Here is a 144,179-nt window from a genome sequence, read left to right on the forward strand (position 1 = left end):
ATTGATCCAAGTTGCCAGGGTTGTCGCTATGAATACAATGGAATTGTTTGTGCAATACTGATCTTAAAGGTAGATTACCGAGAGATTTTGGCTGCTGTGTGTGGCTGAGAATTTGGAATACCTGAATTTTATGAGCTCTCAGAGAGTAACTGGGAGAAAATTGTGGCAAAGACTGAAGGTAGTAAAGAGGAAAATAAAATGGGGGGCAGACAGAGCAGCCAGAGTGGGGGAGTTCTCAAGAAAAGCCCCTTAGGGTGCATTTTGGCACATTGGAAAGATATTGTTGGAACAGATGAAACAGAAAGCAAGAAAACTCATCAAATATTGCAATAAGTGGTGGTGATTCTATAAATTGGAAGATGGGCTAGGAGGCCCTTGAATGGGACCATAGATTATAATACCATCTTGCAACTGATGTTGTTTTTGAGAAGGAATAGAAAGTGAGATGAGGCATCATATGCAGATGTGATTTTTGTTCTTAAAAATCACCTGGAGTGGCAGAGAAATTGTGGTATGACTCCGCCTAGTGATCCTTTAGTTCTGCCCTTAGAAAGGGAAAATAGAAAAGGAAGGCAGGAACAACTGGAGAGATGTTGTTCTGTTTGTAGCATAGGGCAGAGGCACATAAGAGGAGAGAAAGTATGCAAACAGGCCGAGGAGGAGGAATTAAAAGATTTTTTCAAGCCCCCTCCCTGATTTCAGTATGAGGATTCAGAACGTTCACCTCCCAATAGTCCGGTGGCTCACCGCACTAGAAAAAAGGACCATCTAGGAACTCTGCACACTCCTCTATGCCAGGCAGTAGGACCCCAGGGGGAGCCCATGCTGATTAAAGCACCATTCTTCACGTGGGACTTAGAAGCTTGGGGAAAGATAGCTAAGGACTATCGGAAAGGCCCTGTAAATGTAAGCAAATATTTTCACGTTATAGTAAAACGAGATAATCCGGATTGGAGTGATATACAGTTGTTACTAGACTGTTTAACAGAAACTGAGAAAAAATTGGTGATAAAAACAGCAAATGATTTGGCTGAAACCTATTATAGAACAACTGGGGAAGATGTAAAAGAATACTTTCCCCTCCAAGACCCCAAATTAACCTGGTTTAAAATTTTAGATTTGAAGGATGCCTTCTGTCATGGTTTAACACTGGCCCGACAATTAAACCGAGTAACAGATGCTCTCTATTAATCCTCCTCTCCTCCCTGATAAAGAAAGGAGAGAGAATAAGGGAGAGAGACTTACGGGTTGGAATCTAAACTACACAACTTTAATGAAACAGAGGAACGGACAGAATCCTCCCAGGATGCCGAAGCAAACGGACAGGCGAAAAAGAGGAGGAAGGGAAGGAAAGGGGTTTGACCCTTGTGATCCCTCAAATTTATACTATGTCATGGATGGGATGGAATACTCTGTTTGGTCAATTTTGGCCATTTATCTTGTCCGTTCCTCCCCAAAGGAGGGCTGCAGGTGTAACCTTTTTTCTCTTTTACTCCTTCTGGAGGGCAAAATGTTCTTCAGAACTGAGCATTGACCTTGGTTCTGCATACCCGTCTCTAGCAGTAAGTATAAACATCGAGTGTTATCAGTCCTAGAAGCAGACACTGACTGAGAAACTTGCTCTTAATTTCAGCAGGTGCAACTACTTACAAGAGACTTAGCTGAAAGCAAAAGTACAAGACAGAAAATCACCTTTATCCTGGCCCAAACCAGGACACCTTTTTTTTCCTCCCTCTCCATAATGCCAGTCAAAAACTGTTTCCTTTTGAATGGGAAAACCCTAAAACTGGATGAAAAACCCAACTTACATGGACGGTGCTGTCTGAAGGCTTCAAGAACTCACCCACTATTTTTGGCAATGAATTGGCTAAGGATCTGGAGTCCTGGAACAGGCAACTTAGTTCAGTACGTCGATGATAGCCTGATAGCCACTGAAACTCAAGACACTTGCACAACATGGACTGAGTATCTTGAACTTTCTTGGCTTACAGGGGTATAATGTATCCAAGGAAAAGGCTCAAATGGTTCAGCAACAGGTGACTTATCTGGGATATGAAATCAGTGAGGGCCAGCACACATTAGGGCAGGCCCAAAAGGAGGCTATCTGCCAGACCCCAAGACTCCGAACCATCAAAGAACTACGCACCTTCCTGGGAATGACGGGGTGGTGTAGGCTTTGGATTTATAACTATTGGATACTAGTTAAAGCATTGTATGCACTAACACTGACCAGAAACAGCTTCAATGGAATAAAGAAGCAAAATGGGCCTTTGAGAAACTGAAGGAAGCTCTAATGGAGGCCCCGGCACTTGGACTACCATGTTGTGGGAGGTGGCGACCTTAGGGGTTTGCCGCGGAAGTCAAAGATGAGTCCTCACAGAGGTATAATCGATGCTTCCAGAAAAAAAGGGGAAAAGGGGCTTTTATTACGTACAAAAACTGCTTATATACTGTTACAGTGGTCACGCCCCCCTCCACCGCACTCCAAAACTACCTGCTACAGGTCTCCCGGTGCCGTCCACACGCAGCAAAAGCAAATCCTATTGGTGCAGGGGTAGAAGCCACTTGTTTTTCACTTTGTGCCTTCTCCTAATCTAACGTCCAGGACAGGGTGTCCTTGTAACTCTGAACAGTCAAAACATGGGGTTGTGCATACAGCAGTGTCACACGCCCTCGCCTTTCAGACTATCCCCCTACACTACCAGATGTGAGTAAATCATTTTTCTTATTCTCACATGAAAAACAAGGTGTAGCCCTAGGGATACTGACCCAGGAACAGGACTGCTCCTTCTTGCTTCCTGTTGCTGCTGAATTTTCTCCTTTTTTCCTTGGAATTTTTATAGTAAAATAGTAATTAAAGCATTTTTTATTGTAAAAATTTTCTGCTTCTCATCAATCTTTGCCAGAGATTGCAAATTGGTAACTGCAGGCCTTCCCTTTGTATTCATGTTTGCCCAGCATTCTTTAGTTCTTGTATTTCATACCAATTTGCTTTACTTGTCTGGCAACTCTGTCAGGAGCCATTCTTATTAGCATTTTATATTTTTAGTCCTGTCAAAGGAGGAGGGGTTATTTTATGAGATTAACCTTATCTTGAGAGCAAAGGTCACCAGCTTGGATGTAAATTTGCTGATTCAGAGAAATTTTTTTTTTTTCAATTTAATGGTTTCTACAGCATTACATTTCCCCTTGTGGCTCTTGAGTCAGCATGCATATCCCATTTTCTGTGGTTATTTTGTATCCTGTGCCACATAGCTCTTGCTAAAATTTGTGCTCTTTGGCGGGTCACCCCATCTCCGTGGTTTCCCACTTGTGGAGCAACCGGGACCATTCCCTGCCTGGCATCCTTACCGTCCCAAAGGCACAGAGCGTTCCACTGAATCACAAATCTCCCCCACTATATCTGTCCATTCCATGTCTGGCTCTTCATTCACCAGAGTCCTTCTCAGCTGGAGTTCTCCTGAAACAATGTACCGATCCTCTCCTCAGGGTTACAGATATCTAAGGTATAAAAGTAGCAGAAAAAAGTATTTTCCCCAAACAGATATTTAAAACGTACTGAATGAACGTTAAAACACTGAAACTCACATGATCAATTTTCGTCATTTCTGAGTTATGACCCTGGAGTGTTGATTATTTATATCTGAAATGATTTGTTTAGGTGAGAGCCATAGCTGAATTCGTGTCACTTGGACACAATTCAGACTGGAAGAACAAATGGTGATTATACACGGTAAGAAAAGGAATAAAATAACCACAAATAGAACATAAATCCATTCTCCTGTATTATTCAGAAAAGAAAATTAAGAGGTCCTTTTGAGAGATTCCCATGTTTGGACTGGAGTTTTTGCTACTGCGGTTAATTCTTTACCAATATTTTTTACTACTTTACCATTATCATTTATTTTAAGGCAGCAATTGGCCAAATTTAACTTAGCACACACCCCTCCCTCAACAGCTAAAAGGTAGTCCAGTGCCAAACTATGTTCATAAATAGCATCTCGCAACTGATCACATTTAAAAGCCATAAGCACTTTGGGCATGCTAGCTTTCCTTGTAACCTAAAACTGCCACTCATAGTAGTGCCCTTATTTTTTAAGTCACAGTTACAAAAGAAAGAAAACTAAACAGGGCTTGATGTCAGTTTGCTCGTAGGAATCTCTTACCCTGGAAACTATGTTCAAACCCAGAGTATTTTTGAGATGTTGGATTTCTATGTAAAGTGAAACTGCAATCCATTGCAGGGCCTCTTTTTCTTAAGCCCCTCTTCCAAAAAGGAAACCAAGCAGGCAGGGCTCCCAAAAAGAAGGATACTGATGTGAATGTTGTTCTGGGCATCACTTTCCCCTAGAGCACTGTTTAAAGCCCACAACACTTTGGGGCTGCAGTGTCAACTTTTAAAATGATGCCGGCACCCTTCGTGGTGCCTTGTCTCCTTTGGCTACATTTAACAAAAGAGAAAACAAGCAAGCACAGATGCCAAGCAGAAAGTGATTAACATTAATTCCCTTGTGGCCATCACTTTCACTTTCCCCTTGAACACTGCTAAAATGCCAAAGTTCTTGGCTTCAGGCTTTCTTTGTAACCAGAAACCTGTACCCCTCTTAGTGCTTTATTTTCTTAATTATCTGTTACAAAAGGAAAAACAGGAACGCAAAGTTCCCAAAGCAAAGGAGCTTGATTTGAATACTATTCCTGCAATCACTCTCCCCTGAACACTGTCCAAAGCTCAAAGAACTATGGGTTGGTCTTCCCTTTTGTCACAGTTTGGACAATGGCTGGGCAGTGACAGATGCTCTCTGTTATTCCCATTTCCCTCCCAGAGGGAAGAAGAAATAGTGGAGAGAGACTTTTAAGCTGTAAAATCTTAAGTATGTAGAAGGTGAGCTGTCTTCATAAATGCAGTCTTTCTCCATGGAGGAAACAGGGAAGATCAGCATCAGGAACATGGTAGCACAAGTAAGTACTTGAAACAGCACACCAGGAAGAGAAAATACCTAATAGGCTTCACTTGGGAGACATTTTAAGCTGAGCATGATGAGAAGGAATAATGTGATTGGGTGTTTTAGGTCACAAGACGCATCCTCCCATTCCATAGTCACAGCTACTCCTCATTATAACTGCAACATCAGCAGGCTTGCAATTGCTGGGGGTGGCCCAGGCAGGGTTTTAATATCCTGGTTCTCTCAAATCAGGGCAGTCCACCCCTTCTCCTTACTATGTGCATGTCTTTTTAGCAAGGATTATATTACCTCGTGGTATGCACTGAACCTTACTGTTCTCCTCCATTATCCACCAGGTGTTTCCACAGCCTTGCACAGACACAATCTTATGAATAGGTTCACCTTTGCCCACAGATGAAGAAATCCACACAGCTTTTCCCAGTACATTCCTTTCATATACAACAGGGAATATATCCCTGTCTACTATATGTAAGAACTCTGACTGGGCAATGCTGGCTCAACTGATTGATCCTCTGGTATTAACTAGCCAGGTAGCTTGTGCTAAATGTTTGTCCCAGTTTTTGAAGGTTCCACCACCCATTGCTTTCAGGGTGTTTTATAGAAAGCCATTATGACGTTCTGTCTTTCTGGAGGCTGGTGCATGGTAAGAAATATGATCAATCCACTCTCTACCATGCTCTTTGGCCCAGGTAGTTATTAGGTTGGTTTTGTCCCATTGTCCGACTCAATCCTCTTTAGTGTTTCATGATGCCACCAAATTTGCCTTTCAAGACCCAAAATGATATTGGGGGCAGTGGCATGAGGTACTGGGTATACTTCTAGCCATCTGGTCCTTGCCTCTACCATCGTAAGCACATAACGCTTACTCTGGTGAGTTTGAGGTAGGGTGATAAAATCAATCTGCCAGGCCTCTCTGTATTTATATTTCAGTCACCGTTCCTGTTACGATCCAAGTTATTATTTTATATTTTGATTGCGAGGAAAATTCAGCCACTACTCATAGACGATGCATGAATTTACAAAAATAACAAGGCGTTATGATTTAAACAAGTTACAAGGATTTATTTTAGGATTTATACAATTAGCTACTTTGGAGAGAAGAGTCGTTAAGGAGAGAAAAGAGACAAGGGGGTAATCAAGATGTTATCACCGTCCACCAGCCCTGGCCTCAGGCTGGAGTTGCTCCTGCTGATCTGAGGTTCTTTGCCTCTCTGTTCCTTCGCTGTTGCTGTCCTGTAGCTGAAGCCGAAGTGCCAAGAGAAGGGGGGGTCTAGAGGAAAAGCCGCTGCTTCTCCTTTTTTCCTAGGGTTTTTTATACAGCAAAAAGAAGAGGGGTCTCTTTTTTTTTTTTTTTTTTTCATAAGTCCCAGATACACACAGACTTCCCGGAGATGTGTCATCCTTATCTTTCAGTCTTTTGTGTGTCCTGCTACATTGTCTTTGTCTCCACCATGCACCAGGAGGCGACCTGATAAGCAATCTTATCTTTTAGGTGTCTGTCAGGCATATGGTGAGGTAAAGATATGTTAATTGTCAGTATGTTGCAACAGGAAGAAGGAAAAAAAAATTGATTCAAGAGACATATTTTGTATTTTCAATTCAAAGTGTTTACATCAGTCCCTGATACCGCAAAGGTATTAATCTTCTGCCCTGACACTCATGGATGACTTGGGTCATAACACCCATCAGTGAAAAGAGCCTAGTGTTTGTCCTGATCTGAGAGGTCTTTATATGCGGGGGTTTCCTTGGCACGAGTCACTGCCTCTTCTGGTGGAATCCAAAACGCTGTGCCCTCTGGCCAATTTGTGATTACTTCCACAATGCCCAAGTAGTTGGGGATTCCTTTTCATGCTTTCTTTGGTTTTAGGGCAATCCACTTACTCCAGGTAGCATCAGTGGCATGATGGGTGGATGGTTCCTTCCCCTTGTGCATCCAGGAGAGGACTGGTATTCATGGTACCAGAAGGATCAGTGCCTCAGTGCCAATGACTTCTGAAGCAGCTTTAACTCCTTCATAGGCAGCCAATATTTCCCTTTCTGTGGAATTGTAATTGGCTTCCAAGCCTCTCTAACCACAACTCCAGAATTCTAGGGCAAGTCCTCGAGTGTCTGTTAGTGTTATCTGCCAGAGGCTCCAATTAAGACCATCATCCCCTGTTGCAGTGTAGATCACATTCTTTATCTTTGTTCTTGTTTGGACAGGTCCCAGGGCCATGGCATGTATAATTTCTCAGTTTATCTGTTCAAATTCCTGTATTTGTTCAGGGCCCCATACAAAATTTTTCTTTTTCAAGTTACTTTATTAGAGATGCTTTACACTATCACTGTGCGGTGGAATATGCGTCCTCCAAAAACCTACAACACCCAACAAGGCCTGTGTCTCCTTTTTACTGGTAGGTGGAGACACGGCTGTTATCTCATTCACCACATCCATAGGAATGTGGCATTTTCAACCTCATCATTCCCAGGAACTGTATCTCTTTGGCAGGTCCTTTAACCTTCCTTCTCTTAATGGCAAACCCAGCTTCCAACACAAAGTCAATTATCTTTGTCCCCATTTCAAATATTTTATCTGCTGTGTCTCCTCATACCATGATGTCATCGATGTACTGAAGATACTCACGATGACTGGTGACTAAACATGGTTAAGACCTATCAGACTGAGACACTACAGCAGACTTCTGCCTACTTGATCCTCAATCTTTATCTCTAATATTGTCTCTATATGCAGGCCTTAGGCCATATGAAGGCCTTCTCCAGGCAGTCTTCTAGGAATATTAAAAAGGTCTTGTTCCAGGGCTTACAATGCTGTATCAAAACCACTCCCTTCTAGTAATAGTTGTTGTGAAAAATAAGAGTTTAAAATTGTAATTTATTGTTTTGTTGAGATTATCTTTCAATTTAATAATGTTTGCTTGGGCTGTTTGTTGAGGTAGCATGTTATATCCTGCTATTTTAAAGTTTGTGTTTAAGTGTACTGATAAGAAAGAAAAGTCAGAAAAACAGGAGGAGGGGACAACCGTGGGGGCCTGCAAAACAGGGACGTCATGTGACCATTTCCCTCAGCAACAGAACGAAGCCCGTGAAACAAGAACCAATGCTGGGAGATCCCGCAAAATGAAAACCAATGATAACCTGATAAGAGACTAAGGGGAAGGGGTTTACGAAAAGTATAAAAGGACAGGTTTTACCTTATTGAACTTGCGAGCTGGTGGTGAAGCTGCGGCTCCCTGGCTACCCAGTGCACTGCAGTGCGTTTCTTTACTTATATCTCTCTCAATAAAAAGTTTTATTGTTGATACATCGAGTCAGCGTTTTTAACAAATTGGTGCCATGACTTGGATCCTGAAACTCTGTGCTGCGAAGCTTTTCTCCTGGGTAGGCGCCCCATCCGCATTTCTGCGGGTGGACCCGGGGGTCGAGCTCCATGCCATAGACATCAGAGATCATACCGAGAAATGACAGAGATATAAGTAAAGGAATATTGTAGGATTCCCCTGTAATTCTTGTGCACGAAGACCTGTCCAGTTGGGGAAGGTTTCCCCTGGCTGGGGAGGATTGATTTCCTCCAGCCGGGGAAGGTTTCCCCTGGCTGAGGAGGATTGATTTCCTCCGGCTGGGGAAGATTGGTTCCTTGTTGGGAGTTTTTTGGAAGAAAACAGACATGTGAACAATCCTGACTAATTAGCTTTAGCCAGAGTGAGCTAAGGGCCTTGAGCCCTAGCAGCAAGGTTATTAAAAGATCAGCTATGTGCAAAAGATAAAGTAATTGGCAGCAGAAAGAAGAATAATAGGCTGGGAAAGTATCGCATAGACAGCACATAAACAGTTGTATTTAACCAGTTCTCAGAGCCTGAGAAGAAGAAAGTTACGGCAGATAAAAAGTTGCAAACAGAATGCCTGCGATCAACAAAGCAGGACAAGGACAATAAGCAGTACCCTATCGCAACATGACAATAGGTGTGTGAACAGCAACACGCAGCCAATCAACATGAGCCATGAAGACGCCAAGACCATATAAATGTAACACTTCGCTTTATAAAATTGAGCTTAATTGCTAACTCATATTGAGTCGTCTCTTTGCTCCGTAAGCCCATACCCTCCGACAAGTGGTGACCCCGACGTGATGCGGCTATTTGGCTCTCCACAAGAGTGACTCCGACGTGGTCAGCTTTTGACTCTCCACAAGAGCGACTCCAACATGGTCGGCTATTTGGCTCTCCATAAGAGTGACTCCGACGTGGTCGGCTATTTAGCTCTCTGCAAGAGCGACTCCAACGTGGATTTGACTCTCCATGAGAGCGGTGACTGGAGGAAAGGCCGGTGGCACTAAAGAGGATTGATAAAAAAAAGGGAGCAGCTGCCCTCCGAGTGCCGGCGAGTTCAACTTCCCGACTGAGATATGGAAAGGGAAGCGTCAATCTCATTATTAAGTGAATTTCTTGCTAAGCGAGCGGCCTTGGTGTCTACCAAGAAACTGCACAGCCTATGTAGTTGGGCGAAAGAAAAGGGACATTTACAAGATCCCACCTTCATATTCAGTGTTTTGGAATGGCGAGAGATTGGGAATTCCTTGTGGGATCAAACGTTAGATGGAGATGCTAAAGCCAAAGAACTTGGGAAAACGTGGAGGGAAATTATTAATACTCTGCAACTATACCAGTCAGAAAAGAAAGTGACCGCCGCCGCCCAAGTCATGTTAGGCGAGACCACACCTGTGGATAAGGAATCTAAGCTGTTTGCCACCGGACCATCTGTGGCCAGTTTCGACGTCCCTATCTGCTCGTCTGTAACGGAGATGCAGCGACGGCTGCATATACTGTAACAAGGCAACCAGGTGCCCCTAATTGCCAGGGAGTGGGCATGAGCTTGTGTCAAGCCCACCTGTGCCCAATTAGGGTGGGCCCCCACTGCGCATGAGCAGGACCAGGGGGCCAATAAAAGGTGAGGCCTGAGACACAGGTAGGGCTCACTCCTGAGCTAGCCAGCAGAGAGATCAGTCGCTCTCAGAGCAACAGCACCGATCCAGGCTAGTCAACCCTGTGGCTATAGGCTCGGAGCACTGTTCGTGAGTCTCTGCTGGAACACCTGGTTGGACCTTGAAGCGCCGTACTCTAAAAGAGGTTCGTCTTGCTACAGCTGCAGCAAGCGCCAGAGGTTGGAGGACCGTGCTGCGGTTCACGCTGTGTGCCCTTGGCTCCCCCTCCTCCTCCCGATGAGTTAACACTATCCGACAGGAAAATCCAGATAATGAGCGAGACGGCGATGATGCCGATGTGATCCCCAGCGATATGGATGACACCGAGCAGCCACAACCTCCACCAGTAATGAGCGAGCTGCAGAGAAAAAAAGCACCCATGACCATCGGATCACCTCCTCTCTGAAGTGACGAAGAAGATGCAAGACATACCAGTTTTCCAGCCTAAACCGGTGGTTACCAGTGCTGTGGGCGACGTGACTGTCACAGCATCAAATGGTTTGCATATTAAGCCATTAAATGTGAATTATAGGTGGTCTGGGGTTATTAGAGATGCCATCTTAGAAGGAGATTGGCAGGCCTCTGAGGCGTGTGGGGTGGGCCCGTTAGCATGCCCAGTTCGGGTAGTTGATAATGGGGGTCAGGCACATGCACAATATAGTCCTTTTGAGTGGAAGCTTATGCAACAGTTGCGGGTAACGGTTAGCACGTATGGGTTCCATTCGGAACCCTTGCGTCAAATGGTTAATTACTTGTTTGCTTCTAATGTTATAACACCAGACAATTGTGTTACTGTTGCTAAGTTGATTTTAACCCCCTCTGCATTCTTGTTGTGGGAACGGTTTTGGGAGGATGAATGCCGAAAAGTAGTCAACGCTAATGCTGTTTATGATCCCGATGCTAATAATCCCCTATATGCCGTTACTTTAGATATGCTTATGGGACGGGGCGCATACTCTGCGGGTGTACGGCAATTACAGATGCCGATGGCGGTCCATAACGCTGCCGCGGAAGCCACGAAAGCAGCTTTGTGGAGGGTACCGTCGGAGATAAAATTGCCTAATTGGGCAACGGTCAAACAGGGGCAAATGAGGATTTTGCTACATTCGTAAATAGGCTTGTTTGTTGCCTTTCGGTTAAAGGCACGACCTGGTTCTGGGGTAGCACGCGGTTAATAATCACCTGACGCCGAGATGGGATGAGCAGCAAAGAGATTTATTGAAGCGTGGCACGGGTTTAAATAGACGCGCCTTGTGCCTTGGTGCGTCACTTCCGTCGTGTCACAGCTCACATTCTATTGGCTACAGGGGGAGGGGCCCCTGACTTCCCGTAACATCGCGAGATCTTCTGAGCGCCAGGCCCTATCTAGCCACATTTCCCCCCTCCCTATGCCCAATAGATTAAAATATAACCACAAAAATATACTTATAATGTTAGTTAAAAATCTATCATCCTTAAATTATATGATTATCATCATTTAGTGCAAATCATCAACCTGTATATAAAGACACATGCAAAATTATATCCCTTATCCCTGAGTTAAAAACTTAAAGCACCACAAGTAAATGGAGGTTAGAATAAGTTAGTAAGACATAAAAAGTAAAATCTGAGGTAGTTTGGGGCTATCTGAGTAGCACAATAGGAATGTATACTTAGTGAAGCAGCCGATGTTCCAGGAAGAGAACGTTAACTTTCTCAAGCCGGCCTTTAACGAACGACACTAACCTATTCAGGATACAGGGTCCGAAGATTAATGCCATGACGAGTAGTGCAATTGGACCTATCAAGGTTGATATCAGGGTTGTTAACCACGGAGATTGGTTAAATCATGACTCAAACCATCCCTGCTGGGCTTCCCTTTCTCTTTTTCGTTGAGCTAGTCTCTCTCTCAATTTTGCCATGGAGTCTCTAACGACACCGGTGTGATCAGCATAAAAACAGCATTCCTCTTTCAAGGCGGCACAGAGGCCTCCTTGATGCAAAAACAAGAGGTCTAATCCCCGTCTGTTTTGCAAAACGACCTCAGAAAGTGAAGAGACAGACTGCTCTAGAAAGGTCATTGATTTTTCAATTTTCTCCAGGTCTTCATCGATGGCAATTTGTAGCTGGGTCAGGCCTCGCTGCTGAGTTGCCAGGGAGGCCACTCCCGTGGCTGTACCGGCAACTCCCAGGCCAAGCAGTGTTGCTATGGTAACGGCTGTCAGCACCTCTCTTTTTTGTAGACTGATGCCCATCTGTTCCCACTGATGGTACATATCTTCTTCTGGGTGGTACAGGACCCTGGGGGCAATCAAAATCTGAACGCAAAAGTCATTAGCGAAATCGAAGCGTTTAAGGGACACGCAGGGCGTTATTCCCAGTTGGTGGCAAATCCACATTCCTGGTGCGGATGGGATTGCCCACGCATGGGTCTTATCTATTGCAACGATTTCTGCACAGGCAGAGTAGTCCGAGCTTGCTAGGTCAGTGTTGCCGAAACATACCCCTTTGCCACTGACTTGGCTCAGGGTGATTCCCTTTCGTGGTGTGTCCCATTTACATTGGGCAGGGTCACTGTCGTACGAATACGTGAAGGAGGCATTGAGTGCGATACCCTCATAAAAGGGAGGATTCACATCATAGCACAACCAACAGGAATTCGTAAGATTGGGGTCGGAGTGGTTCAGTGACTGAAAGGCAGCGTCTAACACGCCAAAAAATGGTTTACCAGTCACATGTTGGGCGTTCACAATTGGTTGTTTGGGAAGAACTGTCTCCTTAGGTGACAGGGGGCTGGTTGCAATGGGGGCAGAGGTTGGCAAGCTGCTTTTTCTCTGCTGATTATCATTTTTAATTACAATATTGGGGCCAACCGCCGTACTGCTCTTAATTTCTCGCTTTTTGATAAAGAATAAACCTCCCCTATCACCTCCAGTCTCCCAGTACCTGAAACCCTATGTCTTACCGACTGTCCATCCCAGGTCATTCTCTTTGGTTACATTCAACAGAAGATATCTGCACCACCCTTTGTTTTTGAGTTCTGTCCACACCCCAAGATTGGAACTCCGGTGTGGACGAGGTATGCGTCTAGCGCAGTTATTGGGACCCCATTGTACCCTCAAGTATTTGTCTGGCCCTGCTCCTGGTGCCCAATCAGAGGCTATGGTCTCACAGCCCCAAGAGGCACAATAGAATTGGTCAGGGGCATTGCAATAAGACCTACCGGGTTTGGAGCTAGGGCACATGTAGTATTCCACGTAACTCAAACAAGGGTTCGTGGGGACCAAATCACAGGGGAATACTTTGAAGCTAGGGGGCCCTGAGGCGATGATTTTTTGTAAGATTGTTTGGTCCTCCCATCTACCCAGCACCCATTCCCATGGTTGATGCTCATACAGACCGCAGGAAGGCATTACGAGTCCCAACAGCAAGATTGCACAAAGGCATCGTGGCCCCCCCCCCCCCGCGGGGATTGCCCCGCCTTTGTACGAGATCTGCAGGCGTGGGTGCTTGAGATGTGGACGGGGAGGTTGCTGGCATGTCTTCTCCTGCCACCGGAAAACGCAGATTGCGAGGGCGCCCAATGATGCAGTTCTGTGGACAAAAACTAAGAATCGTCATTAATTTCATCCCGAAGGTCCGGTTTAATGGATTTAAGCGGACACCACTTAACTTGGCCGTCTTTTTTGACCGCGGCATATCCTTGTCCTGTTAGCACTAATCTCCACCCCTTTTCCCATTCCCCCAGCTCATTCCTAACTACAATTAACGGGCCTTCCTCCATCGCTCGGGTGGCCCAGTGTTTCTGGGTGGGGCTATTTACCTCCTCACCCCTGGGGAACTGATTCAGTGCTAGCAGGGCGGTTGTTAGCAAGCGAGCCTGGTCTCCCGAGGGAATAACATTGGTGAGTTGAGATGCAGGTTTGAAGGTGTCTTGCCCCATCCAGAGTAGACGTAGTCGGGCCGTCCCATGTTCCAAGTGGGAGAGGATCTCGCACGGCCCGTGTGTCCTCTCCCTCCCCCGTTTCCCTGGGCATTACCCTTGCAGTCCTTAGCTAAATGTCCTTTTCTGCCACAAGCCCAGCACCCTCCCTTATGCTGGGTCTTAGGATGGGGGGGTGCTGTTGGTGGGGCTGTCTTCTGGGGGCAGGTTGCCGCAATATGGCCCGCTTCACCACATTTAAAGCATGCCATTGCAGTGGTCAGTTGGTTAATGGCTGCCCGAACCGGGGATAGACGTTCCTCGCTCACGACATGCTTGATCATGTCTGAGAGAGATGTTGGCAGCGATCACAGGATTTCTCAAGTCGCTGAGTTACATTGTTGGCGTATGCATTCAGTGAGAACTGCGCCTTTAGCTTCTGCAGGCAGGGATGAAGAGTCAATCACCACTTGTAGACGATCCACGAATTGCGTGAAGCTTTCATTCTCATTTTGCTTTATTGAGCTCCATGGTGATGGCTTGGCGAGATCTTCCGAGCGCCAAGCCCTATCTAACCACACTTGTTGCATCTGTTGAGGCTGCGAGTGATCTTGACAGGGACCTTAGAAGTCGTCTGTTGAAAACGTTCGCATTTGAGAATGCAAATGAGAAAACGAAAGTAATTTTGAGCACACTTCCGCGTGATGCCACTGTAGGCGATATGCCCAATCGTATGGCACATATAAGTACGCAAAAGCAAGCTATGGTAGTTACAGAAGCATTTAAAACCGCCATAGCCGAGCAGGGCAAGGTTATGTCAGATGCACTCACTAGCCAGACACAGGTGCTCGCAGCCACGCTTAAGATGAGAAAAGGAGTTGCAAGGCAGAGACAGCAAAAAGGAATATGTTTTCCCTGCGGGTTGCAGGGGCATCTGAGGCGTGGCTGTAGAAAAACAGTTTGGTGTGACAATTGCAAAGTGAATAATCATAGCACTGTAGCTTGTCGCAGGTCGGGAAACGGGAATCTGAGTGCGAAGGGGGGCCACGCGTTTACAACAGTAGCTGCCCCACTCCAAGTAAATGGGAGGCTCCTGCCACTGCTGGGAGCCTGGGAACAGACTTGGCAACAGCAGTAGATGTGACGTTGGTAGGCACAAAGCCTGTTAAAATACCCACGGGTCAGACAAAGACAAGTTCGATAGGTATAGGAGCATTACTTTTAGGACGATTCTTGGCCAGGCTAAAAGGTATAATAGTATGTCCAGGAGTAATTGATGCCGACTCTACTGGAGACATTTGCATAGTGGCATATACGTTACAGCCACCGTTGTTCATACCGAAAGGTAGCAAAACTGCACAGCTATTTTGCTATAGAAACTTATAAACCTATATATAAACCTATAAAAACTTACTAGCGGACTTGAGCAGTACAGCTGCGACACAGCCTCTGCGAGGCAATGCAAGCTTTGGGTCTACTGATACAATAGCGTGTCTTACCCTAAATATGTGTAGACACCCCACAACAATTGTTAACATTAGATATAAGGGAGAAAACCAGCCATTTAGAGTACTGCTAGATACCGGAGCAGATGTTACCATAATATCCACACATTTTTGGCCTTCGCATTGGCCACTTCAGCCATCACCAGTAGACATTGCAGGGGTAGGTGGTGGCTCTAAGGCATTGGTTACTTTGGGCATGGCAGATATTGAGCTGGAAGGTAAACTTGCACATGCCACCATAACTGTGCTCCCCTTACCTCAAGGAGTAGGGAGCTTGATCGTCTGTGAGTGCATGGCACAGTGGGGCCTTGTGTTAGCATCTACTGATTCAGTTTTTGTGCAGCGGCCACTGTTGGAAAGCAGCCCCAGCCCTTAAATCTCACATGGACATCAGAGAAACTAGTATGGGTTGAACAGTGGCCGCTAAGAAAGGAGCGGCTGCAACAGGCACAAGCTCTTGTTCAAGAACAGCTTGCAGCAGGACACATTAAGCTGTCTACCAGCCCCTGGAACACCCCCATCTTTGTGATTCCCAAAAAGTCAGGAAAATGGAGACTTCTGCATGACCTCAGAGCAGTGAATAAGCAGATGCAGCCGATGGGCGCACTGCAGCCTGGCCTTCCTTTGCCTACTATGATCCCAGAGAAATGGCCCTTACTAATCATTGACTTAAAAGACTGCTTTTTTACAATTCGGTTGCATCCAGCAGACACGAAGCAGTTTGCCTTTACTCTGCCAGCTGTTAATAAAGAAGCACCAAGTCAGCGATTTGAATGGATTGTCCTTCCACAGGGAATGCGAAACAGTCCTACCATGTGCCAACTGTTTGTAGCAGAAGCTCTCCAACCAGTAAGAAAGGCATGGGATCAGGCCTTAATTTACCACTATATGGATGATATCCTAATTGCTCAAGAAAAAGACTTTACAGACCGTGACTTACAGTTCCTCAAGGAAACCTTGAGCAATACCGGCTTACAAATAGCACCAGAAAAAATTCAGCTCACTGCTCCACGGAAATATCTCAGTTGGCTCATTTCGGACACTGTGATACGTCCGCAAAAAGTAACAATTGGGACTACCATCCGCACCCTACGGGATGCGCAGATGTTATTAGAAGACCTTCAGTGGGTACGGTCTATAGTAGGTCTTACCAACTCGGACATAGCTCCTTTGCACGCCTTACTGCAGGGCACAGACCCGGTGGCCCCCACCTCTCTCGACAAGCAACAATGTCACGCATTACAGCGTGTTTCAGAAAAGATTGCATCGCATTGGGCTACCAGATGAATGCTGCACGAGCCTCTCCACCTGCTTGTCTGTATCCAAGAAGACCATGTTTGTGCACTGCTCCTGCAGTGGCGAAAACAAAAAGGGGGAAAGGGTCCCATAGCCCTCCTGGAATGGATATTTCTCCTGTCTCAGCCGCAGAAGTCAATTTTGACTCGCTTGGAGCAAATAGGAGATATTATTCGGAAGGGTCAAATGCGCACCCTCGCAGTAGCAGGCACAGAGCCAGACTTTATTCATTTGCCCATGCAGCAAGTTGACCTAGAATGGGCAATTCGGCATTCATTACCGCTGCAAATGTCTCTGCTTGAATACCCCAGCACACTATCTACAGTACTGCCTAGCCAAAAGGAGTTGCGGTTCCTAACATCGCAAAAATGGAAGTCGGATGCTCTGGCATTCCGAACAACCGCTACAGAATGCGCAGACAGTTTTTACGGACGCAGGAAGGAAAGCACGCAAAGTGGCAGTGGTTTGGAAGGCAAATAAGACCGGACAATGGGATAGTCATGTGTTACCTGTAACGCCAGAAGATTCACTGCAAACATTAGAACTTGCTGCTGTTTGTTGGGCCACAACTACATGGATGCATGAACCATTGAATACCATCACTGACTCACTGTATGTGGCTGGTGTAACAGAAAGAATCGAGGATGCTGTGTTGCACAGAACATCGAACAAGCGCTTAGGGCAGTTGTTTCAGCAGTTACAGCAGGCAATTAGGCAGCGCACAGCACCCTACTGTGTCATACACATTAGGAGCCATCAGCTAAACAAAGGAATAGGAGAGGGCAACAATTTGGCCAATCAATTAGTTGCAGTAGCTGATTTATTAGCACCCGTGAATCAGTTTGAAATGGCCAGGATTGCACATGCTCAATTTCATCAGAATGCAAGAGGATTAGTGCGACAGTTTAAGGTGTCTTTTAATGATGCACAGGGAATAGTAAAAGCCTGTCCACAGTGTAGTCATCATGGTCCAGGGATTGGAAAAGGAGTCAATCCTAGAGGACAAAAGGCACTAGAAGTGTGGTAAATGGATATTACACACGTAAGTGAGTTTGGCAGACTAAAATATGTACATGTAACAGTTGATAGTTTTTCAAAGTTTGTGTGGGCAACTGTGCAAACGGGAGAGAAGGTGTTGCAGTAAAGCGCCATCTCACTCAGTGCTTTGTGGTAATGGGGATACCTGAGGTGATAAAAACTGATAATGGCCCTGCATATGCCAGTGAGGGGATACGAAAGTTCATGCAACAATGGAATGTGAGCACATTAGGGGAGTTCCAAATTCACCAACAGGGCAGGCAATAGTGGAGCGTACAAACCATACCTTAAAAGAGTATCTTAAAAAATTTACAGAGGTGTCAGATATTGTGGAACGATTGAATAAGGCGCTGTTTGTGTGTTTTTGGAAACGAAGAAGTGCCTCCGGTTATGTTGCATAAAAATGCATTGTCTTCACAACAAGTAGTAAAAACAGAAATGTGGGTACACTATAGAGACCCAAAGGATGGTTTGTGGAAAGGTTCTGCACAAGTTCAATTTAATGGCAGAGGATATATGTGTTTATCTACCCCTACAGGGCCACTGTGGGTACCCAGCAGGTGGACCAAAGCTGCCACAGCACCGCCGACCAACACCAGCCATGAACCAGTGGGCCCTGATTTGGAAACGAATATGGCTGATAATGGCATGGCTGGACCTTAGCCGGGCCCATCCAGCTGCCAACCTTTTAGAGCAACAAATTATATGGGTAACCATAGCTAATGAAACAGGACAGCAGGAGAAGCAGCTGCTTCTCACCCCCCCCTCATGCAAGGGCACAACCTAGATACGGCCAGTAAGCTGCTGTCTCTACCCCCACAGACACTATAGTTGCTAAAAAAAAAAAAAAAAAAAGGGAGGAGGGAGGTGTGCCTTTACTGTTTATAGGCTTGGAATTCTGTCTCTAAACAATTTTATTAGGCCTTTTTTGGGCCTCAATTTGGAAACCATGGAGGAAACCAGGACTCCACCGTGCCGTGACCCGGGAGGGGTCTGGGGACACTTATGGGGCCTCCCGACAAATTTCTGTCAGATAAGCCTCCTCTACCCTCTCGGCTCTACGCGCTGGTGGACACCTGACTTTCCTCATACAAAAAAGTTATTTAAGTCCTTCCACTGCAGTGTGAAATGTGCTTTTCATATTGTATTGATACTGTATTGTATTGTATTGTATTGTATTGTATTGATAACAGGCTTTTCTTAATGTTGTAATTCATGTGATCGCTTATATGTTGACTATGGGATCCCTCGTCTATTTGTTGATTGTTGATTGTGCTATTCTGTTGCACTGCTAAGCAGATGAACAACTTCTGGTATTTTAACACAGATGCTAAAAGATGCTGATAGTGTCAGACGCAGTTTTACAAAGTCGTGCTGCCACTGACTTTTTATTGTTAGCTTTAAGGTCATGTTTGTGAAGACTTTGATGGAGTGTATTGCATGAATTTATCTAATCATTCAGAGTCAATTCACAACAAAAGCGATTAAGATAACATGAAAAAATTAACTGTTGCATATACTGGGTTAAATGAATGGTTAAATCACTTAAGGATATGGGGATAGCTTAGAGATTTAATTAGACAAGGCTTATCAATTATATTTGTTATTATTGGTTTTGATTATTAGTATGTTATTATTGCTTTTGTATTATTAGTATGTTGTTTATGGCAATGTATCGTTAGCATGTTATCTCGCGTGATGAAGTGAGTCAGGATTGCTCAAAAACAAAAAGGGGGAATTGTTGGGAGTTTTTTGGAAGAAAACGGACATGTGAACAATCCTGACTAATTAGCGTTAGCCAGAGCGAGCTAAGGGCCTTGAGGCCTTGTTGCAAGGTTACTGAAAGATGAGCTATGGGCAAAAGATCAGGGAGCTGGCAGCAGAAAAGAAGAATAACAGGATAATGATGTAGCCAGCACAAGTTCTGTGAGAACAGGATTTGTGGCCAAGATATAGCCACCCGCAAGATATCGTTATATAAACAAGGGCTCTATATAAAGCAAGTGTGAATTGTTAATAGCCAAGTTCACTTTAATCATATTGGTGACTAGGTGTTGTCCTTAAGCCTCTGCGGATTTTCTACAGTTTCTTGTCTCCGAGTCCCAGTTCTTTCCTTGGTTGTTGCTCTATAGCAGGCACTGATGGTGTTGACAGGTGAAGCAGAGGATTAATTGATGGCAACTGTGGTCAAGAAGATAAATCAAGTGTCGGAGGTGGAGAGGAAGGCAGCGGTGGCAGAGCGGCCAGGAGCCACAGCAGGCGGGCAGGAGGGAGGGGGTCTGCATTCCAAGATTCCTTGCCTGTGTTCTCAAGCTTCTCTCCCTCTGGGTCCTCCGACGATTCTGGTGGTCTTTTCAGTTGCTTTTGGTTTTGCTTCTCGGTCTCATTTTTGCTTTTCATCTGAACCCCAGGGTCAAATGGCACAGTTGGCTGAGCTTGAATAAGTACAGCCCCTGCAGGTGCTGGTGGGGGTATTTTAGGTGTCTCAAATAACTGTTTAGAGGTCAAGTCCATATTTTGAGCATTCATCGGTACTGGTAGATCAGGCGTTAAGGCAGCTAACACTGAGGCTGCTGCAGCCCTCTCAGTTTTCATTTCTTTTAATTTTTTTCGAATCAGTCTCCACAACATGGCTAATTTTCCAGCCTCTTTAGATCCTTTGCTAATTTCATCCCATCGGGACTTCCCAATTTCTTCCCACATTTCCAGCTCAACAGCCATACCAACAGTGGGGATCAGGGCGCTCTCTTTAGCCCCCTTGATCAGCTCATGGAGCTGTTTCGAATTAATAGGAATCCCTCTCATAGAGAGTATAATGAGATTGTTGAACTCACCGGCACTCGGAGGGCAGCTGCTCCTTTTTTTTATCAATCGTCATTAGTGCCACCGGCCTTTCCTCCAGCCACCGCTCTCAGGGAGAGTCAAATCCACGCTGGAGTCGCTCTTGCAGAGAGCCAAATAGCCGACCACGTTGGAGTCACTCTTGTGGAGAGCCAAATAGCCGACCACGTCGGAGTCGCTCTTGTGAAGACTCAAAATGCAACAAACAAGGAAAGAACTGGGACTCAGAAACAAGCAACTAAGGGAACTGCTGAAAAAACTGAAAGAACTGGAGACCAAGGATGAGTATACCCCTGAAAAAAAACTAGTTTTTGCTCCGGGGAACATTGCGAACAACCCAGGGGCACTAATCCATTTTTACCCCCTGATCCCTTCCCTATTCCTGCTCCTACTTCCCTTAACCCTTTAACACCCACTGCTCTGCCTCTTCCAGATCCAGCATGGGGAGGGGAGGGTGGTGGGGGGGATAGTGTGTGGGGGGAGTGTGTATCCAGTAACTATATGGAAAGGAATTATTGAAAATGCTATAGTTGAAGGAGAAATGGTTCCCAATATGGGTCCGATGGCTTTTCCAGTGATTGTGGGACCAGGAGGAGGAGGTCAATGGGTCGCATTAGATTGGAAAATGATAAAAGAAGCCAAAGCTGCCATTACGCAGTACAGTTTGAAATCGGTTTGAGTCATTTACTCAATCTCTTTTGCAATATCTTTTTGCTGCTCAATTGTTGACGCCATATGACACAAAAATGCTCATTGATACTCTGTTAACTTCTTCTCAACAATTGCAATTTCATCATAAATGGCAAATCCTGTGTGAAAATGCAGCTGTGATTCCTAGACAGAACACCGATGCATTACACGGAGTGCAAGCACAAATGTTACTTGGTGCTGGTCATTTTGTATGTGCGGATTTCCAGGCATGGTTTCAAACTGAAGTGTTACAACTTTCACAAGAATTGGCCTATAAAGCTTTGCAAACTGTTCATGATCCTGCACAAGCAACCCCCTCCTTTACAAATATTAAACCAGGGGGAGCAGAGCCATATTCAAAATTTGTGGATCGCTTATATTCAGCGATAACGTCACATCTGGATTTGTCAGAAGAGATGAAAACAAAATTTTTTTTATATGTCAGCATATGACAATGCTAATGAAAAAACTAAATGTGCATTAGGACTACTCCCGAAAGGTGCTACAGCAGCCCAATTGTTAGAAACTTCTGAGCAAATGCTAGAAGCAGATAAAGCTGCTTGGGGACCATCATTGCAATATGGTCCTCAATATTGATGTATATTGTGGTGGATTGTTCACTGGTATTTCATACAGAGATAAAAAACTTGGTTGGTAATTACACTTGCAGTTTTGGTTTGGGAGATTGTACCACTTCATTTTGTTTCAGGCTGACTCCATCAGATATTAGTAGCAATAGCATTTCACTTTTGAAACTTCTGGTGGGTGTTATTAATTTTTCTCATATATTGCTGAGGAGTAAGACAAAAACCACAGGCATGAGAATGTGTATGCCTTTTTGGAAGCCGAGAGTTGCTGCGGAGAGTGATAGCTGCCCCTGGTACAGAGAGCACCCTCACTCCTGCTTCCGCAGCCGCTTCTCGCCCCCCCCTCACGCAAGGGCACAACTCAGATACGGCCGGTGAGCATTGCCAGTGTATCTGACTGCTGCTGCTCAGAAAGTGAGCCCTGCTGCAGACACCACAGCTACCAACTTCCAATTTATAAATAAATATTTAAGGAAAATTTGGTCTGTTTATCAAAATGTAGACTTCGTCAGGTTTTAAGAATAAATGCTTTTGTTCACCTCTACCTTTGTATTTCATAGGGGTGATCTTCAGGAGAAAGGTTTTTCAATCACTCTATTGGTATAAGGTATTGCCTTAGCTAATTTTAATGCTAAAACCCACACCCCTTTGTGAATAATGAGCATGTTGATCAAGTCACCTCCCTAAATATTATAAATATGAGCCTAGATGCATATGTATAGTTAGGAGTGGTGAATGAATCATTATTGACAAGATCATGTGTTTGTTGTAGTTTTCCCTTTTTTTCTATTTTGTACATTAGACATATGCATCCTGAAAGGTGTGCTGGCTGGTGTTCTATAAAAAAAAAAAAAAAAAAAAAAAAAGAGGGGAGGGGGGAGGTGTGCTTTTACTGTTTAAAGGCTTGGAATTCTGTCTCTAAACAATTTTATTAGGCCTTTTTGGGCCTCAATTTGGCAACCATGGAGGAAACCAGGACTCCACCGTGCCATGACCCAGGAGGGGTCTGGGGATGCTTTTGGGGCCCCCTGACAAATTTTTGTTGGATCAGCCTCCCCTACCCCCTTGGCTCTACGCGCCAGTGGACACCTGACCTTCCTCATACTAAAAAGCTATTTAAGTCCTTCCACAGCAGTGTGAAATGTGCTTTTCGTATTGTGTTGTATTGATAACAGGCTTTTGTTAATGTTGTAATTCATGTGATCGTTTATATGTTGATTATGGCGTAGTGGAACAAAGCAATCAGACGCCTCTGATTACTGAGAAGTGGGTGTGAGCCGGTATCAAATCCACCTGTGCCCAATTAGGGCAGGCCCCCTATTGAGCATGTGCAAGACCAGGGGGCCAATAAAAGGTGAGGCTCACACCCACTGAGTAGCTCACTTCTGAGCTAGTCAAGAGAGCGTGCTGGTAGCTCACTGAGCGGCAGACCAATCTTGCTAGTTCCACTTTGTGGGCAATACACTTAGAGCACGGCTCACGAGTCTATATCACGACACCGAGAAGGACTTGAGGCAACGATCCCTGAAGAAAGATTCGTCTTGCTACACGTCTTGCTACATTATGGGATCCCTCGTCTATATCTTGATTGTTGATTGTGCTATTCTGTTGCAGTGTTAAGCAGATGAACTTAACTTCTGGTATATTAACACAGATGCTAAAAGATGTTGATAGTGTCGGACATGCAGTTTTACAATATCGTGCTGCCACTGACTTTTTATTGTTAGCTTTTAGGTTATGTTTGTGAAGAATTTGATGGAGTGTATTGCATGAATTTATCTGATCATTCAGAGTCAATTCACAACCAAAAGCGATTGATTAAGATAACATGAAAAAATTAACTGTTGCATATACTGGGTTAGATGAAGGCTTAAACCACTTAGGGTTAGGGGGATAGTTTAGAGATTTAATTAGAGAAGGCTTATCAATTATATTAGTTATTATTGCTTTTGTATTGTTAGTATGTTGTTTATAGCAATGTATCGTTAGCATGTTATCTCGCGTGATGAAGTGAGTCAGGATTGCTCAAAAACCAAAAGGGGGAATTGTTGGGAGTTTTTGGAAGAAAACGGACATGTGAGCAATCCTGACTAATTAGCTTTATCCAGAGTGATCTAAGGGCCTTGAGGCCTAGCAGCAAGGTTATTAAAAGATCAGCTATGTGCAAAAGATAAGGGAATTGGCAGCAGAAAAGAAGAATAACAGGATGGGAAAGCATCCCATAGACAGCACATAAACAGTTGTATTTAACCAGTTCTCAGAGCCTGAGAAGAAGAAAGTTACGGCAGATAAAAAGTTGCAAACAGAATGCCTGCGATCAACAAAGCAGGACAAGGACGATAAGCAGCACCCTCTCGCAATGCGACAACAGGTGTGTGAACAGCAACACGCAGCCAATCAACATGAGCCACGAAGACGCCAAGACCATATAAATGTAACACTTCGCTTTATAAAATTGAGCTTAGTTGCTAACTCATATTGAGTCGTCTCTTTGCTCTGTAAGCCCGTACCCTCCGACAATTCTGGTGGTAAAAAACTTCATTTAGCACAACCAAATTCCATCTTGTGTCTGTGATAATTTCTTTACTAGTGTGGTGTTAGTAGTCCATCCAGACCCTTGTTTTCTGTCCTACTAAAGGTTAATTGGCTATCACTCAGAACCTAAGCCCAGCCTCCCCCAGCTCCTCTAATATCTGAAGGTCAGCTGGATTGCAAGGAGGTTTATTTTCTGCTAAATTTCTTTACTCTCCTTTAATGCAACGGTGTGCTACTGAGGTCCTTCGGTCTGACATCTCAGTGAAGGTAGGGGATGGAAATCTATGTGACAGCAAAGACACAGTGGGTTAGAGGCCATGGAAGTGCCTGAGAATGGTTACATAGGGATTGGGGAAGTGCTGCAATTGATGGCTTCAAACTCTTCATGAGAGAGGCGAGGCAGGAGAGGCATTGAGGTGGTCCTTGTATGTTATGGAGTGTTTTGATTGTCTAGAGCTTAATGATGGGGACAATAGGGTTAAGTGTTTATGGGTGAGAATGAGGAGGAAGGCCAATAAGGCAGACATCGTGTTCGGAGTCTGCTATAGACCACCCAACCAGGATGAAGAGGCAGACATATTCTACATCAGCTGGGAGAAGTCTCATAATCATAGAATCATAGAATGTTTTGGGCTGGAAGGAACCTTAAAGATCATCTAGTTCCAACCCCCTCTACCATGAGAAGGGATACTTCCAACTAAACTATGTTGCTCAAAGCATCATCCAATCTGTCCTTGAACAATTCCAGGCGTGGGGCATCCGCAGCTTCCCTGGGAAAACCTACTGCTGTGTCTCATCACCCCCACAGGAAAGAATTTCTTCCTATATCTAATCTAAATCTACCCTCTTTCAGCTTAAAACTGTTACCCCTCATTCTATTGCTACAGGCCCCTTATAAAACTCCCTCCCCAGCTTTCTTGTAGGCCCCCTTCCGATACTGGAAGGCCACTATAAGGTCTGCCTAGAGCCTTCTCTTCTCCAGGCTGAACAACCCCAACTCTCTCATCCTATGAAGACAGGAAAGATGGTCCAGCCATCTAATCATCTTTGTGGCCCTCCTCTAGACTCGCTTCAACAGCTCCATGTCCTTCCTGTGTTGGGGGCTTCAGAACTGGACACAGTACTTGAGGTGGGGTCTCACGAGAGCAGAGTAGAGAGGGAGGGAGAATCACCTTTCTTGATCTGCTGGCCATGCTTCTTTTGATGCAGCCAAGGATACGGTTGGCTTGCAAGGCTGCAAGCACACATTGCTGACTCATATTGAACTTCTCATCAATCAACACCCCCAAATCCTTCTCCACAGGGCTGTTCTCAATCCATTCTCTGCCCAACCTGCAATTGTGCTTGAGACTCCTGGAGCACGCTGAGGAAAACTTTTTAAGCCAGGTAGTAGACAGCCCTACCAGAGGGGATCATCCAAGGCAAGTGAACTAATTGGTGACATCAAGATTGAAGGCAGCCTGGGCTGCAGTGATCACGCACTGGTGGAATTCACAGTCACTGCCCAGTCGTGTAGGGATGGGGTCAGGAAGGCCAAGGTGCCACTGGAGCTGAACTTGGCAACAGATACAAATAACAAGAAGGGCCATGTTGGGAATGTTCTCAATCCATTCTCTGCCCAACCTGCAACTGGGCTTGAGATTGCCCTGACCCATGTACAGAACCTTGCACTTGGCCGGCCTTATTGAACTTCATGAGATTGGCATGGGCCCACCTCTTCAGCTGGTCAAGGTCCCTCTGGATGGCCTCCCTTCCCTCCAGCATGTTGACTGCACCTGTAGCAGGGCGCTCTGCCTCAATGTGCCTGGCTCAGTTTCCCTTTGTCATTCAACTGCCCTTTGTCTCCTAGTTTCACTGCCCCTAGCCTGGAGTTGGAGAGTTTCCATTGGAAAGCAAAGGGCATAGAAGACTCCGAACTGGTAACAATCTTGAAAGTACAAATAGAAGGCCAAGTTGATGTCTGTGATGCCAGCTGCTCTCCTGTGTTGAAGAACACAGATCTCAGTTTAACCACAGCTAGGCCAAATGAAGACAAAACAAGAATGGGTAGATAAACAAAAGAGTTTGTTTGGTGAGAAAAAAAGGCTTTCTTGGTTTTTTTCCTGTGTCCCTTTTGTTCTCCAATAGGGGATTTTTGAGGTATGGCTAAGTAGTTAAATGACAGCAGACAATCACTTTATTCTATAAAAGCCTAGTCCCACCTTTGATGGAAAAGAGTCCTGTACACTTTCCCTAGAAGGTGTGCTCGACCTTCTCCCCTCCAGAGGGGACACCTGCTCGAGTGGTTGCTCCTCAAGAAGTTGAGAGAAAGGGACACCCATGCATCACTGTGTCTGGAAAGATCACGGAGCAGATCCTCCCAGAAGCTATGATAAGGAACATAGAGGACAGAGGCACGATTCAAGACAGACAGCATAGCTTCACCAAGGGCAAGTCCTGCCTGACCAACCGCGTGGCCTTCTACGATGGAGTGACTGCATCAGTGGACAAAGGAAGAGCTATGGATGTCATCTATCTGGACTTCTGTAAGGCCTTTGACACAGCCCCCCACAACATCCTTCTCTCTAAATTGTAGAGATATGGATTTGATGGGTAGACTGCTTGGTGGCTAAGGAATTGGCTGGATGGTCGCATCCAGAAGGTAGTGGTCAACAGCTCAATGTCCGTATGGAGATCAGCAATGAGTGGTGTCCCTGCATCAATAGAAGCATAGACAGCAGGTCGAAGCAGGGGGTTCTGCCCCTCTATTCTGCTCTCGTGAGACCCCACCTGGAATACTACGTCCAGCTCTGTAGTCCTCAGCATAAGACGGATGTGGACCTATTGGAGAGAGTCCAGAGGAGGGCCACAAAGGTGATCAGAGGGATGGAGCACCTCTCCTATGAGGAAAGGCTGAGAGAGTTGAGGTCGTTCAGCCTGGAGAAGAGAAGGTTGTGGGGACACCTTATTGCAGCCTTTCAATATTTAAAGGGGACCTAGAAGAAAGATGGGGACAAACTTTTTAGCAGGGCCTGTTGCAATAGGACAATGCATAATGGTTTTAAACTAAAAGGGGGTAGATTTAGGTTAGACATTAGGAAGAAATGTTTTACAATAAGGGTGGAGACACTGGCACAGGCTGCTCAGAGAAGCTGTGGATGCCCCCTCCCTGGAAACATTCAAGGCCAGGTTGGATGGGACTCTGAGTGTCCTTGCTCGTTGCAGGGGGGGGAAGACAAAATGACCTTTAAAGGTCCCTTACAACCCAAACCACTCTATTATTCTATGATTCTATGTGACCCAGAGAAAGACAGAATGCATAACCCAGACAGAGAAAGAGGACGGGTGCCCCACAGAGTGACCCTGAGAAAGGCATACATGACAAAAGGAGTGAGCGTGCACATGATCCAGATAGACCAAGCAGGTGCCCACCATCCAGAGAGACTGAGCATGAGAGCGCACATCCCACCCAGAGCAAGGGAGATATCACAGCCTAGACTGAAACAGTGAAAGAGCGTGTGTGCATGACCAGGGGAGAGACAGAGCACGTGACCCAGAATGAGAATGCACATGCATAATCAAAAGCAAGTGCATGTGCATATCCCAGAGAACTCACATGGTCCACAGAACAAGAACCATAACCCAGAGAGATCATGCAAGAGTGCACACACAGCCCCAGGAGACAGACTGTAGGGCCTAAAGGACTACACAATGCAGAGACAGTGCACAAATAAGAGTATACCAAGAGACAGAGAGAGTGTACACCCCAGAGACAGTATGTGCAGCACAGATTGAGAGAGGATTGCACGAGGCAGAGAGAACACAAGACTCTCATGAGTGTGCAACCCGGGGAGCGCAAAACAGAGTGAGAGAGGAGCATGCAATACAGGGAGAGAGCACACACGTGTGCATGTCCCAGGGAGAGAGAGCGAGCACATGCACACAGACGCACCCCAGGGCAGGGAAAAGCAAGAGAGAGGGAGTAAGGAGGCAACTCACTGAGAGGGAAGAGCGTGTGCATGCAAGAGTGCACAACCCAAAGAAAGAGGAAGGGTGCACATGACCCAGAGTGGGAAAGCACAAAAACACAACACAGTACACACAAGGCAGAAGGAGCCAGAGCACTTGACAGAGTCACAGATTGAGAGCAACAGGGATAAAGACGCACACAGACTGAGACACCGTGTTCCAAAGAGAGAAAGAGTGCTTGACCATGCCAGAGACAGAGAGAGGAAGAAGATGTAACTGATAGAGAGCACGTAACTGCAAGAAGCAGAGTGCATGACCGACAAAGAGAGCAGAAGACCTTGACCAAGAGAGTAAGGGAAAGCTAGCATCATCAAACACGACCACTAGAGAAACATGTGAGAGGAAGAACCCACAAACAAGAGAAACCTAGCCCGACTTGGAGAGAAATGTAGAGCAGGTGACCAGGAGCAAGGGAGTGCAGGAGGGAGCAACAGAGAGGGAGGACAAGCATATCCCCTGAGAGACTTCGACAAAGAGAGAGAGGGAGAATGTGTCACGGAGAGGAAGGGAGCATACACAGCCACACATGAGGTACAGGGAGAACGTGACCCAGAGAGGGAAAGCAAACAGAACTGTGAATGAGGGAGAGCATGCAATGGTCTGTGAGAGAGCACTACAGACATAAAGAATTTGTGACTGAGTGAGGGAGAGCATGTGCCATCACACCCAAGAGAGGAACAGCATGTACAACCTAGAGAGGGAGAGTGAGAATGACCCCACACAAGGTTGAGCAACAGGGAACATGTGAGTGTGAGGGTGAGAGGAAGCAAACAAGAAGCAGCTCATGAGAGCACAGCTGCACATGAAGAGGGAGCACAAGCACAATCGTGACAGAGTGAGCAAGAGAAAAGGATAACACAAAGGACAGCGACCACATATGAGAGGGAGATCACAACCTAGACAGAGAGGGAGAGCAAGCATGACTGCACGTGAGGGAGAGAGGGAAAGAGCACAACAAGGTTGATTGAGAAGGGGCGCATAAGAGAGAGAGGGAGCACATGACCACACATGAGAGAGGGAGAGTGCACAACCACACAAGATCTTCAGATGATGCAAGGGAGTGCGGGGAGCATGCGTGACTGCCCACGAGGGAGAGAGATTGTGTGTGTGTGAAGTTGAGCAAGAGGGAGCACACAAGATAAAGTATGTGTGCCTGCAAGCAAGAGAAAGAGACTGGGAGAAGACGAGAGCACGAGCAAGGAACGGATTGACTTACCAGCATGAGCTTTGAGTATATGGGTTTTCAAGCGGCTATTGTAAGAGGACTTGAATGAACAGAGCTTGCAACAGAATGGCTTATGGTGTCCATGATGAGTCTGCATATGACGATCCAGACTGATCAAAAGACAGACAAAAAAAGGAAACAAAATATTAAATAATTTTAGCTATTCCTTCAGATGCAAGACAAAAAACCTAGTAACAAAAAGAAATTTTAAGAGTAGGCCAGGCTCAGCTATCCTTCTCATGCCGGTTCTTTACATCCAAAAGGTCTGCTTACAGAAAAAGGCTGAGTCTAATCTGAGGAAGAAAAATATCTGTGACTAATTTTATCACACAGAATGCAAGCCACTTAAAGTCTATTGGGCAAAATTACTATCAATTAAATTTTACCTAATCCAGACTAACAAGATAGTAACTTATAGGAGAAAGGTTACTTGAAGAATAAACAAACAAACAAAACCCTCAAACAGAACAATCAAAATATTACTACAGGATTATTTCTGTGAAATGTTTTTGTGAAAATATGACCCCTTTCTCCTCCTAAGGAAAGGAAAATATTTTTCTAGCTCTACTGAAGAAGCTTTCATTTGGTTACAGCAGCAAAAGCAGACCAGACAACCTACTCTGGAGGAAGGTACCAGCAATCTGTCTAGAGTCAATGACTTTTGGGAGTAAAAGTGGCAGAGTTTCAGATGTAATGGACTAGGACACCCTTCATGAAGCTTAACAACAGAAGAGGGGGTGGAAAAGACCAGGTGCTATTTTTCTGCAGGGGAAATCAGAGCAGCAGGAAGCTGTTCAGCAGCTGATTTCCAAGGTCCCTTCTAGCCCAATCCATTCTATGATTCTCTGAAAAGTTCACCCACCTAGTGGATGTAGGGAAGGCAGTGGATGTAGTGCTTCTGGATTTTAGTAAGACTTTTTATACCGTCCCTCACAGCATCCTTCTGCTGTGACCAGGTGCTATTTTTCTGCAGGGGAAACTTTCTGAAGGAGCTGCACGGGAGATTTAAATTGCAGAGTAAGAACATACAATCAGTCAGTTGGCAAGGCAGCAGCAGGTAACCCTGGGGTGAGGGTTAGATCACGTTGTACAGAGGGGTTCCTGGGCTCCAGGACACCCCCACTCACAGCCCAAGCCCCAGCAGGACAGATTGATACTGGCTTTTCCTACTGTCCTTGACAGCATCCTTCTGGACAAGTTGACCAACTGTGGGTCGAGCAGATACATGCTGATCTAGGTGAAGAATTGACTGAAGGGCAGGGTTCAAAGTGTTGTAGTGAATGAGGCTGCATCTGACTGGTGACCGGTCACCAGCAGTGTTCCTCAGGACTCAAGTTCTAGGGCCAGTTGTGTTCAATATTTTGGTGATGAGCTGGATGCAGGATTTGAACATATCATTAGCAAGTTTGCTGATGATCCTAAACTGGGAGGTGTTGATTACTGTCTTGAGGGATGAGAGGCCTTGCAGAGGGATCTGGATAGATAGGAGCATTGGAGTATGATTCATGGGATGAAAGTTAAAAAGTCCAAATGATGGATTCTGCACCTGGGATGGAGTAACACTGAGCACAAATATAGTTTGGGAGAGGAGTGTCTGGAGATCAGCCCTGTGGAAAGGAATCTGGGGGTGCTGGTTGACAGCAGGCTCAGTAGGAGTCATTGTGTGCCCTGGAAGCCAAAAGCGCAAAACGCATCCTGGGATACATTGAATGCAGTATAACCAGCCAGTCAAAAGAGGTGATGATCCCACTGTATTCAGCGCTGGTGCAGTCTCACCCTGAGTACTGTGTGCACGTCTGGGCCCCAATATTTAACAAGAATATTAAGGTCCTTGATTGCGTCCAGAGGAGGGAAACAAAGGTGGTGAAAGGGCTGGAAGGTATGGCCTATGAGGAGCACCTAAGGACTTTGGACTTGCCTACTTCGGAGAAAAAGGGGCTGAGGGGCAACCCCATTGCTCTCTGCATCTTCCTGAGGAGGGGAAGTGGAGAGGGATGTCTTCTTGGTATCCAGTAACAGGACATGTTAGAATGATTCAAAGCTGCTCCAAGGGAGGTTCAGGCTTAACATTAGGAAAGATTTCTTTACTGAGACAATGGTTGTAGAAAATCCGCGGAGGCTTAAGGACAACACGTAGTCACCAATATGGTTAAAGTGAAGTCGTCTATTAACAATTCACACTCGCTTTATATAGAGCCCTTGTTATAGAACGATATCTTGCAGGTGGCTATATCTTGGCCTCAAATCCTGTTCTCACAGAACTTGTGCTGGCTACATCATTGTCCTGTTATTCTTCTTTTCTGCTGCCAGCTCCCTTATCTTTTTCCCATAGCTCATCTTTCAGTAACCTTGCAGCTGGGCCTCGAGGCCCTTAGCTTACTCTAGCTAAAGCTAAATAGTCAGGATTGCTCACATGTCTGTTTTCTTCCAAACAGTTTCCCAACAAATGGTCAAACACTAAACAGGCTTCCTAGAGAGTTGGTTGATGCCCCAAGACTTGTCAGTGTTTGAGGCATTAGGACAATGCCCTTAATAACATCCTTTGATTTTTGGTAAGCCCTGAAGTGGCCAGGCAGTTGGAGCAGATGATCACTGTAGGTTCATTCCAACTCCTCTCCTCTCCTTGTCTGGGGCTACAGAGAATGTCTGAAGTTTCTCACTGAGGATGTGACAGAGGAAAACTGTCTCCTTGGATAATGAGGAAAAGATTAGGAGGATCTTCTCAGAGATCATGCAGAGACAAAAGCCCAAACTCCTAATTATACTGAAGGAGGAGCGCACAGTCTCTGTATTTATATATGTTTATTTGTATTTATTGAGACTACCAAGATGGCAAAGGCTAGAAGCTTGTGATATTTGGCACTGGGAGGACAGCTGCTTCACCATCAGATGTGCAACTATAGAATATGTTCTGATTGCAGATGAGGGGCCGGGAGCTCTGTCCAATGAAGCATCAGAGCTGGCTACACCTGAACCATGCAACAGCACCAGGGGGAAAGTAATGAGTGATAATAGTGGGAGACTCCGTTCTGCAGGGGAGATGCTGACCTGACCTGCTGCACAGGGAGGTTTGCTGATTGTCAGGAGCACAGATCCAGGATGTTTATGAGAGACCGCCAAGGTCTGCCCAGCCCTTGGACTATTATCCCCCGCTGCTCACGCATATAGGAACCATGCTGTGATACTGACAGAAATGCTGCTTTTCTAACACAAGGGTTTAGAAATATTTCTTATATCATTCTTTCTTTCTGACATGCTTTTAATTACAGAACAGTGACAACTTCACCCAATTTAATGGTGTCACTGACAGTACTATCAATGCTTATGTTAAACAAGAACCTGGATCTCTCTTCTTTGGAGGGAAGGGGGATTGACACAGGATGGGGGGACGGGAGAGTTCTCCCCCCAGAAGCTACAGAGAACGCATATATTCATTTGCCAGTCTATGATGCCAGTAAAAAAAAACAACAAACCAACAGCAATAAGCTTTACTTCCTTGTGGCAAGCCATGAGTAAAAATGCTTAAAAGAATTCTCAAGCTTCCTAGCTGTAGACAAAAAAAAAAAGTAATGAGAAACTTTTGATTATTTATTATGACCATGCATTTTTCATGGTTTACATCAGATCAGGGGTGATTTCCTCAACCCATTTCAAGTATACCACACTGATGTGATATCCTGGTTTGGGCCAGGATAAAGGTAATTTTCTGTCTTGTAATTTTGCTTTCAGCTAAGTCTCATAAGTAGCTGTACTTGCTGAAATTAACAGCAAGTTTCTCACTCATTGTCTGCTTCGAGGACTGATAACGCTCAATGTTTATAGTTACGGCTAGAGAATGGTCTGCAGATCCAAGGTCACTGCTCAGTTCTGAGGAACATCTTGGGCTCCGGAAAGAGAAAAGGAGTGAAGAGGTCACACCTGCAACACTCCTTTAGGGAGAAGCGGACAAGATAAATGACCAAAACTGACCAAACAGAGTATTCCATCCCATACACATCATACTCAGTATACATTTGAGGGATCACGAGAGTCAAACCCCTTCCCTTCCTCCTCTTCTTTGCCTGTCCCTCTTTGCTTTGGCATCCTGGGAGGATTCTGTCTGTTTGTCTGCCTGTGGTCCTGTTCTGTGCCAGCCTGAATCTGTGTGCTCCTGCCTCCAGCTCCCAACTGCTGCTGACCCCAGGAGTCCAGCCTGGACTTTCTGAGGGGCTGCCCTGCAGCCTTGGTGGTGACCTGAGAGTTATTGGGGGAAGGGGGGAGGAACGAGGTATCAATTTTCCTGTATATTTGTATATATTTAGTAATTGTTCTTTTTTATCATTGCTGTTTCATTAAAGCTGTGTAGTTGAGTTTCCAACCCATAAGTCTCTCTCCCTTATTCTCTCTCCTTTTTTTATCAGGGAGGGGAGAGGGGTTAATAGAGAACATCTGTTATTCAGTTTAATTGCCAGGACAGCGTTAAACTGTGACATGTGAAGACCATGTTAATAGACTGAAATAGCATAACACAAATAAGAAAAAACAAATCTAACTTTAAGATTGGTTTGTTATAACTGTTCAGCACTAGAAATGAAACCTCTCTCAATCAAATAAGTCATAGTACTATTTAAAAATAAGTTAGTTAAATGGAAGTAAATGGTAGTAAAAAATACTTTTTCCTCTTTATGACTTCTTTAATTTCATGTATTTGACAGGACTGCATAAGTGGTGGGCACCTTGGTGTGCATTTCCTCTAGACACAACAAAAAGAGAACTTGAAGGCAAGAAGATATAGTAATAGGACTTTTTATAGTCACATGCAAAGACAAAAATGTTTAGGGGTACAGAAAATGCCTAAATCTTGAGAAAGAGAAAAATGTGTCTTGAAATCAATTGAATGTGCTCTCCTTCAGTGTCAACCAACATGAGAAACAGTCATGGTACTCTGTGCTTCTGTTGAAAACAAACCATAACTTACTTGTGCCTGAAAGCGGAGACAAAGGGACAGTACTGGCAGTTGTACTTGTCTTCCCGGGTAAACATGGCCAGAGACAAGTGACCCCTCTCATGAGATCGCAGACCCTGCATAGACATCAAAATCCGGTCACACTGGCTGCAGTGGTATCCCCCAGGCCTGGTTTCATCTTCCAGATACGCTCCAGATTCAGCTTCTGTAAATTCCACAGCGCCAGGGTCTTTGTCTCCCTCAAAACCCTCCAAAGTTGCGCTTGAAGAATCTTCAACTTCCTGCTAAAAAACACATACCCACCCCAAAGCCATCAATTGTCTATCCCTTCTGCCCCTCAGTCTCTCCTATGTATTAATTTTAATGTCTAGGTTTCCCACTGCATTCACTTTCTAAAGGTATTCATACCATACTACACTAATAACTTTCTGTATAAAAAGAGACTAGTCTTTAATTATATATATATATATATATATGTATATACATTAAAAAGCAAACTACCCATCTCTTGGTCCCTTTCCCAAGTGTTAATTAGCATAGCAGGAACCCACTCACAGCCCAAGCCACATCAGGACCCTTAAATTTGTGCAACCAATCAGGCACGCAGGAGGTGGGGCCAGGAGCTGCATGGGACTTTTAAATAGGCCTGGGGAGCGCCAATGAAAAGGAGCAGGCAAACAGGGGCATGGCATGTCAGTGAGGCATGGCATGTCAGTGAAGAGTGGCATGGCAGGGCAGTTTGCATGGCCAGCACAAGCGGCAGGGCTCCTCCCCTGCTCAGGGAAGGACAGGTAACGCAACAAGATCCTTCTGCTCTCCTGTGCATAGTGCCATCCGTCCTTGGAATGACCACCCTTGGAACCAGCACCACCCTGGTAAATCTAAAAGAGGTATTAACATGCCAAACAGTCATTTACTTAAGGAGTGATGGTAGCTACTCAGAGGAGGAAGACTAGTCCCAGCATCCACCAAAATGTGCATTGGTATCCAGGCTACAGGCTCTGAGGAATGCCACAGCCTTTCACTGGCATCAGGGGTAACACTGACTGTGGCTGCAGCGTGAGCAGGTTGATGACCTGCTCAGCTGGGTGGCACAGCTCTAAGATGAAGTGATGGAGCTCAGGGATGAAGTGAGTAGGTTGAGAAACATTAGGAAGAGTGAGAACGACATTGACTACTCCCATAAACTGTCTACAAAAACGGAAGGGGAGGTAACTCTTAGTGGAGCAGAAGATTCCATATCCTCTCATCAGCAAGCTCCCCAGCCTTCCTATAGTAACCCACGTGAGCAGGGTCAATGGGAACAGGCCTCTGCCTGATGAAAGAAACAAAACAAATGGAGCAAGTGTATTCCTTTAAGAAGCACACCACCTATAGCGCCATTGCAGAACAGGTATGAGACTCTGCAGGAGGAACTGGTTGTGAACAAGGATGGGGACTCATGAAAGCCAGAAGTGCCACCAAGGCTGACTCGCCTCAAGCCAGCTATCAAAACTGACCCTGAAAAGAAAAATCGAAGGGCCATTGTTGTAGGTGACTGCATGCATGAGGGGAGCAGAGGGCATGATATGCAAATGAAACCCGCTTCATAGAGAGGTCTGCTGTCTCCCCGGTGCCCAGGTAAAGGAAGTCGTAGATAAACTTCCCACCTTTGTGAGTCCTTCTGATTATTACCTGCTTCTGTTCTTTCAGGTGGGCATTGATAATGTAACAATGAGAGGCTCAATCAATTGGGCCTTGGAGCAACTGGTAAAGGGATCAGGAGCTCAAAGTTGTGTTCTGCTCCATCCCTCTGATATCGGCGATGGATGAGGGAATACATAGGAAGAGCCAACAGCTTAATTCATGGCTTTGGATTTTATAATCACGACTGGGTATACAAGACACTAGAGCTGCGAGCAGCTAATGGGATGCACTTGTCCCAGAGGGGAAAAAGGATTCTAGGGCAGGAGTTAGCAGGGCTCATTGATAGGGCTTTAAACTAGCTTTGAAGGGCCTGATAATCTCATGCTTGCCTGTGACAAACAGTGGGCCAGAACAACAAGGGAAGAGGGAAGGAGTGATAGTAAAGGCTCTCAACTTGGTGCCTGGAGACAAGCTAAGGATGATACATCAGGACACCCCAAGGGAATTCGAGGGGATTTGCACAAGAGGGTGACACAGCCAGCCCAGCTGAAATACCTCTATGCAAATGCATGCAGCTTGGGCAATAAACAGAATTAATTAAGTGCTGCTGGAAAGCCATGACAATAGTGGCTATTTATGAAACTTGGTGGGATGATTTCCATGACTGGAATGTAGGGATAGACGGATACGAGCTCTTTAGGAAGGACAGGCAGGGCAGGAGTGGAGGAGGTGTTACCCTCTACATCAGTGACCAGATGGAATAGATGTTAGCTCCATCTGAGGAATGAGAATGAGGAGGTTGAGAGCATATGGTTTAAGATTAAAGGGATAGTATTGGAAGGTGATGTTACAGTAGGGGTCTGCTACAAGCCGCCTGACCAGAAGAACCAAGCAGGTGAGGCCCTCCACAGGCAGATAGAAGTGGGTTCACGTTCACAGGCCCTGATCCTCGTGGAGGATTTCAACCACCCTGACATCTGCTGGAGGGACAACACAGCAAGGAACCAGCAATCCAGGATGTTCTTGGAATGCATAGATAACAACTTCCTCCACCAAATGGTAGAAGAAACAAGAAAAGGTGCTATGCTGGGTTTTGTTCTCTCAAACAGGGAGGGGCTGATGACCAATGTGCGGCTCGGGGATAACCTTGGCTGCAGTGATCATGAAGCACTTGAATTTAAGGTCTTCAGGGCAACTAGGAGGATGTATTCCAAGGTTATGACCTTGGACTTCAGGCATGCAGACTTTGATCACTTCAGGGATCTGCTGGCAAGAGTACCATGGGATAAAGCCCTACAGGAAAGGGGGTCCAGGACAGCTGGTCAGTATTCATGGATCACCTTCTCTGTGTCCAGAAGCAAAGCATACCAACAAAGAGGAAGGCAGGAAAGAATGCTAGGAGACCTGCCTGGATGATCAGGGAGCTCCTGGGCACACTGGCACACAAAAATAAACTTTACAAGGAGTGGAAGAAAGGACAGCTAGAATGTGGGGCATTTAAGGAAGTTCCCCGAGAAGCAGGAGACCTTCTTAGAAAAGCCAAAGCTCAGTTAGAACTAAATCTATCCAGGGACATCAAGGGGAATAGGAAAAATTTCTATAGGTATATTCACAGCAAAAGGAAGACTTGGGAAGTTGGGCCCCCTCAGAAAGAAAACAGGAGAACTACTGATATGGAGTGATATGATAAGTGATATGGAGAAGGCCGAGTTTCTCAATGACTTCTTTACCTCAGTCTTCACTGGCAAGGGCTCCAGCCACGCACCCATAGTCACAGAACTTCCCATTGTAAGTGAAGATCAGGTTCACGACCATCTGATGAACCTGAAAGTGTACAAGTCCATGGGACCCAACGGGATACACCCACGGGTACTGAGGGAACTGGCAGATGTGGTTGCTAAATTGCTGTCTATTATATTCCAAAAGTCATGGCAGTCTGCTGAAATCCCCACTGACTGGAAAAGAGGAGACATAACCCCCGTTTTCAAAAAGGGAAAGAAAGATGAACCAGGGAACTACAGGCCAGTCAGTCTTACCTCTGTGCCTGGTAAGATTATGGAGCAGATCCTCCTGGAGACACTGCTGAAAGTGGAAGAATAATGAAGAGGTGATTTGATATAATCAACACAGTTTGACGAAGGGCAAATCATGCTTTGCAAACCTGATGGCCTTCTATGAAAAGGTCACAACATCAACAGACAAGGGAAGAGCAACTGACGTCATTTACCTAGACCTGAGAAAAGCCTTTGACACTGTCCCACACCACATCCTGGTCTCCAAGCTGGTAAAATATGGGTTTGATGGATGGACAACTCTGTTGATAAAGAGCTGGCTTGATGGCCACACCCAAAGAGTGGCTGTTAACAGGTCCATATCCAAGTGGAAGCCAGTGACAAGTGGAGTCTCTCAAGCATCATTATTGGGACCAGTCTTGTTTAACATCGTTGGCGACATGGACGGTGACATTGAGTGCACCCTCAGCAAGTTTACTGCCAACACCAAACTGTGCAGTGTGGCTGACACGCTGGAGGGAAGGGATGCCATCCAGAGGGACCTTGACAGGCTGGAGAAGTGGGCTCATGACAACCTCATGAAGTTCAACAAGACCAAGTGCAAGGTCCTGCATCTGGGTCAGGGAAATCCCAAGCACCAATATAGGCTGGGGAGTGACTGGCTTGGGGGTACTAGTAGATGAGAAGCTCAGCGTGAGCCGTCAGTGTACACTTGCAGCCCAGAAAACCAATTGTATCCTGGGCTGCATCAAGAGAAGCGTGGCCAGCAGGTTGAGGGAGGTGATTCTCCCCCTCTGCTCTGTTCTCATGAGACCCCACCTGGAGTACTGTATCCAGTTCTGGAGCCCCTATTACATTAAAGATATGGATGTGCTGGAATGTGTCCAGAGAAGGGCCACGAGGATGATCAGAAGGCTGGAGCACCTCTCCTATGAAGACAGACTGAGAGAGTTTGGGTTATTCAGTCTGGAGAAGAGAAGACTCTGAGGAGTGTGGCCTTCCAGTATCTTAAAGGAGCCTACAAGAAAGCTGGTGAGGGACTCTAGGATCTCAGGTAGTGGCAGGACGAGGGGGGATGGATTAAAACTGGAGTTAGGTAGATTCAGATTAGACATTAGGAAAAAGTTCTTCACCTTGAGTGGTAAGACACTGGAACAGGTTGCCCAAGGAAGTTGTGGCTGCCCCCTCCCTGGAGGTGTTCAAGGCCAGGTTGGATGGGGCCTTGAGCAACCTGATCTAGTGGGAGGTGTCCCTGCCCATGGCAGGGGGGTTGGACATAGATGATCTTAAAGGTCCCTTCAACCATGACAATTCTATGATTCCCAGGATATTGCAGAGACTCCAACAAAGCTTACAAGTCCATCGTGGAGTCTTCGGTGCAAGACTAAACATTGAGCACACCGTCCTTGACCTAAGCTAACACAGCAATTGCACATTCTGCCATCCCATGAGTCTTACAAGTCCATCAGGGAGTTGGCAGGGTGGGGGGCACCAACTGGCTCCCGGACACTTCAACACCACTGACTCCCTGCAGTCAACTGCTGTTGAAGTGTCCAGGTGACGGTGGCATTGGCCAGTTCTCTAAGGCCCGACCCCATCACCGACACACCCCCTGAGTCTTATCTTTTTTTTTTTTTTTTGGATGCCAAAGTCCTCCTCCTCTTCCCTGCAGCTTCTGTGGTTCTGTGGGCTGCACAGACCAGATGAGGAGATCAGTGCCCCTCTGCAGGGACCTTCTCCAACCCCTCTTCCCTGGCAAGGTCTTCTGAGCAGCACTGGGTGGTGGAGCTCCCGTTGGAGGGCACCGGAGCTGCCTTAGCCCTGAGAGCTCTGTCACAGCTTGGAGGACCAGTCCACCAGTCCTCCTCCCCCCTGCTAAGCTACCCTCAGGGGCCCTGGTGTCCACCAACCCGCCATGGAGATCACTGCCGCACAGCAGGGATCTGCTCTGGGTCCTCTCCCTAGCACTCCTCCTCTGGAGATGGGCAGAAGGTCCAAGGCTACCCTCTTCTGGCATCTCCTTGCCCGGTGTGCAGCTCACGGTTCTTTGCCAAACATCCCCACCACCACCTCCTGCCAAGACAACAATGTAAAGGTCCTGCCCATCCCTACGTCAAGGACCAGAAGAGTGGGGAACTCCCAGGAGCTGGGTGAGAGGAAAGCTCAGGGCCTCCCAAAGACTCTCCTGGAGGGCTGCAAAGGCAGAGACATGGAATGGGTCCTAGTGTGTCCCCCTGAGGCCATATGGCTGCCACAAACTGGTCTATGATTCTCCAACCCATTCCATGATTCCATGACTCATCATTGTTGACTGGATGCTGACAGCGATGGTAACCAGAAGCATGGTGACCCACGACTGCTGTCTAGTAGTACAGACAGGAGACATAGACTGTGGTGCCTGCCATGGACCTGGATGTTTCCAGAACATGGGCAGTGGGCCACTACCCCGTGTCACAAAAGGGTCATAATGTGGCACCCAGGTAGCACCTGTGACCTCATGTGGCCAGGGCTATAAAAGCCAGAGGATGCCAGTGTAGCTGAGCTGACCTTCAGGGTAACTTGGCTCCTTCCTTGGCTACTCACGTGCCTCCTTTTTTTCTGAATATTGCCCGTTTCCTGCCCACTTCTCCTCACCTCCCCTCCTCTATCCAAGGCAATTCTGATTGTACTGCCAGGACAGTGGAGAGAGGAGGAGGTCAAGTCGGGATATAAGGAGAGGCTGGTCTCTCCCTTCCCAGATCTTACAACCTTTCTGGCTGGACAGGGCTGTGGGAAGGATTCTTCCTTGCTACTTCTGCTAATGCTAGCCACAGGTGAGCAACAGGTCCCCTTTGGAGAAGGCTACAGCAAAGCAGTCATTCCAAAGGGCCTTGGGCATTGCTGTCAGTTGAGTCCTGTAGAGAAACAAGATAAACCAGGTGCCTCGAGTTGCCAAAGAGTGGGTGTGAGTCCACCTGTGCCTGGTTAGGGCAGGCCCCCTATTACCAGGGGCCCAATAAAGGTGGGACACACACCCACAGAGAGAAGCTCACTCTGGTGCGAGGCAATGCAGAGGCCAGCAGCTCGTCGAGCCTCAGGAGCAAGAAAGGCTCTTCCCGCTACATTTGGTGGAGAATGCGGGCAATATACAGACGTCTAGAGAAGCAGCAGTGTGAGGAGCTGGCAATAGGAACATTCTCCGTGATTTGAAAAAGTGCCTGGGTTAATACTCTCCCTGAAAGGTATGACCAGCAAGCTCTTTGGATTGGAAACCCCTGAGCAGAGGGAAGCCAAGAGAAGAGCAGATACAGGAGGGAGAAGAACAACTCAAGTCGGAAAGGCAGAGACTTTGTGAAAAGTGCCTGGGCTGACATTGAACGGTTTGCCTGGGCTGCAGCAGTGTATGTTTGTGTCAGTCTTAGAAGCTAGGGTTAAATCCCGTAAGTTATAAGTGTAAAATGTTCAAATGTTTGTAAAAATCCTGTAATCAGTGTTGTATGTTTGTAAGCTAGGGTTAAATCCCGTAAGCTATAAGTGTAAAAATCCTGTGTATGTTTGTAAGCTAGGGTTAAATCCCGTAAGCTATAAGTGTATTCTGTAATCAGTGTTAAAATGTTTGTAAGCTAGGGCAAACCGGGGTAAGAAAACAAAAAAAGGGGGGGGGGAAATGTAGAGAAACAAGATAAACCAGGTGCCTTGAGTGGCCAAAGAGTGGGTGTGAGTCCACCTGTGCCTGGTTAGGGCAGGCCCCCTATTACCAGGGGGCCAATAAAGGTGGGACACACACCCACAGAGACAAGCTCACTCTGGTGCGAGGCAATGGAGAGGTCAGCAGCTCGTCGAGCTTCAGGAGCAAGAAAGGCTCTTCCCGCTACAGAGTCCTGTGACAGGGACAGTAGGGCCATCATCCTGCAGCTCTGCAGCAGCTCCAGGAACCACTCAAACACATCTGGTGGTGGATGCTGTTCTGTGTGTTTCAACTGGGGCATTTTGGAATTCTTGGGCTGAGCTACAATGATCTCTGCGTTCAGGTGATGGGATTGGCTCTGGTCTTCTCCTTCTGGAGATGCCCACACTGGGGAATGACTCCTGTGAGTACCAGCTTTACTGGCAGGCATGGTCTGTGTGAGTGTACAAGGGCACCAGTGTGGCTGGGGCTGCATCCTTGAGTGTTGATGTGCTGACAGCCTATAGGAAAGTCTGGGGCATTCCCTGACAGCAGCCAGACTGGCCCAGGGGGCTTTGCTCAGATGCGGTAAATGGGTTGTGTCTGTCCTCTGCCACTATGGACAAGACTTGGGAAGGTGACAATGCTTGTAGAAAGATCTGACAGCAGTGGAGCTACCTTCTGTGCTCTGTGTTGGCTTGTTTTCAGCAAGGGACAATAAGGAACAAGGAAGGCTTGATCTGCTGAGACAGGTCAGGCCTCTTAAGGGAAAGGAAGGTAGCCAGAGGCTACAGAGCGTGGTCTGAGTGCAAGTTGTTTGGGCTTTCAGCTAAGCAAGTAGGTGCCTAGGCCTATTTTCCCTAAGTGATTCTTGACCAGCCAGTTTCAATGGCAGTGTGAGGCTGCCCCTGATGTTTCTGGCTTGGAGGTGTTTCCCTGGGTGCTCTTGTAGACAACTCAACTTGGAAAAGATGCTTTTATGAGCCAAAACAGTCTCTTTTTATAAATGTATAAATTTCCTTGCAGTCGTTGCTGTGGGAATAGCTCCACATGGAAAGATGGACAGGCATCAGAGACCAAGAGTTGGATCAGGACTCAAAAACAGGGGCAATACCTGCTTCCTCAATGCTGTCCTGCAGTGCCTGACCTATACCTCCTCACTGGCCAACTACTTGCTCTCTCAGGAGAACAGCCAGTCCTGTGAGTACTTGTATGAAGACCTCCTTGTCAATCTGTTGGGCACCTCCCAAGGGTTCCAAAGATGTGGAATTGTATGCAGGAGAAAAGCAGCCCCCCACCAGCCTTGTGCTTTGCACGTAAGCCTAGAAGCCACTTGTCACATGGGGGTGCGTTCATCTTCAGAAAGGCACCTCTTTCTAGACCTGGGGCTTTGTCTCCATTCCTACAAGTGAAACCCTCTTTTCTCCTGGCACATAAAATTTCTGTCAGTTCAGCATCCTTCTGCAGAAAGTTTTCAGGCACTAAAACATGCCAGGCTTGTTGGGATATTGGCCCCTTGGGAGCAGAGGAGTGGAGACTCTTCTTACCCCTTCAGGTTCTCCAGTAGGTTTTCTACTGCTAGGGATAATTGGCTAACCCGAGAAGCTTCTCACCCTCCTTCCCTCTGTCCCTCTTCAGGTGTTCAACCAGACTTATGTGTGATGTGCAGAGTGCAAGAGCAGGTGCACATGGTCCAGCATCCCACAGTATCTGTCATCATGCCTGTGGACTTCATCACTGTTCTCCCAGGTAAGTTGTGGCAGGTGCTTTTGCCAGGTTTTCTTCCCTTCTTGGAGGAGACAATTCCTAACTTCTTTCTTAGGGATTGGAGAACATTTCCAGCTTGGCATGTAGGAGGACACCCATGAGTTCTTGTGCTGTATTCTTGAAGCCATGCAGAGAGCTTGTCTATGTGACAGCAGCTTGGACATGTCTTCTCAGCAGACCATCATCCATCAGATATTTGGGAGCTTTCTGAAGTACAGAGATACTTTTCCACAACTCCTTCTCTCTCTGAGACTAGCTGTGCCCTTCTCTCTGCCCGTGGGAAACAGCTGCGTGTGTGACTGGTGTAGGAGGGATGAGGAGCATAAGCCAGCACAGTCAGTCGACTTCCCCTCTCACTGAGCTTTCCAATTTTCCTTCTAGTCTGATGCTTGAGCTGCCAAGTGGTTTCTGACACCTACGAGACCTTTCCGGATGTCCTTTTGGATATAAAAGTAAGAGGGTTTGTAATGGTGTATCAGGATGACCCAAGGCCCCTGTAGCTCTCCAGAACCGATGGAGTTGGTTTCAAAATGTCTCCTGGGAACACAAGAAATCTTGGTGGTGAGTGGGAAATGGAAGGGACTGCGTCCTACTGCGAAGGCTGTGGCAGTGAGTCTCCCTGTAGGTGGTGGCTTTAAGCTGCCTTGTCCTCTCTTCACCCTTGATGTGCTCTCCTCCTCCTTCCCTTTGCCCCCTCTCCGTGCCTGTCTGGCTCCTGGGCTGATGGGTTGGGTGGTTTTCATTCTTGATGACCCTACACCCCATCGGGAGCTGAACTGAGTGGTCCCACAGAAAGGCATCTTGTGCTAGCCTTGGGAATCCCTGGAGAATGAGGGAAATGTTCAGCAGAATGCCCTCTTTCTGCCTCTTTCTGGCCACTGCTTGCCAGTCCCCAGTGGGTCTCCTCAGCCTCAGCCACCTGGGTGGTCTTGTCACTTCCTGGTTGTCCTGGTTTGGGCCAGGATAAAGGTGATTTTCTGTTTTGTACTTTTACTTTTAGCTAAGTCTCTTGTAATTAGTTGCACTTGCTGAAATTATCAGCAAGTTTCTCAGACAGTGTGTTTCTAGGACTGATAACACTTGATGTTTATAGTTACTGCTAGAGACTGGTATGCAGAGCCAAGGACACTGCTCAGCTCTGAGGAAAACATTTTACTCTCCAGAAGGAGTAAAGAGGTCCCACCTGAACCCTCCTTTGGGGAGGAACGGACAAGATAGATGCCAGAATTGACCAAACAGAGTATTCCATCCCATATACGTCACACTCAGTATAAATTTGAGGCATCACGAGGGCCGAGCCAGATCTTAGCCGCATTTCCGGATTTCCTGATTTCTTGCTTCCTTTCCTTCTCGGCATCCTGGAAGGATCCCGTCCGTTCGTTTGCCTGTGGTCCTGATCCGTGCCAGCCCATATCTGTGTGTTCCTGCCTCTGGTTCCCGACTGCTGCCGACTCCAGGAGTCCAGCCTGGACTTTCCCAGAGCTGCCCTACAGCCTCGGTGGTGACGTGAGAGTTATTGGGGGAGAGGGGGGAGGAATGTGGTATCCATTTTCCTGTATATTTGTATATATTTAGTAATTTTACCTATTTATCATTACTGTTTCATTAAAGTTGTGTAGTTTAGTTTCCAACCCATAAGTCTCTCTCCCTTATTCTCTCTCCTTTCTCTATCAAGGAGAGACAGATTAATAGAGAGCGTCTGTTATTCGGTTTAATCGCCGGGCCAGTGTTAAACCGTGACAGATTTATTGGCGCCCAACGTGGGGCCCGAGCTAATTGGCTCGAGTCCTGTTTAAATTTTTACTAAATTGCCTGAACAGTTTGAATTCCAACTCCAGTGAAAGAATGGCTTTCCTGAGCTGGAATCAGACCTTGTTCTTTGGAAATTTCACAGGGTTGGAGATTAAACCAATCATGCCGTACCTCTGGTATTTAGGGTATGCGATCTGTCTTTTCGCAGCTGGAATTGCTGTAAATATGTGGGTTTTCTTCCGTAAGAAATGCTTAAGAACCATCGTTGCAATATGGTCCTCCATATTGATGTATATCATTGTGCATGGTGTAGTGGTGTTTCATAGAAGGATTAAGAACTTTGGTAATTACATTTTCAGCCTGCTTTTGAGGAAATACACCACTCGGGCTGAGTTCAATGGATTCTAGTCAAAATGGCATTATGATTGTTATAGTTTTGAACCTCCTGATTCTTGTAGGCATTGTTGTTCAGGTGTCTGTGAATATTTTCATGTGCTATCATATACTGGTGAGGAATAAGACAATTACAAGTAGGGGAACGAGCACACCTCGTAAAGAGAGCACCCCCACTCCTGCCTCTGCAGCCGCTTCTCGCCCCCCCTCACGCAAGGGCACAACTCAGATAAGGCCGGCAAGCATTGCCAGCATATCTGCTACAGCTCCAGTTGCTGTCTCTACTCCCACAGACACTGCTGCTGCTCAGAAAGCAAGCCCTGCTGCTGCTACTGCTGCAGACACCTCAGCCTCTCCCCCTCAGCCCACACAGTTACTTTTTGACCCTGTAACTAGGAGAAAAGGAAAACAATGGAAATAAGAAACGAGCCTTAACCCTTCCAAGTCTGAACGAGATGACCAGGTGATAGAGGAAACAGAGGATACTGATACTGCCTCTCCTCATACAGCATTCCCTAAAGCAGAGTCAGATGAGGACTCAGACTCAGAATCTGCTCAGCCCTATTCCATGAGAGACTTGCGTACTCTGAGAAAAGATTACAGCCATTTTTCAGGTGAACCACTTCTCTCTTGGTTACTCCGATGCTGGAATGAGGGGGCTGCTACCATAACATTAACTCAGAAGGAAGCCAGGCAGTTGGGATCCCTGGCCAAAGATGCAGCTATTGATCGGGCATTTGGGGAAAAGGCTGGAACTACCAGCCTGTGGAAACGACTCTTGTCAGCTGTAAGGGAGAGATATCCCTATAAAGAGGAAATAGACTGCCCACAGATCAAAGCACGCAGACTTGGAAAAGCTATCAGGTATCTCGAAGAATTGGCTGTGCGAGATCTGATCTATAATAATGATGACATTGAAGATCCCTATCATGTACCATGCCCTAAACCTATGATGCGAAGGTTTGTGCATGCTGCACCACCACCTTTTAATCATACACTATCAGTAATGCTATGGGTTCCTGCAGAGGTAGATGCAACTGTGGGTGATGTGATTAAAACTGTACGAGAGTGTGAAGATGCTGTCATAGCCCCTTGTCGGGCCTGGGTCTCAGCTATCAAGAGAGCATCTGAGGAATGGCATTCACCCCCTTCTCCTCAGACAGACGGAGGATGCCCCATTGCAGCCATTAAGAGGAGACGCCCTCCTATGAGACAGAATCGAGAGAAACAGAAATCAGTAAGAGGAACCCTATGGGTAATCCTGTGTGAATGTGGGGAGGACATGAAAAAGTGGGACAAGAAACCTACTGCTGCCCTACAGGACCGAGTGATTGAGTTGATAAGTAAGCCGAAGGCAAAAGGAGGTCCTTCTAAAAAGATGGCTGCTCAAGTCTCCAGTGTAGAGTTACCCAACCCAAAAATGCTGGTGACTCAAGACCCCTGTACATCAGGTGTGAGTACTGGGGATGCAAGCTCCAGTAATGCACATACTGACAATGCTGTATGTGCTCAAGCTTAGAGGTGCCCTGCCTCCAGCCAGGTGGAGGAGAGGGACAACCGAATCTATTGGATTGTGTGGATTCGATGGCCTGGCACATTAGAGCCACAAAAGTATAAAGCCTTGGTGGACACTGGTGCACAGTGCACCCTAATGCCATCGAATCAAAAAGGCACAGACTCCGTCACTATTTCTGGAGTGACGGGGGGATCTAAAGAACTGACTATTGTGAAGGCTGATGTGAGCCTCACTGGAATAAAGTGGCATAAACACCCAATAGTGACTGGTCCAGATGCTCCGTGCATCCTTGGCATAGACTACCTCAAGGGAGGTGATTTCGAGGACCCAAAAGGGTACCGCTGGTCCTTTGGTACTGCAGCTATTAAGACTGAGAATGCAGAATGGCTGCATACTTTGTTTGGCCTTTCAGATAAATCCTTTGTAGTGGGATTGCTGAGAACCACAAACCAGTGGCTGCCAACTGCTACTTCAGTAGTGCATCGTAGACAATATCATGTCAACAGAGATGCTGTGGTCCCCATTCACAAGCTGATCCGGCAATTAGAGAGCCAAGGAGTGATCAGCAAGACTCATTCACCCTTCAACAGTCCTGTATGGCCAGTGAAAAAGCCAAATGGAGAGTGGAGGCTGACAGTGGACTATTGTGCCCTGAATGAGGTTACACCACCACTAAGTGCTGCTGTGCAGGACATACTAGAACTTCAGTATGAGCTGGAGTCAAAGGCAGCCAGGTGGTACGCTACTATTGATATCGCTAATGCATTTTTTGCTATTCCTATAGCACCAGAATGCAGAGCACAGTTTGCCTTCACCTGGAGAGGTGTCCAGTACACCTGGAATCGACTGCCCCAGGGGTGGAAACACAGTCCTACCATCTGCCATGGACTGATCCATGATACCTTGGAAAAGGGTGGAGCTCCAGAACATCTACAATACATCGATGACATCATTGTGTGGGGTGACACAGCAAAGGAAGTCTTTGAGAAAGGTAAGAAGGTAATTGAAATCCTTCTAGAGGCTGGTTTTGCTATTAAAAGGAGCAAGGTTAAAGGGACCTGCACAAGAGATACAGTTTCTGGGAGTTAAGTGGCAAGATGGACATCGCCACATCCCAATGGACGTGATTAACAAAATAACAGCTATGGCCCCACCAACTACCGAAAAGGAAACACAGTCCTTTTTAGGAACTGTTGGTTTCTGGAGAATGCATATTCCTTTTTATAATCGGATTGTGAAACCTCTCTATGAGGTTACTCGGAAGAAGAAAGACTTTAAATGGGGCTCAGAACAACAAGCTGCTTTTGAGGGTATTAAACAGGAGATTGTGCAGGCAATGGCCCTTGGACCAATTCGAACAGGGCCAGACATCAAAAATGTTCTTTACACCGGAGGTGGAGGTGATGGTCCTTCATGGAGCCTCTGGCAGAAAGCTCCAGGAGAGACTCGAGGCCGACCCCTAGGATTTTGGGGTCGAAACTACAAAGGCTCCGAAGCCAACTACACAGCTGCTGAAAAAGAGATATTGGCCGCATACGAAGGAGTTAGAGCTGCTTCAGAAGTAATTGGTACTGAAGCACAGCTCCTCCTAGTGCCATGATTACCTGTACTGGGTTTTATGTACACAGGTAGAGAATCTTCCCATCATGCTACCGATGCTACCTGGAGTAAATGGATTGCTTTACTCTCACAGAGAGCTAGGATAGGAAGACTCAATCGTCCAGGAATTGTAGAAGCAATAACACATTGGCCAGAAGGCAAACACTTTGGAATGCCACCAGGAAAAGTGGTAAAACAGGCTGAAGAAGCCCCACCATACGACCAACTACCAGAGAGTGAGAAACAATATGCTCTTTTCACTGATGGATCCTGTCGTGTGGTAGGAGGCCATCGAAGGTGGAAAGCTGCCGTATGGAATCCTACACGACTAGTTGCAAAAACAGATGAAGGAGATGGTGAATCAAGTCAATTTGCAGAGGTAAAAGCCATCCAATTGGCTTTGGACGTTGCTGAACAAGAAAAGTGGCCGAGACTTTATCTCTAGACTGACTCATGGATGGTAGCAAATGCCTTATGGGGTTGGTTAAAGCAGGGGAAGCAAAACAACTGGCAACGTAGAGATAAACCTATCTGGGCTGCTGAACTCTGGAAAGACATTGCTACTAGGATAGAAAAACTTGATGTGAAAGTGCGTCATGTAGATGCCCACGTACCTTCATATCGAGCTACCGAGGAACATCGAAACAACCAACGAGCAGATGAGGCTGCTCAAGTGTTCCAAATAGATCTGGACTGGGACCATAAAGGTGAACTGTTTTTGGCCAAATGGGCCCACAGTGCTTCAGGCCATCAAGGCAGGGATGGAACATATCGATGGGCTCGTGACCGAGGGGTGGATTTATCTTTGGACTCTATTGCGCAGGTTATCCACGATTGTGACATATGTGCTGCAATTAAGCAAGCTAAAAGGTTGAAACCTCTATGGTATGAAGGGAGATGGTCAAAATATAGGTATGGGGAGGCCTGGCAAGTCGACTATATCACATTGCCTCAAACTCGCCAGGGTAAGCGCTATGTGCTTACAATGGTGGAGGCAAGTACAGGATGGCTGGAAACATATCCTGTGCCTCATGCCACAGCCCGGAACACTATCCTGGGCCTAGAGAAACAAGTGTTGTGGAGACATGGTACATCAGAAAGAATTGAGTCAGATAATGGAACTCATTTCAAAAATAGTCTCATAAATAACTGGGCCAAAGAACATGGTATTGAGTGGATATACCATATTCCCTATCATGCACCAGCCTCAGGTAAAATTGAAAGGTACAATGGACTGTTAAAAACTACCTTAAAGGCAATGGGTGGTGGAACTTTCAAAAACTGGGACAAGCACTTGGCAAAAGCTACCTGGTTAGTTAATACCAGGGGTTCCATCAATCGAGCTGGTCCTGCTCAGTCAGATCTTCTACACACAGTAGATGGGGACAAAGTGCCTGTGGTGCATGAGAAGAATCTGCTAGGGAAAACAGTTTGGGTTTATCCTGCCTCGGGCAAAGGCAAACCCATTCGTGGGGTTGCCTTAGCTGAAGGGCCTGGACACACTTGGTGGGTGATGATGAAAGATGGAGAAGTACAATGTGTACCACAAGGGAATCTAACACTAGGTGAGAATTCCTAATTTCTGCTTTTTTAGTTTAATCAGTAATGCATGGACTCTTTGGGAGTCATGAACTTGTATCCCACCATAACGACTGTTATGTGAACTGTTGCATAAACTAACAGTGTTCTATGAGTGTTTTTCAGGATGATTTTGTGGTGATGAAGCCAAACTAGGTTCATCGGCTGGCATCCAGTAACTTCCTTGAAATTACCATCTGCAACCTGCAACTTGTGGACCATGGACATGAACTGTGAAGTCTGGTCCTTCTTTTGAGAATCTGCTACAATAGATGAACATCTGCAATTGTAGACTGAATTGCTTAGCGATTTTTAGCACAGAGAGATAATAATAATTTGTGTATAATATGTTTAAGGATAAAAGATAGTAATGACTGGAGCATGACGCAAATGGTATGGACACTGGTAGGTCTTTCTTTTCTCACTCCTCCAGGCAGCTGCCTCTCTCACCAAAGCTCTGGAGAACTTTGTGAAACCCGAGCTGCTCGATGACGGCAGCAGCTTTAGATGTCGCCAGTAAGATGATTCCTAACAATATCTTAATGTTAGATCCTGCCTTAAGGTTTGACGTGGTTTAGAGAGTAAGGGAGCCTTTGACTGAAAGGAGCTGCACAATGATGGGATGCAGTTTTATTATAGTCCAGCCTTCTGCAGCTGACTATTCTTCAACTAGAGAAAGGGTGTGGGAGCCATGACAACTTGCCTGGCCTTCTTGAGGCATTGCAACGGTCCATTGCAGCACTTGGCTCTCTGCTTGCTTTCAAGCTGTGGTCAGATTTCTGCTGCCTTCAAGAGGCTGACAATCCATTGGGCACCCGAGGTTCTCACAGTGGGTCTCAAGAGGTTTGAAGATTTTGCTGGCGGGAAGATCAGCAAGGTAAGTTGATAACTGGAGGGCAACTCTCCCTTCCTGGAACAGGAGGGTTCCCAAAGCAGTGCTCTATCTCACAGGTTGTTCATGATGGGCTTTTCCTGCTCTCTTATTGGGAGAGGAGAGTTCCTGTGGGAAGACAAGTGCGTGCTCTGCTCCGACAGAGCTGCTGAGGCCGAGGGAATATATAGGAAGAGCCAACAGGTTAATTCATGGCTTTGGAGTTTATAATCACAACTGGGTATACAAGGCACTAGAGCTGCGAGCAGCTAATGGGATGCACTTTTCCCAGAGGGGAAAAAGGATTCTAGGGCAGGAGTTAGCAGGGCTCATTGATAGGGCTTTAAACTAGGTTCGAAGGACCTAATAATCTCATGATTGCCTGCAAGCATCCCATTCTGTAAGTAGTATTGTATAAGCTAAAGGAAGGTCAGTGGAAGGATAATGAAAAGCACTGTTTAGATTCTGAAGGACTCAGCTACTTTATACAGAGCACAGTAGATGTCATGAAATAGTAATGCTTTAGGTCACATTCTGAAGACTGCAGAAAGAAATTTTGCTGAGTACTCACCGCAGCAAGAAAAGCAGAACTGTATAACCAGTCCCTGCAACCTTCCTGCACCTGAATTCCACCCTGCCTACTCACTGATGTCCTGTAAAGCTGGCTATGGAGCACAGCCTGTTCTCAGAGGCATTCTAGGTGGTCTCCACATGCATAGGGAGGAAAGAGCAGCAGATTTACAATTAACAATTTGATTTGGACCTGTGGCTATTCTAATTTGTGTTTGTAGGACTCTAATTACACTTTTGCACATGGGTTGGATGAAAAAAACCCACAAAAACCCAAACCCAAAAACCCAATCCCACACTTAAAGGGTCTTTGAAATAAGAAAAGTGGCCCAGAACAGCTCAGGGAGAAGCTCCTGCTCATAAATCAAGTCTTTCAGTCACCAGTGATAACAATAGTTTTTTTGGCCCAGATGAAGAGCAGAAGAAAGTCAAAACATCTTAAAGTAAACAAAATGTGCTGCAGAAACCTGAATAATTTGATTAGAATGTAATGCTTAACTGTTCAGAATATCCAATCCAAAACCCATTTGACTCTATAAGAGCCCTCTGTGGGTTATTGTTTAGGCCTTAAACAAATATTCTGCCAGTTCACAGAATTCTCACCTTTACTGTAGTTGACACAGAAGAAACATTCCGATACTGGACATGCTTACGGAGATGATTACAGATGGCTCGGAGCGTTGGATGAACTTCCACACAAAATTTACATTTGTAGCCAACTACTTTCCTCTCCTTAAGTTTTGAAGCATCTTCCAAGTGTCCAAAAGCCTATTGAAGCACATGAGTATTAATGTTATACTAATGTAATACTGAAACATACTTCTGATATCTCACTTTTAGGAATATACCTGTTGCAGATTTTGCACTTCAGGGGAAATTGCATTTAGTGTACATATGTGGATTGGGTTTGGCTGAGCTAGAGTTAACATTCCCCACAGTAGCCCTCATAGTGCTGTATTTTTTTATTGGTGGCTAGAAAGGTGTTGATAACACAAAAATGTGGCTGCTGCTGAGCAGTGCTCACACAGCATCAAGGCTGTCTCTACATTTCCCCCTCACCAGTAGACTTGGGGGGGGGGGGCAAGATCTTGGGAGGGGACATAGCCAGGACAGCTGACCCAAATTGACCAAAGGGATATTCCATACCATATGTCTGCTCAGCAATAAAAGCTGAGATAAAGGGGCTGGGGTAGGGGGTGGGGCAACATTTGTCTTCCAGAGTAACCACTACATGTAGTGAAGCTCTACTTTCCAGGAAATGAATGGACATTGCCTAATGATGGGAAGTAGAGAATAAATATTTTGTTTTCCTTTGCTTCTGTGCACATCCTTTGCTTTTGCTTTATTAAACTGCCTTTATCTTGAACCAGAAATTCTTTTTTATCTTATTTTCTTCCCCCCCCCCAATGGGAGGTGATAGAAAGGCTTGGTGGGCACCTGGCATCCAGCCAAGGTCAGCTTGCTACAATATGCTATTGTGCAAAACTTCAACCTCAATTTGCACTGACTTCTGTTAAAGCCATCAAAATAGATGTATAGGACATGTGCACAGGAAAAACCTTGAGTTTCTTCATAATAGTAGTCCCCTTTAAGACTGTTCAGTTTTAACTTACAAGACCAAACCATGCTCTTTCCTGATTTTCCCCTGCCTAACTGTATGCTTTTCCACCACAAGTAGAGTTACTCCAGATGGGGAGAAGGGTACAGAATACAGAGTAACAGAATTTGGTCTTCTGCTCACATGAAGACTTTCACATAGCTTGAAGTTATTTAAAACATGTGCATAAAAATCAGATTCTTTATCAGAAAACGTAGTGAAATAAATAAGCTTGTGAAGGAAATTGGTGTGTTATTTCAAGGTATATTGATGAGCAGTAAAATGGGACATTTGTTAAAGAATATATGAGAAAGCAAACAGCAGCCTTACAACAGAACAATAAATAACTGTCAGATACAGGTAGCCATCCATAAGGTTGGGACGAAGGAAGAAAGACAGGGACAATCCTGAAGGAAACAGATGAAAGGAGCAGAGCTTCGTGTGGGGCCCAGGAATAGGTGAAGAATGAAGGAAATTAAAGCAGAATATGTAACTGACTTATTGACACGCTGGGACGCTCAACCTGCATTCATTTGGATGTCAAAGAGAACATGCAAGTGGGTATTAAGAAGCCTCTTGGGGTATAAAAGAACAGCTTTCAGCTGGTTTTTCTCCCTGGGGAGAGGAAGCAGAGAAGGAGATCAGACACATAGATCCTTACCCTCTCTTGTTTGAAATCTGTAAAAGCACCATCTGCATATTTCTGCTTGCTCAAAATCTGTTCCCTCCTCTCCTGATGTTTGGCACGCTTCTGGAATTCCTCAGTGTGCCTATTCAAGTGTGAGGTCAGCTCTGCCATGCTATGCAATTTAGTATCACAGTGCTTGCACTGGTAGACAGCGTTATGAGAGCAGGTGCCACTTTCCAGTATGGTAAAGTCTCTCTTCAAATCCTTGCTGTGGTGGTTAGTGTAATGCTTGCACAGAAGCTCTGCTGTGCTGAAGGATAGTTTGAAACATTTTATGCATCTGAAGGAAAGCCACTCTATTTCCTGAGCCTCACCCTCCACCTCAGGCTTTTCAAAGTCATTCCTTTCCTTATCTGGAGTTGACTTTTCAAGTTCATCAGCATACATGGCAGTGAAGTAATCCCCCAGCTTGCTCACATGCTGCTGCTTAGGGAAAACACCAGGGTGACACTTTATGTAGTGGGAAACAATACCTTTTTTGCTAAAAGACTGAAAGGAACAAAGTGAGCATTTCTTCTTTTCCACAGCCCTCTTCAACTCCTCACTTAACTGAGGAGTGTTGTCTTTGGGGGGAGATGGAATGATCACTTTATTGGGTTTGTCTCTTACTGTCCTGGAGGCTGCTAAACAATGAGTGTAGTAAGCATCGATGTCATGCCTTTTCTGGTAGTGTGCTGCAAGCCCTTTGCGGATAGGGTTGGTGTAGGAACACAAAGCACATTTGAAGAGGTTGTTCTTGCCTTCTGGTTGTGCCCGAATGTTGTTATGTTTGATGCGGTAGTGCCTGGCTATCCCCTTACGGGTAGAACAGAAGTATTTGCAGAGCTGGCACCGGAACACTGTACGAGACACTAATTGAGAACTGGAGAAATGAGGTGTTGAAATAGAGGCTTCTCCAACACCATCAGCAGCAGTTTCTGTGGAGACCTTGATTTCAGTTACCACGTCTGGCTCCATTGAGGCAGACACCTTTGGTGATGACTGAGCAAAAACATCAAATTCAGGTTGATTATGGAATTTATCATAGTGAATTTTGAGCTTTTCCAGTGTGCCATGGGTATAAGGACATATTTTGCACTGGTATGCACCATAGCCTTGCTTAAAAATCCTACTGGTCTCTTCTATGTTATTCTGGGTTTTGTCATTCGACTGTTCCACATCATGAACAAAGTCTTCAGCAGTAACCTTCACTGATGGATGCCGTTTCTGATAATGTGTGAGGACACCATGAATGCGTGTGTTAATGTATGGGCAATGTCTGCACTTGTACACAACCCCTGTGTTAATGTTTATGTCCTGTGCAAAGTCAGAAGCTTTCACTTTCATGCCAGGATGTTTTTTGCCATAATGTGTCAGGAGGCCATGCAAGTTATTGTACTCAGACTGGCAAACTGTACACTGATATGGAGTGGAGGAGATGGCAGGGTTTGCAGAAGTCAGCTGAATAATTTTTTCCTGGGAAAGGCTATGATCCTCCACATCCTGGTCCATTTGTGATGTTACCTGGTTTTCAGAATTAATCCTGGCCCTAAGTTCATCAAGCTGTGTGCTGATTTTCTCAGCAGCATCTTTATTCTTAATGATATCTAAAAATACAGATTCATCCCCATTCATAGCCCAAGGGTGAAAAGCCTGGTAGTGATTAGTAATATCCCAAATGGAAAATGCTTCAAAAATGCAGTCTCTGCATTTATAGGTCTTTGCCTCTGTTGGCATCACTAGGGTAGGAGGGGAAGGATCTGAACCTACCCACAGTTTAGTTGCCATATATGTATAGTCAACATAATGTTCAGGATGTCTCCTTTGGTAATGCACAAGCAAACCATTTGGTTCTGTATGTGAATAAATGCACCATTCACAGTGATAACCAGCTTCTATCAAGCCATCCAAAAATGCCCATCTCATAATGGACGTGACTGTGGCCTTCAGATTTGGATGATCTTTCTTAATATGCTTCCTCAATGCATAGAAGTAAGGTGATGTATAGCTACACTGTCTGCATTTGAGGGCTCTCAGCTTTGTCTTGTCCTGTTCAGTGCTGGAGGTGTGAGCAGGAATGCTGCTGGTTAATTTCTTTTGGTGATGATCACATAGGCTTCTAATGGTGGCTGTATGCTGCCTAATCACATCTGCGTTGGCTTTGAAATCACGATGTTTCTTTTGATAATGGATGAGCACACCTTTCACTGTCCGGTTTCCATAATCGCAGTGCTGGCAGAAGAACATTTCATTCTCAAGGGGATTCACAGAGCTCCTGGAACTGTCCTGGCTCAACTGCTGCACTGACACTGGCAGTTTCTGAATCCTAGTTGGCAGTGCACCAGCCTTAATCATTGCTTCTGTAGGGTGTGCCTGCCTGATGTACTTGGCAGTGACCTTTATTTCTGGATGCCTTTTCTGATAGTGGACAAGCACTCCTACAACTGAACGGTTGCTGTATGAACAGTGTTTGCAATAGTAGAGTTCAGGAGCAAGGTCTGGGGGCAGTGGTGAGGGAGGTGGAGGTTGAGAAGCCAAGTTTGACAGTTTTGAGACAGATGCCCCCATATCCAAAGACATGTGAGTCAGGGCAGAGACCCTGTCAACAGAAGCTATATGCATGGTCTTCTGAATTCTGAAATATGATGCTTTTTCTTCTGGGTGTTTTTTCTGGTAATGCGCCAGAACTGAATGCACATTAGGGCTTGCAAATGAGCACACATCACAGTCATAAACAACCACAGAACTGATCAAAGTTGCCTTCTGATTTTCACATTCAGGACTAAAACTCTTTGTGGCACTTTTGTTAAAACTTGCTGGCACACTAGTCCCATGAACCGTGGGGGTGGAGGCTGCCATAGTTTTTGGAGCAGAATTCAAGATCTCTCTCAGTGTCTGAGACTCTGTGTTTAGCCCCTCTTGCTGCTCAACAACATAGCTTGAAAATATCATTGCATTGTTAATTTTCACTGTTGGATGCATTCTTTGGTAATGTGGCATCAGGCTTCTAACATTTGGGCTAGTGTAAGAACAGAAGCGACACCGGTAGATCAGATCAGACTGATCAAAGTTCAATGCATTCATAGCTTCAGGGTGATGCTCTCCATAGTGTTGCTGCAGGTCTTCAAAGTTCTTATAGTCAATATAACACTCAAGGCATCTGTATACAGCACTGTGATCATTTGGATCCAAAATATACCTAAAGCTGAATTTTATGTAGGGGTGCATCCGTTGGTAGTGGGTGCTAACACTCCTGGCAGATTTGTTGTTAAAATCACAGTGTTTACAAAAGTAAAGCCTGCCAGAGTCATTAATCACCACACTTTCATTGTTCTGATCAGGGCCATACATATTTGGATGGGTTCCCACAACAGAGGCATTAGGGCTCTGTTGGTCTTTCATGTTAATGGAAGAAAAATAATCTTCCTCATCTTCAGATAAAGTAAGCTCAATCTCTGCTTCATTGGTGGAATTACAATAATGGTGAATGTTTCTGAAGTTTGCATCCTGGGAATCATTAGTCTCTCTCCCCCACGTTTGCTGGGGTGCATAAGAACTAGAAACTTCTACCATTGGTTCTGTTTGTTCTTTGTCTAACTCCACTTCTATCTCCACCTCATTGTCTTCTTCTTCATCCTCTGCATTAATCACAACACCTTCTTGTTGTTTGTTTTGGTTTATTTTGCTCTGCAGGTTGCTTGCTATTTCATCAATTCTAGCTCTTTTCTTCACTGGTGAGAGATCCAAAGGGCAGTCATTTGACACCTGAGCAACCTTAGCAACAAAGTTATTTTTAGACAAGAGACCAAGAATTGAGGTCTGGCTTTTCTTCACTGTTCTTATAGAGGTGAGAGCATCTGCCTCGCTCTCTTGTGACGTGTTGGATGGCAGTCCATCATATTTTGGTATGTTGTCACAAAATGAGTGCTTGTGCTGCTGATGAACTCTGAGGCCTTTCAAAGTAGTGGTAGAATAGTTACACATTGTGCACTTATAAGGATGCTGTGGATGGGGTTGACACAACTGCTGCTGTTGCTGTTTCACAGTTTCTGTCATTCCAGATGACTTCCTTCCGTTTATATTTCCACTTTCATGAGAAACTGTGTTGTCATTAAAAGAGGAGAAAATGTTTTCACTCTGAGAATTCACAGTGTCACAGTCTGATGTTGTACCTGTATGACATTGCCTATGAGCTCCAAGCTTTAACAAACTCTTATAGGTAAAAGGGCATTCATTGCATTTGTACACAGCTGTCTTCCCAGATAGGTGGATATTCTCAATGTGGCGGGAAATGCTTCGGCGGTGCATTGTGAGGAAAGGGCAGAAAGGACATTGGAACCTGTTCATGTATCTTTTAAAGGGAATCCCTTTCGTTTCCAACAGCTTGTTACCATCAGAACCCATCAGCTCTGCAAATATTTCCGAAGTCTGGTGATCCACAGAGTTCAAGCCATTCTCACTGTCCAATTCATTTAGCCCTTCATCTGAGATGGAGTCATTTAGCATACTGTTTGTTTCCAAGTCAGCAACTCTATAGTGGGATCTGTCAGACGAACTAACTATGCCTGAGTTGTGAGGTAATTTGGACTTCATTTGAGGATAAGACACAGGAGAAAACTTGGAGGACATAGAAGAGTTGGAATGGCCCACAGAGCTGAAGTCTGAGACATCAGCATTCAACATATCATGTCCTGTCATATTAAATAAGACACAATTAGAGTTTGGGGAGGCATTCTGGGCACTCTTACTCTGAACATCAGGTATACAGGTTCCATCTTGTTCCTGGCTCAAACTTGACAGTATTTTAACCATGCTGCGGTGCCTCTTCATCATATGGTCACACCAGCGCTCCCTTCGAGGTGTCTGGTAACTGCACCATTCACAGCAAAAGTTGCCTCTGGACTTTGTTAGAGGCTTGAGCATGGACTCCAAAATGCTTCGTTCTACCACATCTGCAGGCAATTCCGTGCAGGGTTCCTGCACTGGCGCAGAGGCAGATGTCAATTCAGAGGTAGCCATAGGAGATAAACTCTCCTTCAGATTATTTTTGTGATACATTTTCTGGTGCTTAATAATCCTTGCACGCCTTGGAGATTTGTAGGTGCAGAACTGGCAAGAGAAAACTTTGCCAAACCCCTCATGCATCATGATGTTGTAATTTAAGGATCCAGCAGTGTGTGACCCCACTGAGATCCCCCCAACTTGTGCTCCATGAACCTTGTGAGTGTGCTCTGTGAGGAGGTTTTTAGATCGGAAGTAACGGACACAGAATTTGCACTGGAAAAACTTATTGATTGGTTTAGTATTTGGAGCTGTATGTTGACCATAAAAACTTTGCCTCTGGCTGTAATAACTTCCAGTCTCCATCTGAGTTGTTGTATTTTGCCCTAAAATAAGAATTTAAAAGTAAATACATAAATAAGTAAAATTAGACGGTTCCCCCCTCCCCCCCATCTACCCTGTATACATTCACACATATGCCGAACATGTTAATCACACGAGGATTCCCTATCTTATTTATGATTAGACACGTGCTTATGAGAATGGTCAGAAAACTAACAGATAGTACATAATTTGTGATACACAATTTTCAAAATAAGGTTCTTGAAATAAAAAGGTACACTAATACAGTTCAAAACTCTCCTAGAGCTCATGGCGGTGTAAAGCAAAAAAAAAAAAAAAAAAAAGAAAAAGAATGTGAAAAATAGCAAAATGAACAAATCCACGTTTGCCTTTACAGAAAAAAAATGGCTGTAACTGAACACCATTCACTCACTATCAAAGTGATAAAGATAAGTTATTAAAAATCACACTGAAACATAGCAATTAAAATGCACTGAAATAAGTCACGTGTGAGATAGGGGCTTAGGGTTGAGGTTTACCTGCTATTTCATCTGCAATTGTAAATTCATCTTTTACAGAAGAAAATTCAGTCTCAATCTGGTTGTTAGCAGTCATGGAGGCAGACCTTGGCTGACTAGGGTTTTCCTCAGATACATCTGCTGGTTGCAGAAAAGCAGTATGAACATCTTGAATGTGAGCTTTTAGGTCTTCATAGGATTGAGCTTGGAAATCACAGCCATCACACTGCAACACCTCCATAGTTCAAAAATGATCTTTTGCATTAGAAAATTCTGCAAGAAAAGGAAATGAGAAGGAAAGAAGCAGGGGTTTGTTTTGGTTGTCTCTGGTTGGTTTGGGGGGTATTTTTGTTTCATTTTTACAGAAATTCCATTCAGTGAATTATGACAATACATTGACACCAAGCTTCCTATCATATGACTTAATGACTTCTGGAAATTCCATAATTACTGCAGCCTAAAACTCAACATGTAAGAGACATCGAGGCAATTTTGATTCAAATAAAGCATTATCTAGGTAATTTGCAAGTTGCTGTTATCGATACTAGTCAACTTTCTGGCAAATGAAATAACTAATGTTTCAATGGACTTTGTCTTGGACTTTGTCAATGGACTTTGGCAAAGCCTTTGGTGCCGTCTCCCATAGCATTCTCCTGAAAAAGCTGTCAGCCCACAGCTTACACAGGAGCACTCTGTGCTGGGTTGGGAACTGGTTGGAGGGCTGGGCCCAGAGAGTGGTGGTGAAGGGTGCTTCATCCAATTGGTGGCCGGTCACTAGTGGTGTCCCCCGGGGATCAGTGCTGGGCCCGATTCTGTTTAATATCGTAATTGATGATTTAGATGAGGGGATTGAGTCCACAATTAGCAAATTCGCAGACAACACTAAATTGGGGGGGAGTGTCGATCAGCTGGAAGGCAGGAGGGCTCTGCAGAGGGACCTGGACAGACTCTCCAGTTGGGCCAATTCCAATGGGATGAAGTTCAAATAAGGCCAAGTGCCGGGTCCTGCACTTTGGCCACAACAACCCCATGCAGTGCTATAGGCTAGGCACAGAGTGGCTAGAGAGCAGCCAGGCAGAAAGGGACCTGGGAGTCTGGACTGACAGGAAGCTGAACATGAGCCAGCAGTGTGCTCAGGTGGCCAAGAAGGCCAATGACATCCTGGCCTGTATCAGGAACAGTGTGGCCAACAGGTTCAGGGAAGTGATTCTTCCCCTGTACTCAGCGCTGGTGAGGCCACACCTCGAGTACTGTGTCCAGTTCTGGGCCCCTCAGTTCAGGAAGGATATTGAGATGCTGGAGCAGGTCCAGAGAAGAGCAACAAGGCTGGTTGAAGGGACTTCAGCACAAGTCGTATGAGGAATGGCTGAGGGAACTAGGGTTGTTTAGTCTGGAGAAGGCTCAGGGGAGACATCACTCTCTACAACTCCCTGAAAGGAGGTTGGAACCAGGTGGGGGTTGGTCTCTTCTCCCAGGCAGCTATTAGTAAGACAAGAGGGCATGGTCCCCTCTTAAGGGGAGGTTTAGGTTAGATATTAGGAAAAAATTCTTTACAGAGAAGATGATCTGGCATTGAAATGGGCTGCTCAGGGAGGTGTTGGATTCTCCGTCCCTGGATGTTTTTAAAAAGGGTTGGACTTGATCTCAGAGGTCCTTTCCAACCTGTCTGATTCTGTGATTCTGTGTGTGTTTCTGTCCTCTAGGCTTTTCCATTATTCAGGAGAGAGCTGTTGTTACTAAGTTTGTCTCATTCAGAGACTATCAGGTATATGCTAGAACAACCACATTGCTCCCAAACATTCATGCACTGAAACTTACAAAACAGATGACAGTGGTTTCTGCTTCTATAAGACCCACTCTAACCTTCTTGGAAGCTGAAAAACTCCTGCCAGTTTTACTACCAGGGATTAAGAAAAACCTTAAAATGGAAACCCTTGTCTTTTAAAAATCCTAGACTTCCATACTTTAGTGGAAAACAAATATAATTGAAAAGTGAGATTTAAATATGCATTCAGAATAGAATGCTGTGCATTGGAATTAATTCAACCAAAGACCAAGAACATTTCCACTCTTTGTTTTAACTCCGAGAGTTCCATTATGATCTGTCATCACAGGAGGTTGGGGTCAGCACATAATCGTTTCTTTCTGCCCCTCCTTATTTCTTACTCATCTTCCTCATCCTTGCTTCTTACTGCTCTGCTCAAGTGTGAGTTCCAGTGTGGGCTCCACCATGGGCCACAGATCCTTTTGAAGGTGTCACCACTCCCATATGAAGCACCTCCTTCCAAGAGTGTGCTTCCTGTCCCTATTGGCAACAGTCCTTTCTTAATTATGTTTGAGCAGAGGCTCCATATGTTCCTCTGAGTTTAGCTCTCAATGGGTTCTTTCCATTTGTTTCAGAACTGGCTAGAACTGGATGTTCATGGCCTCCTCCCACACTGCATCCCCTTGCGACCAAAACCCAGCCACTTATGCCCAATGTAAAATGCAATAACACTAGGGCACAAACAGAGGACACTGCATAAAATAATGTTTTGTCTTATAGCCTGCTAAAATAAACTTCTGGCAAGTCTATTTTTGGACAGCAAGAACACAGACACTATACGTTTAATCTACATTACTGTGCTCACTTCTGTATGTGTTCCACACCACCTCCAACAGTCACAAAGATCAGGAGGTCTTTTGTAATGGAGGAGGAGGGTGAGAACAGCAGACCTGCTGTTGACCTAAACTAAGACAGCTACCTAAACAAAGACATTGGAGCCTAAATTTCTGCTTTCAAATGTAAAGTTAAAAGTGACAAATTACTAACTATTCATTTACTTCACTAAAGTTTCTTCTTCATTGTTATTTTGTATATAAGACCTGGCTTATTTTTCAAAAGTTGTGCTAGCTTTTCAAATTATCAACTAGCACCCCTTTCTGTGCAAAACTGGATTGAAACAAATATCTCTGCTCTGTGCATGGATTGGTTTTTGCACAAAGGGTGAAGAACCCAGATTTGGGATAATACAATAAACAACAACCAACAAACAAAAAAGGCATAAACGGTGCACCAGCTTTTTTTCATCTAGCAAAGCTGCAATGATTAAGATACTCAAGCTTTTATATGCAAGCAACAGATCAAACACTGGGGAAAAGGTTACTCACTGTTCTGGGACAAAACTACAGTAGTGAGTGAAGCCCCACTCCATGTCTCCTTTAGACATTAGACCTGAAAACATTTTATTTTCCATGGAGCAAATGACACCTACATCCATTTTGCACTATCTGTTCCCCAAGCTTAGACTTCTCATCTCAACCAAACAAGCCGCAACTCTGCTGAATGTGCTTATCACACTTTCAAGAGGTATGAGCCCCTGTGACACTGAAGCTTTATGCTGCCCTGCTACTCAGCTTTGGGAGCAGCCATTCTAGCTCAGACAGCTGCACTTGGTGCCTCATAGCATCTTTCCTGTGCACTGATACTGAACAAAATACAAAAATGCTGAGCTTGCAGCTGATAAACGAGTCTTAAGACAGAGAAGACTGGTCTTGAGGTGATGCTTGCTGGACATAAACAAGCCTTAGGCATCAATCTTTAACCATATCCTGATAACAAAATGAACAGCTGGTTCTGAAAGGTAAAGAGTGGAGTCATCTGTAAATATTCACAAACCCCCAAAGACTATCGACTCAAAACAGTGAGCATACACAACTAGTATGAGAATGTGTAAATGATTTCTAGGAATTAATCTGCCTAACTCTGCCTTTTTCTGAGGAATGTAATGAATATGCATGCTTTTGTACTATATAATTAAGGCATGCAGACTAGGAAGAACTATCCCCCATGCATCCAGTGCTGCAATAAAGAATGCCTGTCTTCTAAAACTTAGAAACAAATGTTAGAGGGTTCTTTCAGCAATCAAATTTTACGGTATCAGCACAACAAGGCCTCGCTTATCTCTCAGATTAATCTGGAGTATACTTTTTTTCCCCTTGGATGATACAAAAAAACAAGCCAAAGCAAAACAAGACCACCATTATCTAAGAACAGGACACCCTCTCTTTTGTAGTATTTAACTTTACACACACAAATAGTGTCTGTTTTCATGTGCTGTTCAAACAGCACCTTTTCTTCCTGAACAATCATTTGCAAAAGATTTCCAAAAGTTCTTTTAACTCATGAATGATAAATGTGTTTATTGTTTCCAGAAACAGTCTTATACAGTTCTACGGACTTGATAAAAACATAAGTAACCTCCCAGCAAGAGGACAGGTAAGCAGAAAAGAAGACCTCCAGGCTGTCTTGTCTTCCTCCCTTGGGAGTCATCTTTCTTCAAACAGAAGACACCCTGCTCACCCGCCAGATTCCAAAGTCTAACGACCTTTGTTAGTCACCAGCCCGCAAACCGCAGAAGCAGATACACCCCTTTCAACACAAAGGTGTAACCATGCCTTTGGAAAGATTTTCTTTGAAAGCTGCATTAAGTAGAAGAGGGAGAATAATCTCTCCTCTTAGGACCCTTTAGAAACAACACAAAAACCTTTCTGTGTGTCTTAAAGAAAACTTTAGGCTATTAAAAAAATAATAACCAGAAGGAGGGAGGGAAAAAAAAGAAATTGAGGTTTTTAAAGGTATAAACATAATTGATTCAGCCTGGCACATTAATAAGTAAAACCCAACAACCATGGCTAGTGTATGCTGTTTACATTATTTAATATTCTGACACTGTCAGACAAGAGACAGCAACATTGAGGATAACTTCAGGAAAAACTCTAACTTTTCTTCTACAAAGTAAAATAAACAGTTGAGAGATCAGTAATAGGTACTAATTGTCAAAATGAACCTTTCTAATGAAACAAAGAAAATCACATCAACAGCACTTTGTCACTGTTAAATCAGTATTCTTTATTACAGTGATGGATGCATGGAGGATAATTCCAACCTAACATGCATGACAAGCTGTCTGAGCACAGAGGTTATATACAGGTTATATATAGTTTTACAGGAATCTATTAGCATTTGCAATTGTCCTTACACATACGAACTTGAGCCCCTCGGTGGTGGCTGGGGGGATTGGGAGTCTTCTGGTGTTCTTCAGTAGTCTTCATCACTGTGTCTGGTAGTTGAATTCAGTCTTTACACATGCTCAGTCCATCCTTTGTCTTATCCTTATCATCCTCATCTACATGAAACCAGCCTGTTCTGGTATAGCTTCCTTTATCAGTCCCACTCCAAGGGATGGTGCCCCAAGTCTGCCTCCTTATCTATCTACTACACATCTTTAGAAATTACAAAAGGATTTTGAAAGTCCATCTCATTCTTTCACCCTATAAAGGAAAGAGTCACAAATCCTGGGTATCACTAATGAGTTCTAGCTTTAATGTCACACCAGTCTCTTCCACAAAAGCACCACAGATTCATAGAAGAGGTTAATCTTAAGATGCTCTTTAGAGCAACAAATATTAGGTACAGCTGAATAGTTTTCAATTTCATGTTTTTACCAAGCACCACGTTGAATTCAGGATGAAGCATTTTGTAAGGAATTCTACTTTTAATATTTGCACATTTTTCTGTAACATTCAGATATTGCTCCAAAGAGAAACATATAAACTCTTAGTTCGAGCTACACTATCAAAAGAAACTGTCACTTGCACCTTTCTCTCTTTCTTTTTTCTCCCCTTCTTTTTGTCCATGTAGAACTGAGAATGGTGTCATATTTTCAGATGTTAATATCTGAATTAGATTTTCTGCCTGCCAAGGGGCCTGCATCCAAAATATTGCGGAAAGGCTGTCAAAGCTCATTCAGCCCTCTGACTACTAATCCGTCTTGTTCTTCCCTGTGGGCACCAATGATACTGCTAGGGGCAACCTGGAGATTATCAGAAGTGACTACAGAGCTCTGGGGACAGTATTTAAAGGCATGGTGTTCTCCACAATCCTGATGCTGAGGGGAAAGGGTGTGAGAAGGGAGGCACTGATAATGCATGCCAATGGCTGCAGAATTGGTGTTGGCAACAGGGTTTGGGGTTCTATGTTCATGGGGCCCTGTTTGCAGAACAATATCTGCTTGGGAGAGATGAGATTTGCCTCATTAAGCAGGGTAAAGCTATTTTTGTCAAGGAAAAATAGCTCCTGACTGCATAAGGAGGGCTTTAAACTAAGAATGATGGGAAAAGGAGAAAGCAACAAGCAGCCCTGTGAGGGAGTGATGGACAAGGTCCACAAGCAAAGAGCCTTGGGTGATGTGACAGGAATGGGACACAAAATCAACAAAATGGGTCTTAAATGGGATTACCTTATGCCATCGCATGTAAGAGAGGAAGTGCCTACAAAACACTAATAGAGAAGTCCCTTGAACCCTTTCTAGGAAGTCAATGTGCCTTTCTGAAGTGCTGGTTCACTAGTGTATGCAGTATAGAGGATAAACACGATGAATTAGAGATCTGTGTGAAGTTGCAGGCTTATGATCTTGTTGGGATTATGGAGAATTGGTGGGATGGTTCCCATGACTGGAGTGTTGCAATGGAGGGATAAAAGCTCTTTAGGAAGTACAGGCTGGGAAGACGTGGAGGGGGAGTTGCCCTTTATGTGAGAGAGCATCCGGAGTGCATGGAGCTCTGCCTGGAGATGGATGAGGAGACAACTGAGAGTTTATAGGTTAGGATTAAGAAGAAGAAAGGTAAGGGTGAAATTATAGAATTATAGATTAATTTATGTTGGAAAAGACCTTGAAGATCATTGAGTCCAACTGCTAAACCTAACACTGCCAAGTGCACTGCTAAACCATGTCCTAAGAGCCACATCTACATGTCTTTTAAATACTCCAGGGATGGCGATTCAACCACTTCCCTGGGCAGCCTGTTCCAATGCTTGACAACCTTTTCAGTGAAGAAGTTTCTCTTAATATCCAATCTAAACCTCCCTGGCACAACTTGAGGATGCTTTCTCTTGTCCTATCACTTGTTACCTGGGAAAAGAGACCAACCCCCACCTCGCTACAACATCCTTCCAGGCAGCTGCAGAGAGCAATAAGGTGTCCCCTCAGCCTTTTTTTCTCAAGACTAAACAACCCCACCCACTTCCCTTAGCCACTCCTCATAAAACTTGCTCTCTAGGCTCTTCACCAGCTTTGTTGCCCTCCTTTGGACATGCTCCAGCACCTCAATGTCTTTCTTGTAGTGATGATGTTGGCTGTAGTGATGATAGTTAGTTTTGGGAAAATAGCATAAAAGAGAACAAATGGATTCACAGAATAAAATCAGAGTTTACAGAGCACTGAAACAGCAAGAATTAGAGAAAAACATGTCTCAGGTAGTCAACAACCCGTCTTTGAGACATAAGCCTGCATGACAGAAGCAAAGGATGGAAAAAAGTACTTCCCACAACATATCTTGGTTATAGCCTTAAGCACTAGTTAGAAAACACTTGACTAATTGGACTCACCCTATTAACATCTCATCAGTATATTAATGTACTATTAGCACACTAAAAAATACTAAAAGCCCCCTATCCTTTAAGCATGCAAAGGTAAATCTTTAAGCACTGTCAATTCAAATGGAAATGAACTAGTTAACCAATCACATACCCGAGTGACAGAATATAATTAGAGATTAAGTGATTTTATGTAGTGAAATGAGGCAACCAGGTGCCACTAATTACCAGGTAGTGGGCATGAGCTTGTGTTAAGCCCACCTGTGCCTGATTAGGGTGGGCCCCCACTGCGCATGAGCAGGATTAGGGGGCCAATAAAAGGTGAGGCCTGAAACACAAACTCAGCTTGCTCCTGAGCAAGCCAGAAGAGGGGTTAGTTGAATCCAGAGTAGTAGCACTGAGCCAGGCTAACCAATCCTGAGGGCAACCAACTCAGGGCACTGTTTGTGCACTTCTGCTGGAACACCTGTTGGACCTTGGAGTGCAGTGCCCTAACAGAGGTTTGTCTTGCAACAATTTTACATGTTTCTTTGTATGAAAGTAACACATTTGTTTTGGGAAGATGAGCTAGCTTTGTGAAATACCATCCAGCTGCACAGAACAGGGGATTAAAGCAAATATCCTTATGTGTGGATTGGCTTCTTGGACACTGGGTGATGGCCCCTGCTTTGGGAACAACAGTGAGTGACCCAAAACTGAAAACAGTATTGATCATATCCCTAGTCCTGCTGGACACACTATTTCTGATTCAAACTGGGATGCTGTTGGTCTTCTTGGCCACCTGGACACAATGCTTGCTAATATTCAGTTGATTGTTGACCAACACCCCCAGGTCCTTTTCTGCCAGGTAGCTTTCCAGCTGCATCCTGGCTTGTGTCAGCAATAGTGTGGCCAGGAGGACTAGGGTAGGGATTGTACTTGGTGCAGATGAGGCCACATCTCAAGTAGTGTTTTCAGTTTTGGGCCTCCCCACTACAAGACAGTCATTGAGGTGCTGGACCAAGCCCACAGAAGGGCAGCAAAGCTGGTGAAGGGCCTGGAGAACAGGTCTTATGAGGAGCATCTGAGGGAACTGGGATGGTTCAGTCTAGAGAAAAGGAGGCAGAGGGGAGAAATTATCACTCTCTACAACTACCTGTAAGAAGGCTGTAGAGAGGAGAGGCTTAGTCTCTTCTTCCTGGTAAGAAGCAACAAGACAAGATGAAATGGTCTCAAGTTGAACCAGAGGAGGTTTAGATTAGATATTAGAAGAAATTTCTTCACAGAAAGGGTTATTAAATGCTGGAATAGGCTTCCCAGGGAGGTGGCTGAATCACCACCCCTGCAGGATTTTAAAAGACATATAGATGTGGTTCTTAGGAGTACCAGACTTGGTAGAGTCAGGTAAATATTTGGTAGAGTTAGGTTACAGTTGGACTCGGTGATCTTAAAGGTTTTTTCCAACCTGTGATTCTGTGATAAGGCCCTGGAGAGAAGAGGGGTCTGAGAAAGCTGGTTAACAATTGAGGATCCCCTCCTTCAAGCTCAAGAGCGCTCCATACCAAGGAGTAGGAAGTCAAGCAAAAATGCTAGAAAGCCTGCATGGATGAAGGAGATCCTGGACAAACTCAAACACAATAAGGAAGCATACAGAGGGTAGAAGCAAGAATAGGTACACAGGGAGGAATACAGAAACGCTATCTGAACATCCAAGGACAAAGTTAAGAAAGCTAAAATTCAAATCTAATCTAATCTGGCCAGGGATGTCAAAGACAACGGGAAGGGTTTCTTTAAGAATAGATGTTACAAAAGTCTAGGGAAATTGTCGGCACCTTATTGAATGAGACAGGGGGCTGCTGGCACAGGATATAGAAAAAAGCTGAGGTACCAAATGCTTTCTTTGCCTCAGACTTTACTAGGCAAGACCAACTTTCAGGAATTCCAGGTCCCAGAGACCAGGAGGAAAATGTGGAGAAAGATCTACCATTGGTAGAAGAGAATCAGGTCAGACAATACTTAAGCAAACTGGACATAGATAAGTCCATGGGCCCTGATGGGATGCACTCATGAGTTTCTGAGGGGGCAGTCTGATGTCATTGCAAGACCACTTTCAATAGTATTTGATCAATCATAGTGATTAAGAGAAGTGCCTCACCTTGACTCCTGGGAAGGTGATGGAGCAGCTATTCTGGAAACCATTTCCAGGCACATCAAGGACAAGAATGTGATAAGGAGTAGGTAGCATGTATTCACCAATGGGGAAGTTATGCTTAACCAACTGGATAAACTTCTCCTATGAAGGGACTTGCATAGTAAATTAACATCCCCACCTCCCTTCTTCCCTGGCATAGTCAGGAGTGGATATTGTTGACCTGGACTTCAGGAAGGCCTTTGACACTGTCTCCCATAAGATCCTTATTGAGAAGTATGGGCTGGATGAGTAGACAGTGAGGGGGACTGAAAACTGGCTAAACAGCCAGGCCCAGAGGGTGCTGATCAGTGGCATGAAGTCTAGTTGGAGGCCAGTCACTAGCAGTGTACCCCAGGAGTCAATACTGGGTCCAGTCCTGTTCAACATCTTCATTAATGATCTGGATGATGGGGCAGAATGTACACTCAGCAAGTTAGATGATGGCAAAAAACTATGAGGAGTGGCTGATACGACAGAGGGTTGTGCTGTCATCTAGAGGGACTGCGACAGGCTGAACAAATGGGCTGACAGACACCTCACGTAGTTCAACACGATGAAGTGTTATGTCCTGCACCTAGTGAGGATCAACCCTAGGAACCAATATATGCTGGGGGCCACAGCTTTGCAGAAAAGGCCCTGGGGGTTCTGGTGGACACCAAGGTGAACATGAAGGAGGTGATTGCTGACAGCCAACATGGCTTCACTAAGGGCAAATTGTACTTGAAAAATTTGGTGGCCTTCTATGACAGGGTTACAGTGTTGGCAGATAAGGGAAGAGCAACTGATGCTATCTGTCCTGGTTTGGGCCAGGATAAAGGTGATTTTCTGTTTTGTACTTTTACTTTTAGCTAAGTCTCTTGTAAGTAGTTGCACTTGCTGAAATTAACAGCAAGTTTCTCAGACAGTGTGTGTTTCTAGGACTGATAACACTTGATGTTTATAGTTACTGCTAGAGACTGGTATGCAGAACCAAGGACGCTGCTCAGCTCTGAGGAACATTTTGCCCTCCGAAAATAGAAAAGGAGTAAAGAGAGAACACCTACAAACCCTCCCTTAGGGAGGAAAGGACAAAATAGATGGCCAAAATCGACCAGAGTATTCCATTTCTCCTGCTGAATCCAGGAGTCCAGCTTGGACTTTCTGAGGGGCTGCCCTGCAGCCTTGGTGGTGACCTGAGAGTTACTGGGGGGAAGGGGGGAGGAACGAGGTATCCATTTTCCTGTATATTTGTATATATTTAGCAATTCTTTTCTTTTTATCATTACTGTTCCATTAAGGCTGTGTAGTTGAGTTTCCAACCCATAAGTCTCTCTCCCTTATTCTCTCTCCTTTCTTTATCAGGGAGGGGAGAGGGATTAATAGAGAGCATCTGTTATTCGGTTTAATTACCAGGCCAGTGTTAAACAGTGACAGATTTATTGGCACCCAACATGGGGCTTAAGCTAATTAGCTTGAGCCCAGTTCAAATTTCAACTAATTTGCCTAAATAGTTTGAATTCCAACTCCAGTGGGAGGATACCAAGATGGCTCTACTGAGCAGGAATCAAACTGTTTCCTTTGGAAATTTCACAGGGTTGGAGATAAAACCAATTGTGCCAAACCTTTGGTATTTAGGATATGTGATAGGCTGCTTTACAGCTGGCATGAGTGTTAATAGTTTTAATAAACACTGCTTGAGAAAAGTAGTTGTGATATGGTCTGCAAAATTAATATACAGTGCAGTAAACAGTGCAGTGGTGTTTAATACAAGGATAAAAAACTTTGTTGGTAATTACATTTTCAGTTTTAATTTGAGGAAATACACCCCTCTTGGGGTGAGTTCAATGGATTCTAGTCAAAATGGCATTATATATATATATTATAGTTTTGATTCTTCTGATTGTTGAGGTCAAAGTTTCTCATATGTGTGTATGTATTCGCATTTCTTATCATATATGAATGAGGAGTAAGACAACTATGATTAGGGGAATCATCACTCCTCATAAAGAGGGCACTGATATTTCTGTCCCTGCAGCCGCTTCTCGCCCCCCCCTCACGCAAGGGCAAAACTCAGATAAGGCCGGCCAGCATCGCCAGTGTTTCTGCTACAGCTGCAGCTGCTGCCTGCACCCCCACAGACACTGCTGATGTTCACAAAGATCCCTGCTGCTGCTACTGCTGCAGACACCACAGCCTCTCCCCCTCAGCCCACACAGCTACTTGTTGACCCTGTGACTAGGAGAACAGGAAAACCATGGAAATCAGAAATTAGCCTTACCCCTTCAAAGTCTGAAGGTGACGACCAGGTGATAGAGGAAATAGAGTATATTGCCTCTCCTCGTAGAGCAGCTAAAGCAGACTCTAAAGCAGATGAGGAGGACTCAGATTCAGAAGAATATGCTCAGTCCTATTCCATGAGGGACTTGCATACTATGAGAAAAGCTTTCAGACATTTTGCAGGTGAATCGCTTCTCACTTGGTTACTCTGATGCTGGAATTATGGGGCTGCTACCATAATATTAAGTCAGCAAGAAGCCAGGCAGTTGGGATCCCTGGCCAAAGATGCAAGTATTGATAGGGCATTTGGGGAAAAGGCTGGAACCACCAGTCTATGGAGAAAACTCTTGATAGCTTGTAAAGGAGAGATATCCCTATAAAGAGGAAATAGACTGCCCACAGGTCAAAGCACCCACACCTGAAAAAGCTGTCAGGCATCTGGAAGAATTGATCATACGAGATGTGATCTATACCAATGATAACACCGCCTGATTTATCTTCTCGACCACCATTGCCATCAATCTACCCTCCGTTTCCCCTGTCAATACCATCAGTGTCTGCTATAGAGCAACAATCAGAGGGAGAGATGGGACTCGGAGACAAGCAACTAAGGGAACTGCTGAAAAAACTGAAAGAACTGGAGACCAAGGATGAGTATACCCCTGAAAAAACCCTAGTTTTTGCTCCGGGGAACATCCCAAACAACCCAGGGGCACTAAATCATTTTTACCCCTGATCCGTTCCCTATTCCTGCTCCTACTTCCCTTAACCCTTTAACACCCACAGCTCCACCTCTTCCAGATCCAGCATGGGGAGGGGAGGGTGGAGGGGGTGGGGGTGGGATTGTGGATCCGGTAACTAGATGGAAGGGAATTATTCAAAATGCTATAGTTGAAGGAGAAATGGTTGCCAACATGGGTCTGATGGCTTTTCCAGTGATTGTGGGACAAGGAGGAGGAGGTCAATGAGTTGCATTAGATTGGAAAATGGTAAAAGAAGCCAAAGCTGCCATTACGCAGTACGGTTTGAAATTGTCATTTACTCAATCTCTTTTGCAACATCCTTTTACTGCTCAGTTGTTGATGCCATGTGACAAAAATGCTCATTGATACTCTAACTTCTCAACAATTGCAATTTCATCATAAATGGTAAATGCTGTGTGAAAATGAAGCTGTGATTCCTAGACAGAACACCGATGCATTACACAGAGTGCAAGCACAAATGTTACTTGGTGCTGGTCATTTTGTATGTGCAGATTTGCAGGCATGATTTCAAACTGAAGTGTTACAACTTTCACAAGAATTGGCCTATAAAGCTTTGCAAACTGTTCATGGTCCTGCACAAGCAACCCCCTCCTTTACAAATATTAAACCAGGGGGAGCAGAGCCATATTCAAAATTTGTGGATCGCTTATATTCAGCGATAACGTCACATCTGGATTTGTCAGAAGAGATGAAAACAAATTTTTTTTATATGTCAGCATATGACAATGCTAATGAAAAAACTAAATGTGCATTAGGACTACTCCCAAAAAGGTGCTACAGCAGCCCAATTGTTAGAAGCTTCTGAGCGAATGCTAGAAGCAGATAAAGCTGCTTAAGGACCATCATTGCAATATGGTCCTCAATATTGATGTGTTTCATACTTGGTTAGTAATTACACTTTCAGTTGTGGTTTGGACAACACTCTCATTAGATATATGGTTTAACTGTTAGGTTGCCCTGTGTGGAGTCAGGAGCTGTACTCAGTGATCCTCGTGGGTCCCTTCCAACTACGGATATTCTATTATTCCATCATTATATATGCATCTTTTGAGTCATGGAGAATATCATGATGCCACAAGATAGTTAATGAGCAAGTCTCTGAACATGATTTACAACATGCTGGAAGGTAGTCAGAGTATTGCAGAGACAGTGTGTCAGGATAAGGTGGTCATACCAGCTGTATTTGGCACAGAAAGTGGATTTTCTTTCATTTCTTGCTAGTTTTGGAGCAAATTGTAGACCCCTTCCAGCTCCAGCTTAGTAAACAAGTGAGCCCCTTGCAGATGTTTAAAAAGGTTCAGAATGATGTAGGGGGTGCTGGATCTTAACCTTCATGGCGTTCAGTCCCCTGTAACCTACACAAGGCTAGATACCCCTATCCTTTTTGACAAAAAACATATGGGGGCCCTGGTAGGAGAGGTGGAAGGGCACATGAATCTGAGATAGGAAAAAATGTCATGCTGCATCCAACATCCCAAGAGAGGTGAGGCTGCTGCCACATCATGTCCCCAGGTTCAACCAGCATCAAGGCTGAAGATTTATTCCTAGCAGGCACCTACACACAGAGCACAGATATACACTACCTATATACATCTATACATGTCTGGCCACAGATCACAGACAAGCACTCACACAAACAATGAATGCACCAATGGCTTCATCCTGCTTTCCTTTCTGGCTGGACAGGATGGAAGTCCACAAATGAGAAGATGTGTATGCATATGTACAAGGTGGATCCCTCCAGCAGCTGGGCTCAGACACTCAGTCTGCCCAGTGGCTGATCCCTGGATTCCAGTCTCCCCAGTTGCTGGCACCTGGACATGAGAGCCCCCAAGGCTACAGCCCTACTCTAGTTGCTTGCACAGATTACTGTGCACACACACATCTGGCCCCTATAGCTGATTCCCTTGTGCTCTGTTTGCTAAAGAAACACAAATGCTCTCACATCCAGAGCTGATCCTTAGACTTCCACTAACCCCTTTGCTTCCAAACCTTTGATAGGAAAACAGGACAGATTGCACTGATTAGGCACAGGGCATAGCCAGCCAACTATTACCATGCAACTGGCCCTTTATATCCTCTTATCTGTATATTTTTTCCACTCTTATACCTCCCCAAATCACCTAAACCCTTCTCTTTTCCCACCTTCAGCTTCTCACATAAACATCCCATAATATGTCTTGTGCCCCGCTATGTCTACTGCTTCCCCCTGCATCCCATAATGTGCCCCACACCTAGGCAGAAACTTCCCTTTAGTCTGATAGGTAATCTGGAGAAGAGCTGCTCCTGATGACTCTCTGAATGTCTCAAACTTGGACAATGGGGCTTGTGGGTTAGCTGAGACAGACTTGGGAGAGGCCCAGACCAGCTCTTTATTCCTTGGGAATCCTTAATTTGGGTTCCTGCCTCACATCATGTGACCCTGTGCTCCTCTAGGCTTGTGGAGATGGGCTTTTGATCCACTTATTGCCCCTGTGATGGGCCTGGGAGTAGCCTGGCAGGATATTATACAGAAATAATATATATATATGCATATGAAACAACAGGGTGTATATGTATATATACACACAATATTTGGGCTCCCCCTCCTGCCATTGTCTCTCTGAGCTCCTTTGTGGATGTACAGATGAGTACACATCCCATTTTATCACATGACCTAACAGAAGTCATTTGCCAAATTTTCCTTGAGGTACTCCTTGAGAGTTTCCAATTCAGGCTGTGACAAGGCATAACTGAGCCTGAAGATCAATACTGTAAGTCCAGTGAGCAAGCCAAGAAAAGCAAGGGACACAGCTGGGAATAGGCCTACCCACAAGCCTAGCCCAGGAAGGGACTGAAGGCCACAGCCTGAGATGAAATGGAACTCCTGGGCCCAGGGGTAGATGGAGTGTGTGCAGTGTCAGATCACAGACAGATCACAGATCAGTGCCATTAATACCTATTAGCACATTCGGGGCTCTGACAGAACCCGATTCTGCTATTTTCCATGATCAATATCAAACATGTTTTGCTGAAATCTCTCCAAGTACGCAACTGAAAAACATGCAAACAACTGTAATAGCATTTGCTGATGCAGAATCCTTCTGTGACCCCCAGGAGTATTTCAAAATTGACAAAACAGAGTATTCAATCCCACACCTTCTCCACCTCCTTGATTAAAGAATTTGTAGCAACTCTGTGTGAAAAGGAGTAGTCATCATCTCTATGGAATTAGAGCAGATATTCACTGCAGCCCATGGAGGATACTCACCAGAAGAGATTAATACTTTTTAAAGAAACTGTGTCCCTTGGAAAACCCACACTGGAGCAAACTTTTTTCCTGAAGGACTGCAGCCTGTGAGAGAGCCCACACGGGTGTCTTGGTTTAGTATGGTGGTGTTTTGGAAGCGGGGGGGCCACAGGGGTGGCTCCTGTGAGAAGCTGCTGGAAGCCCTCCCTGGTTCCAATCCTGGCCCCACCTCTGGCCAAGGCTGAGCAGATATGGGAGGCTGGATGAGTCTCTGCCAGTAACATATTCAAGAAAGGGAAAATGAAACTGCAAAAAATACAAAAAAACCAAACAACTTTGCAGATCAGGGGAGAGAAGGTGAGAGCAATGCCAGAACAAAGACACTGAGGTCAGTGAGGAAAGAGGGGGAGGAGGTACCCAAGCAGACATTTCCCCATAGCCTGTGGTGAGATGGCAGGTTGTCCCCCTGCAACCCATGAAGGAGCACAGTGGATCAGTCCCTGAAGAAACATGGTGGAGAAGTCCTTGAAGAAACATGGTGGGATAAATGTGGATTTGTAGCCCCTGAAGTGTCACAGGTAAGATGACATGAAGAAGTAGCCTGGGCAGGATTGTGGAGAGGGGCAGATGTGGATCTGCAGCTGTGGAAGATCCTGTGCCAGAGGAGGTGACTGTTTTCCCAAAGCAGACCCTGAAACTGTGGGTAGCCCACTCTGGAGCAGTCTGTTCCTGAGGGACTGCACATGGTGAAAGGGACTCATGTCAGAGGGGTTCATGAAGGACTCTCTTGCGGGAGAGGGATCCCACGTTAGAGTGGGGGAAGAACGTGAGGAGTCCTCCCCCTGAGGAGGAAAGAGAAGCAGAAACAACATGTGGTGAACTGACCCTAAATCCCCACCCCCTGTCCCCCTGTGCTGCTGAGGGGGAGGCAGGAGTGAAGCAATCTGGGCCTGGGAAGAAGGGAGGGGTGGGGGAGAAGGTATTAAGATCTGGCCATTTTCTTTTTCTCCTTGTAGATTAAATTAGTTCTTTTTCTTCCCAAGTTGAACCTATTTTTTGCCTGTTTACGTAATTGGGGAATGAAAACCCCCCTATCCTTTTCTCAGTTAACGAGCCTTTAGGTGAATTTTCTCCTCCCTGTTCCACAGTGGGGGTTGGGGGTGAGCAAAGGAAGGCCTGGTTGATATCAGCTAGGCCTAAACCATGACAACAGGAGGAGAAAAGTGTGAAAGAGAACAGCAGAAAAGGAATATTATGTACTGACCATATTCCCCCTTGCGCTGCTCATGTGGAGTAGAGGAGTTTCAAATGAAGTGAAGCTAGGCATGGGAAAGAAAGGGAGGAAAAATGTTGTTTTTAATGTTTGACCTTTTGTTTCTCACTACCCAAATCTATTTTAATTGGAAATAACTTAAATTCGTTTTCCTCAAGTTGATTTTGTTTTGCCCATGACAGTAATTGTCAAGCTATCTCCTTGTCTTTATCTTGAACCACAAGCCGCCTTATCCTGTTCTTCCCCCATCCCTGTCTCACTGAGGAGGGGTGAGTGAGCAGCTGGGTAGGTGTTTGGCCCTTAGCCAAGGCTAACCCACAACAAAATGTTAAACCATTCAGTTCTGTCACAAGTAGAATAGTTTTTATCTGGAACAAGTTTAGAAACTGGACTATTTCAATCCAATAGAGAGAATCTTCCATTAAAATGTTTATATGACTTCCTACTATGATGCACTGTAAGTACAAAATATCTAGACCAACAAAATAACTACGACAGAAACATTTTACAAGTTAACATTCTTTGTAGATTGTTCCTGATCTGCCAAGAGGATCTCCTTCCTCTACAATATTTCAAATTATTCTTCTCAATATTTCAGTAGGTTGAGATTTGTTTTTAATTATACATCAATATTTTTTGTGTTTGGTTACTGATGGTTTCATAATAGCAAAGCTAGCTAATGAATATTACATAGCTATTCACTTATTTCTCATATTTAAGTCCTTTTCCCCCACTGTTTCATACTACAAAGCAGTGTTTTACTTATTTAAGAAGTTATCTTCCAGAGCATGCAGAAAAAGTCTTACCGCAAATTATAACAATCTCAAATAATATTGTAATCCTACAGATTTTATTTGTAAACCAGAAAACATCATAGTAATAGAGTATTTATACTTGTTCCGAGGAGTTCCAAACTTTAAGAAATATCTGGGGTTTTTTTAAGTAACCTTCCTCAAACTGTAGCTCGTACTATGACAAAATTGTACTGCTTCCCATTTCCTTTTTAAGCCTAAAAATTCAACTGGTCCATTCCTTACAGTCAAATGTACTCTACGTACTATGTTTGGACATCTGAGAGATGTTACAATTCCCATCCAATGTTTCTTTAGCTAGCTCTCTTACAATCCATTCATTCTTCCTATAAGTCAAAGACCACAACACTATTAAATTTGGTTCTATCTTTAGTGAATTATAATAATTTTAAAAAATCCAAACAAACAGCCCCCAATACTTCTGCTTGCAGTAGCTCTACTTTCCATCCATTATCCAATTATGCACTCACATTCTTCATATCCTAATCACCCCTACACAACATATACTTTCCCCCACATATAAAAATATAATTTCAAAGTAATGGAAGAAATAAATGCTAAGTGCAACCTTTTAAATCTGACATTTCTCAGCAATGTAATTAATTAAAGTCTAATGATAACATATAAGGAAATCGATTATTTAAAGTACTGTTTTTAAGTGGTGATCTGTGGACTATTTCTAATGGGCCTAAAAAAGGTAATCAATAAATTAAAGTTCATATGCTATAGAATAAATTATGAATGCAAAATTTCTGTAAGAGCTAGCACTGTGGAAAGTTTCTGAATGCCCACAAATCAGAAACTATTACAAACCATTGGTTTGAACCAATAAATTAATGTCTAACCGAAAAATTCATGAGCTAACAGTGACTAGAGTTTTCAATACCATCTTTCCAAAGTTCCTTTAGGTCACTGGTATGCTGGTATGTAAAATTTTAAAAAAGAAAAAAAAAAAAAAGAATCTCTTACCTAGTCTTCTGACAGCAAGGTAAACTTCAATTTCAGTCTGGGGATAATTACTTAGCAGAAATTATAAGGCTGAGACTGAAATCTCTTTAGAGAATGAGGAAGAATACCCTTATGGAAACGAAACCATGTTCACCACAACTCAAACATTATATCTGTTGTGATGACCTTTAGTTTTCTAGGGTGTGTGTCACCATGTGCGAGGAATATATAGGCCCTCCCATAAAAATCTACATCTTAAAACTCATTTGCTCTTGGATAGCACATTTCATTTTTAAAGGGCAATGCATCTATGTGTCACATTGTAGCACTGAGTTGATATCTCAAAATATGAGGCAATTTGCATTACAAAATAAAGATTAATATCTAATAATACTCTATACATGAGAGGATGAGCATTTACAATCTGACCCAAACCGACACAGTTCATAAAAATCATAGAATGGTTTGGGTTGGAAGGGACCTTAGAGATCTATTTCCAAACCCCCTTCGGTGAGGAACTTTTTATTTCCTTCAATGCGTGCTAGTTTAGGCCCATACTAAAATTGGCAAATCACATCCATCACCATCACATCAGGAAAAAGCAGTTAATTTTTCCCCCTCTTCACTCAGTCACAGTGTAACATTAAATATATATGAAATAGTACATTCCACAGCCCACCTCACAAAGGACTTTATTTCAAAGATATGGAGATAATTATAGTATTAATTTGGGTGACACATCTGCAACCAGAATTTAACTGATAACGCAATATATTTTCAAAGTATCTTGTATACAGAACAATTTCTTGCTAGATGAAATAAAATGAGCATTAAATTGAACCTTGCAGCAGCTGGAATTCCAAAGTTCATCACTAACCACTACCATCTTCGTATTCTTGGTGCGTGTATGGAACCAGGTACTCATTCACTAGTCTCATCCTGTCATTTCTACCATACATACATCTATATTTCACATTTCCTCTTGAGTTCTTCTGAGTATTCCACCTGATACTTTTCACTTTAAGATGCTCAGACACTAAAGCATTTAATTTGAAATTTGGAGGAACTGCATCTGCTATGCAAATGATACGTAAATTGATGTTGGTGGGGAAAAAAAGGAAGACCATGTATGAGAGCACCCTCAACTATTCCAGATAAATACATAGGTTTAAAAAAACAAAAACAACCAACAACATCCTGTTCAACTGCCATACCATAAAAACTTCCATCAAGATTCTTGTTAAGTTTTTCAAAATAGCATATTATGAGACACCAAAAACGAGCACCATGAGAGTTGCCATTTCCCCCCCTCCTTCACCACAAGGACTTATGTGTTTTATGGTATTGAACAGCTTCTTAAAAGCTTTCCAGTACTGTAACTATACAACCTATTGTGTGAAGGAAAATGTTCATAATAAAGCACATCCAGAAAAAAAGAATGCTTTTGAGCATCAGAAGGTAAAATGCCATCTTAGGTGAACGTCACCACATAGAAAGAGTGAGATTTCACGATGTTTTCTGAAAGAACCCAAGGAGCCTCAGGCTACAAGCACTTGGCATCAAATATTACAGTACACAAACGTGATATTTTTTAAGCTAACTAATCAAACCCTTAAATCCTATTAACTTTAGCCAAAGAAAAATATATAGAAAAGTGATTTCAACATGAAAGCATAAGAGTTAAAAACAATAAAATAATTTTTTTTTTACTCTATGTGAAGGACGAACTCGGCAGTTTCCTCCAGTTCTCAATTCCTGATAGCATGAAACTAAAAAGAATACCCACCAGTCTTGCACATTGAAAAACTGAAAAAAAACGGGGACGGGATTGCCGGCAAAACTTAAAAAATTAAGAGAGCCACAATGTTAGGAACACTTCCCATCTCAGCTTTGTCTAATTGAAAGTCCGCTTGCTCTCCTCCATTTTCTGGTGTAGCTAGAGAACATGACATGGCTTACCTGACTCAGATCACAGCTCTCTGCCAAATTACTCACTTCCTCTTATACTTGCAAGCAGTTTCATCACATACACAGAGTTCACATAAAAGCAGCAGTAAAAAGCACTCAAACTTGAAGGTCCTTTCTGTTGCCAAACATTATTAAACGAATGCAAATCCGCCCCCCACCCCCCTTTCGCCCTCGGCCGCTGCCGGGGGCAGGGACAATCTTAGCATCACATCTGTAGGAAACTCCAGGATGACCCGTGTGTAGGGTAGAAATCACTATGTTAAGAAGGGGGGAGGAGAATTACTTCAAAATACATAGAAGGACCATAGACTACATGCGTGTATGGGATAGAAGTTTTTTTTGTTGTTGTTGTGGAGTCTAAATTGAAACCAAAGCAAACATCTTAGAAATGGAGGCCAGGAAGATAAAGAAATGGAAAGAGGGAGAGACAAAGAAAGCTGTTCCCGGTGAGGGAGAAAGCCGCGGGGGAAAACTCCTTCCCTTGTCTTACTTAGAAACATCGGGGAACCGAACAAGTGGACTTCTCTTCTCTTGCGAAAAGGGACCAAAAACATGTATAATGGCTTCTCTGTAGATGAACGCTGTCGTACTCCTCCAAAAAATGTCCTTCAAAGACAGTACTGCCTTCACCCTACCCCCACACATTCGAAGACGGAGCCGGAAGCGCTCACATTCCAATGTCAGTAGAGCGGGGGGGGGGGGGGGGGGGGGGAGGACGAGACACACACCATCTTTGAAAGACGGGAAGAGAAAGGGGGATGTCGGGACGGGGACAAAGACAGAAAGGTCACCCGATTGCCTGAGTCTTGCCAGTATGGAGCTTTTCTCTCCTCTGTAGCTCTTCCGACTCTGTTACAAGTTCACACACAAAGCACCATCAGCACGCGCGGAAACACCCCCACCTCAAAAGCTCGGCTCGTATCACTTATCTCTCCTTACCCCCCCTTTAATGTAACAACAAAAATTAATTAACAGCTTTCCTCCTCTCACTTCCAGCACCTCCTCCTTCATGCAAGAGAGCTCGCTCTCTTAAACAAAACACGCTGGGTTTTTTTTTGTTTGTTTGTTTTGTTTGCTTGCTTGTTTTCTTTCTTCCTCTTTCCTCCCCTTGCCGAATGAATGGATTTCGCAGAAATATACTGAATAGAACAGCATACACACACGCATACACGAATGAGAGAATCTCGTCTTGTGACAAAGCAGGGATGGGGTTTATTTGCAAGAACTTACAAGAGCGTCCCGACGCCACTGCCACCTCCTTCTCTCTGCCTAGGTCTTGTTATTGCTGTGGAAGTTGCTCTGTGTGTCTCGTGCTCCTTAGCAGACAATGGAGGATCGCCATCTTTTCCTTCTTTTCCCTTTTTCCCCCCTCCCCCCCCCTGCCCCCCGCCCCCCCCCCCCCCCCCCTCCTCTCTCCGCCTCTCTTTTTCACTGGTTCGCTGCGGATGACCTGGGATATCCGTGTGTCTCACATTCTGTGTCTCCGAATAATGGGAGGAGAGAAAGAAAAAAAGGCCACCTCCTCCACTGTCACCCAAAATGCAAGAGCACCAGGGGGTGCAAGAATCTTTCCTAACAACAATGTGTATGGGTACAGGAGGAAAAAGAAAGAAAACTAAAGAGGAAAGAGCAAGAATAAAAAGGAGGTAGGGAATGGGAGAGGAGGGAAGAAAGAAGGAAAAGAGAACTATGAGACAGAACATATGTAAGAGAATACGGTAGAGATGGGAGGTATTGAAAAAGAAGGAGGCTAAAAGGAGGAAGATGGTAACAAAAAGTTAAGGTTTAAGGCACTGAGTCACAGGCCAGGAAGGAGGATAAGAGGGAAAGATCTTAAGATCTTGTAAGCTGTTGCATTGTCAAAGCTTCCTGCGCAGGGGAGCTCAGCAGCTCTTGCAGTGCTGGGGGAGCTGCTCAGGTGAGCACTAGGCTAGGACATATCTCTCTTCCAGACATGGCAAAGAACGGTTTCTGCATGCAGCTCTGCCCCTGAGATGATCACTCAGACACATCCATCTAGAAGCTAATCTTCCTTAATCAAGGTTTTTTTACCCTATAAAATGGAGTGGAGACATAATGGATGCTGGAGGTTGCAAAATATAAAACTAGAACTACCACATGGCCAGTTTCAAATCCACATTCCAACTTATATTTGATGTAAAGGAACTCAAATTATCCATTTCTGGCATGTATTTTGAAGTCATCTAGCATAACTAAAGAAAGGATCATCTCTATTTTTTGTCTCATAAGCATATAGAATGCTACCAAGCACCAAAAATATTTCCTAGATTTGTGAAATGTTTTGGCTGCAAAACATTTGTGACTGATCATTAGAAACCTTAGAAAGTAACAAATCAAGTTTCATGATGAAATTGTCATTATTCATAATAATTTTAGTCATTGTTTTATATTATCAGTTTTACTTAGTGCTTAATGCTAAAGACATTAGCAGTTAGCATTTTCCATTCAGCTCTTCTTCATGCCAAGATATGCTCAGTAAACACTTGCTTCCATTGGTCATGCTGACCTGTCTTTTTTTATATCATACTCAGTACTGGTGAGGCTGCACATCCAATACTGTGTTCAATTTTGGGCCCTTCACTACAAGAAGGACATCGAGGCACTGGACCATGTCTGAAGAAGGGCAACAAAGCTGGTGAAAGGTCTAGAGCACAAGTATTACAACAAGGGCAAATGTAAAGTTTTACATCTGGGAAAGAACAACCCCAGGTACCAGTATAGGTTGGGTACTGAGCTGTTGGAGAGCAGCATAGGTGAAAGGGACCTGGGGGTGCTAGTGAATGGAAGAATGACCATGAGCCAACAATGTGCCCTTCTGGCCAAGAAGGCCAATGGCATCCTGGGGTGCATTAGAAGGGGTGTGGCTAGTAGGTCTAGAGAGGTTCTTCTCCCCCTCTACTCTGCCCTGGTAAGGCCACATCTGGAATATTGTGTCCAGTTCTGGGCCTCTCAGTTAAAGAAGGACAGGGAACTGCTTGAAAGAGTCCAGCACAGAGCAACCAAGATAATTAAGGGAGTGGAACATCTCCCTTATGAGGAAAGGCTGAGAAAGCTGTGTCTCTTCAGCTTGGAGAAGAGAAGAATGAGGGGTGACCTCATCAATGTTTAAAAATATGTAAGGGGCAAGTGCCAAGAGGATGGAGTCAAGCTTTTCTCAGGGACAAGGAGCAATGGTTATAAAATGGATCATAGGCAGTTTCATATAAATATTAGGAAGAATTTTTTCACTGTGAGGGTGACAGGGCAATGGAATAGTGTTCCCAGGGAGGTTGTGGAGTCTCCTTCCCTGGATATATTCAAAGCCCACCTGAATGCGTTCCTGTGTGACCTACTATAGGTGACCCTGCTTTGGCAGTGGGGGTTGGACACTAGATGATCTTTCAAGGTCCCTTCCAACCCCTAACTTTCTATGATTCTATGATTCTATGACTGGATGAGGGAACTGCAGTTGTTTAGTCTGGAGAAAAGGAAGCTGAGGGTGTTGTCCTGAAAGCGGAGTCCATCATAGTGTGTAAAAAGCCAATCCGCACACAGAGTCAAGATATTTACTTTAATATCCAGTTCTGTGCCAAAAAAAGGAGCATGGTGGTATTCCACAAAGCAATCTCAATTTCTCAAAATGCAAGTCCTACTTTTATACCCCAAAACATGAGAAAGATGTTTAACATTAATGCCATCCAGAGGGACCTTGACCGGCTTGAGAAGTGGGCTTGTGCAAATTGCATGAAGTTCAACAAGGCTAAGTGCAAGGTTCTGCATCTGGGTCAGGCAATCCCATGCATGAATACAGGTTGAGAGGAGAAAGGATTGCAGACAGTCCTGAGGAGGACTTAAGGGTGGTGCTGGACCAGAAGCTTAACATGATCTGTCAAAGTGCGCTAGTGTCCTGGGCTGCATCAAAAGAAGCGTAGACAGCCAGTCGAGGGAGGTGATTCTTCCCCTCTACTCTGCTCTTGTGAGACCCCACCTGGAGCACTGTGTCCAGTTCTGGAGTCCCCAGCATAAGAAGGACATAGAGCTTCTGGAATGTGTCCAGAGGAGAGCCACTAAAATGATCAGAAGGCTGGAGCACCTCCCCTCTGAAGACAGGCTAAAGTAGTTGGGGTTGTTCAGCCTGGAGAAAAGGAAGCTCTGAGGTGATCTTATAGCAACCTTCCAATATCTGAAGGGGGCCTACAAGAAAGCTGGGGTAGGGCTTTTTATATGAGTGTAGTGAGAGGACAAGGGGAAATGGTTTCAAACTTGAAGAGGGGAGATTTAGGTTAGACATTAGGAAGAAATTCTTTAATTTAAAAGGTGGTGAGACACTGGAACAGGTTGTCCAAGGAAGTTGTGGCTGCCCCTCCCTGGAGGTGTTCAAGGCCAGGTTGGATGGGGCCTTAAGCAACCTGATCTAGTGGAAGGTATCCCTGCCCATGCAGGGGTGTTTGAACTAGATGATCTTTAAGGTCCCTTCCACCCCTAGACATTCTGTGATTCTATGCCTATATTATTGTCTCATTCGCACCCAGGTTGGTTAACTAATTCCTCGCTTTCATTTAAAGTGGCAATGCTCAAAAATGTCACTATACGTGCTCAAAGAGTAAGGGGCTTTTTATTATTAGGGGTCCCTCTAGCCCATGGGTGGGTATTTTAGTATGGTAATAGCTCTTTAATATATTAGCAGTATGTTAATACAGTGAATCCAATTAATATTTTTCTACCCAGTGCTCAAGGCTGTAGCCAAAATAAGTTGTGGGAAGTACTCCTTCACATCCCTTTAATCTCTCTTGTGGCTGTCTTGCAGGCCTGTCTCAAGGCCAGGATGTTGACCACTTGGGATGTGTTTTCTCTCATTGGAATCTGTTTGCGGGCCTCTACAATCAGCAGAGTGGCAGCTGTTACAAGCAGGCCATCCTTTGCTTACTTCATCTAGCTGTTTTGAAAAATATGCAGCTGGACTTTTCCATCTGCAAAGGGTTTGTGTCAAAACCCCCAGTGCCACCTCTTGTCTCTTGTGTGCATATAGCTGAAAGGGCTTGATCATTTCAGTCAGGCTTAGAGGTTGAGCACCCATTAACTCCTTCTTGATTGAATCAAAACTCTTTCTTCACTCAGAAGTCTACACTAGTAAGTTCCTGGGCCTTCAATGGCCTTGTATAAAGGTCCAGTGATTAGACCAAGATTTGGTATCCATATTCAACACCGCGCAGCTATTCCCAGGAATCCTCTCAGTTCATGTTTGGATTAAGGTACTGCAATTTGGCATATTGCCTCTTTGCATTCAGTCTCCATCTCTCTTTGTCCTTTTGAGACCTCAAAGACCAAATACTGGACCTTTTATTTATACACCTATGCTTGCTTTCTGGAAACTCTGTAGCCTTCCAGCCCCAGGAAATTAGTAAACTAATGGTGGCTTTTAAACAGCCCTCTTCCGTGTCGAGACGAGGGAAGAATGGAGATACTTAATATAAGAATCCACCAAGCTTCAGTTTATTGTAGTAGAAGATCAGGTTAATATACTCTTTTTAATTAGCTCATACATATTACAAAAGCTAAGCTCATTATTGGTGCTCTAATTAAACGTTATCTACTAATAAAGCTGTATCTACATCCTGCTTTGCTAACTGCAATGGCATGTACCAGGACACCGTGACCGTGAGAAACTGCTGAAATCCTTCTACTTTGATCATGCAGCTGCAGCTCAGGGAGTTTACACTCTGAGCCTTGCTAACTTGTTTGTAACTTTGCTCATGTCCATATGTCCTTGTTCTGCCAACCACCCTTCCACAATTCCCCCATTTTTATTTTGCACCATAAAGATTTTTGACACAGCTTTATCAAGCATTGAAAAATGCAAGGCAAAAGCAAAAGTAAAATCATGATAACAATGCCAACATAACAAAGCATTTTAACTAAAGCCAAAAGCCATCCTGAAAGTCCAAGACCATGAAACCAGGTTGTAAAAACATCATCGAGGGGACTTACTTGTTGCTGAATTTGTTGTGTGTGTTGCTTTAAATAGCGAATGCTGGCGTGCATACTTTCACTGTGATCAGAGAGATTCAAGCAACACATCCCTTCAAAATCCTGACAGCCATGGCCTTGGGCAAGTAATAAAAAATTTATGACAGCACAATTTTGCAATAAAGCATGCCTTAAACTATTTTGGTCTATTAAGAGATTATCTAAAATTTCAGTAGTAGCATTTGCCTGCTTCTCAGACCAACAAGCCAATTTTGCAAGGTTATTCAATGCATCAGCCGCTGCCCTACCAGGAATAAAAATAGCTAAGGCTGTTCTAGCTGATACACTTAAAAGCTGAACCTTATCATTTACTTATATAGTGCTTTTGTGACCACAACCCCGTCACCAAACATCAACATAACGTTTTATTGGACACCCGGTGTGTTTACCTGTAGCACAGCGAATCCCTGGTGCAGGTAGCACAGGACTGTGGGCCGATCTCTTTGGCCCCTCAAACATGGGGTTGGGCACGGCAAAGGGGTCACACCCCCTACCTTTCGGGAACATTCGAGAACATTCTACGACATATCCCTCCCTTTTCTTTTTGCACAAGCCCATGTTTGGTTAAACACTTTTGCAGTGCTAATTCTCAAACAAACATAATACAAACAACAAAACATGCAGAACCTAAGAATACACTCAATATCATAATCCCCTTTTGAAACAGTCTAAAACTACTCAGTTAACGAATCAAAACAAACTGGTTAACAGGTTATCAACTGGATTTTGTTTCCCATAATCAAGTGTAAACCGACTTCGCATTCATGGCATGTCTCCGTTTCACACAAACACTCATACACACGCACTCTCAAACAGAGCTCTGTTTAATATTAGGAAGGTCTGGCATCCACTAGTGAAGAAAGCCAAAGGAGGGATAGGAGAGGCTTATCCGACGGAATCTTGTCGGGGGGCCCCTATAAGCGTCTCCAAGTCCCACCGGCTCACAGCACGATGGAGTCCTAGTTCCTTCATAGTTGCCAAATTAAAATGCAATAGAAACCTAGGATTGCAACATTCAAAAGTACAAGCAAAACAGTTTTACATAAATTTGAAGCCATCCAGTGAGGCCAAACCAATTGACTAATTCATCTATACCAAAGAATCCTGCATCTTGCTTGATATTTTGAGTATGTTCTACTAACTGTTGTATCTCCTTATGTATTGACCTAGCGTGATCACTCAAGTTCATACAGCACATACCATCAAAATCTTCGCAACCATGGCCCTGAGTTAAAAGCAAAAAATCAATGGCAGCTCTATTTTGTAATACTGCATGTTGTACAGAAGATAAATCATCAGCTAGTTCAGATAACACCTTGTTGGTATCACTAGCATGCTTTACCACCCAACAACTCAGTTTCTCCAAGTTTCGATGTGCACGAGCGGCAGCTGCTCCTGGCAAGAAGATAGAAGTAACAATCATCTGCCATTTGGACCAGAGGTTAACATCATCATCACATTCTTGCGTTAATTGAGTGTAAAGTGTTAACAGTGACACTGACAAGTAACAAAAACCAGCAAGTTAGTAAAATACGATTCCTTTGTCTGGAGAAACATCATGGAATAGTAAAGGACATGATTCTTGTACAGCATTCTGTCAATATTTCCGGAAATGTCAGAATCAGGTGTAGGTGGTCTATGGTCAGATACAGGCATGTGCCTCGCGTTCTGCCCCGGGTCGGTGATGGAGGCCGAGCGGGACCGACAGGGCTCCCCGGGGACAGCGGTGGCGTGGTTGGGGATGGCACTGAGGACGGAGGAGTTGATGCTGTCATCACGGGGGGGGGGGGGGCTTCTCGGGGCCGCGGCAGCAGCAGCAGCGGCAGGGGGTGAGGTACATCTAGATGAGGACCAGGACCACGCTCAGGATGCAGCCCACCAGCGTGGTGTAGGCGGTGTTGAGGGTGTCGTGGGGACCGTGCAGGGTGAAGTTGTGCACCAGCACCTCCACGTAGAGGGGCTCATTGAGGACAAGACCCCCCACCCAACAGGAGTAGGTGCCGGCATCCTCGGGGCGCAGGGCTCGCAGCTGCAGGCTCCCGTTAGCCAGGAACAGGGTGCTGCCGTTCCTGCTTTCCTCCGGCACCTTCTCACCTCTCGGGGTCACCCAGTACCAGCTCTGCACCCCTTGTAACCGAGTGTCACAGCTCAGGGTCACCATGTCACCCAAGTGGCCTTCCAGCACCGCTTCCCTCACCTCGCTGCAGTTGAGGGGCTGCCGGCCGGCCAGGCTCAGGCGGCGGCGGTGACCGCGGGACACAAGCTGGAAGAGGTGACAGTCACAGGCCGGGGGGTTGGCGTGCGAGTTTTGCTGGCAGCGCGTACACCATACCAGACCAGCTTGGCGTTCTCGTTGCATATGGCCAGGGGCGCCGCATTGGAAACAGCGATATTTTGTTGCTCTGTTTCGCTGAGTGGATCCAGCCGGGCTTTGCAGGGGTGGAAGAGCAGCTAACACCTGAGAGCTAGTAGCCTTTGCCTGTTCTTTTATGCTTTCACCTAAGTTCTTAACTGCCTCTACTAACATAGCATTCGGCCCCTGAGGTACTTGTGCCATACGCTCTAATAATTCCTCTATCGTCCAAGTCCCTGGAAGCGTAACAATAACATTACGAGCTATGGAGTTACAATTTTGCATGGCACATTGTTTCAACAGAGCCCCACGCATATACTCTGGAACTCCTGCTGACTGAATAGCACTAGCAACTCTGTCTACAAATGACCCAAAAGGTTCTTCCCTCCCTTGTTTGATTCCCATATAAAACGGAACTCCTCCAGGCACTCTAATACGCCTCAATGCAAGACGTGCTAAATGCATAGAATCATAGAATCATAGAATTGGCTGGGTTGGAAGGGACCTCAGAGATCATCGAGTCCAACCCTTGAAGCACCGTTGCGGTTGCTAGACTATGGCACTGAGTGCCACATCCAGTCTCTTTTTAAATATCTCCAGGGACGGAGAATCCACCACTTCAGTGGGCAGCCCATTCCAATGCCGGATCACTCTCTCCGTAAAGAAATTCTTTCTAATATCTAACCTAAATTTCCCCTGGCACAACTTAAGACCATGCCCTCTTGTCTTGTTGAAAGTCGCTTGGCAAAAGAGCCCAACCCCCACCTGGCTACACCCTCCTTTCAGGTAGTTGTAGAGAGTGATGAGGTCTTCCCTGAGCCGCCTCTTCTTTAGGCTGAACAACCCCAGCTCTCTCAGCCTCTCCTCATAGGGTCTGTGCTCGAGTCCCTTCACCAGCCTGGTTGCCCTCCTTTGGACCTGCTCCAGGACCTCGATATCCTTCCTGAACTGAGGGGCCCAGAACTGGACACAGTACTTGAGGTGTGGCCTCACCAGGGCTGAGTACAGGGGCAGAATCACTTCCTTGGACCTGCTGGCGACGCTGTTCCGGATACAGGCCAGGATGCCATTGGCTTTCTTGGCCACCTGGGCACACTGCTGGCTCATGTTCAGCTTCCTGTCAATCCAGACTCCCAGGTCCCTTTCTGCCTGGCTGCTCTCCAGTCACTCTGTCCCCAGCCTGTAGCGCTGCATGGGGTTGTTGTGGCCAAAGTGCAGGACCCGGCACTTGGCCGTGTTAAACCTCATCCCATTGGAATCAGCCCAACTCTCCAGTCTGTCCAGGTCCCTCCTGCCTTCCAGTTGATCGACACTCCCCCCCAGCTTAGTGTCGTCTGCGAATTTGCTGATGATGGACTCAATCCCCTCATCTAAATCATCAATGAAGATATTGAACAGAACTGGGCCCAACACTGATCCCTGGGGGACACCACTAGTGACCGGCTGCCAACTGGATGCAGCCCTGTTCAGCACCACTCTCTGGGCCCGGCCCTCCAGCCAGTTCTTAACCCAGCACAGGGTGCTCCTGTCCAAGCTGCGGGCTGATAGTTTTTTCAGGAGGATGCTGTGGGAGACAGTGTCAAACGCTTTGCTGAAGTCCAGGTAGACAAGATTCCCAATCCAGGTAGCATAGATTCCCTGATTTTATCTGGTCCCAACAATGCTTGTGCCTCAGACCGACGCCATAGTCCTAGACCCATTAACTCCTCAAGTGTTATTCCATACAGAGGGTCATCTGCTTGCCTCTGCACTGCCACTGACTCCTGGCAAAATGATTGCCATTATGCATTGTATAGCAATTGCTGATGCTGAGTAAGAATCAATTTCATGATGTTCCTAATATCTTCTGGCAGGAGCAGATTACCCCCCCATATATAATCCAACATTTGCCGAACAGGCTCACTCTGTACTCCATTTTCACTAACAGTAGCACGTAATTGCGATAGTAATTTCCAATCCAGATTAGTAATATTCGCCTGCATACCACCGGGTACTTGTGTATAAACTACTGGGAATGCACTGGTTAAACAATCTGCTGCGTCCCTATCTCCTGCTTGCATAGCGTCTGCAGCAATCGTCTGCCACAACATTTGCCGTCTCATGGCAGTCATTTGCAGCTCATTAGGTGGAGAATATGGAACATCGTCCTTAAATGGATTTTTTGACAATTTAGAAGAGTCTAAGAAGGGATTCAGAGGAGCCTCAGGAGTATCTGAAAAATCTGGTGGTGGGGCAAAATCCGGCAAAGGAGCAGAAGGAACTCCTGGAGTAGGAGGCATAACAGGGGCAGACGGCAAATCATCTCCCTTTCCTAGGGACTCAGACGGAATATTTATGACATTGGTAGTGGGGGGTAATGGGCAATTAGGCTCTGTAGCAACAACGGAAGGAATGGGTTCACCCAGGCGCTGTGCCACCGCCTGGGCAGCTTGTTGCTCAGCTTTATGCCGTTGTAAGGCATTGATAACGACCCGCCATTGTTTCCCTAACTTCTTAGCTATTTAACATCATCCTCTAATGAGCCTTCCCATAACTTGTCACCAAAGTGCTTCCATTCCCCTTCATCAAAGACCGTATTGGGGTCTGCAAAATAACCTTTAGCAGCCCCTACTGCAAGCAATCCTGGCAATTCCTTTTATAAATCTAAACCCTTAACTCCCCGCTTTTCTAAAAAGCACTGGAGCAATGAAAGCACCGCTTGCCTTGCCTTATCATCAGCGTGCTGTTGCAGCCCTGCAAGGCTTCGGCGGTGTTGTCGACCGAGACTCTTCTATAAGGTCTCTCGGGGCACGGAGTCCAGCTCTTTTGCCTCTTGTGCTGCATCAAGATCGACCGGCTACTGCATCGGACCGTGGCATCGGGGCACTCCAAATTAGTTTTGTCTCTGTTCGGGTGCCATTTGTCGCGACGAGGGAAGAATGGAGATGCTTAATATAAGAATCCACCAAGCTTCAGTTTATTGTAGTAGAAGATCAGGTTAATATACTCTTTTTAATTAGCTCATACATATTACAAAAGCTAAGCTCATTATTGGTGCTCTAATTAAACGTTATCTACTGATAAAGCTGTATCTACATCCTGCTTTGCTAACTGCAATGGCATGTACCAGGACACCGTGACCGTGAGAAACTGCTGAAATCCTTCTACTTTGATCATGCAGCTGCAGCTCAGGGAGTTTACACTCTGAGCCTTGCTAACTTGTTTGTAACTTTGCTCATGTCCATATGTCCTTGTTCTGCCAACCACCCTTCCACACTTCTGTATGGGCACTAATCAGTATGTTATCAATGTACTGCAACAGTGTGATGTGTTGCTACCTTGCTACATTTGAAGTTCCTTTGATAGTACTTACAAACAGGGTAAGGCTGTTTTTGAATCCTTGTGGAAGCATCATCCAACAGAGCTGCACTTTACTCCCTGTTTTAAGATTTTCTTATTCAGATGTGAAAATGGTTTCACTTGCCTTGACCACTGGAATGCAGAAGAAAGCGTCCTTCAAATCCAGAACTGTAAAATAAACATGTGTCTTAGGTATGGATGTAAGTAATGCATTTGGGTTGGGAACAACAGGATGCACATCCAGTTAGCCAATTGATTTCTCTTAGATCCTGAACCAACCCATATTGTTGAGACCAAGGTTTCTTTACTGGTAATATAGGAGTGTTAAATTCAAACTGGCATTCCCTTAAGAGTCCATATTTTAAAAAGGTGTCAATTAATGATGCTGACTGTTTCCATGCTACAAATTTTATGGGATACTGTTTCTTTCTTACTGTATGAGATCTAGGCTTTAACTCTATCTTAACAGGTGTCACGTTCTTTGTTCTGCCTGGTTCTTCCAAAGCCCATACCAGAGGAATCACCACATCTATTATTACTGTGTCTGGAATGTTGTCTTCAGGTTCCTCAGTAGAAGGTTCCTCTGTTCGCAGGCAAATGTGGGCCTTCCATGACATCTGGGGAGTATACAAATGCACAAAGTTCTCATAGAAGATTACTTGAGTGTTGGGGAAACAGTTCAGAAATATACAGATTGTGAGCAATCCTGATTTACTTCAGCTTAGGCTACAGTGGGCTAATGGTTACTGAGGCCTAGTTACAGGTTTCTAAAAATGAGCTAATGGGAAAGAGATAACTTAATTGGCAACAGAAGAGGAAAATAATTATGTGAGAAGAGTGGTTCCATGAGAATGGAATGTCTAATTGGAATACAAAGCCACCTGCATGATATGATTGTGTAAACAAGGCTTCTCTATATGTGAGTGCAAATTATTAATAAACGATTTCATACGATCATATTGATGTGTACATGGAATCCTTAAGCCTCCGCATGAGGCAGTACAGCCTCGGACTGTCAGCACCAAACAATTGCTGATGGAACAATTTCAACATAAGCCTTGGGCTATGTGCAAGGACAGTGCTGCTTAAAGCATATTTTGTAACCACAAGGAACAGTACGTTAGGACACTCGAAGGTTAAGGAGTAAGCAAGACGATTAGATTAAGGGACTCGGCACAATTGCAACATCCGCGAAGAAACTCGAATGTGTGAAAGATAAGCTTTGTTAGTTAATTGTTGCTAAAGGTTTTGTAGCCAATCAAGTTAAAACGTGTGTAACGAGATGTAGAAATCACCAATCAGCAATATGTATATGTGGCATTAGCTCTTTGCTTAGTGTATAAATATCGCCTTCTGATTCAATAAAGTTGGACATTTGTTTGCATCAAACAGGTCTCCGTCTCGCACTGCGACAAATGGTGACCCCGACGTGATTCGGGTTGATTTTCCGGTTGCAGGTCTCCAAGAACTTTGGTTTTGAAGAAGAAAGGCTGTGAAGAAGCCGGTTATTTGGTGTGCACCTTCATCACCTCCTCGCGATTGGCAGGTGAGCTTGGAGAAACTTCCTTCTTTTTGTTATGGGTTCAAAAGAAGAACGAGACGTTTATTATACTTTAAAGACTTTACTTAATAAGGATAAAAAAGTTATATCGGGCTATGATCTAAAACTGGTTTTAAAATGGACCCGTGAACATTTTCCCGACATCAATTCGGTCTCTATTTATGACCCTACATTTTGGGACGAGGTCGGAGTTAAATTTTGGGATGCCACTACACGGGGCAATAATGAAACCGCCAAACTCTTAGCACCTTGGCGAACACTCTTTGAAACTTTAAAAGGAAAAGAGTCTACTACTTCATCTGCCCCCCCTTCTGCCCCACCGCTGCCAACCACTGCCGCTATGGTGAATGCAGATTTGGACCCAGAACCCTTTGATCCAGGTCCTGTCGATCCTGAATCGGAACCTGATTTATATCCTGATGATTATGATGACCCACGAAGTGTATGGGCGACGATTAAGGTCGAAGCACAGAAAGCAGGGGATATGGACATTGCCTGTTTAATTGAAATCCCTCCAAAGCCAAAGCCCCGTAGGAAAGACAGAGGATCCGTGATAGTTGCGCCTGTAATATATGGTGGGAAGGGGCGACCTCAATGGACCGTGCTGAATTTCTCTATTGTAAAAGAACCACGCCGCACCCCAACGTTGCTGCTGGTGCCAGGAGCCGCGGGTCCCGTGCGGTTGTGCGGCGCAGGCTTGGACCTCTTCATAGAATATGCCGTTACATTAACTGATACCACTGTTCACCTCATATCAACAACAATGAAAGGACCTTTGCCATCAAAGACTATAGGACTTATTATCGGAAGATCCTCTACTACACTCTCTGGTCTTTTTATTCTGCCAGGGGTCATTGATGAGGATTCCATCGACATTTCCGTCATGGCTTGGACCCCATCACCACCTTGTAATATTCCAAAACATAGCCGCATCGCCCAGATAGTGTTAATATACGGTGCAGCTGATTTAGTTACTCATTCCTCCACTCAAAGAACAAGAGCCTTTGGCTCAACGGGAGCTCCACAAATTTTTTGGTCTCATCTTATTGGCGAAGATAGACCACTTATTACGTGTTATGTTTCTTATAATTCTCAACAAATTACTATCACAGGCTTAATCGACACGGGAGCAGATGTTACAGTTTTTTCCAAATCTAAATGGCCACCAAACTGGCCCTTGGTGCCTACCCCGTCAACACTGGCGGGAATAGGTGGCACGGGTACCAGTTTTCAAAGTCAATTTCATGTGCAAATCTACCTGCTCTTAATATGACAGAACCTCTCTCTAGATATCATTGGACGGTTCTCCCACAAGGAATGAAAAATAGCCCAACCATATGTCAATGGTATGTTGCTCAGGTATTAGCTCCATTACGGGAACAATTTCCCCGAGTCTTGATTTATCACTATATGAATGATATTTTAATCGCTGCTGAAAAAGAGGTAGAATTGTCACTGTTATTCGAAAAAATGACAACTACTTTAAATCAAGCAGGTTTAAAAATATCCCTAGAAAAAGTTCAAAGACAGGAGCCATGGAAATACCTAGGTTGGCGAATTTCCAGACAGAAAATCTCACCTCAGCAGATTACTATCGCTGCTAAAGTAACTACTCTTCATGATCTCCAAAAACTGCTGGGCACCATAAATTGGCTGCGTCCCTTGTTAGGAATATCGAATTCAGATTTAGCTCCTTTGTTTGACTTGTTAAAAGGTGATACTGACCTCAATGCCCCGCGAGCCTTGACCACTGAGGCAGTGGAAGCCCTAGAAAAAGTCAGTCAAATTTTAATGACTAAACAAGCAGCAAGATGGGACCCACAACTCCCTCTTGCATTAGCCATAATTCCAGATGAAAAAAAATTTATGGGACTACTTTTCCAATGGGATGAATCACTTTCTGATCCACTTCTTATACTAGAATGGATTTTTCTTCCTTACCAATCTGCAAAGACAATCCTTCACCAAGTAGAAATGATCTCTGAAATTATTATTAAGGCTAGAAATAGAGGAATTACATTAACAGGCAGAGATCTTACTCATGTTTATGTCCCCTTTACTGAATTTTACCTTGATTTTATCATCCAACATGAGGTATTGTTTCAAATTACAATTCTTGATTTTCCGGGACAAATCTCAAACCATTTTCCTCCTTCCAAACTGTTGCATGCTTCTCTGCTACTTGTCGAATGCCCAAAGATATCTTTCACCCCCCCCCTTTCCGCTTTAACGGTTTTTACTAATGGTTCAGCGGCTACCCACAAAGCTGTGGTAACTTGTCTCAGTGATTCACAGGAGTGGGTTTCTGACGTCACTTTCCACCCAGGATCTTCGCAAATTGTCGAACTTGCTGCGGTCGTTAGAGCATTCCAATTATTTTCAGAACAAGCAATTAATTTAGTTACTGACTCTGCTTATGTTGCAGGAATTGTACAAAGGGCTGAACATTCTGCGCTGAAAAATTTAACACATCCCCTTCTATACCCTTTGTTGTTACAACTAATTTCACTACTTGATGCTAGGAAATATCCATATTTTGTTTTGCATATACGCTCTCATACCTCTTTACCAGGTTTCCTTACACAAGGTAATCGTCAAGCGGATCTCCTCACACTTACTGTTAATGTCCTTCCAAACATTTTTGAACAAGCTCGTATACACCATTCCTTTTTCCATACAAATTTGCGTGGTCTTAAGAGACAATTTAATCTCAGTACCCAGCAGACGGCTGATATAATTTCTGCCTGTCCTGATTGTCAGCAATCCTCATTAATTTCTAATTTGTTGGGCACTCTTCCTAGGGGACTACAAAGTTTAGAAATTTGGCAAACGGATGTTACACACTTTCCTGAATTTGGTAGACAAAAATTTATCCATGTTTCCATTGACACCTTTTCAGGTGCTATTTATGCATCCTGTCATACAGGAGAGACAGTAAAAGACGTTAAACGTCACTTTTTAAAGTATTTGCCTCGTTGAGAATTCCTAAGCAGATAAAAACAGAAAATGAGCCCTGCTGCAAACACCACAGCAGAGATTAAAAAAAAAAAAAAAGGTGTGTGTGTGCCTTTGCTCTTTATAGGCTTGGAATTTTGTCTCTAAACAATTTTATTAGGCTTTTTTTCAATTTGGTAACCATGGAGGAAACTAGGACTCCACCGTGCTGTGATCCAGGAGGGGTCTGGGGATGCTTTTGGGGCCCCCCGACCAATTTTTGTTGGATAAGCCTCCTCTACCCCCTTGGTTCTATGCGCCAGTGGACATCTGAACTTCCTCATACTAAAAAGTTGTTTAAGTCCTTCCACTGCAGTGTGAAATGTGCTTTTCGTATTGTGTTGTATTGATAACAGTCTTTTGTTAATGTTGTAATTCATGTGATCGTTTATATGTTGACTATGGGATCCCTTGTCTATATGTTGATTGTTGATCGTGCTATTCTGTTGCACTGCTAAGCAGATGAACTTAACTTTTGGTATTTTAAAACAAATGCTAAAAGATGTTGATAGTGTCAGACATGCAGTTTTAATATATTGTGCTGCCACTGACTTTTATTGTTAGCTTTTAGGTTATGCTTGTGTTTCCACAGATCAAGGACCTAGATGGATTCCAGCGAAAAACGTTCGACCCTACAGGCTACGAGCCGCGCAGGACTAATATTTCTTGTTATTACTATTTCACCTGTAGTAACTTTTACTCTGCCTAAAGAAAATGTGTGGCTCACTTTAGCAAACACCACAGGTCTGCAATTACTATGCATAGCAACAGCTACGCCCCAGAACCCCTTCTCTACATGCTTGGTGGGAATTCCCGTGGACACCTGGCCGATCCCTGAAGCTATGAAATCAATAATGAACGGAACGCATTGCGTTGATTCCTGGGATGGTTGGGTACCATATCTCACTCAAGCTTCTCTGGAACCGCAGGAAATTGAACTGTTAGGGTCGATAGAAATGGATTTTTGCCTTAGGTTTAATTATACAGGAAAAAATAAGACCGAAGCGTGGGATGTTTCCCCGATACATCCCGTTTTTACTAATGCATCCCTTTGGTGTAATTATACCTCTAAAAATGTGTCTAAATCCACTAACAAACCTTTATTGCTTCCCCCGGGCTTGTTTTTTATTTGTGGAGATAGAGCATGGCCTGCGATTCCTTCACACATTCATGGAGGACCCTGCTCAATAGGCAGATTGACTGTGTTGGCCCATAACGATAGTACAATTATACAATGGCGAAAGAAATATCGACACAAAAGACAGACACACGCTTTTACCAATGACTGTCGAGATGATGTTGAATTTTGGAATGTACATCAGGTTATATTTTCTTCTATTTTAGCACCTGGAGTTGCCAGCGCTCAAGCGTTAACAACACTTAGGAAGTTGGGGTGCTGGCTGGCAAAGCAGAGTAATGCTACTAGTGCAGCTTTAACTGATTTATTAATGGATATAGATAGTGTTAGACATGCTACTTTGCAGAACCGCGCTGCTATAGATTTTTTGCTATTAGCTCATGGGCATGGGTGTGAAGATTTTAATGGAATGTGTTGTATGAATCTTTCTGATCACTCTCAATCTATACATGCTGCAATACAATCGCTTAAAGAAGGGGTTGCACATTTGCAATCGCAGGATAATTGGGACTGGATGGATAAACTTTTTTCAGGATGGGGTCTAACAGGATGGTTGCGAAGTTTGGTTAAGACTGTTTGTTATGCTTTATTTGCTTTTTTACTTTTTCTAACCTTGCTACCCTGTATTTTCCAATGTTTTCAACGGATGCTCGATCGTGCCATGAAACGAGTTTATCTTGTCCAATCGGAAGGGGGAATTGAGGCAGTACAGCCTCGGACTGTCAGCACCGAACAATTGCTGATGGAACAATTTCAACATAAGCCTTGGGCTATGTGCAAGGACAGTGCTGCTTAAAGCATATTTTGTAACTGCAAGGAACAGTACATTAGGACACTCGAAGGTTAAGGAGTAAGCAAGACGATTAGATTAAGGGACTCGGCACGATTGCAACATCCGCGAAGAAACTCGAATGTGTGAAAGATAAGCTTTGTTAGTTAATTGTTGCTAAAGGTTTAATCAAGTTAAAACGTGTGTAACGAGATGTAGAAATCACCAATCAGCAATATGTATATGTGGCATTAGCTCTTTGCTTAGTGTATAAATATCGCCTTCTGATTCAATAAAGTTGGACATTTGTTTGCATCAAACAGGTCTCCGTCTCGCACTGTGACATCCGCAGACTTTTTTCCCACAAATGGCGCCCGAACAGGGACTAAGGATGGCTCGGACCAGGGACTCTCATGCTGTTGCTTCCAGGAGCGATGAAGACAGCTGGAATGAGAGGGTAGCAGAGAAGCCAGTCGAAAGGAGATTGCTGCCCCAGCAGTCTATGTAGCTAGTGCCCGGCTACGGAATAAACGAGCTCGGAATTGAAGAATCTTGCCCTGATCAGGTGAGTGGCTGGGGAGGATATGAGGTCTACACTCTCTAAAGAAGAAAAGGCAGTAGCTAAGCTCCTCCAATGTATTCTCTCTAAGAGAGGTTTATTACACGAAGGCAGGACCTTATGTGAATTACTGAAATGGGCAAGGGATAGAGACTTGATCCCCTCGATGGGTACCGTTTTTGAGTTACCTACTTGGGAAGCCATAGGTATTGCCCTATGGGATAAAATAAGCAATGGAGATAAGGAGGCACGATGCTTAGCGACACTCTGGAAATTGATTAGAGAAAAATTAAAAGAAATGAAAAGTGAAAGAGCAGCAGCCTCAGCGTTTGTTGTCTTAACATCTGATCTACCAGTACCGATGAATGCTCAAAATATGGACTTGACCTCTAAACAGTTGTTTGAGACACCTAAAGAACCCTTACCAGCACCTGAAGGGACTGTACTGATTCGAGCTCAGACAACTGTGCCATTTGACCCTGGGGGTCAGATGAAAAGTAAAAATGGGACCGAGAAGCAAAACCAAAAGCGACCAAAACCACCACCAGAATCGTCGGAGGACCCAGAGGGAGAGAAGCCAGAGAACACAGGCAAGGAATCTTGGAATGCAGACCCCCTCCCTCACGCCCACCTGCCGCGGCTCACGGCTGCTCTGCCACCTTTCCACCTCCAAAGCCTGATTTATCTTCTTGACCACAGTTGCCATCAATTAATCCTCTGCTTCACCTGTCAACACCATCAGTGCCTGCTATAGAGCAACAACAAAGGAAAGAACTGGGACTCAGAAACAAGCAACTAAGGGAACTGCAGAAGAAACTGAAAGACCGGGAGACCAAGGATGAGTATACCCCTGAAAAAAAACCTAGCTTTTGCTCCAGGGAACATTGCGAACAACCCAGGGGCACTAAATCATTTTTACCCCCTGATCCCTTCCCTATTCCTGCTCCTACTCCCCTTAACCCTTTAACAACCACTGCGCCACCTCTTCCAGATCCAGCATGGGGAGGGGAGGGTGGTGGGGGGGACAGTGGGGGGGTGGGAGTGTGTATCCAGTAACTAGATGGAAGGGAATTATTCGAAATGCTATAGTTGAAGGAGAAATGGTTCCCAATATGAGTCCGATGGTTTTCCAGTTATTGTGGGACCAGGAGGAGGAGGTCAATGGGTTGCGTTAGATTGGAAAATGATAAAAGAAGCCAAAGCTGCCATTACACAGTACAGTTTGAAATAGGTTTGAGTCATTTACTCAATCTCTTTTGCAATATCTTTTTGCTGCTCAATTGTTGACGCCATATGACACAAAAATGCTCATTGATACTCTGTTAACTTCTTCTCAACAATTGCAATTTCATCATAAATGGCAAATCCTGTGTGAAAATGCAGCTGTGATTCCTAGACAGAACACCGATGCATTACACGGAGTGCAAGCACAAATGTTACTTGGTGCTGGTCATTTTGTATGTGCAGATTTCCAGGCATGGTTTCAAACTGAAGTGTTACAACTTTCACAAGAATTGGCCTATAAAGCTTTGCAAACTGTTCATGATCCTGCACAAGCAACCCCCTCCTTTACAAATATTAAACCAGGGGGAGCAGAGCCATATTCAAAATTTGTGGATCGCTTATATTCAGCGATAACGTCACATCTGGATTTGTCAGAAGAGATGAAAACAAAATTTTTTTATATGTCAGCATATGACAATGCTAATGAAAAAACTAAATGTGCATTAGGACTACTCCCGAAAGGTGCTACAGCAGCCCAATTGTTAGAAACTTCTGAGCAAATGCTAGAAGCAGATAAAGCTGCTTGGGGACCATCATTGCAATATGGTCCTCAATATTGATGTATATTGTGGTGGATTGTTCACTGGTATTTCATACAGAGATAAAAAACTTGGTTGGTAATTACACTTGCAGTTTTGGTTTGGGAGATTGTACCACTTCATTTTGTTTCAGGCTGACTCCATCAGATATTAGTAGCAATAGCATTTCACTTTTGAAACTTCTGGTGGGTGTTATTAATTTTTCTCATATATTGCTGAGGAGTAAGACAAAAACCACAGGCATGAGAATGTGTATGCCTTTTCGGAAGCCGAGAGTTGCTGCGGAGAGTGATAGCTGCCCCTGGTACAGAGAGCACCCTCACTCCTGCTTCCGCAGCCGCTTCTCGCCCCCCCCTCACGCAAGGGCACAACTCAGATACGGCCGGTGAGCATTGCCAGTGTATCTGACTGCTGCTGCTCAGAAAGTGAGCCCTGCTGCAGACACCACAGCTACCAACTTCCAATTTATAAATAAATATTTAAGGAAAATTTGGTCTGTTTATCAAAATGTAGACTTCGTCAGGTTTTAAGAATAAATGCTTTTGTTCACCTCTACCTTTGTATTTCATAGGGGTGATCTTCAGGAGAAAGGTTTTTCAATCACTCTATTGGTATAAGGTATTGCCTTAGCTAATTTTAATGCTAAAACCCACACCCCTTTGTGAATAATGAGCATGTTGATCAAGTCACCTCCCTAAATATTATAAATATGAGCCTAGATGCATATGTATAGTTAGGAGTGGTGAATGAATCATTATTGACAAGATCATGTGTTTGTTGTAGTTTTCCCTTTTTTTCTATTTTGTACATTAGACATATGCATCCTGAAAGGTGTGCTGGCTGGTGTTCTATAAAAAAAAAAAAAAAAAAAAAAAAGAGGGGAGGGGGGAGGTGTGCTTTTACTGTTTAAAGGCTTGGAATTCTGTCTCTAAACAATTTTATTAGGCCTTTTTGGGCCTCAATTTGGCAACCATGGAGGAAACCAGGACTCCACCGTGCCATGACCCAGGAGGGGTCTGGGGATGCTTTTGGGGCCCCCTGACAAATTTTTGTTGGATCAGCCTCCCCTACCCCCTTGGCTCTACGCGCCAGTGGACACCTGACCTTCCTCATACTAAAAAGCTATTTAAGTCCTTCCACAGCAGTGTGAAATGTGCTTTTCGTATTGTGTTGTATTGATAACAGGCTTTTGTTAATGTTGTAATTCATGTGATCGTTTATATGTTGATTATGGCGTAGTGGAACAAAGCAATCAGACGCCTCTGATTACTGAGAAGTGGGTGTGAGCCGGTATCAAATCCACCTGTGCCCAATTAGGGCAGGCCCCCTATTGAGCATGTGCAAGACCAGGGGGCCAATAAAAGGTGAGGCTCACACCCACTGAGTAGCTCACTTCTGAGCTAGTCAAGAGAGCGTGCTGGTAGCTCACTGAGCGGCAGACCAATCTTGCTAGTTCCACTTTGTGGGCAATACACTTAGAGCACGGCTCACGAGTCTATATCACGACACCGAGAAGGACTTGAGGCAACGATCCCTGAAGAAAGATTCGTCTTGCTACACGTCTTGCTACATTATGGGATCCCTCGTCTATATCTTGATTGTTGATTGTGCTATTCTGTTGCAGTGTTAAGCAGATGAACTTAACTTCTGGTATATTAACACAGATGCTAAAAGATGTTGATAGTGTCGGACATGCAGTTTTACAATATCGTGCTGCCACTGACTTTTTATTGTTAGCTTTTAGGTTATGTTTGTGAAGAATTTGATGGAGTGTATTGCATGAATTTATCTGATCATTCAGAGTCAATTCACAACCAAAAGCGATTGATTAAGATAACATGAAAAAATTAACTGTTGCATATACTGGGTTAGATGAAGGCTTAAACCACTTAGGGTTAGGGGGATAGCTTAGAGATTTAATTAGAGAAGGCTTATCAATTATATTAGTTATTATTGCTTTTGTATTGTTAGTATGTTGTTTATAGCAATGTATCGTTAGCATGTTATCTCGCGTGATGAAGTGAGTCAGGATTGCTCAAAAACCAAAAGGGGGAATTGTTGGGAGTTTTTGGAAGAAAACGGACATGTGAGCAATCCTGACTAATTAGCTTTATCCAGAGTGATCTAAGGGCCTTGAGGCCTAGCAGCAAGGTTATTAAAAGATCAGCTATGTGCAAAAGATAAGGGAATTGGCAGCAGAAAAGAAGAATAACAGGATGGGAAAGCATCCCATAGACAGCACATAAACAGTTGTATTTAACCAGTTCTCAGAGCCTGAGAAGAAGAAAGTTACGGCAGATAAAAAGTTGCAAACAGAATGCCTGCGATCAACAAAGCAGGACAAGGACGATAAGCAGCACCCTCTCGCAATGCGACAACAGGTGTGTGAACAGCAACACGCAGCCAATCAACATGAGCCACGAAGACGCCAAGACCATATAAATGTAACACTTCGCTTTATAAAATTGAGCTTAGTTGCTAACTCATATTGAGTCGTCTCTTTGCTCTGTAAGCCCGTACCCTCCGACAATTCTGGTGGTAAAAAACTTCATTTAGCACAACCAAATTCCATCTTGTGTCTGTGATAATTTCTTTACTAGTGTGGTGTTAGTAGTCCATCCAGACCCTTGTTTTCTGTCCTACTAAAGGTTAATTGGCTATCACTCAGAACCTAAGCCCAGCATCCCCCAGCTCCTCTAATATCTGAAGGTCAGCTGGATTGCAAGGAGGTTTATTTTCTGCTAAATTTCTTTACTCTCCTTTAATGCAACGGTGTGCTACTGAGGTCCTTCGGTCTGACATCTCAGTGAAGGTAGGGGATGGAAATCTACGTGACAGCAAAGACACAGTGGGTTAGAGGCCATGGAAGTGCCTGAGAATGGTCACATAGGGATTGGGGAAGTGCTGCAATTGATGGCTTCAAACTCTTCATGAGAGAGGCGAGGCAGGAGAGGCATTGAGGTGGTCCTTGTATGTTATGGAGTGTTTTGATTGTCTAGAGCTTAATGATGGGGACAATAGGGTTAAGTGTTTATGGGTGAGAATGAGGAGGAAGGCCAATAAGGCAGACATCGTGTTCGGAGTCTGCTATAGACCACCCAACCAGGATGAAGAGGCAGACATATTCTACATCAGCTGGGAGAAGTCTCATAATCATAGAATCATAGAATGTTTTGGGCTGGAAGGAACCTTAAAGATCATCTAGTTCCAACCCCCTCTACCATGAGAAGGGATACTTCCAACTAAACTATGTTGCTCAAAGCATCATCCAATCTGTCCTTGAACAATTCCAGGCGTGGGGCATCCGCAGCTTCCCTGGGAAAACCTACTGCTGTGTCTCATCACCCCCACAGGAAAGAATTTCTTCCTATATCTAATCTAAATCTACCCTCTTTCAGCTTAAAACTGTTACCCCTCATTCTATTGCTACAGGCCCCTTATAAAACTCCCTCCCCAGCTTTCTTGTAGGCCCCCTTCCGATACTGGAAGGCCACTATAAGGTCTGCCTAGAGCCTTCTCTTCTCCAGGCTGAACAACCCCAACTCTCTCATCCTATGAAGACAGGAAAGATGGTCCAGCCATCTAATCATCTTTGTGGCCCTCCTCTAGACTCGCTTCAACAGCTCCATGTCCTTCCTGTGTTGGGGGCTTCAGAACTGGACACAGTACTTGAGGTGGGGTCTCACGAGAGCAGAGTAGAGAGGGAGGGAGAATCACCTTTCTTGATCTGCTGGCCATGCTTCTTTTGATGCAGCCAAGGATACGGTTGGCTTGCAAGGCTGCAAGCACACATTGCTGACTCATATTGAACTTCTCATCAATCAACACCCCCAAATCCTTCTCCACAGGGCTGTTCTCAATCCATTCTCTGCCCAACCTGCAATTGTGCTTGAGACTCCTGGAGCACGCTGAGGAAAACTTTTTAAGCCAGGTAGTAGACAGCCCTACCAGAGGGGATCATCCAAGGCAAGTGAACTAATTGGTGACATCAAGATTGAAGGCAGCCTGGGCTGCAGTGATCACGCACTGGTGGAATTCACAGTCACTGCCCAGTCGTGTAGGGATGGGGTCAGGAAGGCCAAGGTGCCACTGGAGCTGAACTTGGCAACAGATACAAATAACAAGAAGGGCCATGTTGGGAATGTTCTCAATCCATTCTCTGCCCAACCTGCAACTGGGCTTGAGATTGCCCTGACCCATGTACAGAACCTTGCACTTGGCCGGCCTTATTGAACTTCATGAGATTGGCATGGGCCCACCTCTTCAGCTGGTCAAGGTCCCTCTGGATGGCCTCCCTTCCCTCCAGCATGTTGACTGCACCTGTAGCAGGGCGCTCTGCCTCAATGTGCCTGGCTCAGTTTCCCTTTGTCATTCAACTGCCCTTTGTCTCCTAGTTTCACTGCCCCTAGCCTGGAGTTGGAGAGTTTCCATTGGAAAGCAAAGGGCATAGAAGACTCCGAACTGGTAACAATCTTGAAAGTACAAATAGAAGGCCAAGTTGATGTCTGTGATGCCAGCTGCTCTCCTGTGTTGAAGAACACAGATCTCAGTTTAACCACAGCTAGGCCAAATGAAGACAAAACAAGAATGGGTAGATAAACAAAAGAGTTTGTTTGGTGAGAAAAAAAGGCTTTCTTGGTTTTTTTCCTGTGTCCCTTTTGTTCTCCAATAGGGGATTTTTGAGGTATGGCTAAGTAGTTAAATGACAGCAGACAATCACTTTATTCTATAAAAGCCTAGTCCCACCTTTGATGGAAAAGAGTCCTGTACACTTTCCCTAGAAGGTGTGCTCGACCTTCTCCCCTCCAGAGGGGACACCTGCTCGAGTGGTTGCTCCTCAAGAAGTTGAGAGAAAGGGACACCCATGCATCACTGTGTCTGGAAAGATCACGGAGCAGATCCTCCCAGAAGCTATGATAAGGAACATAGAGGACAGAGGCACGATTCAAGACAGACAGCATAGCTTCACCAAGGGCAAGTCCTGCCTGACCAACCGCGTGGCCTTCTACGATGGAGTGACTGCATCAGTGGACAAAGGAAGAGCTATGGATGTCATCTATCTGGACTTCTGTAAGGCCTTTGACACAGCCCCCCCACAACATCCTTCTCTCTAAATTGTAGAGATATGGATTTGATGGGTAGACTGCTTGGTGGCTAAGGAATTGGCTGGATGGTCGCATCCAGAAGGTAGTGGTCAACAGCTCAATGTCCGTATGGAGATCAGCAATGAGTGGTGTCCCTGCATCAATAGAAGCATAGACAGCAGGTCGAAGCAGGGGGTTCTGCCCCTCTATTCTGCTCTCGTGAGACCCCACCTGGAATACTACGTCCAGCTCTGTAGTCCTCAGCATAAGACGGATGTGGACCTATTGGAGAGAGTCCAGAGGAGGGCCACAAAGGTGATCAGAGGGATGGAGCACCTCTCCTATGAGGAAAGGCTGAGAGAGTTGAGGTCGTTCAGCCTGGAGAAGAGAAGGTTGTGGGGACACCTTATTGCAGCCTTTCAATATTTAAAGGGGACCTAGAAGAAAGATGGGGACAAACTTTTTAGCAGGGCCTGTTGCAATAGGACAATGCATAATGGTTTTAAACTAAAAGGGGGTAGATTTAGGTTAGACATTAGGAAGAAATGTTTTACAATAAGGGTGGAGACACTGGCACAGGCTGCTCAGAGAAGCTGTGGATGCCCCCTCCCTGGAAACATTCAAGGCCAGGTTGGATGGGACTCTGAGTGTCCTTGCTCGTTGCAGGGGGGGGAAGACAAAATGACCTTTAAAGGTCCCTTACAACCCAAACCACTCTATTATTCTATGATTCTATGTGACCCAGAGAAAGACAGAATGCATAACCCAGACAGAGAAAGAGGACGGGTGCCCCACAGAGTGACCCTGAGAAAGGCATACATGACAAAAGGAGTGAGCGTGCACATGATCCAGATAGACCAAGCAGGTGCCCACCATCCAGAGAGACTGAGCATGAGAGCGCACATCCCACCCAGAGCAAGGGAGATATCACAGCCTAGACTGAAACAGTGAAAGAGCGTGTGTGCATGACCAGGGGAGAGACAGAGCACGTGACCCAGAATGAGAATGCACATGCATAATCAAAAGCAAGTGCATGTGCATATCCCAGAGAACTCACATGGTCCACAGAACAAGAACCATAACCCAGAGAGATCATGCAAGAGTGCACACACAGCCCCAGGAGACAGACTGTAGGGCCTAAAGGACTACACAATGCAGAGACAGTGCACAAATAAGAGTATACCAAGAGACAGAGAGAGTGTACACCCCAGAGACAGTATGTGCAGCACAGATTGAGAGAGGATTGCACGAGGCAGAGAGAACACAAGACTCTCATGAGTGTGCAACCCGGGGAGCGCAAAACAGAGTGAGAGAGGAGCATGCAATACAGGGAGAGAGCACACACGTGTGCATGTCCCAGGGAGAGAGAGCGAGCACATGCACACAGACGCACCCCAGGGCAGGGAAAAGCAAGAGAGAGGGAGTAAGGAGGCAACTCACTGAGAGGGAAGAGCGTGTGCATGCAAGAGTGCACAACCCAAAGAAAGAGGAAGGGTGCACATGACCCAGAGTGGGAAAGCACAAAAACACAACACAGAACTGGGACTCAGAAACAAGCAACTAAGGGAACTGCGGAAGAAACTGAAAGAACTGGAGACCAAGGATGAGTATACCCCTGAAAAAAACCCTAGCTTTTGCTCCAGGGAACATTGCGAACAACCCAGGGGCACTGATCCATTTTTACCCCCTGATCCATTCCCTATTCCTGCTCCTACTTCCCTTAACCCTTTAACACCCACTGCTCCACCTCTTCCAGATCCAGCATGGGGAGGGGAGGGTAGTGGGGGGGACAGTGGGGGGGGTGGAAGTGTGTATCCAGTAATGAGATGGAAGGGAATTATTCGAAATGCTATAGTTGAAGGAGAAATGGTTCCCAATATGGGTCCGATGGCTTTTCCAGTGATTGTGGGACCAGGAGGAGGAGGTCAATGGGTCGCATTAGATTGACACAAAAATGCTCATTGATTCCCAGTTAACTCCTTCTCAACAATTGCAATTTCATCATAAATGGTAAATGCTGTGTGAAAATGTTCTGGTCCTTTTGTATGTGCAGATTTCCAGACATGGTTTCAAACTGAAGTGTTACAACTTTCACAAGAATTGGCGTATAAAGCTTTGCAAACTGTTCATGATCCTGCACAAGCAACCCTCTTCTTTTACAAATATTAAGCAGAGGGAGCAGAGCCATATTCAAAATTTGTGCATCGCTTATATTCAGCGATAACATCACATCTGGATTTGTCAGAAGAGATAAAAATAATTTTTTTTTTATTTGTCAGCATATGACAATGCTAATGAAAAAACTAAATGTGCATTAGGACTACTCCCAAAAAGGTGCTACAGCAGCCCAATCGTTATAAGCTGCTTAAGATAAAGATGCTTAAGATAAAGCTGCTTAAGGACCATCATTGCAATACGGTTCCCAATATTGATGTATATTGTGGTGCATGGTACACTGGTGTTTCATATAGAGATAAAAAACTTGGTTGGTAATTATACTTGAAGTTTTGGTTTGGGAAATTGTACCACTTCATTTTGTTTCAGGGTGACTTTACCAGATTTTAGTAGCAATATCATTTCATTTTTGAATCTTCTAGTGGTTGCTGTTAAATTTTCTTATATATTGGTGAGGAGTAAGACAAAAAAAATAAAAGAAAAAAAACCACAGTTGTGAGAGTGAGTGTGCCTTTTCGGAGGCTGAGAGTTGCTGTGGAGAGTGAGAGCTGCTCCTGGTGCAGAGCGCACCCCCACTCCTGCCTCCGCAGCCACTTCTCGCCCCCCTGCACACACTGCTGCTGCTCAGAAAATGAGCCCTGCTGCAGACACCACAGCAGAGAAAAAAAAAAAAAGGGTGTGTGTGTGTGTGTGTGCCTTTGCTTTTTAAAGGCTTGGAATTCTGTCTCTAAACAATTTTATTAGGCCTTTTTGGGCCTCAATTTGGCAACCATGGAAGAAACCAGGACTCCACCGTGCTGTGACCTGGGAGGGGTCTGAGGATGCTTTTGGGGCCTCCTCTACCCCCTTGGCTCTACGCACCAGTGGACACCTGACCTTCCTTATAATAAAAGGCATTTAAGTCCTTCCACTGCAGTGTGAAATGTGCTTTCCATATTGTGTTGTATTGATAACAGGCTTTTGTTAATGTTGTAATTCATGCGATCGTTTATATGTTGACTATGGGATCCCTCGTCTCTATGTTGATTGTTGATTGTGCTATTCTGTTGCACTGCTAAGCAGATAAACTTCTGGTATTTTAACACAGATGCTAAAAGATGTTGATAATGTCAGACATGCAGTTTTACAAAGTCGTGCTGCCACTGACTTTTTACTGTTAGCTTTTAGGTTATGTTTGTGAAGACTTGGATGTAGTGTATTTGCATAAATTTATCTGATCATTCAGAGTCAATTCACAACCAAAACCGATTGATTAAGATAACATGAAAAAGATAACTGTTGCATATACTGGGTTAAATGAATGGTTAAATCATTTAAGGACATGGGGATAGCTTAGAGATTTAATTAGACAAGGTTTATCAATTATATTTGTTATTATTGGTTTTATTGGCAAGGGACATTCTGCCATATAGAGAAATTACTGGGTTAATTTCTTATTTCCAGTTGTGCACTCCATCGCTTTTAGAATGGCTTTAAAACTTGCTTTCCAGTTGCCCTGACAATTGGTACTGTAATTGTACTCAAAAGGTCCCTTAGAACTAGTAACTACTGACTGTGTGGCTTTGCTATCTAAAAGAAAATCTATAGAAAATAGAAAAAAAATAGAAAAAATCTATAGAAACTATAGAAAATCTACAGTTTCATCCCCCAGCATAATTGGATCAGCCAAGGGAATATGAAAAATTTCCTCCAGTCATAGAATCATAGAACGGTTTGCGTTGGAAGAGACCTTAAATATCATCAAGTTCCAACCCCTCTGCATAGGCAGGCACAACTCCCACTAGACCACGTTGCTCAAAGCCTCATCCATTCTGGCCTTCCAGGGATAAGGCATCCACAGCCTCCCTGGGCAACCTGTTCCAGTGTCTTGCCATCTTCACACTAAAGTATTTCTTCCTAATGTCTAATATGAATGTACCCTCTTCCAGCTTAAAACCATTGCCCCTTTTCCTCTTTCTTGTAGGCCCCTTTCAGATACTGGAAGGCTGCTATAAGGTCTCCTCAGAGCCTTCTCTTCTGAATGAACAGCCCCAACTTTCTCAGCCTGTCTTCATAGGAGAGATGATACAGCTCTATGTCCTTTCTGTGTTGGGGTCTCCAGAACTGGAATCAGTACTCTAGGTGGGGGGTTCACAGGAGCAGAGTAGAGGGGGAGAATCACTTCCCCTGATCTGCTGTCCGTGCTTCTTTTGATGCAGCAAAGGATACCTTTGGCTTCCTGTGCTGCAAGTACACCTTGCCATCTTGTGTTGAGCTGCTCATTAACCAACATCCCCAAATGCTTCTCATCAGGGTTGTTCTCAATCCATTCTCCATCCAACCTGTATTTGTAACCAACCCAGGTGCAGGCCCTTTCATGTGGCCTTCTTGAACTTCAGGAGGTTGGCATTGGTCCACCTCTCATTCCTGTCAAGGTCCCTCTGGATGGCATCCCTTCCTTCCAGCGTGTCAACCACACCACACAGCTTGGTGTCATCAGCAAACTTGCTGAGGTTGCATTCAATCCCACTGTCTATGTCTCAAAAAAAGATGTTAAACAGCATCGTTTCCAGTACCAAACCCTGACGAATGCCACTTATCACTGTTCTCCATTTGGACATCAAGCCACTACTCTGAGTGTGACCATCCAGCCAATTCCTTATCCATCGAGTGGTCCATCAATCTAATCCGTACTCTTCCAATTTGGAAACCAGGATGTCATGTGGAACAGTGTCAAATGCTTTGCTCAAGTCCAGGTAGATTGTTGGGAAACTGTTTGGAAGAAAACAGACATGTGAGCAATCCTGACTATTTAGCTTTTGCTAGAGTAAGCTAAGTGTCTTGAGGCCCAGCTGAAAGGTTACTGAAAGATGAGCTATGGGAAAAAGATAAGGGAGCTGGCAGCAGAGAAGAAGAATAACAGGACAATGATGTAGCCAGCACAAGTTCTGTGAGAACAGGATTTGTGGCCAAGATATAGCCACCTGCAAGATATCATTATATAAACAAGGGCTCTATATAAAGCGAGTGTGAATTGTTAATAGACGACTTCACTGTAACCATATTGGTGACTACATGTTGTCCTTAAGCCTCCGCAGATTTTCTACAGTAGATGATGACAGTTGCCCTTCCCTTGTCCACCGATGCTGTGACTCAATTGTAAAAGGCCACCAAATTTGTCAGGCATGACTTGCCCTTGGTGAAGCCATGTTGGTTGCCACCAACCACCTCCATATTTTCCATGTGCCTTATCAGACCTTCTAGGAGAATCTGCTCCATGATCTTGCCATGCACAGGGTTGAGACTGACTGGCCTGTAGTTCCCTGGGTCTTCCTTTTTCCCTTTTTGAAAATAGGGTTTTCCTCTTTTCCAGTCAGTGGGAACTTCACCAGACTGCCATGACTTTTCAAATATGATGGAAAGCATCTTTGCAACTTATCTGCCAGTTCCCTTAGGAGTGGCGGATGGATCTTGTCAGGTCCCATGGACTTGTGCACTTTCGGGTTCTTTAGATGGTCTTGAATCTGCTCTAGTCCTACAGTGGGTGGATCTTCCTTTTCCCAGTCTTTGCCTTTGCCTTTTGTAACTTGGATGGTGTGGCCAGAGCTCTTGCTGGTGAAGACTGAGGCAAAATTCGATGATTACCTCAGCCTTCTCCATATCCCATGTGACGAGGTCTTTTGTTTTCTTCTAGAGACCCACATTTTCCCTTTTCTGCCTCTTATTACTGATGTACCTGTAGAACATCTTATTACCCTTGATGTCCCTGGCCAGGTTTAACTCTATCTTGGCTTTAGCTTTCCTAACCTGATCCCTGGCTTCTCAAACAACTTCTTTGTATTTCTCCCAGGCTACCTATCCCTGTTTCCACCCTCTGAAGACATTTTTTTAAGTCTAAGAGTGTCCAGGAGCTCCTTGTTCATCCATACAGGTCTCCGGGAATTCCTGCCTGCCTTCCTCTTTTTTGGGATTCATTTCTCCTTGGCTTGGAGAAGGTAATCCTTGAATATTGACCATTCCTCTTGGGCTCCTCTCCCGTCCAGGATTTTATCCCATAAAACCCTACCAAGCAGATCTCTGAAGAGGTCAAAATCTGCTCTCCCGAAGTCCAGGGTAGCGAGCTTTCTGTGCACCCTCCTTTTTGCCCTATGGGTCCTGAATTCCACCATTTTATGGTTGCCAGGGCTGCCTTTAAGCTTCACATTGTCCATCAGCCCCTCCTTGTTGGTGAGAACAAGTTCCAGCATAGAACATTTTCTAGTTGGCTCTTCTGCCACTTTGAGAAGGGAGTTTTCATCAAGGCATTCCAGGAACTTCCTGGATTGCTGATGGCTTGTTTTTTTGTCCCTCTAGCAGATGTCAGGGTTGTTGAAATCCCCCCTGAGGACCATGGCCTATGAATAGGATGCTGCTTCTATCTGCCTGTAGAGGCCCTCATCCACTTGGTCATCCTGGTCAGATGGCCTGCAGCAGACCCCCACTATGATGTCACCTGATCCTGTCTTCCCTTTAACCCTGACCCATAAGCTCTCTATCAGCTCCTCATCCATCCCCAGGTGGAGCTCCACATACTCCAGCTGGTCACTGATGTAGAGGATGACACCCCATACTCTTCTCCCCTGCCTGTCCTTCCTAAAGAGCTTATACCCATCCATTCTCAAGCTCCAGTCATAGGACTCATACCACCATGTCTCAATGATGCCAATAATAGCATAACCCTGCAGGCATACACACATTCATAACTCCTGCTTTTTTACAATGATGTGTGCATTTGCATAGAGGCATTTCAGTTGGCCCCCCATTGAAGCTGCTTCACTGGCTGGGATTCCATTGTCTTTCATTTCAGGTATCCTCCTGCTGTCCTGTGATTCTTTTTCAGTCCCAGGGCTTCTCTTTCTGGAATTGGCTTCAAAGTGGTGGCAATAGGATGGATTTATGATCCTCTCCCCTAGAAACTCGAGTTTAAAGCCCTCTACTAGACTGGCAATCCTATCGACAAAGATACTCTCCACTTTCCCTGAAAGATGAACCCCATCAGCCCCTAGGAGACCAGGTTTCTCAAAGTGAGTTCCATGGTCTAGGAAGCCAAAGCCCTGGATGTGGCACCACTCCCATGACAATTTATTGATATTCCCAATGGGATTTGCCCTTTCAAAGCTTTTCCCTTTGACTGAGAGGATCAATTACAAGACTATCTGTGCTTCCGAGTCCTTCGCTATCACTCCCAGGGCTATGTAATCTTTCTACATGGTCTTCATGGTCCCCTTCACTCCAAGTCAGATTCCTTCACCATCAGCAAATTCACATCATTTTCCAAGTTTTCCTGTTCTCTATCTTTCTTGCTTCTGTTTGGGCACTCATATTTCCAGGGCCCCTGCTCCCATCCAATCACACACTGATTTAACCTTAACAGGGCTTGATTTCAGTGATTCCCCATAGACAATAATCTTACATATCCAACTCTGCCCTGGCTTCTGCTTTTCTCTCACCCATGTCTCTAAAGATTGCTCTCAGTTATAGCGGCAGCTAATAATGATGTCTGCAATTTCATTTTGTTTTGATTTTCTTTTTTCTCTTTCTCATCTCAATTACTATACACTATATGTGCTATTTCAATCAATTGCAAGATTGGTATTCCTCCTGCCCCATGCACTTTCTGCATTTTTTTTTTCTGATATTCGAGGCTGACTGACCTATCAACAACATTAAACATATTTCAGTCAGTTTCCTCCTACAGATTTAAATCATTCCACTTTCTAGCAGTCTCACACAGTCTCTTGTAAAAGACTGAGGGTTCCTCATCAGACCCCTGTCTAACCTCATATAATTTTGACAAGTTTTTTAGTTTACGAGTGCCATGCTGAACCCATACAGTATTAATTGCTGATATCTCTTGTCTGTCCAGGTCCCTCCCAGAGTTAGGATCCCAGTTCAGGTTCTCCTTGGGCATAGCCATATTAATGTTGTCTTGTGCATATTTCTGTTCCCCTTCTTTAGCTTTCTCCAAAACTATTCCTTTTTCCTCAATAGTGAGGAGAGTCTCTAAAAGTGTCTGGATATCCCCCCAGGTGTGTCATCATGATTGCTTTGAGTAGCCCATACATCCACTCTGGATTAGCCCGGTATGACCCCATGGACTGTTTCCAATTTAATAGATCCAGCACTCTTAAAAGAGACATGCACATAAACAAGCTGTCCCTCCACCCCAACTTCCCATCTTAAAGGGGATTGCACAGTGGGATGCTGTCCCCTCAGTCTTCCAATCCCTGGACTGAAATATTGTCACAGTTTAATGCTGGACCGGCAAGTAACCAAATGGTTAATTGTCTGGCCCTGTTTGAATTGATCCAAGGGCCATTACATGCACAATCTCCTTTTTAATATGTTTGAAAGCAGTTTCTTGGAGCCCTGTTTAAAGGCTTTCTTCTTTCGGGTAACCTCATAGAGAATGCTGCATTAAAAGTAGTATCTTGGTAGAAAATAAATCCCCTTGAAATCCAGCTGACCCTCAGATATAGGAGGAGCTGGGGGTGACTGGGCTTAGATTCTAAGTGATAGTCAATTCACCTTTAGTAGGATGGAAAACAAGGGTTTGGATGCACTACTAACAGCCCACTACACATCCAGTTGTGTTTAATAGGAACTATTGCAGCCACACACTAGAATTTGGTCACACTCAATGAGGTTTCTCACCACCAGATTAATGAATGGTGTGATTTATTAAAGCAACAGTATATAGGTTCTTTGGATTGTCAGTGATAAATTTACTATCTGCAAAGCACATGCAAAATACCTGGTTATGAGTAAAGCAGGGGACTCTATAGAGATCTCCTCAGGGGCAGTGTGTGGGTGTGTCAACCTGGCCAAAATGCGTATAATTCCCAGGGGGGCACTCAGGCCAAAATGTAAGAGTGTAGAGATTTATACTATTAAAGAGACTCTACAGAAATTCATATAATTCCTGGGGAAACACTCGATCCAGCTGAATCTTACCCAAAGGCATCCCAATGAGGAGGAAGAGAGGTTCTGTCTGTCAACTGGTCCCAGAGGTCCCAAAGGTAAGGGGTATCCTTACAATGGTACCTTCCCTGACATCTATTCCCCCATTGGCTATTTTTTATACTATTCTACCTGACAGGTGGAGCTTGAGTGACTCTAGTCAAGCATATCTTTATTGTGATTGGTGCAAAATTCTCTCGCTTTGCATTTAAAGGTATAGGCTAGAGAAAATTCAGAGTGCAAGCTCAGTGAGGGGTGTCGCAACTTGAAGGCAGGTAGCTTTAGGGATGGAGGTGTCTTTTTGTATTATAATGAGCAAAGTTCACCTTAAGGATCTCATTTTGTCAAAGGGTGGCAGGTTGTTGGCCTAGGGTATCAAAAATGCAGTTACTTAGTATTGTTGCCACAGAGCATGGCTGCCGTGTCTCCACTCCGCTTCACCCTCCATGCAATTTCTCTTGGAGTTAGCACACTGAGTACCCCTGATAATGCCAACATCTAAAGCAGTTATGGTACACTAGCTACATTCCACCAGCTCCAAATGCTGTACCTTTACTTAAAAAGTACAAACATAGTCTGGATCATTACTAACAATCATTGCATGCTAACAGCACTGCATCTAAGGTAGTCATGGTACTATCTCCGTGAGATTAAGGCAATCCATTTAGTCCATGTAGCATCAGTGGCATGATGAAGGGAAGATGCTCTACCTGTGTACATAAAACCCAGTACAGGTAATCAGGGCACCAGGAGGAGCTGTGCTTCAGTACCAATCATTTCCAAAGCAGCTCTAACTCCTTCATATGTAGACAATATCTCTTTTTCAGTGGCTGTGTAGTTGGTCTCGGAGCCTTTGTAGTTTTGACCCCAGAATCCTAGAGGTTGACCTCAAGTTTCTCATGGAGCTTAATGACAGAGAATCTATGTAGGACCATCATTCCTAGCTGCAGTGTAGAGCACATTTTTAATGTCTGGCTGTTTTTGAATTGGTCCCAGGGTCATTGCCTGCACAATCTTTTGCTTAATATATTCAAAAGCAGCTTGTTATTCTGAGCCCCATTTAAAGTCTCTCTTTAAGTGGCCCATCTTGCCACTTAATCCCCAGAAACTCTATCTCTTGCAAAGGTCCCTGGACCTTGCTTCTTTTAATAGCAAAACCAGCTTTCAGAAGGATTTCAATTATCTTTTTACCTGTCTTGAAGACTTCTGTTGCTATGTTACCCCACACAATGATGTTGTCAATGTACTGCAGATGTTCTGGAGCTTCACCCTTTGCCAGGGTTTCATGGATCAGTCCATGGCAGATGGTAGTGCTGTGCTTCCACCCCTGGGGCAGTTGATTTCAAGTGTACGGGACACCTCTCCAGGTAAAAGCAAACTATGGCCTTCATTCTGGCGCTAGAGGAATAGCAAAAAATGCATTACCAATGCCAAAAGTAGCATACCACTTGGTTGCCTTTGACTCCAGTTCTCCCTGGAGTTCTAGCATGTCCAGCACAGCAGCACTTAATAGTGGAGTAACCATTAAATTAGGGCTCCAGGCCTGCTCCCTGACACTGCTCCTCTGGAAAAAGGCAGAAGGGCCAAAGTCATGCCACCCTCTGATGTTGTCTGCTTGCCAAGTGTATGGCACATGGTGGTGTGGTTCTATGTGGACCAGACAGTCACATTCCCTTCTGGAGACACAGGCCCTGCTGAGCCTGCATGGCCAGCTGGAGCTTGGCCAGCCTGCAGATGCCTCCCATGCACGGGCCCAGAGCAGATGTCCAGTTCTGGCTGTTCCAGAGGAGCCACTCTTCAGTAATTGCTGGACTGTGGTGGCAGTTCTCAAGGATCTGCTCTGCAGGAATGGCTGGTCTGTGCTGCCTGATCCAAAGGGGCTACTCTCCTGAGATTTCTGGTTGGCGCTTCCTGCTGCAGAGACTCTGCTCTGCTGGGATTGATGGACGGTACTGGTTTGTCTGGAGGAGCTGCTGTCCCCTGGAGACTCCTCCATACCCACCACCATGTCCTGCAAAGACAACAGTGAAAAGGTTCTTCCCTTTCCTTAAGGGAGGACCAGAAGAATGGGAAAACCCCAGAAGCTGTGTGAGGGGACAGCTAAGGGCCTCCCAAAGGTTCTCGTGGTGGGCTGCAAAGGGAAAAGATCAGAGAAACGGAATGGACCTAGGTGGGATGCTGGGAGAGGGAGCATCATTGCTGCTGTGAAGAAAGCTGCAGTGTGCGAAGGAAAAGACAACAATGCCGAGATCCCAGAAAGGCATCCACTGTCTGTCTTGAGCCCTGACCCATCTCCCCAGTGTTATCTGAGACCTACGAGGCAGACCCGGGGGATCCAACAGAATCCACCTGCTGGCTGCCAGCCACCCATTGACCGAGGGAGGAGCAGGTACATGATGGTGCCAAGGAGGAGGAAACCCTTGCTCCAGTCCTCAAATTGGAGGACCTGGAGAGAAAAAGTGTGATCCCTGTTTAGGGCTGTTCTTGCAGCCCCCTCAGGGCTTCAGTCACTTTCTGGAGCGCATCCTATGACAGAGAGAAGGGAGAGCCTAATTCCATTTGAATCTTCCCACCAGGCCCCTGTTGGAGCAAGACCTCCTCTTTATACCCTCTACAGACTCCTCAGGAGAAGTTTGCAGCTGGGCAGCAGCTTGAAGCCCAGCAAGGAAAGAGAAGGACTGACATGGGGTCTTTCAGCTTGGACAGAACTCCATGCTACTTCAGGGAGGAATTGGCTCCTCTGACAGAAAGAGGAATACTCAGGAGGGTGAGAAGAAAAAGACCCAAAGCAGGAAGAGGAAATATGTTCTGAATCCATTTTTACACTAGTTCTAACCTGACATAAAACAGTGAATAGACTTCCTGCTGGAGAGCTGTGTCAGTGCCACAAAGAGTCACAGACGAATCGTCCATCTTGTACCACAGCCCATTGCTGGCCTGCACAAAAGGCATCAATGGGGGGAAATGAGCTGGGTGGTTTCTCCACAATAACAAAGTCAGGACACCACAGAAACAAGAGCATGCCAAAATCAATCCCATCCAGCCCCTTGGGAGACCTCCGCCAAACCTCTGGCTGCCCGTAACACTGCCAGAAAAATTTGTCTTCCCCAGGACACAACTGTCCCTGGTGAGGAAGTTGCTCTTTATCTTTGTGTAGCAGAAATAGTGTCCTGAGTGACAGATGTCACCGCTGTGCACCAGTACAGCATACAAGGAGTAGAGCTGCACTTGTCCCGCTGCCTCAGACATGTATGGCCCAAGATCCAAGACCTCGGGATACTCCATAACCTATGGAGAGAGACCAAGAGGGCTCAGAAATGATCCTGAAATAACCTGCCAAAACCAGGGCCCAGACATGTAGAAATACATTTTTGGGGCTCATCAACACTAAAGCTCCATATCCTGGTTTGGGTGGCAGGAAACTGTTCTCGGCCTAAGCAGCTCTGTCGGCGCAGAGCACGCACTTGTCTTCCCACAGGAACGCTCCTCTCCCAATAAGAGAGCAGGAAAAGCCCATCATGAACAACCTGTGAGAGCACTGCTTTGGGAACCCTCCTGTTCCAGGAAGGGAGAGTTGCCCTCCAGTTATCAACTTACCTTGCTGATCTTCCCGCCAGCAAAATCTTCAAACCTCTCGAGGCCCACTGTGAGAACCTCGGGTGCCCAATGGATTGTCAGCCTCTTGAAGGCAGCAGAAATCTGACCACAGCTGGAAAGCAAGCAGAGAGCCAAGTGCTGCAATGGACCGTTGCAATGCCTCAAGAAGGCCAGGCAAGTTGTCATGGCTCCCACACCCTTTCTCTAGTTGAAGAATAGTCAGCTGCAGAAGGCTGGACTAAAATAAAACTGCATCCCATCATTGTGCAGCTCCTTTCAGTCAAAGGCTCCCTTACTCTCTAAACCACATCAAACCTTAAGGCAGGATCTAACATTAAGATATTGTTAGGAATCATCTTACTGGCGACATCTAAAGCTGCTGCCGTCATCGAGCAGCTCGGGTTTCACAAAGTTCTCCAGAGCTTTGGTGAGAGAGGCAGCTGCCTGGAGGAGTAAGAAAAGAAAGCCCTACCAGGAAGTGACAAGACCACCCAGGTGGCTGAGGCTGAGGAGACCCACTGGGGACTGGCAAGCAGTGGCCAGAATGAGGCAGAAAGAGGGCATTCTGCTGAACATTTCCTTCATTCTCCAGGGATTCCCAAGGCTAGCACAAGATGCCTTTCTGTGGGACCACTCAGTTCAGCTCCCGATGGGGTGTAGGGTCATCAAGAATGAAAACCACCCAACCCATCAGCCCAGGAGCCAGACAGGCACGGAGAGGGGGCAAAGGGAAGGAGGAGGAGAGCACATCAAGGGTGAAGAGAGGACAAGGCAGCTTAAAGCCACCACCTACAGGGAGACCCACTGCCACAGCCTTCGCAGTAGGACGCAGTCCCTTCCATTTCCCACTCACCACCAAGATTTCTTGTGTTCCCAGGAGACATTTTGAAACCAACTCCATCGGTTCTGGAGAGCTACAGGGGCCTTGGGTCATCCTGATACACCATTACAAACCCTCTTACTTTTATATCCAAAAGGACATCCGGAAAGGTCTCGTAGGTGTCAGAAACCACTTGGCAGCTCAAGCATCAGACTGGAAGGAAAATTGGAAAGCTCAGTGAGAGGGGAAGTCGACTGACTGTGCTGGCTTATGCTCCTCATCCCTCCTACACCAGTCACACACGCAGCTGTTTCCCACGGGCAGAGAGAAGGGCACAGCTAGTCTCAGAGAGAGAAGGAGTTGTGGAAAAGTATCTCTGTACTTCAGAAAGCTCCCAAATATCTGATGGATGATGGTCTGCTGAGAAGACATGTCCAAGCTGCTGTCACATAGACAAGCTCTCTGCATGGCTTCAAGAATACAGCACAAGAACTCATGGGTGTCCTCCTACATGCCAAGCTGGAAATGTTCTCCAATCCCTAAGAAAGAAGTTAGGAATTGTCTCCTCCAAGAAGGGAAGAAAACCTGGCAAAAGCACCTGCCACAACTTACCTGGGAGAACAGTGATGAAGTCCACAGGCATGATGACAGATACTGTGGGATGCTGGACCATGTGCACCTGCTCTTGCACTCTGCACATCACACATAAGTCTGGTTGAACACCTGAAGAGGGACAGAGGGAAGGAGGGTGAGAAGCTTCTCGGGTTAGCCAATTATCCCTAGCAGTAGAAAACCTACTGGAGAACCTGAAGGGGTAAGAAGAGTCTCCACTCCTCTGCTCCCAAGGGGCCAATATCCCAACAAGCCTGGCATGTTTTAGTGCCTGAAAACTTTCTGCAGAAGGATGCTGAACTGACAGAAATTTTATGTGCCAGAAGAAAAGAGGGTTTCACTTGTAGGAATGGAGACAAAGCCCCAGGTCTAGAAAGAGGTGCCTTTCTGAAGATGAACGCACCCCCATGTGACAAGTGGCTTCTAGGCTTACGTGCAAAGCACAAGGCTGGTGGGGGGCTGCTTTTCTCCTGCATACAATTCCACATCTTTGGAACCCTTGGGAGGTGCCCAACAGATTGACAAGGAGGTCTTCATACAAGTACTCACAGGACTGGCTGTTCTCCTGAGAGAGCAAGTAGTTGGCCAGTGAGGAGGTATAGGTCAGGCACTGCAGGACAGCATTGAGGAAGCAGGTATTGCCCCTGTTTTTGAGTCCTGATCCAACTCTTGGTCTCTGATGCCTGTCCATCTTTCCATGTGGAGCTATTCCCACAGCAACGACTGCAAGGAAATTTATACATTTATAAAAAGAGACTGTTTTGGCTCATAAAAGCATCTTTTCCAAGTTGAGTTGTCTACAAGAGCACCCAGGGAAACACCTCCAAGCCAGAAACATCAGGGGCAGCCTCACACTGCCATTGAAACTGGCTGGTCAAGAATCACTTAGGGAAAATAGGCCTAGGCACCTACTTGCTTAGCTGAAAGCCCAAACAACTTGCACTCAGACCACGCTCTGTAGCCTCTGGCTACCTTCCTTTCCCTTAAGAGGCCTGACCTGTCTCAGCAGATCAAGCCTTCCTTGTTCCTTATTGTCCCTTGCTGAAAACAAGCCAACACAGAGCACAGAAGGTAGCTCCACTGCTGTCAGATCTTTCTACAAGCATTGTCACCTTCCCAAGTCTTGTCCATAGTGGCAGAGGACAGACACAACCCATTTACCGCATCTGAGCAAAGCCCCCTGGGCCAGTCTGGCTGCTGTCAGGGAATGCCCCAGACTTTCCTATAGGCTGTCAGCACATCAACACTCAAGGATGCAGCCCCAGCCACACTGGTGCCCTTGTACACTCACACAGACCATGCCTGCCAGTAAAGCTGGTACTCACAGGAGTCATTCCCCAGTGTGGGCATCTCCAGAAGGAGAAGACCAGAGCCAATCCCATCACCTGAACGCAGAGATCATTGTAGCTCAGCCCAAGAATTCCAAAATGCCCCAGTTGAAACACACAGAACAGCATCCACCACCAGATGTGTTTGAGTGGTTCCTGGAGCTGCTGCAGAGCTGCAGGATGATGGCCCTACTGTCCCTGTCACAGGACTCTGTAGCGGGAAGAGCCTTTCTTGCTCCTGAAGCTCGACGAGCTGCTGACCTCTCCATTGCCTCACACCAGAGTGAGCTTGTCTCTGTGGGTGTGTGTCCCACCTTTATTGGCCCCCTGGTAATAGGGGGCCTGCCCTAACCAGGCACAGGTGGACTCACACCCACTCTTTGGCCACTCAAGGCACCTGGTTTATCTTGTTTCTCTACATTTCCCCCCCCCCCTTTTTTTGTTTTCTTACCCCGGTTTGCCCTAGCTTACAAACATTTTAACACTGATTACAGAATACACTTATAGCTTACGGGATTTAACCCTAGCTTACAAACATACAACACTGATTACAGGATTTTTACAAACATTTGAACATTTTACACTTATAACTTACGGGATTTAACCCTAGCTTCTAAGACTGACACAAACATACACTGCTGCAGCCCAGGCAAACCGTTCAATGTCAGCCCAGGCACTTTTCACAAAGTCTCTGCCTTTCCGACTTGAGTTGTTCTTCTCCCTCCTGTATCTGCTCTTCTCTTGGCTTCCCTCTGCTCAGGGGTTTCCAATCCAAAGAGCTTGCTGGTCATACCTTTCAGGGAGAGTATTAACCCAGGCACTTTTTCAAATCACGGAGAATGTTCCTATTGCCAGCTCCTCACACTGCTGCTTCTCTAGACGTCTGTATATTGCCCGCATTCTCCACCAAATGTAGCGGGAAGAGCCTTTCTTGCTCCTGAGGCTCGACGAGCTGCTGGCCTCTGCATTGCCTCGCACCAGAGTGAGCTTCTCTCTGTGGGTGTGTGTCCCACCTTTATTGGGCCCCTGGTAATAGGGGGCCTGCCCTAACCAGGCACAGGTGGACTCACACCCACTCTTTGGCAACTCGAGGCACCTGGTTTATCTTGTTTCTCTACAGGACTCAACTGACAGCAATGCCCAAGGCCCTTTGGAATGACTGCTTTGCTGTAGCCTTCTCCAAAGGGGACCTGTTGCTCACCTGTGGCTAGCATTAGCAGAAGTAGCAAGGAAGAATCCTTCCCACAGCCCTGTCCAGCCAGAAAGGTTGTAAGATCTGGGAAGGGAGAGACCAGCCTCTCCTTATATCCCGACTTGACCTCCTCCTCTCTCCACTGTCCTGGCAGTACAATCAGAATTGCCTTGGATAGAGGAGGGGAGGTGAGGAGAAGTGGGCAGGAAACGGGCAATATTCAGAAAAAAAGGAGGCACGTGAGTAGCCAAGGAAGGAGCCAAGTTACCCTGAAGGTCAGCTCAGCTACACTGGCATCCTCTGGCTTTTATAGCCCTGGCCACATGAGGTCACAGGTGCTACCTGGGTGCCACATTATGACCCTTTTGTGACACGGGGTAGTGGCCCACTGCCCATGTTCTGGAAACATCCAGGTCCATGGCAGGCACCACAGTCTATGTCTCCTGTCTGTACTACTAGACAGCAGTCGTGGGTCACCATGCTTCTGGTTACCATCGCTGTCAGCATCCAGTCAACAATGATGAGTCATGGAATCATGGAATGGGTTGGAGAATCATAGACCAGTTTGTGGCAGCCATATGGCCTCAGGGGGACACACTAGGACCCATTCCATGTCTCTGCCTTTGCAGCCCTCCAGGAGAGTCTTTGGGAGGCCCTGAGCTTTCCTCTCACCCAGCTCCTGGGAGTTCCCCACTCTTCTGGTCCTTGACGTAGGGATGGGCAGGACCTTTACATTGTTGTCTTGGCAGGAGGTGGTGGTGGGGATGTTTGGCAAAGAACCGTGAGCTGCACACCGGGCAAGGAGATGCCAGAAGAGGGTAGCCTTGGACCTTCTGCCCATCTCCAGAGGAGGAGTGCTAGGGAGAGGACCCAGAGCAGATCCCTGCTGTGCGGCAGTGATCTCCATGGCGGGTTGGTGGACACCAGGGCCCCTGAGGGTAGCTTAGCAGGGGGGAGGAGGACTGGTGGACTGGTCCTCCAAGCTGTGACAGAGCTCTCAGGGCTAAGGCAGCTCCGGTGCCCTCCAACGGGAGCTCCACCACCCAGTGCTGCTCAGAAGACCTTGCCAGGGAAGAGGGGTTGGAGAAGGTCCCTGCAGAGGGGCACTGATCTCCTCATCTGGTCTGTGCAGCCCACAGAACCACAGAAGCTGCAGGGAAGAGGAGGAGGACTTTGGCATCCAAAAAAAAAAAAAAAAGATAAGACTCAGGGGGTGTGTCGGTGATGGGGTCGGGCCTTAGAGAACTGGCCAATGCCACCGTCACCTGGACACTTCAACAGCAGTTGACTGCAGGGAGTCAGTGGTGTTGAAGTGTCCGGGAGCCAGTTGGTGCCCCCCACCCTGCCAACTCCCTGATGGACTTGTAAGACTCATGGGATGGCAGAATGTGCAATTGCTGTGTTAGCTTAGGTCAAGGACGGTGTGCTCAATGTTTAGTCTTGCACCGAAGACTCCACGATGGACTTGTAAGCTTTGTTGGAGTCTCTGCAATATCCTGGGAATCATAGAATTGTCATGGTTGAAGGGACCTTTAAGATCATCTATGTCCAACCCCCCTGCCATGGGCAGGGACACCTCCCACTAGATCAGGTTGCTCAAGGCCCCATCCAACCTGGCCTTGAACACCTCCAGGGAGGGGGCAGCCACAACTTCCTTGGGCAACCTGTTCCAGTGTCTTACCACTCAAGGTGAAGAACTTTTTCCTAATGTCTAATCTGAATCTACCTAACTCCAGTTTTAATCCATCCCCCCTCGTCCTGCCACTACCTGAGATCCTAAAGAGTCCCTCACCAGCTTTCTTGTAGGCTCCTTTAAGATACTGGAAGGCCACACTCCTCAGAGTCTTCTCTTCTCCAGACTGAATAACCCAAACTCTCTCAGTCTGTCTTCATAGGAGAGGTGCTCCAGCCTTCTGATCATCCTCGTGGCCCTTCTCTGGACACATTCCAGCACATCCATATCTTTAATGTAATAGGGGCTCCAGAACTGGATACAGTACTCCAGGTGGGGTCTCATGAGAACAGAGCAGAGGGGGAGAATCACCTCCCTCAACCTGCTGGCCACGCTTCTCTTGATGCAGCCCAGGATACAATTGGTTTTCTGGGCTGCAAGTGTACACTGACGGCTCACGCTGAGCTTCTCATCTACTAGTACCCCCAAGCCAGTCACTCCCCAGCCTATATTGGTGCTTGGGATTTCCCTGACCCAGATGCAGGACCTTGCACTTGGTCTTGTTGAACTTCATGAGGTTGTCATGAGCCCACTTCTCCAGCCTGTCAAGGTCCCTCTGGATGGCATCCCTTCCCTCCAGCGTGTCAGCCACACTGCACAGTTTGGTGTTGGCAGTAAACTTGCTGAGGGTGCACTCAATGTCACCGTCCATGTCGCCAACGATGTTAAACAAGACTGGTCCCAATAATGATGCTTGAGAGACTCCACTTGTCACTGGCTTCCACTTGGATATGGACCTGTTAACAGCCACTCTTTGGGTGTGGCCATCAAGCCAGCTCTTTATCAACAGAGTTGTCCATCCATCAAACCCATATTTTACCAGCTTGGAGACCAGGATGTGGTGTGGGACAGTGTCAAAGGCTTTTCTCAGGTCTAGGTAAATGACGTCAGTTGCTCTTCCCTTGTCTGTTGATGTTGTGACCTTTTCATAGAAGGCCATCAGGTTTGCAAAGCATGATTTGCCCTTCGTCAAACTGTGTTGATTATATCAAATCACCTCTTCATTATTCTTCCACTTTCAGCAGTGTCTCCAGGAGGATCTGCTCCATAATCTTACCAGGCACAGAGGTAAGACTGACTGGCCTGTAGTTCCCTGGTTCATCTTTCTTTCCCTTTTTGAAAACGGGGGTTATGTCTCCTCTTTTCCAGTCAGTGGGGATTTCAGCAGACTGCCATGACTTTTGGAATATAATAGACAGCAATTTAGCAACCACATCTGCCAGTTCCCTCAGTACCCGTGGGTGTATCCCGTTGGGTCCCATGGACTTGTACACTTTCAGGTTCATCAGATGGTCGTGAACCTGATCTTCACTTACAATGGGAAGTTCTGTGACTATGGGTGTGTGGCTGGAGCCCTTGCCAGTGAAGACTGAGGTAAAGAAGTCATTGAGAAACTCGGCCTTCTCCATATCACTTATCATATCACTCCATATCAGTAGTTCTCCTGTTTTCTTTCTGAGGGGGCCCAACTTCCCAAGTCTTCCTTTTGCTGTGAATATACCTATAGAAATTTTTCCTATTCCCCTTGATGTCCCTGGATAGATTTAGTTCTAACTGAGCTTTGGCTTTTCTAAGAAGGTCTCCTGCTTCTCGGGGAACTTCCTTAAATGCCCCACATTCTAGCTGTCCTTTCTTCCACTCCTTGTAAAGTTTATTTTTGTGTGCCAGTGTGCCCAGGAGCTCCCTGATCATCCAGGCAGGTCTCCTAGCATTCTTTCCTGCCTTCCTCTTTGTTGGTATGCTTTGCTTCTGGACACAGAGAAGGTGATCCATGAATACTGACCAGCTGTCCTGGACCCCCTTTCCTGTAGGGCTTTATCCCATGGTACTCTTGCCAGCAGATCCCTGAAGTGATCAAAGTCTGCATGCCTGAAGTCCAAGGTCATAACCTTGGAATACATCCTCCTAGTTGCCCTGAAGACCTTAAATTCAAGTGCTTCATGATCACTGCAGCCAAGGTTATCCCCGAGCCGCACATTGGTCATCAGCCCCTCCCTGTTTGAGAGAACAAAACCCAGCATAGCACCTTTTCTTGTTTCTTCTACCATTTGGTGGAGGAAGTTGTTATCTATGCATTCCAAGAACATCCTGGATTGCTGGTTCCTTGCTGTGTTGTCCCTCCAGCAGATGTCAGGGTGGTTGAAATCCTCCACGAGGATCAGGGCCTGTGAACGTGAACCCACTTCTATCTGCCTGTGGAGGGCCTCACCTGCTTGGTTCTTCTGGTCAGGCGGCTTGTAGCAGACCCCTACTGTAACATCACCTTCCAATACTATCCCTTTAATCTTAAACCATATGCTCTCAACCTCCTCATTCTCATTCCTCAGATGGAGCTAACATCTATTCCATCTGGTCACTGATGTAGAGGGTAACACCTCCTCCACTCCTGCCCTGCCTGTCCTTCCTAAAGAGCTCGTATCCGTCTATCCCTACATTCCAGTCATGGAAATCATCCCACCAAGTTTCATAAATAGCCACTATTGTCATGGCTTTCCAGCAGCACTTAATTAATTCTGTTTATTGCCCAAGCTGCATGCATTTGCATAGAGGTATTTCAGCTGGGCTGGCTGTGTCACCCTCTTGTGCAAATCCCCTCGAATTCCCTTGGGGTGTCCTGATGTATCATCCTTAGCTTGTCTCCAGGCACCAAGTTGAGAGCCTTTACTATCACTCCTTCCCTCTTCCCTTGTTGTTCTGGCCCACTGTTTGTCACAGGCAAGCATGAGATTATCAGGCCCTTCAAAGCTAGTTTAAAGCCCTATCAATGAGCCCTGCTAACTCCTGCCCTAGAATCCTTTTTCCCCTCTGGGACAAGTGCATCCCATTAGCTGCTCGCAGCTCTAGTGCCTTGTATACCCAGTCGTGATTATAAAATCCAAAGCCATGAATTAAGCTGTTGGCTCTTCCTATGTATTCCCTCATCCATCGCCGATATCAGAGGGATGGAGCAGAACACAACTTTGAGCTCCTGATCCCTTTACCAGTTGCTCCAAGGCCCAATTGATTGAGCCTCTCATTGTTACATTATCAATGCCCACCTGAAAGAACAGAAGCAGGTAATAATCAGAAGGACTCACAAAGGTGGGAAGTTTATCTACGACTTCCTTTACCTGGGCACCGGGGAGACAGCAGACCTCTCTATGAAGCGGGTTTCATTTGCATATCATGCCCTCTGCTCCCCTCATGCATGCAGTCACCTACAACAATGGCCCTTCGATTTTTCTTTTCAGGGTCAGTTTTGATAGCTGGCTTGAGGCGAGTCAGCCTTGGTGGCACTTCTGGCTTTCATGAGTCCCCATCCTTGTTCACAACCAGTTCCTCCTGCAGAGTCTCATACCTGTTCTGCAATGGCGCTATAGGTGGTGTGCTTCTTAAAGGAATACACTTGCTCCATTTGTTTTGTTTCTTTCATCAGGCAGAGGCCTGTTCCCATTGACCTTGCTCACGTGGGTTACTATAGGAAGGCTGGGGAGCTTGCTGATGAGAGGATATGGAATCTTCTGCTCCACTAAGAGTTACCTCCCCTTCCGTTTTTGTAGACAGTTTATGGGAGTAGTCAATGTCGTTCTCACTCTTCCTAATGTTTCTCAACCTACTCACTTCATCCCTGAGCTCCATCACTTCATCTTAGAGCTGTGCCACCCAGCTGAGCAGGTCATCAACCTGCTCACGCTGCAGCCACAGTCAGTGTTACCCCTGATGCCAGTGAAAGGCTGTGGCATTCCTCAGAGCCTGTAGCCTGGATACCAATGCACATTTTGGTGGATGCTGGGACTAGTCTTCCTCCTCTGAGTAGCTACCATCACTCCTTAAGTAAATGACTGTTTGGCATGTTAATACCTCTTTTAGATTTACCAGGGTGGTGCTGGTTCCAAGGGTGGTCATTCCAAGGACGGATGGCACTATGCACAGGAGAGCAGAAGGATCTTGTTGCGTTACCTGTCCTTCCCTGAGCAGGGGAGGAGCCCTGCCGCTTGTGCTGGCCATGCAAACTGCCCTGCCATGCCACTCTTCACTGACATGCCATGCCTCACTGACATGCCATGCCCCTGTTTGCCTGCTCCTTTTCATTGGCGCTCCCCAGGCCTATTTAAAAGTCCCATGCAGCTCCTGGCCCCACCTCCTGCGTGCCTGATTGGTTGCACAAATTTAAGGGTCCTGATGTGGCTTGGGCTGTGAGTGGGTTCCTGCTATGCTAATTAACACTTGGGAAAGGGACCAAGAGATGGGTAGTTTGCTTTTTAATGTATATACATATATATATATATATATATAATTAAAGACTAGTCTCTTTTTATACAGAAAGTTATTAGTGTAGTATGGTATGAATACCTTTAGAAAGTGAATGCAGTGGGAAACCTAGACATTAAAATTAATACATAGGAGAGACTGAGGGGCAGAAGGGATAGACAATTGATGGCTTTGGGGTGGGTATGTGTTTTTTAGCAGGAAGTTGAAGATTCTTCAAGCGCAACTTTGGAGGGTTTTGAGGGAGACAAAGACCCTGGCGCTGTGGAATTTACAGAAGCTGAATCTGGAGCGTATCTGGAAGATGAAACCAGGCCTGGGGGATACCACTGCAGCCAGTGTGACCGGATTTTGATGTCTATGCAGGGTCTGCGATCTCATGAGAGGGGTCACTTGTCTCTGGCCATGTTTACCCGGGAAGACAAGTACAACTGCCAGTACTGTCCCTTTGTCTCCGCTTTCAGGCACAAGTAAGTTATGGTTTGTTTTCAACAGAAGCACAGAGTACCATGACTGTTTCTCATGTTGGTTGACACTGAAGGAGAGCACATTCAATTGATTTCAAGACACATTTTTCTCTTTCTCAAGATTTAGGCATTTTCTGTACCCCTAAACATTTTTGTCTTTGCATGTGACTATAAAAAGTCCTATTACTATATCTTCTTGCCTTCAAGTTCTCTTTTTGTTGTGTCTAGAGGAAATGCACACCAAGGTGCCCACCACTTATGCAGTCCTGTCAAATACATGAAATTAAAGAAGTCATAAAGAGGAAAAAGTATTTTTTACTACCATTTACTTCCATTTAACTAACTTATTTTTAAATAGTACTATGACTTATTTGATTGAGAGAGGTTTCATTTCTAGTGCTGAACAGTTATAACAAACCAATCTTAAAGTTAGATTTGTTTTTTCTTATTTGTGTTATGCTATTTCAGTCTATTAACATGGTCTTCACATGTCACAGTTTAACGCTGTCCTGGCAATTAAACTGAATAACAGATGTTCTCTATTAACCCCTCTCCCCTCCCTGATAAAAAAAGGAGAGAGAATAAGGGAGAGAGACTTATGGGTTGGAAACTCAACTACACAGCTTTAATGAAACAGCAATGATAAAAAAGAACAATTACTAAATATATACAAATATACAGGAAAATTGATACCTCGTTCCTCCCCCCTTCCCCCAATAACTCTCAGGTCACCACCAAGGCTGCAGGGCAGCCCCTCAGAAAGTCCAGGCTGGACTCCTGGGGTCAGCAGCAGTTGGGAGCTGGAGGCAGGAGCACACAGATTCAGGCTGGCACAGAACAGGACCACAGGCAGACAAACAGACAGAATCCTCCCAGGATGCCAAAGCAAAGAGGGACAGGCAAAGAAGAGGAGGAAGGGAAGGGGTTTGACTCTCGTGATCCCTCAAATGTATACTGAGTATGATGTGTATGGGATGGAATACTCTGTTTGGTCAGTTTTGGTCATTTATCTTGTCCGCTTCTCCCTAAAGGAGTGTTGCAGGTGTGACCTCTTCACTCCTTTTCTCTTTCCGGAGCCCAAGATGTTCCTCAGAACTGAGCAGTGACCTTGGATCTGCAGACCATTCTCTAGCCGTAACTATAAACATTGAGCGTTATCAGTCCTCGAAGCAGACAATGAGTGAGAAACTTGCTGTTAATTTCAGCAAGTACAGCTACTTATGAGACTTAGCTGAAAGCAAAATTACAAGACAGAAAATTACCTTTATCCTGGCCCAAACCAGGATATCACATCAGTGTGGTATACTTGAAATGGGTTGAGGAAATCACCCCTGATCTGATGTAAACCATGAAAAATGCATGGTCATAATAAATAATCAAAAGTTTCTCATTACTTTTTTTTTTTGTCTACAGCTAGGAAGCTTGAGAATTCTTTTAAGCATTTTTACTCATGGCTTGCCACAAGGAAGTAAAGCTTATTGCTGTTGGTTTGTTGTTTTTTTTTACTGGCATCATAGACTGGCAAATGAATATATGCGTTCTCTGTAGCTTCTGGGGGGAGAACTCTCCCGTCCCCCCATCCTGTGTCAATCCCCCTTCCCTCCAAAGAAGAGAGATCCAGGTTCTTGTTTAACATAAGCATTGATAGTACTGTCAGTGACACCATTAAATTGGGTGAAGTTGTCACTGTTCTGTAATTAAAAGCATGTCAGAAAGAAAGAATGATATAAGAAATATTTCTAAACCCTTGTGTTAGAAAAGCAGCATTTCTGTCAGTATCACAGCATGGTTCCTATATGCGTGAGCAGCGGGGGATAATAGTCCAAGGGCTGGGCAGACCTTGGCGGTCTCTCATAAACATCCTGGATCTGTGCTCCTGACAATCAGCAAACCTCCCTGTGCAGCAGGTCAGGTCAGCATCTCCCCTGCAGAACGGAGTCTCCCACTATTATCACTCATTACTTTCCCCCTGGTGCTGTTGCATGGTTCAGGTGTAGCCAGCTCTGATGCTTCATTGGACAGAGCTCCCGGCCCCTCATCTGCAATCAGAACATATTCTATAGTTGCACATCTGATGGTGAAGCAGCTGTCCTCCCAGTGCCAAATATCACAAGCTTCTAGCCTTTGCCATCTTGGTAGTCTCAATAAATACAAATAAACATATATAAATACAGAGACTGTGCGCTCCTCCTTCAGTATAATTAGGAGTTTGGGCTTTTGTCTCTGCATGATCTCTGAGAAGATCCTCCTAATCTTTTCCTCATTATCCAAGGAGACAGTTTTCCTCTGTCACATCCTCAGTGAGAAACTTCAGACATTCTCTGTAGCCCCAGACAAGGAGAGGAGAGGAGTTGGAATGAACCTACAGTGATCATCTGCTCCAACTGCCTGGCCACTTCAGGGCTTACCAAAAATCAAAGGATGTTATTAAGGGCATTGTCCTAATGCCTCAAACACTGACAAGTCTTGGGGCATCAACCAACTCTCTAGGAAGCCTGTTTAGTGTTTGACCATTTGTTGGGAAACTGTTTGGAAGAAAACAGACATGTGAGCAATCCTGACTATTTAGCTTTAGCTAGAGTAAGCTAAGGGCCTCGAGGCCCAGCTGCAAGGTTACTGAAAGATGAGCTATGGGAAAAAGATAAGGGAGCTGGCAGCAGAAAAGAAGAATAACAGGACAATGATGTAGCCAGCACAAGTTCTGTGAGAACAGGATTTGAGGCCAAGATATAGCCACCTGCAAGATATCGTTCTATAACAAGGGCTCTATATAAAGCGAGTGTGAATTGTTAATAGACGACTTCACTTTAACCATATTGGTGACTACGTGTTGTCCTTAAGCCTCCGCGGATTTTCTACAACCATTGTCTCAGTAAAGAAATCTTTCCTAATGTTAAGCCTGAACCTCCCTTGGAGCAGCTTTGAATCATTCTAACATGTCCTGTTACTGGATACCAAGAAGACATCCCTCTCCACTTCCCCTCCTCAGGAAGATGCAGAGAGCAATGGGGTTGCCCCTCAGCCCCTTTTTCTCCGAAGTAGGCAAGTCCAAAGTCCTTAGGTGCTCCTCATAGGCCATACCTTCCAGCCCTTTCACCACCTTTGTTTCCCTCCTCTGGACGCAATCAAGGACCTTAATATTCTTGTTAAATATTGGGGCCCAGACGTGCACACAGTACTCAGGGTGAGACTGCACCAGCGCTGAATACAGTGGGATCATCACCTCTTTTGACTGGCTGGTTATACTGCATTCAATGTATCCCAGGATGCGTTTTGCGCTTTTGGCTTCCAGGGCACACAATGACTCCTACTGAGCCTGCTGTCAACCAGCACCCCCAGATTCCTTTCCACAGGGCTGATCTCCAGACACTCCTCTCCCAAACTATATTTGTGCTCAGTGTTACTCCATCCCAGGTGCAGAATCCATCATTTGGACTTTTTAACTTTCATCCCATGAATCATACTCCAATGCTCCTATCTATCCAGATCCCTCTGCAAGGCCTCTCATCCCTCAAGACAGTAATCAACACCTCCCAGTTTAGGATCATCAGCAAACTTGCTAATGATATGTTCAAATCCTGCATCCAGCTCATCACCAAAATATTGAACACAACTGGCCCTAGAACTTGAGTCCTGAGGAACACTGCTGGTGACCGGTCACCAGTCAGATGCAGCCTCATTCACTACAACACTTTGAACCCTGCCCTTCAGTCAATTCTTCACCTAGATCAGCATGTATCTGCTCGACCCACAGTTGGTCAACTTGTCCAGAAGGATGCTGTCAAGGACAGTAGGAAAAGCCAGTATCAATCTGTCCTGCTGGGGCTTGGGCTGTGAGTGGGGGTGTCCTGGAGCCCAGGAACCCCTCTGTACAACGTGATCTAACCCTCACCCCAGGGTTACCTGCTGCTGCCTTGCCAACTGACTGATTGTATGTTCTTACTCTGCAATTTAAATCTCCCGTGCAGCTCCTTCAGAAAGTTTCCCCTGCAGAAAAATAGCACCTGGTCACAGCAGAAGGATGCTGTGAGGGACGGTATAAAAAGTCTTACTAAAATCCAGAAGCACTACATCCACTGCCTTCCCTACATCCACTAGGTGGGTGAACTTTTCAGAGAATCATAGAATGGATTGGGCTAGAAGGGACCTTGGAAATCAGCTGCTGAACAGCTTCCTGCTGCTCTGATTTCCCCTGCAGAAAAATAGCACCTGGTCTTTTCCACCCCCTCTTCTGTTGTTAAGCTTCATGAAGGGTGTCCTAGTCCATTACATCTGAAACTCTGCCACTTTTACTCCCAAAAGTCATTGACTCTAGACAGATTGCTGGTACCTTCCTCCAGAGTAGGTTGTCTGGTCTGCTTTTGCTGCTGTAACCAAATGAAAGCTTCTTCAGTAGAGCTAGAAAAATATTTTCCTTTCCTTAGGAGGAGAAAAGGGGTCATATTTTCACAAAAACATTTCACAGAAATAATCCTGTAGTAATATTTTGATTGTTCTGTTTGAGGGTTTTGTTTGTTTGTTTATTCTTCAAGTAACCTTTCTCCTATAAGTTACTATCTTGTTAGTCTGGATTAGGTAAAATTTAATTGATAGTAATTTTGCCCAATAGACTTTAAGTGGCTTGCATTCTGTGTGATAAAATTAGTCACAGATATTTTTCTTCCTCAGATTAGACTCAGCCTTTTTCTGTAAGCAGACCTTTTGGATGTAAAGAACCGGCATGAGAAGGATAGCTGAGCCTGGCCTACTCTTAAAATTTCTTTTTGTTACTAGGTTTTTTGTCTTGCATCTGAAGGAATAGCTAAAATTATTTAATATTTTGTTTCCTTTTTTTGTCTGTCTTTTGATCAGTCTGGATCGTCATATGCAGACTCATCATGGACACCATAAGCCATTCTGTTGCAAGCTCTGTTCATTCAAGTCCTCTTACAATAGCCGCTTGAAAACCCATATACTCAAAGCTCATGCTGGTAAGTCAATCCGTTCCTTGCTCGTGCTCTCGTCTTCTCCCAGTCTCTTTCTCTTGCTTGCAGGCACACATACTTTATCTTGTGTGCTCCCTCTTGCTCAACTTCACACACACACAATCTCTCTCCCTCGTGGGCAGTCACGCATGCTCCCCGCACTCCCTTGCATCATCTGAAGATCTTGTGTGGTTGTGCACTCTCCCTCTCTCATGTGTGGTCATGTGCTCCCTCTCTCTCTTATGCGCCCCTTCTCAATCAACCTTGTTGTGCTCTTTCCCTCTCTCCCTCACATGCAGTCATGCTTGCTCTCCCTCTCTGTCTAGGTTGTGATCTCCCTCTCATATGTGGTCGCTGTCCTTTGTGTTATCCTTTTCTCTTGCTCACTCTGTCACGATTGTGCTTGTGCTCCCTCTTCATGTGCAGCTGTGCTCTCATGAGCTGCTTCTTGTTTGCTTCCTCTCACCCTCACACTCACATGTTCCCTGTTGCTCAACCTTGTGTGGGGTCATTCTCACTCTCCCTCTCTAGGTTGTACATGCTGTTCCTCTCTTGGGTGTGATGGCACATGCTCTCCCTCACTCAGTCACAAATTCTTTATGTCTGTAGTGCTCTCTCACAGACCATTGCATGCTCTCCCTCATTCACAGTTCTGTTTGCTTTCCCTCTCTGGGTCACGTTCTCCCTGTACCTCATGTGTGGCTGTGTATGCTCCCTTCCTCTCCGTGACACATTCTCCCTCTCTCTCTTTGTCGAAGTCTCTCAGGGGATATGCTTGTCCTCCCTCTCTGTTGCTCCCTCCTGCACTCCCTTGCTCCTGGTCACCTGCTCTACATTTCTCTCCAAGTCGGGCTAGGTTTCTCTTGTTTGTGGGTTCTTCCTCTCACATGTTTCTCTAGTGGTCGTGTTTGATGATGCTAGCTTTCCCTTACTCTCTTGGTCAAGGTCTTCCGCTCTCTTTGTCGGTCATGCACTCTGCTTCTTGCAGTTACGTGCTCTCTATCAGTTACATCTTCTTCCTCTCTCTGTCTCTGGCATGGTCAAGCACTCTTTCTCTCTTTGGAACACGGTGTCTCAGTCTGTGTGCGTCTTTATCCCTGTTGCTCTCAATCTGTGACTCTGTCAAGTGCTCTGGCTCCTTCTGCCTTGTGTGTACTGTGTTGTGTTTTTGTGCTTTCCCACTCTGGGTCATGTGCACCCTTCCTCTTTCTTTGGGTTGTGCACTCTTGCATGCACACGCTCTTCCCTCTCAGTGAGTTGCCTCCTTACTCCCTCTCTCTTGCTTTTCCCTGCCCTGGGGTGCGTCTGTGTGCATGTGCTCGCTCTCTCTCCCTGGGACATGCACACGTGTGTGCTCTCTCCCTGTATTGCATGCTCCTCTCTCACTCTGTTTTGCGCTCCCCGGGTTGCACACTCATGAGAGTCTTGTGTTCTCTCTGCCTCGTGCAATCCTCTCTCAATCTGTGCTGCACATACTGTCTCTGGGGTGTACACTCTCTCTGTCTCTTGGTATACTCTTATTTGTGCACTGTCTCTGCATTGTGTAGTCCTTTAGGCCCTACAGTCTGTCTCCTGGGGCTGTGTGTGCACTCTTGCGTGATCTCTCTGGGTTATGGTTCTTGTTCTGTGGACCATGTGAGTTCTCTGGGATATGCACATGCACTTGCTTTTGATTATGCATGTGCATTCTCATTCTGGGTCACGTGCTCTGTCTCTCCCCTGGTCATGCACACACGCTCTTTCACTGTTTCAGTCTAGGCTGTGATATCTCCCTTGCTCTGGGTGGGATGTGCGCTCTCATGCTCAGTCTCTCTGGATGGTGGGCACCTGCTTGGTCTATCTGGATCATGTGCACGCTCACTCCTTTTGTCATGTATGCCTTTCTCAGGGTCACTCTGTGGGGCACCCGTCCTCTTTCTCTGTCTGGGTTATGCATTCTGTCTTTCTCTGGGTCACATAGAATCATAGAATAATAGAGTGGTTTGGGTTGTAAGGGACCTTTAAAGGTCATTTTGTCTTCCCCCCCCTGCAACGAGCAAGGACATCTTCAACTAGATCAGGTCACTCAGAGTCCCATCCAACCTGGCCTTGAATGTTTCCAGGGAGGGGGCATCCACAGCTTCTCTGAGCAGCCTGTGCCAGTGTCTCCACCCTTATTGTAAAACATTTCTTCCTAATGTCTAACCTAAATCTACCCCCTTTTAGTTTAAAACCATTATGCATTGTCCTATTGCAACAGGCCCTGCTAAAAAGTTTGTCCCCATCTTTCTTCTAGGTCCCCTTTAAATATTGAAAGGCTGCAATAAGGTGTCCCCACAACCTTCTCTTCTCCAGGCTGAACGACCTCAACTCTCTCAGCCTTTCCTCATAGGAGAGGTGCTCCATCCCTCTGATCACCTTTGTGGCCCTCCTCTGGACTCTCTCCAATAGGTCCACATCCGTCTTATGCTGAGGACTACAGAGCTGGACGTAGTATTCCAGGTGGGGTCTCACGAGAGCAGAATAGAGGGGCAGAACCCCCTGCTTCGACCTGCTGTCTATGCTTCTATTGATGCAGGGACACCACTCATTGCTGATCTCCATACGGACATTGAGCTGTTGACCACTACCTTCTGGATGCGACCATCCAGCCAATTCCTTAGCCACCAAGCAGTCTACCCATCAAATCCATATCTCTACAATTTAGAGAGAAGGATGTTGTGGGGGGGCTGTGTCAAAGGCCTTACAGAAGTCCAGATAGATGACATCCATAGCTCTTCCTTTGTCCACTGATGCAGTCACTCCATCGTAGAAGGCCACGCGGTTGGTCAGGCAGGACTTGCCCTTGGTGAAGCTATGCTGTCTGTCTTGAATCGTGCCTCTGTCCTCTATGTTCCTTATCATAGCTTCTGGGAGGATCTGCTCCGTGATCTTTCCAGACACAGTGATGCATGGGTGTCCCTTTCTCTCAACTTCTTGAGGAGCAACCACTCGAGCAGGTGTCCCCTCTGGAGGGGAGAAGGTCGAGCACACCTTCTAGGGAAAGTGTACAGGACTCTTTTCCATCAAAGGTGGGACTAGGCTTTTATAGAATAAAGTGATTGTCTGCTGTCATTTAACTACTTAGCCATACCTCAAAAATCCCCTATTGGAGAACAAAAGGGACACAGGAAAAAAACCAAGAAAGCCTTTTTTTCTCACCAAACAAACTCTTTTGTTTATCTACCCATTCTTGTTTTGTCTTCATTTGGCCTAGCTGTGGTTAAACTGAGATCTGTGTTCTTCAACACAGGAGAGCAGCTGGCATCACAGACATCAACTTGGCCTTCTATTTGTACTTTCAAGATTGTTACCAGTTCGGAGTCTTCTATGCCCTTTGCTTTCCAATGGAAACTCTCCAACTCCAGGCTAGGGGCAGTGAAACTAGGAGACAAAGGGCAGTTGAATGACAAAGGGAAACTGAGCCAGGCACATTGAGGCAGAGCGCCCTGCTACAGGTGCAGTCAACATGCTGGAGGGAAGGGAGGCCATCCAGAGGGACCTTGACCAGCTGAAGAGGTGGGCCCATGCCAATCTCATGAAGTTCAATAAGGCCGGCCAAGTGCAAGGTTCTGTACATGGGTCAGGGCAATCTCAAGCCCAGTTGCAGGTTGGGCAGAGAATGGATTGAGAACATTCCCAACATGGCCCTTCTTGTTATTTGTATCTGTTGCCAAGTTCAGCTCCAGTGGCACCTTGGCCTTCCTGACCCCATCCCTACACGACTGGGCAGTGACTGTGAATTCCACCAGTGCGTGATCACTGCAGCCCAGGCTGCCTTCAATCTTGATGTCACCAATTAGTTCACTTGCCTTGGATGATCCCCTCTGGTAGGGCTGTCTACTACCTGGCTTAAAAAGTTTTCCTCAGCGTGCTCCAGGAGTCTCAAGCACAATTGCAGGTTGGGCAGAGAATGGATTGAGAACAGCCCTGTGGAGAAGGATTTGGGGGTGTTGATTGATGAGAAGTTCAATATGAGTCAGCAATGTGTGCTTGCAGCCTTGCAAGCCAACCGTATCCTTGGCTGCATCAAAAGAAGCATGGCCAGCAGATCAAGAAAGGTGATTCTCCCTCCCTCTCTACTCTGCTCTCGTGAGACCCCACCTCAAGTACTGTGTCCAGTTCTGAAGCCCCCAACACAGGAAGGACATGGAGCTGTTGAAGCGAGTCTAGAGGAGGGCCACAAAGATGATTAGATGGCTGGACCATCTTTCCTGTCTTCATAGGATGAGAGAGTTGGGGTTGTTCAGCCTGGAGAAGAGAAGGCTCTAGGCAGACCTTATAGTGGCCTTCCAGTATCGGAAGGGGGCCTACAAGAAAGCTGGGGAGGGAGTTTTATAAGGGGCCTGTAGCAATAGAATGAGGGGTAACAGTTTTAAGCTGAAAGAGGGTAGATTTAGATTAGATATAGGAAGAAATTCTTTCCTGTGGGGGTGATGAGACACAGCAGTAGGTTTTCCCAGGGAAGCTGCGGATGCCCCACGCCTGGAATTGTTCAAGGACAGATTGGATGATGCTTTGAGCAACATAGTTTAGTTGGAAGTATCCCTTCTCATGGTAGAGGGGGTTGGAACTAGATGATCTTTAAGGTTCCTTCCAGCCCAAAACATTCTATGATTCTATGATTATGAGACTTCTCCCAGCTGATGTAGAATATGTCTGCCTCTTCATCCTGGTTGGGTGGTCTATAGCAGACTCCGAACACGATGTCTGCCTTATTGGCCTTCCTCCTCATTCTCACCCATAAACACTTAACCCTATTGTCCCCATCATTAAGCTCTAGACAATCAAAACACTCCATAACATACAAGGACCACCTCAATGCCTCTCCTGCCTCGCCTCTCTCATGAAGAGTTTGAAGCCATCAATTGCAGCACTTCCCCAATCCCTATGTGACCATTCTCAGGCACTTCCATGGCCTCTAACCCACTGTGTCTTTGCTGTCACATAGATTTCCATCCCCTACCTTCACTGAGATGTCAGACCGAAGGACCTCAGTAGCACACCGTTGCATTAAAGGAGAGTAAAGAAATTTAGCAGAAAATAAACCTCCTTGCAATCCAGCTGACCTTCAGATATTAGAGGAGCTGGGGGAGGCTGGGCTTAGGTCTGAGTGATAGCCAATTAACCTTTAGTAGGACAGAAAACAAGGGTCTGGATGGACTACTAACACCACACTAGTAAAGAAATTATCACAGACACAAGATGGAATTTGGTTGTGCTAAATGAAGTTTTTTACCACCAGAATTGTCGGAGGGTACGGGCTTACAGAGCAAAGAGACGACTCAATATGAGTTAGCAACTAAGCTCAATTTTATAAAGCGAAGTGTTACATTTATATGGTCTTGGCGTCTTCGTGGCTCATGTTGATTGGCTGCGTGTTGCTGTTCACACACCTGTTGTCGCATTGCGAGAGGGTGCTGCTTATCGTCCTTGTCCTGCTTTGTTGATCGCAGGCATTCTGTTTGCAACTTTTTATCTGCCGTAACTTTCTTCTTCTCAGGCTCTGAGAACTGGTTAAATACAACTGTTTATGTGCTGTCTATGGGATGCTTTCCCATCCTGTTATTCTTCTTTTCTGCTGCCAATTCCCTTATCTTTTGCACATAGCTGATCTTTTAATAACCTTGCTGCTAGGCCTCAAGGCCCTTAGATCACTCTGGATAAAGCTAATTAGTCAGGATTGCTCACATGTCCGTTTTCTTCCAAAAACTCCCAACAATTCCCCCTTTTGGTTTTTGAGCAATCCTGACTCACTTCATCACGCGAGATAACATGCTAACGATACATTGCTATAAACAACATACTAACAATACAAAAGCAATAATAACTAATATAATTGATAAGCCTTCTCTAATTAAATCTCTAAGCTATCCCCCTAACCCTAAGTGGTTTAAGCCTTCATCTAACCCAGTATATACAACAGTTAATTTTTTCATGTTATCTTAATCAATCGCTTTTGGTTGTGAATTGACTCTGAATGATCAGATAAATTCATGCAATACACTCCATCAAATTCTTCACAAACATAACCTAAAAGCTAACAATAAAAAGTCAGTGGCAGCACGATATTGTAAAACTGCATGTCCGACACTATCAACATCTTTTAGCATCTGTGTTAATATACCAGAAGTTAAGTTCATCTGCTTAACACTGCAACAGAATAGCACAATCAACAATCAAGATATAGACGAGGGATCCCATAATGTAGCAAGACGTGTAGCAAGACGAATCTTTCTTCAGGGATCGTTGCCTCAAGTCCTTCTCGGTGTCGTGATATAGACTCGTGAGCCGTGCTCTAAGTGTATTGCCCACAAAGTGGAACTAGCAAGATTGGTCTGCCGCTCAGTGAGCTACCAGCACGCTCTCTTGACTAGCTCAGAAGTGAGCTACTCAGTGGGTGTGAGCCTCACCTTTTATTGGCCCCCTGGTCTTGCACATGCTCAATAGGGGGCCTGCCCTAATTGGGCACAGGTGGATTTGATACCGGCTCACACCCACTTCTCAGTAATCAGAGGCGTCTGATTGCTTTGTTCCACTACGCCATAATCAACATATAAACGATCACATGAATTACAACATTAACAAAAGCCTGTTATCAATACAACACAATACAAAAAGCACATTTCACACTGCTGTGGAAGGACTTAAATACCTTTTTAGTATGAGGAAGGTCAGGTGTCCACTGGCGCGTAGAGCCAAGGGGGTAGGGGAGGCTGATCCAACAAAAATTTGTCAGGGGGCCCCAAAAGCATCCCCAGACCCCTCCTGGGACATGGCACGGTAGAGTCCTGGTTTCCTCCATGGTTGCCAAATTGAGGCCCAAAAAGGCCTAATAAAATTGTTTAGAGACAGAATTCCAAGCCTTTAAACAGTAAAAGCACACCTTCCCCCTCCCCTCTTTTTTTTTTTTTTTTTTTTTTTTTATAGAACACCAGCCAGCACACCTTTCAGGATGCATATGTCTAATGTACAAAATAGAAAAAAAGGGAAAACTACAACAAACACATGATCTTGTCAATAATGATTCATTCACCACTCCTAACTATACATATGCATCTAGGCTCATATTTATAATATTTAGGGAGGTGACTTGATCAACATGCTCATTATTCACAAAGGGGTGTGGGTTTTAGCATTAAAATTAGCTAAGGCAATACCTTATACCAATAGAGTGATTGAAAAACCTTTCTCCTGAAGATCACCCCTATGAAATACAAAGGTAGAGGTGAACAAAAGCATTTATTCTTAAAACCTGACGAAGTCTACATTTTGATAAACAGACCAAATTTTCCTTAAATATTTATTTATAAATTGGAAGTTGGTAGCTGTGGTGTCTGCAGCAGGGCTCACTTTCTGAGCAGCAGCAGTCAGATACACTGGCAATGCTCACCGGCCGTATCTGAGTTGTGCCCTTGCGTGAGGGGGGGGCGAGAAGCGGCTGCGGAAGCAGGAGTGAGGGTGCTCTCTGTACCAGGGGCAGCTATCACTCTCCGCAGCAACTCTCGGCTTCCGAAAAGGCATACACATTCTCATGCCTGTGGTTTTTGTCTTACTCCTCAGCAATATATGAGAAAAATTAATAACACCCACCAGAAGTTTCAAAAGTGAAATGCTATTGCTACTAATATCTGATGGAGTCAGCCTGAAACAAAATGAAGTGGTACAATCTCCCAAACCAAAACTGCAAGTGTAATTACCAACCAAGTTTTTTATCTCTGTATGAAATACCAGTGAACAATCCACCACAATATACATCAATATTGAGGACCATATTGCAATGATGGTCCCCAAGCAGCTTTATCTGCTTCTAGCATTTGCTCAGAAGTTTCTAACAATTGGGCTGCTGTAGCACCTTTCGGGAGTAGTCCTAATGCACATTTAGTTTTTTCATTAGCATTGTCATATGCTGACATATAAAAAAAATTTTGTTTTCATCTCTTCTGACAAATCCAGATGTGACGTTATCGCTGAATATAAGCGATCCACAAATTTTGAATATGGCTCTGCTCCCCCTGGTTTAATATTTGTAAAGGAGGGGGTTGCTTGTGCAGGATCATGAACAGTTTGCAAAGCTTTATAGGCCAATTCTTGTGAAAGTTGTAACACTTCAGTTTGAAACCATGCCTGGAAATCCGCACATACAAAATGACCAGCACCAAGTAACATTTGTGCTTGCACTCCGTGTAATGCATCGGTGTTCTGTCTAGGAATCACAGCTGCATTTTCACACAGGATTTGCCATTTATGATGAAATTGCAATTGTTGAGAAGAAGTTAACAGAGTATCAATGAGCATTTTTGTGTCATATGGCGTCAACAATTGAGCAGCAAAAAGATATTGCAAAAGAGATTGAGTAAATGACTCAAACCGATTTCAAACTGTACTGTGTAATGGCAGCTTTGGCTTCTTTTATCATTTTCCAATCTAACGCAACCCATTGACCTCCTCCTCCTGGTCCCACAATCACTGGAAAAGCCATCGGACCCATATTGGGAACCATTTCTCCTTCAACTATAGCATTTCGAATAATTCCCTTCCATCTAGTTACTGGATACACACTCCCACCCCCCCACTGTCCCCCCCACCACCCTCCCCTCCCCATGCTGGATCTGGAAGAGGTGGCGCAGTGGGTGTTAAAGGGTTAAGGGGAGTAGGAGCAGGAATAGGGAAGGGATCAGGGGGTAAAAATGATTTAGTGCCCCTGGGTTGTTCGCAATGTTCCCCGGAGCAAAAGCTAGGTTTTTTTTCAGGGGTATACTCATCCTTGGTCTCCAGTTCTTTCAGTTTCTTCTGCAGTTCCCTTAGTTGCTTGTTTCTGAGTCCCAGTTCTTTCCTTGGTTGTTGCTCTATAGCAGGCACTGATGGTGTTGACAGGTGAAGCAGAGGATTAATTGATGGCAACTGTGGTCAAGAAGATAAATCAAACTTCGGAGGTGGAAAGGTGGCAGAGCAGCCGGGAGCCGCGGCAGGCGGGCGCGAGGGAGGGGGTCTGCATTCCAAGATTCCTCGCCTGTGTTCTCTGGCTTCTCTCCCTCTGGGTCCTCCGACGATTCTGGTGGTGGTTTTGGTCGCGTTTGGTTTTGCTTCTCGGTCCCATTTTTGCTTTTCAACCAACCCCCAGGGTCAAATGGCACAGTTGGCTGAGCTTGGATCAGTACAGCCCCTGCAGGTGCTGTTGGGGAGTTCTTTAGGTGTCTCAAACAACTGTTTAGAGGTCAAGTCCATAGTTTGAGCATTCATCGGTACTGGTAGATCAGGCATTAAGGCGGCAAACGCTGAGGCTGCTGCTCTTTCACTTTCCATCTCTTTTAAGGTTTCTCTAATCAATTTCCAGAGTGTCGCTAAGCATCGTGCCTCCTTATCTCCATCGCTAATTTTATCCCATAGGGCAGTACCTATGGCTTCCCAAGTAGGTAACTCAAAAATGGTACCCATCGAGGGGATCAAGTCTCTATCCCGTGCCCATTTCAGTAATTCATGTAAGGTCCTGCCTTCGTATGATAAACCTCTCTTAGAGAGAATACATTGGAGGAGCTTAACTACTGCCTTTTCTTCTTTAGAGAGTGTAGACCCCATCTCCTCCCCAGCCGCTC

At 45.2% G+C, this 144,179-nt stretch overlaps 1 protein-coding gene across 1 annotated transcript; it reads right to left on the reverse strand.

Annotated features, from left to right (window-relative positions):
* Positions 1-20,559: 20,559 nt before the first annotated feature.
* LOC103531022 (zinc finger protein 462) lies at positions 20,560-77,123 on the reverse strand. Its single transcript, XM_030468334.1, has 9 exons — positions 77,069-77,123; positions 59,990-60,241; positions 54,102-59,494; positions 52,447-52,611; positions 34,526-34,797; positions 29,560-29,678; positions 28,860-28,915; positions 26,887-27,155; positions 20,560-20,713 (listed from the first exon to the last, which is right to left on the reverse strand). The coding sequence occupies exons 2-9, from the start codon at positions 60,207-60,209 to the stop codon at positions 20,560-20,562; spliced, it is 6,648 nt and encodes a 2,215-aa protein (XP_030324194.1). The 5' UTR covers positions 60,210-60,241; positions 77,069-77,123.
* Positions 77,124-144,179: the final 67,056 nt, after the last annotated feature.

This window comes from Calypte anna, chromosome W (assembly GCF_003957555.1).
Source record: "Calypte anna isolate BGI_N300 chromosome W, bCalAnn1_v1.p, whole genome shotgun sequence".
Classification (NCBI taxonomy): Eukaryota; Metazoa; Chordata; class Aves; order Apodiformes; family Trochilidae; genus Calypte; species Calypte anna.

What these genes read in the sequence shown, in the direction of transcription:
- LOC103531022 (XM_030468334.1), bottom strand. Translation starts at nt 60,209, where the DNA reads ATGGAGGTGTTGCAGTGTGATGGCTGTGATTTCCAAGCTCAATCCTAT. An exon ending in CAGATTTCAAACAAGAGAGG is followed by an intron (nt 52,612 to 54,101) that starts GTAAGGATCTAT and finishes GTGCTTCAATAG; the next exon opens with GCTTTTGGACACTTGGAAGA. An exon ending in CTGTGTCAACTACAGTAAAG is followed by an intron (nt 34,798 to 52,446) that starts GTGAGAATTCTG and finishes TGTGTTTTTTAG; the next exon opens with CAGGAAGTTGAAGATTCTTC.